The 144,179-nt window shown below is 38.2% G+C and overlaps 2 protein-coding genes across 2 annotated transcripts; one reads left to right on the top strand and one right to left on the bottom strand.

Moving 5' to 3' along the window:
* Positions 1 to 34,518: 34,518 nt before the first annotated feature.
* On the bottom strand, positions 34,519 to 63,964 carry KIF18A (kinesin family member 18A). Its single transcript, XM_050336730.1, is given in 19 exon segments — positions 34,519 to 34,584; positions 34,587 to 34,631; positions 34,634 to 34,716; positions 35,882 to 35,991; positions 38,737 to 38,841; positions 39,364 to 39,835; positions 48,790 to 49,028; positions 49,210 to 49,331; positions 49,761 to 49,925; positions 50,469 to 50,631; positions 53,962 to 54,071; positions 54,354 to 54,428; positions 55,321 to 55,494; positions 56,729 to 56,926; positions 59,799 to 59,909; positions 60,735 to 60,839; positions 61,633 to 61,790; positions 62,440 to 62,827; positions 63,880 to 63,964. Coding segments are annotated over 18 exon segments (2,829 nt in total). The 5' UTR covers positions 62,768 to 62,827; positions 63,880 to 63,964.
* Positions 63,965 to 64,538: 574 nt separating this feature from the next.
* On the top strand, positions 64,539 to 136,801 carry METTL15 (methyltransferase like 15). The gene is made up of 5 exons (XM_050335228.1): positions 64,539 to 65,611; positions 95,731 to 95,867; positions 127,021 to 127,212; positions 129,259 to 129,437; positions 136,245 to 136,801. The coding sequence occupies exons 1-5, from the start codon at positions 65,348 to 65,350 to the stop codon at positions 136,688 to 136,690; spliced, it is 1,218 nt and encodes a 405-aa protein (XP_050191185.1). The 5' UTR covers positions 64,539 to 65,347; the 3' UTR covers positions 136,691 to 136,801.
* Positions 136,802 to 144,179: the final 7,378 nt, after the last annotated feature.

Genomic DNA, 144,179 nt, shown 5'->3' with positions numbered 1-144,179 from the left:
TCCTGGCCACTGGCGTGGGAGTCTGCAGAGCAAGGCTCCATTTTTTGGACCCAAACGGGAAGCCGTGAAACCATTCGTCTAATAAAATAGTATTTTATTTACTATTATTTTTGTTTTTCAATAATACAAAAGGCATTCGGACACAAAAGGTCTGAGGCAGCACCTTCAAATTCCTTCTATTCACTGCAGAGGAGTTATTTTATATGGATGTACATCATCAATATTGTTAATTTGGGAATAAAATTACCTTCAGACTTCAGTAACAATGTTGATGCCTCCTTTTCTTTCTTGTAATCAGACAACTGAGTTCCAACAGCAGCAACATGTGCAACTAAATAAGATTATGTTTGTAATTTCTGGTGTTATTGATGAGTCTGAGTTCCCTTTAGTATGATACTTATAACTTTTATTCACATTATTTCATTACCTGTAATGGAGGATAAACAGAAACAGGTACAAATAGTGGATTTTTATTCTCCTTTAAAAAAATAAAAAAATAAAAAAAAATCAAGACTTTATCATGACAGTCATTTTACTCTAACATCATCTTTTGATGTGAGATCACTGTGCTGAACATTACGGAGAAGTGCCTTGTGAAGGAGCAATTACCCCGACTAAATGGATTTCCAAGCAGATTCAAAGGGAAAGATAACAACAAGCAGCGAAACGCACATTAGTGAAATAAAGCTAAATCAAATAAGGATTAGAAGATGCTGAATGATCCTCAAATAATGCAGTATTCTGACTGCTTAATTTAAAAATGGTCCTCGTGCTCAAGAGATAGCTCAGCCATGGGGTGCACAAGGTTGACTGTCCCTCTGTGCCCGGCTCCTCCAGCTGTGACTGCAACGTAAATAATCGGAGGAGAGGCCATCACAACAGCAAAAGGGTTTGAGTTATGCCCTGGGTGCCATCACCCTGAGGAAAAATCCGGAGGGAAATGGGGGCCCTTGTCTCACAGCAGCCTTTGGAGGGGTGTGGCTGGGCACGGACTGGCTTCATGCTGACTTGATGGCAAGCAAGGTCTGTGCTGGGATGTAAGGCCTACTGATTGTCATAAAATCATAGAATGGGTTGGGCTGGAAGGGACCTTAAACATCATCTCATTCCAACTCCCCCCTGCCATGGGCAGGGACACCTTCCACTAGACCAGGTTGCTCAGACACCATCCAAGCTGGCCTTGAACTCTTCCAGGGAAGAGGTACCCACAACCTATAGCAGTGTCTCACTATCCTCACAGTAAAGAATTTCTTCTTAATATCTAATCTAAGCCTACCCTCTGACATTCCCCCTTGTCCTACCACCACATGGCCTTGTAAACAGTTCCTCTCCAGGTTTTTTGTAGGTACTGAAAGATCACAGTAAGGTCATTCTGGAGCCTCCTCTTCTCCAGTTTGATGCTTAGGTTTTTCTCCTGATGAAATGAAATGCCCAACGTTATCAACTTTCATGTATTGCACAAGTTTCAAAGCCTTGAAATCCAATTGTGTGAATTGTATTCATCAGGCATTTGTAAAAATGTCATACAGCTGATGAAAGGGCTGCAAAGTTTCTTTTGGGTGATCTAGGACCACTGTTTTCAGTGCACAAGCCATTTCACTTCTTTCCCTAGAAATTTGTCTTTTTACTGATGGAGAAAACCTTACTTTTGACGGTTCCCCATTTTTTCAGTATACACATTGACAAAATATTAATTTATTTAAAGAGTTAAAGTGCTTGGTATATAATAGGAGTGTCTGAATCTGTTCTATGAATTTTCATCAGACTAGTCCAAGGTGCATAATCTGTTTGTATTGATCATAAATTCAGCATCAAATCCTCCTTCCTTGCATCATTTGAGAAGCCCCACTGTCCGAAATGAGACGAACTCGGCCTCTACACATACCTGCTTAGCTTGATGAGGGAATGATGCTTTTGCAGGCTAGTGCCCCAAATGTAGAGATGATAAAATATGGATATTAAAGCTCATTTAAGGAGTCCTGTGCATTCTTGCTTCCCTCATGCCCACCATTCCCCAAGACAGAAGGGGAGAGATGAAACCTCCATTTTAGCAACAAGGAGGGTTGGGTGGCTGGCCTGAGAAAGAATAGAACAGAATGTCTGAATAGAAACTGGGTCTAATAGCATATAGCACAGTAGCCCTTCAGAGAGCAGAAGTACAGTTTGGGATAACAGCCTGCTCTTACTGAGTTTTATTATTTTTTGATTCTGAGACTTTGGGTCAATCCAGCACATGAGGGGTTTAGTCATGTCAGCTCCGTGCCTGCGGCAGCTGAGAATCCCGAAACAAAAAGTCCAGGTGACAAGTAAGGAATTGGGAATTTAAACTCCAAGACCAAGTCATGACTGATACTCTAACTTCTCTGATCTTGTTTTGATTGTCTTGATCTCTGTTACAGCTACTGTAAGAGAGGAAGGTTGCTGGCTCCTCAGCCAACTCTGCCATGAGTTTTTTTTCTGGGGATTTTCTTGAAAGACTGCTGAATCGGTTCTATGCTGCAAGGAACTGGCAGACCACATAACACCTGTGTGACCTTATTCCAGGTTTACCAGAGAAGAGAATGTCAAGAGGCCCTGCCCAGCCACCAACCTCACTGCAAGTTTAAAACCCAATTTGTTATCAGAAGCGATGGGAATGAAAGTCGTGCTGTACCCTGAAGGAGAGGCAAAAAGTTCTCAAACCAAAGAAACCTAAGAGGTTTATGCAGCTGACTTAAAGCAGGGTCAGGCTTTTACACTTGCTGCTAAATTACACAAAACAGCTGTTCTGTAGTCATAATCAGGAAGCGTCAGGATGCGTTTATAAAATTAGACTTTGGAATACACTGCAAAACCTCAGAAGCGAACACTCAAAACACTAATTATTCAATCACTACGAAACTGTGTTCAGTTCCAAGAGAACATTTTGTTTGACATGCCAGCTCAAGGCTTCTGTGTACTTGGCTATGCCAATCTTTGCGAAATTACATACATTGGAGGCTTGAATAACATGCAACAGATTAGCTAGGAATTGGAAAGCATTGTTTGAAAATTAATTTCTGACTACAAAAGGCTGAGCTGCGTTGGCAGGCATCCTTGAGTTTGACAACTGATGCACAGAGGGCAGGAACAAAACACTTTTTTTTTTTTTTTTTTTTTTCCCTGGGGGAAATTCTCTAAGGGAAATTCTCCAAGAAAGTGTTACAAAAAGTACAATAGCGACAAAGCAGTAACTACATCTCGTTATCAGCGTGAAAGCCAGGAGAGAATTAATTAGAGCCTGTTCTCATTGTTGTCTGTGTCACAGCGCCTCATAGACTCCCTCATCAATCCACATCCACAGTGTGCATGGCACTGCACTGGCACAACACTGTGAATGGCTGTGGGAAGAAAGGAGGGACAGAGTTTGCTCAGGACCTCCTCAGCAGCGCTCAGCATCTTGCAAGATTGGCTCAAGTTATTTGCCTGAAGTATTATTATTTGCCTGAAGTGCCACACTTTAAAACACTGCGATGCTCTTTGCATATGTAAGCGCTAATTACCAGTGTTTGACTCTAAAATACTTTCATTTGTCTAACCAAAATCATTTTTGCATATCAGAACCACATTTCTGCAGCTGTCAGGGGTGCTAAAGGGAGTTTGGTGAGAGAGATAAAGGAAAGGACGATGGAGGAAAGGGAGGGATTTTTGCTTACTATTTTCCAGGATTATTACAAACTTCTTCCTCTGCAAACCTTATTCCCTCACTTAACCCTCCCGTGTTAACAGTCCAAGCCACCATTCTTCTGAGACAGGAAGATGACTTCTGTGACATATTTTAAGGGGCAGCTTTGAAACATACAGAACCCTTTCATGTCCCAGGTTCCATGGAAGACCACTGGTCTCCTGAAAGATACTTTCCTGCATTACTGATCTTCCCAGGTTTTAGTGGAATCACAGAATGAATATGAGTTTAAACTATATTTTAAATTTAGCAAACTGTTGAGTCTACAGAGGCAGTGTTCTAAATTTTTAGCTAATCAAAATCCAATCTCCTTACTTCCAGCTTTCCCAAATTAACACCTGTGCATAGCCTGACATCACTCCATTCAACTTCTTTAGTAAAGTATCACCCCCTAATCAAATGGCATTCACATGGAGTGCCACCTCATTCCACCACAGAATGTTTTCCACTATTAAGAATTCTAAACAGATTAATTCAATACACTGTTTCTAATAAACCATATGAAAAGGTTTCAATAAATCAAGGAGGAACCTCTTCTGAAGACCAGAGGATGAAAGAAATTAATCTTTTGACAATAATAATAAGGCATTTCTAGGTGTTTGCTACTTTGAAATATTTTGCATGTGCATATACATCAGAAGAATTGGTAATCTATGCTTTTCAATGAGTTTTGGTATCCAAGCCCTATGCCTAACCCACACACAAAAAGCAAGTTTAGTAACAAATAACAGGTGATAATTAAAATAAAAAAAATATAAAAGAAAAGTTATTGACTCGGGCACCTTAGTCCTATTGAACTTGCTAAACCCAAGGTGAAATTTCTCCAAAGTCTCATTTTTATCCTGCCAGTCCTTGCCCACTAAACTTTTGACTTTGTTATGGCCCAGTTCTACCTTTCCCCAAACCCTCTTCTTTCTCTCTGGAGCAGAGCAGCACCAGCTGAGGAAGAGGTAGGTGGGGCACCTGCCATCCTTTCCTACAAATCTTGACGCCCAGGGCAATCACACAAGGGCTGAACTCTGTGTGTCCTTCCTTTTCCCTAAGCTCAGGTTCTCAAGGACACCAAAACAGATCTGACGTGGGCATTTTTCATAATGCAAATCATCAGCCCCAGCATTTCTTTCTGAGTATGCAGTCCCTGCCATTCCTTTTGGAAGTGGTGACTAACAGGCAATAGCCATCAGCATGAATTAGCTTGATGTTAAAGCAGCTCTCAAGTGGGGCTCCAGGAGTGTTCATTACAGACACAGCAGTATTAAGACATCGAGGCAAGCCATTGTTTTAAAGCAATGTGACATCCTGTTCACTGTGCTTGTTACATCACCTCATGTTGCTTCAACACGTAACTCCAACAGAACCTTAGAAATAAAAGAAAAATAAAGGAGAAAAGTTGTTTCTAACACTAATTTCTCCGCTCTTCAAAACTGACTTTGGAGGTGTTTTTCACTTAATGAGATGTCGATTCACTGCATTAAGATGCTTATACAGTCAGACAGAAAACTGGGGACAAGATCCTTTTCTTTGCACAGACATCATTCCAGCATTTTGGATAGTAGGAATCACATCTCCAAAGTTCTCTGTATGTTCTCACATTACACTGTGGCACATTTTACCGTGACAGCGGGATGGGTTTTGTTGCCTTTCCAGGTGAAGTATCACTTGTTTTAAGTATTTCTAGAATCTGAACAGAACTTTTTCAGAGAAATTTACATTCACATGGCATATTGCAACCAAATAATAAGGTTTTATGCTACTACAGTATTTTGTATCGTATAATAAAGAGCCATATTGTCAAAAGCACAGCACCTACAGCTGAGGCTAAATTCTCAAAAGAGCTCAGTTGCCCCTTTGGGTGCACAGACAACTTTTTCTTTTTTTACATTCACTCCTTTTTTCAGGACAGGCTTTAAAATCCTGTTCATTGGGATATTGTGAAAAAGATGAAGTTGGGGCAACAGCAGAGTTGTGTTTAGCTAATTATTTATGAGTAGGAAATAATACACATGTTAAGACTGAAGTTGAAGGTGTGAAAACTGGGAAGGACATAAGATAGGACAGAATGAGTTAAGATATGAAAAGATCCCTTTTTTCCCCCTAGATAAAATGACATTTCAAAGTAAGTTATGTGTCTAAATGGCATAGTTTATTTCATATGAAGTGACCAAAAGGATCTAAGTGAGGGTAGTCATGAAAACTGCTCTGTAACTACCCTGAAAAGATACAGCCTATCTATTCACATTAAAGGACCAAAAACCTTTTGCATACCTGATAAATTAGCTTCATGGTTAAATGCTTTGAGGGGGTTCCTTTTTCCCCTTTATATTTTATATTACCATAAATTGCACTTCAGTGGATCTCTTTCAACTAATTTTGGTCTTGGAAAATGGCCATTTGAAATCAGAGGAGCTGGAAAGAGATTGGCATCCCTTCACAGGCAGGTCCAATCTCCTAGAAATACAAACATTTAGACTTCAGAATAAAATATGAAATGTCAATGTCTCCCATAGGATAAGATTCAAGGAACTTTTTAAGATAATTTAGAAACGTTTCAAATAGTTGTCTAAACTAAAATATTAGAGATGCACATTTGTTCAGTACACAAATAATTAGTATTAAAATTAATACTCTTTAAAATCATACTACTTGTAAGGGAATTAATAAACAGGATTACCTTAAAGTTTGTATAAATTTTTTAAACTTTTTTTTTTAACACAAATTCTAAGACATAATTATGAAAAATAACTATGGACTTTTTCCTAACAAAAAAAGGAAGCACTGTGAGTCACAAGATCTGGCTCCGGCCCCAGATACATCCTGTGATTAATTGCTCTGAATGCATTCTCTGCGTATCAAGGTTCTTTTCCTCTAAAAAGGGAATACTTACCTAGCTCTGAATAGTTCAGGTTTTGGACATCAGTTCAGATTCTTAGTGAGCAGTAGCTGAGGGAACACCTGTGCACGTTCCCTGAGCATTGTTTGCGATTCACGGTGATAAATCTAAATCAATGTATTTTTTAAATGGTGTGAAACGATTGCTGTTAAAATAGTTGTCTCATTCAGATTTACTCTTCAGGCACTTTAGTATACATTAGGAGAGAAAAAAACTTTCGGTTTCAGTGCTGGAACACCCAACACTGCCTGTCAGCTTTGTGGGAGCTGTGCATGCAGAGGACACTTTTCACACATTCATGTTGCAGCCATGGGATCAGCATCACGGGGCACAGAAACTTTTATAGCACCTTAAATGCTGTGGCATAAACCAATGACTTCTGAAATGGTGTATTTCTTCTTATGTCCAGTGCTGGCTGACTGGCAGTAAAGAATGTAACATCTGGTATTAGCTATTCTTTGAAGGCAAGATTCTTTTTGTGGGTGTTGAATTAAGTTTCAAGTGGGAATTAAAGGTTTTTGTAACTATGAGAGAGTTTGATTCAAAGTACAGGATGTGTATAAAGGTCATAAGAGAAAAACGAGGCAACTGTAGATTATATATTATTTATGGATATGGAGAGGAATAAATATTCATAATTCAAGGAAAACAGATAACATGGGGCTAAGTTATTGAGTGTTGTCTACTAAGAAAAAGAAAAAGTCCTTTTAAATGAAGAGAGATTATTCCTTCCCCTATGTGTAAAGACAGTTAGAAAAGTGTGATTTGTTTGACTGTGACTCATCCCTTCAACATTTGACGGATATGAATCAGATGACCTTCCCCTGGGAGCATATGCTGAAAACAAACTGAAGAAGTTTCTGATTGTTTGGAAGTCTTCAAAGATAGTTCTTGCAGTCAACAGGATCATCTTCATTTAGTGCTCATTTTTGTTGCTTTTTCCATTTCTTATCAGCCACAGTCAAGAAGTATTATTCCCTGATAATGACTTATTTCTCCAGCACAGAGTGAACAAGGTACTTAAACAGATAATGTACTGGACCAGAGGATGGGAAGCCATGGAAGGAGAAGGACTCCAGCTGAGTGTGTTGATGGTTGGCTTGACACTACTGTGCCAGAAGAGGAACATCTGGGGGCACCAGGTCTGTGTGGGAACACTTGAGCAAACCAATAAATCGTGCTGTGAAAAGGTCTGATCTTCAATTCATGGACAAGTCACTCACTGAGAAGTCTCCCTGAAAACCTATTTTAATTTTTATGAGATGTTTTCCATCCACCTAATGGACAATGACAAAGTTGATTTGTAACCACTCCAGTTGCTCTGAGGCATTTAACTGACCTTGGGAAGAGGTCAAAGAGTCAGAGCAAGGAAGCTGCCAGTAATGAAAAAAAAATATTCCTTTTATTCCCACAGTTGCTGTTTTGTCTTTTACACTTTCTGAAAGTCAGCCTACCCTGGTCAATAAATCTGATTACAAGTCAACCACAGAAAATTTGAGACTCAGCTTGGTATCTCCCACAGCTGTGAAGAATGCAGCTGTGGGCCTGAAGAAGTCCATGGGAAGAACAATTTACATGCTATAGGCCACTCACAAGCACTTCCACAGGGTTGCTCACAGCTGTGTGGCTCTGGACATACACCTTGCTCTGGAAGAACTCAATTCCAATTGTCCCATGAATTGCAAAAGGCTTTCCAGCTCCATCAGTGACATTTTATATCCTCTTGGTCATAGAAGGCAACGTGTTCTTCTGCCTTAGTTAACTTAAAAATGAAGATCTACAGAAACCGAAGCAGAGCCTGAATAGATTTCATGACCGTGAATGAATCCAAAGTGATGACATTTTTCTCAGAATGTTGGAGGGAAATTTGAAAACAGATAACCCTGGGCATCTGCACTTCCCATGGAGGTTTGCTCAGCCTCTGCTGGCTGGTGCAGATGCTGCACAATCGGATCTTGGCTGCAGCTTGGCAAAATTACAGGTGCCAAATAACAGTCTCTGTTGTCTGAGTGCCTGAAAGGAGAAATACAGTGCAGGCAGAAGAGTTAAGTTGTGTACAGGTGTAATAAGATGCAAAGAAGAGAGGACTATTTTGGCTGATTTCACAGGGAAAATACACGTGGCGGTGAGGCGTCCTGGACTGTATCCTCCCTCAGCTCTGGAGGACACAGAAACATCTCTCTCACTTGAGATATTTTAAACTGAATTGAGCAAAATACCAACAAAGATGCTCTGGGAAGTAGATTTCTTCTAGCAGGAAGATGTACAAATGTGAGAGTTATTCACCAAGACTGATGGGAAAAAGAGAGATGCGTAAGATGCAACAACGAAGGGTGAAGAGGCTGGTTAATGAATTATTCCAACCAAATTAACAGGGATTTTCCACAGCTTTTCAGAAATGAGAGAGCACATTATTAGTTATTCATCTTTGACAATTCATGCTAGTAGGAATCCCAGGGCATCACTTTGTTAGCCCTATCTCCCCTCCTTTCTGACAGATTACAGCAGTGCCTCAGCATGTTGCTGGAAGCTGATGAGGTCTCGCAGGAAGCCCAGAAACAGAGTACCATAAGAGATGGGGAAACACATCAATAATTTACAGCCAAAATAAGGTTGAAGAGACTTCTTAAATTAAGATTCAGGAAACTCAAAAGCAACAATTTGAAACATAAAGATAAAATATTAAATGACTGGTTTCCTTTGCCTTTCAGTTCCTTGTGTCCACTTTCTACATCGCCTTTTGCTCCCTCCCACTGTGTGGCTGAGCTCCAGAGCGAGACTAAAGCTTTTTATAACAACAAAACATCTTTTAGAAACCTCCTTAAGAGAAGCCTTGATTGTACAGATATCAGGGTCTTCCTTGTTAAAGAGAGAACGAATGTTTACACTGGAAGATTACATTTACATGAATGCAAAACTAACCCAAACATTAAACATTTTTCTGCAGATACAGTATTTGGTTAATGTAACTGCATCTTCCAATAACATCCTGCATCCTGCAGCTCTGCACAGATGACAGCTATGTGTTACATGAGGAAGAGCAACAGCATAATTAGGTTTCTGAACCTGACAAAACTATATAAGATATACTCAGCTTCTTCCATCTCTGTTTGTCCAATTGTTTGGGATGCACTAACACTTTCAGAAGAGAAGCCTCCCCTCCCTGACTGAGTATGGAATAATATCACTGGACATGAAACAATATCAAGAGCTCCTGTTACCCCATTTGCTCTGACAGAGACTTGCCAGAAAAAGGTTTGCCTAGAGGGATTGTTAAAAAAAGAAATCCAAGAGTATTGGATTTAGCATAAAACTGGCACACTGAAACATGTTACTACTAGGACACTAACCACCTAATCATGCAATAATCAGAAAGGAACTTTTAACCAGATGGGCCTTGAAGTGAGTGTTACTGCCATTAACATATTTTGAGACTATATACTACCAAACACCACATTTCTGGGTTTGATGTTGTCAAACTGCTGCCCAACCATAGTGTTTGTCAGTGTTTTGGCACAAAGGAAGGTGGAACTCTTCTGTACAGGGCCCAGGCAGGGGTTGATATAGAATGTGGTAGCTGTTAGTGCAACTAGCCCAGTCTCCTCATTTCATCAAGAGATTACTGCTCAGTGACACCCAGCACAAAGGGATAAAACAGATACCTACATCTGTGCTTACAGCTTTCTCTTACTGCCTACGTGCTCAAGAGAAAGCAGTGGTCTTTTGCAGCAACAGGCTCAAACTCTCTCACATGGTGAAGTGTAGATAAACCAGGAAAAAAAAAAGCTCCATGTTTGGTTATTTTACCCCTGCAATTCCTACTCACTTGCTCATCTAGACTTAGCCTGGTTCTTTCTTCTTGTAAACACCAAGTAAGACTGAAGCAAGCCCAGTGAGAAAGAGGAAAACTACATTGTTCCTATTCAGTCCTCTTGGAAAGTGAGAAAATTCCTCCACCCCTGCTACCACTTCTTTTGCTAACCAAGACAAGTGAAATGGTTTCTAAAGGCTCTTTCTCTAGGCAAAGGCTGGGTTTGCTGTAGAGTAGAAGGTTGTATTCAAAAAGCCCAGTTAAGGGAGTGCAACAAGAGCAATGCACCCAATTACTGACACTTTGGAGTGTCAGACATGCAATAGTGAAGTTGTTCTCCAATATAATTAAAAAGATATACCAATAGGCTGCAATTTCAGCCCATGTCATGACAGGTTAGGGAGCACACACTGAATCCAGAGTCAGATGGAGACATGGCATTGAAGATGAAAAAGGCACTGGCTTGAGATTATATGGAATTAGTTTAGAAGGAGGTTAGAGCAAGAAATGTGAAGTGAATACAAAGAATTAATGTTTGATAAAGTAAACCCATAACCTTTGAGGGCATAAAACAGTCACTAGCAGCTTCTAGAGGTCAGGAAGTTAGTTTGCACAACTCAAGCCATGTCCACACTGTCCAACAAAGGTGAACCCTTAACTGGAGTTAGTTAAATTGAGTAAATAACCTGGCAAAGACAAGGCAGTCTATAATTTCCCCATGAATCATCGAGCTCAAGTGAGGTTTCCTATGCTGTGAGCTTTTGACTCAACCTGGCAAATCACACAAAAATTACATCATGCTTCATTGTCAGGACATTGTCTACCTGAAATCAAAAATAATGGTGAAACGCTTGGCTAGAAAATACTGATATTGGTATGCTGAGCTGTGTAGAACTAAAAACTGGCATCACAACACCGTATATCAGCAAACAACAGGGCTATCTAAACAAACATGTACAATGAGAAACTATGCTAGTCCCAAGTATTCAGAAATCTCTAATCAGATAGCAAAAGAAATCACAGAAGTCACTTAAAAATTCAAGCGTTCTATCAAGGAATAAATGCCCGGTTCTAATTCACTTCTAATTTGCTGCACACTTAAGCAATATTTTTCAGCTTTTACTGAAAGCCCGAGTGCCAGAACTTCTAAAACAAATTATAAATGGCATCTTTATGAAGTTTCTTTATTTTGGCACCTCATTTGAAAGTTTAGGCATCAGTATTCCAAGTTTTGCCTTAAAACTGACCCTTGCCAAACCAGCTGGTGTATATTAACACTGTGGCATCATGCTTTTCCAGCCTGAGGCTAGAAAACAAAATAATCTCACTCAGAAATAAAAATAAAATAAAATAATAAAATAAATTAGAATAAAATAAAATAGAATAAAATGAAATAAAGGGTTAATTGTCCCCTCTCACAAGGGAAAGGAAGCCTCAGTGTAACTTCTGATGTCCAGTTTATGTCTTAATGTCTCTCATTTTGTTCTGTAGAAGAACCCTGAAATTGGAGCTTTATTCACACAGTCAGAACTTTTATCCAGACTGTTTCACTCACTCAAATATTGCAACATCCTACCCTGACAAATGCAGCCTTGCCTCACTGATCTCTACCCTGAATGATCCACCAAGACAATTTTTTTGAGCTGATTGCCCATGTTGCTTCACCCTTCACACTATTTAGCTCTGCTAAATACTCTTCTTATCTCCAACCAGTGTGTCAAACCTAAAGTTCTCCCTCTGACTGCTCTGTTTGCCTCTCTGTTTGCCTCTCAGCCTTTATTCACTGAAGAATTCCTTTTTCATGCTGCATATGAAACCAGAAGGTGGGCTGCCAGTGTGCCTAATTCCAGCCTGCTTTGCTGACCAGGACTGCCTCATATCTTGCTACATACACACACTCATAGAAATATTAAGGTTGGAAGAGCCTTCTAAGATCATCCTGTGCCACGCCATCTCGCCTTGCAAGCATTTTGGGGCAGGGTTTTTCTCTCTGTTGTACATGATACTGGTTTTGGGTCCTGCTCCATTGAAAAACTCCTGAGCACCACCATCGTAGAAAATATATATGTAATAACAATAAATTATTTAAGGGAGTCTACCCTTAAGTAACTGGAGACTTCCAGAGCACAAACTGCTGCAGTAATGTGATAATAGGTGATGCTCTGTCCTTCACTGGAGACCAGTGCAGAGTGTAGCTCCAATACCATGGAAGTTGTTTTAGTTTTGTGTTTTCTGTCTTCTGCCTGGAAATGCCCACCCATCCAGAGTGCAAGGCCAGGCAGAACGTGTTGGGTCTCCCTGGGAAAGGCATGAACCTGAACCTGAGCCAAACTCTGCACAGCTGTAGCTTCTGCTCAGCAAATACTAATTTTGCAAAATGCATAAATACAGTCCTTTAAAAATCATTATTGTGGCCACAAATCTGTAATGAGGTTTTGATGTTAAATTGCTATCCAGATGTATATTTGGGGCTTGAAATCTGTCTGCCACATCCGACACTTCTTCCCCAGAGGATTTTTCATAGGTATTATTAGGAAGAAATAAAAAGAGCAATAAAAAAATCTTTTTATATTGATAGAGAAACACATGTTTTTGTGACTAGACCAAAGTTAACAGGCACCAAAGTGTTGAATGTTTCAACTGCAGCAAAATCCTTTGGTCTTAAATTTACTTTTCTTTCTAGGGGATGAAAATAATCTTATATTGCTTTAACACCTTACTCTTTTTTGAGACTCTGATGCTTATAAAATGGACTCCACTAATTCATTTGGAAAAAAAAAAAAAAAAAGAAGAAGAAAAAAATAAACCACACACCACATAGCTACAAAAAGCAGAGGCTGAAGTTACAAAGTTCTTAAGACTGAGCACTCAATCTCATCTTTCTCTTCTTGTCTTACATTGAGGCTTCAAACATTCACCACGTTTCTGAGATTTCTGAACTTTGGGATTACAGTGTGAGTTAAGATCCTGCAGGGCCTAAGGCTGAAAAATCACTTCCCTTGGAAACACATTTACCTCAGACTGTCCTTTCTCCTCGGATGGAACTTCTTGCTGAGCTTCTTTCTTCAACCTTGCCAGACTGGAACTTCAGCAGTGCTGTGAGGATGATATTGAGATGATGCTTTACACTTAAATCTAGTTAGGGTAAATTAAGCTTGATAGGAGAGAGGTGTAGGATGCTGCCCCAAGTAATTTGCTCAAGGTACTGAGCAGATAAATGAAGCACCTGTTAAAACCAGGTGTGTACTAATCTTTGACTAGATGTGAGGAAACCATAGCCTTTGCTCGCTCCGTGGAGTGGAATCGTCACTGCACATACCCGTCTGCACTAAACCACTCCCTCCTCCCACTCCTCTCCCTGGGATCCAGTGACACGTGGGAATGGTGCAAGGCTGTGGCAGGGAAAGTTCAGACTTGACATTGGGAAGCATTTCTTTACCAAGAGGGTGGAAAAACGCTGGAATTGGCTTCCCAGAGAGGTGGGCGATGCCCCAGGCCTGGCAGAGTTCAAGAGGCATTTGGACGATGCCCTTCATAATGTGCTTTAACTTTTGGTCAGCCCTAAAGTGGTCAGGCAGTTGCACTAGATGAGCATTTTAGGTCTCTTCCAAATGAAATATTCTAATCTATCCTATCTAACTTATAAATCACAGAATAACAGACACATAGCAGTGCCTGTCTACAATTCCTGTGCCTACAACTGCCACTCACTGCAAAAGTTTCTTAAAATGAATACTCTACGTGAAACACAGCATGAAGTAATTTATCAGAAATGGAAACAAAGGCCAGCAATCATTTTGGCTCCTCACATTTTTTATTTACATTCCTCTCTTTCCCTATGAGCAGACGTAAGTGCACATGTGCAGATACTCAGCCCCTACATCTGCATGGAATTATGTTCCCACTCCCATCTACTCTACAGCATCACACCTCTAAATGGCAAGAGTAAGACATTTCAGTCAAATCCCATCCTTCATCTCCATTTCCAGAGGGGTTTTATTGGCACTGTTGAAGATATTTGACCACAACTCTTCCTCTTCTCCTTAGTCATATTCTCTTTCCTCACATTAGCCTCAGTTCCACTGACACAGAAACCTTTTCTTTCATGCACATAAGACTTGCAGAGAAACTATACTTCCCTAGAACAAGTGTCAGTGCAGTCATATCCCCCCTTTTCCCATTTGATGGGTGTAGGGATTTGCATGAGGATAAAATGCTTTACAAAGGAGTTACCCAGTACCACTGAGCACATGTCAGATCATCACCCAGGCCATTGAAATAGTCTGTTATGACACTTTTGCCAGCACAAACCAACTTTGAAACACATTTGTGTGTGCACAATTTGCCGTAGACCATCACCTAATGATTGAGCTGTACAAGGAACCTTTTGTCCTGTGCTGCTGCTTTCATGTTATATTACCTAACTTATTCAATTATTAGTTTACCAGATCAGGTTCCCCTCGCTTTCATTATTTACAAAGGTTCAATCTACAGGGGAAAAAAACCTGACATAAAATTTGAGGAATTCAAGGCCTGAGCCTGGAGGAGGGCAAAGCAGTACCTAATCTGAGGCTCATGGCATCTTGGCATCCCTTCACACTCATCCACAAAGCACTCTAAGAGACAGACAGAGAGATGCTGGCAGAAAATAGATATTTCATTGCATCCTTTGATGTTTGGTATTTAAGCAATCCATAGCAAATGACACAATGGCAGCAGGACTGCAAGCCCAGGACTTTTCTTGATAGCCCAGGGAAGGGCAACATATAGTGAGATTAATACAGTGGAATGCTGTCACAGTGTCAGTCCAGCAAGGATGGCAGCAGGTGCAGTGCAAACACACACCCCTGTGTGGCAGATTGATTGTCCTGGGATATGGGAAAAGAAAAAGATCATGGGAGCATTTGGAGCCCTCCCATCACTGCCACTGTATGGATAACCAGAGCCTCTTCCCAATAACGGGGATCTTGGCTCACTTTTCCCCACGCCGGGCAAGGGTGACATCCGAAAGCGGGTGAGCACAACCAAAGGTGCAGCTCTCACCCACTGCCAAGGTCAGCACAGCCCGAAAACACTCGTGTCCTGGTGACTCCAAGCTCTGATTGCAGACACATCTGAGCTCAGGAGTGGGAGGGGGAGGATTGGTGGGTGAGGAAGGGAATTTTCAGAGTGTGAGGCAGACGGACAGGTTATAGGTCACCTGAAAGTATTTCATGAGCTGAATGTCTTATGTAAACAAGAGCCTAATGCTGAGAAATATTTCTGCCTTCTGCTTTTGCTCTACTGTTACGGATCAGCCCTGGAAGCAAAATCCTTGCCATAAAATCAGGTAATATATCATCACCAAAACACGACAAACGTTTTTAAAGCACATCCTTGCACACAGTTACTCGGTGTCAGTGGCTGAAGTTCCCTGAGATTTCTCCCTAGTCTCTGTCTCGTGGGTCCTGTGCTTGCTGCCAAGATGCACAGAAGCTCCTGGCCCACACACACTGAAAATCAAGGCTATCCCAGAGCTGCTTTTCACTGTTTCCTTCAGGACAATGAGGATAACTTGGGCAGAAGCACTTGCACTTCATGAAGAATAGGAATAAAGATCTTCTCTCAGGCCAGCAGGAAGACAATTTTCCTGCTGCCAGCCAAGCATGCAGCAGGTACCCCCAGGCACTGCTCTGATACCAGCACAGAGCCCATCTGTTGGCACTGCAAAGGGAGTGGTGTCTGCACTGGGGGAGGGTAGTCACTCAGTGCTTATCTGAGAGATTCAGTGCACAAATCCTTTACATTAGCATTGTTTAAGTATTATTTTGCCCATCATCTTCTAAATATTCAACCCTGGCTCTAGTACCTTATTAAAGGTTGGTAGTTAGCATACAGTCGCTTTGTTTGCATGAAAATAGAAAGTAAATGTGCAGTTGAATACTAACCCTAAAAGAAATGAGATAGTGCCTCTTTAGCCACCTCACGAGTATCAGATGCTAAGCTGTTGTAACTAGCAACCAGCACCTGATATTTGATAAGAGTGAAACTAAATCCCCCAACCTAAATCTGATCAATTATTTTTGTCAATATGAATTAACGAAAAGCAAACTTTGAACAGCCTGAACATCAGCCAGACGTCAACAACTGCTCTTTGAATAATGGTTTTGGAAAATAGATACGTTTGCAAAGTAAGGCAAAAGCTGGGATGACTTCTGGGAGATATGAACTCCCATAGATAGATAGATAGATAGATACACACATGCATTCTTTGTTAGTTCTAGCAAGTGTGTTCAAACAGCCCACATCTTCCAGGAGGATGTTTTCATTATCCATGTCAGAGCACTGGAAAAGAGTGAGAAAAGGTGAGGTGGTATTAGAAACAATGTTTTGTGTTTTGAAGTATTTCCAGTTGTATTTTGGTTGTTGCCAGGTCTACTCTGAGACTGAGCAAGGCATCTGATGCATCAGCTTGTCACTGTGCATCAGTTTCCCCATCTTTTAAAAGTGAAGTAATACATCCCTAACTTATGCGGTATTTCTTGCTCATTCTCTGGGGGAAAAGCTTTGAGGAACAAAGCAGATGCAAACTGAAAGATGCAGAAGTATTTTAAGTGAATGCAAAAACCCCCTCAAAATCTACAGAGGTGTTACTTTTTAACCCTCGGGGAAAAAAAAAAAGCAACCAAAGTCAAAGGGGGGCTTTCTGTGCAGAAGAAAACCCACTAAATCTTACTTTGTCTTGAATATCATCAAGCTGTCCTCAGAAGTCTAGCCTACTGAGTCCTTGGTAGAAGTCTTTTGCCTCTCTCCCACCTCCACAGCTTTCTGAAAAGAACAGCCCTACAAGCCAGAGTTCCTGTTCACAGGTGAAGTGTTAGCAGATTCACTTGCAATCACCACGAAGCAGGTGGGGTTTGGTTCAGGTGTCAGTTCAGATCCATAGCCACGCAATTGTTTGCCAACTCAGCAATCACAAGCTTTTCCTTTGCTCTGTTCTTGTCTGGATAACAGCAGGATCAGTCAAATACCCTGGCAAGGGAGGAAGGGGCAAGTCTGGGGGCCACTGAGTCACTGGAGCGTGTCAGATAAAGACCAGAAAGTCTTTTCACATTTGCCATGTCACTGCCATCATTTAGTCACAAGGTTATGCCCTCCAGCAATACCAAGCTGTGACTTGGGGAAGGACATAACTGCACGAAAAGGTCACTGAAATGGTTAATGACTGCTTGAGTAACTGTGGCCACTGTAAATAGTGACCTGATCCACTCTTCCTGTAACATTAGAAATCTGAACTGGTGACTAAGTTTGAATCACAGAATGTGTTAGACGTCACCCAGAGAAGCACTGACCACCTACACTCCTCCTGGAGCAACAAGAAATGCCTGTCCTCAGGCCTTGGGAAAAGTAAGCCCTCCAAAATAAGTACCAGCCACTTCTGCAACAGCACTTGGCCGATCTGAGAACTACAACCTCAAAAAAACACCAACAGCAATAATAATAAATAATCCTTAGTTATGCCTATTTATTACAGTTGCTCTGTTTTACATCATCTTACACAGAGAAACCAATAAAATAAATGCCTCTACAGAAAAGATGTCACTTAAGGATAGAAATGTCAGCTGGGACAGTATGCAATGATTACATTTTAGTAGGAATGTATTCAGTAATTGAGAGTCACAAAGGATTTATTTTACTAATCATTATGTATTTGTTTTTCTTTGTTTCACAGACTCTGCTAATTACCTGTGCATTGTTTCAACTGGTACATGCCAGTTAGTATTTTCAATTTCTGTTGGTCATTCTGCTGGCAAGCAAAGATCTTCAAATGCTGCAACTGTTCCTCCTTTGGCCATTTAATGACAGCAGATAAAATGAATGCCCCAGCATTCCAATGTCCAAATGAGGGAGCTGAGAAATCTTCCTTCACTTGAAGAACCAGCCTTTATTTGCCTATTGAGTTGAAGTTAACAGTAAACTCGTAATATACTGGATAAGCACTTCAGCAAATTACTCAATTATTAATTAGGATACTGGAAATTAAGGTTCACCTGCATTATGCATTATTGAGACAAAGACTTGGGTTTTACACATCTCCAAGATGGCATGGTAAATTTGGGTGTAAGCAGGCCTGTCTTAGCTGTCCTTCACAGGTTAGAAAGACTGAATTTATATCTCAGTGGTCGAACCCAAAGCTGAGTATACCTTTCTCAGCATTAAAAAGGCATCCTAAGGAGAAAAGAGCAAGTTTTCCTCGGCTCAGATGTCTCTGCTTTTTGTCTCCCAATTTTCAGTTTAAAGATGCGCTAAGTTTTACTTTTATCTTGAAAAGAATTATGGGCAGTTAATAAGTATGTGTAATATTGGTGAAAATAAGATAAAAAAAGAAAGAAAAATAAGCTTAAAACAGCTAAGCAGATGTAAACTGAATTCTAATGAGCACTAAGTTGCAATGATGACCTGTACAGTTCTTTTAAAAAGTATTTCAGGAATCTGTCCATTAGAGTTGGCACTATTTACAGGTAAGAGATTGTTTAAAATCCAAATTTATACATTCGGTATTCTGGAACATATACTAAATTTGAGCACAAAATAAAGTTAATCCTGTGGTAAAAGGCACAATAAAAGCATTGTCTAGAAAGCCTTTTTCTCCTATCAGGATTCATTACAACTTTTGAAAAACAGGAATTCTTGATGCACATTTAACTTTCTGTCTATCGAGCATCTGTTTTCCCTTAACATATCCCATATAAAAGGTAATAGAAAGCCCTACATATATTTGGCCACTTGTAAATATCTCCTTCATATAGAGCTTTTCCTGCTGCTGGGAGACAGGGACCAGCACTCATAATAAATTAGGAAAATGCATTCTTTATACGTGAAAGGTCTGGTCTTCTGTGGACTTTTATTAGCTTAGCCAAGCCACGTTTCACCTCCAGAAATAACATACACATATATTATTTACTTACATTAAAAAGGTCTCCACGTGAGGAGGAGGGCAAAGAGTTGTTTTTGAAATTCATGGAACAGAATATACTTCAGGGCTCAGTTAGAACAGAACAGGCAGGCAGCGCTCTCCTCCTCTTCCTCCTAAAAGAAAAAGACCAACCCAAAAGCAGAGGGGCACTAGAGAGGGTACAGCAAAATGAAGTGAAGGGTCAAATCCTACATGTAACTGCATCAACTGCACATCCCCCAGCGTAAACAGCAGTTATTATAAATCCTTTTTTGTTCTTAAACTGGTTCTGGAATCCCACAGCCAAGACAAAAATAACTAGGGTTGACCTAATATGCTGTTACAAGTTAGAGTTTATCTATTAGAGTATTTATTAGAGTACAGATACAGGTAAGCATCACTTTTATTGACACATTATCAAGAATTTACTGATGATTATCGAATATTCTGATTAAAGTAGACAACAACAGCTATTAGACCACATGGAAACACCATAATTAAGCAGCATCAGATAATATGTAGGTAACAACATGCTGCAAGGTTCCCAGCCCAGAAATCAAGAAATTAGCCCCTTTTTTTAACTCTTCTAAGAGGAAACGAAAAAATCCACTATACTAAAATGTTAAAATTCATGATAAACTGAGTTTGTACATGGACTGAAGACTAGAAACCTGGAACATCCTCTGGAATACCTCCCATACCAAACAAGAAGAAAGGCAGAGGTTAAGCAGTTCTCACTTGAAAAAAATTTAACTTCATCAAAAGTTAATAACAATTTAACTGGTTTTTAAAGTATTTTTTCATCATGGTCAAATAAAGAGATTACAGTACTAATGAAAAATCAGATTTTGACATTTAAGAAGATTTTGAAAGAGATGATACCCGTTTTTGTTCTTGATTTATGATGGCTTTGCTTAATGACAATGAGAAATACTTTCATTAAAAGAAATCCATGGGGTGAACAAAACCAAAGGGGGGCCATCCACGTGTTGCACTTCTGAAAATTTGTCCATGTTTCCTTTAACTCCGCTCACTGCAGTTGTTCCACACAGCTAAAATAACTGCCCCAGCTGAGCCTGGATATTATTTCCTCAAGCTAAAATAATGAGGTAAATAAGGCCAGAGAAGTTTTCTCTGGAGCAGGATAAGCTATTGAGTCGTGAATTAATGCTATTGAATAGTTAATTTGCAAGGTGCATATAACACATGTAATTCAGTTCATTATACAAGCATGCTGTGACAATATATGTAAAATTTCAGAAAGAATCAGACCACGAAGGCCCATAAAAGTTATTCTATAAGCACACCAAAGAGCAGGACAATTCTCACTAAAGGATTAAACCACTGTTAATAGAAATATCTAAGTTTTACTGCAACATTTTTTCCTAAGGCTGAATGCACTTCATTCGTTCCTGCCTGTCCAAGATGAAATATTTTCTTGCCTCTAAAAAAACCATAACCCCCCCCCCTGCAAAACACAGATATTGTTTCATATGATTTTTTAGTGATATATCTTATCAGCAAATTCATGTCACTGGACACCCTATTAATGAGAAAGGAGTATTTCATCTAGTGTAAGCAGTTCTGTTGACTGAAACACTTGTAGTATAGGTGCAGATTTCAAAAAGGTACCTGTCTTACCATATGCTTATGGTAAATGCTATGGGCAACGCACAGTGCATGTTCTTTTGCACGTGTACATTAAGGGCTGACCAAAAAAACTCCAAAAAGTAATTTCTGGAAAATTATTTAAATACAGAACATCTGAAATTTTTGCATTCAACTCTATTGTGGCCTTAATTTTACATTCTTTTAAGTCTATACCTACGTTTGTGAATGTTATAAAATATTTTTATAAACTTTGACATACTGAAAATGTACTTTTTGGCAAATTAATTTTAAGACCTATTTTAATTTTTAAAAAGAATCTTAGAAATGAATATCAAAAATACTGACAAATTAGAATTTTACCTTCATAAAAAAGACAGAAAAGGAGGCTGCTAATCTGTACCCTCTCCTTTTGTTTGTACTTTTTTTTTTTCAGTAGGTCCATATATTATTTAATGAGTTTTGCAGAGATACATTTACATGAGTTCTGTATCACGTTACAGCTGATGAATGCCCACCCCACAGGTATGTTATGAAAGGTCACCAGTTCCAAGGGAAAATGCATAATGTATGCCTCGCTGAATACATCTGCAAGTATTCTACACTCACACCCTGTAGCTACTTGGGCAACACCAAGCAGGGAGAACTTGGAACACGAGTGACCCACAAACATTGTTTAACTTCACCCAGTCCTCTGGAGGGCTGTGGACTTGGAGGTCGCTCACAGCGCAAGGCAGGGTTTGATCCGGGCTTCTCTCCAGGAGACCCCACGAAAACAAACCCCAGCTATCCTGAGGCTGCACCTTAAAAAGGCCACTAAGGGAAATGCCCCAAGATTTCCGTGGTTATTTCAAAAAAATCTCCCTGCTCCTAAAGCTTTCAGGTTTTGTTAATATACAAAGAACCAAGGAGCCGTTTTGCACACAAGTGAGAATGAGGATGAAAGCCCGTGACTTCTGCTGTCTCACTGGAACTGTTTTGTAGTCTGAGAAGCTCCAAGACAGAGAACACCTTGTAGCTTGTTTCTGACATTAGGGATGTGCTCTCTTTAGCTGTCCAACTTTGTTAAGAACCGAAAACAACTGCCTCCACCCATACTCTCCCCTGGCTTCTTGCCAGTGCTAGCACTCACATGAACATCTTCCAGTCTGATCTATTGTTTCAAGGAGCTCTTGAAACACAAGAGAGTAGCCTTTGGGAGCTACAGTCACTCTTATTTTAGTTGGGAAGGATTTCCACATGCCAAGAAGCATAAAAGTATGCAAGTAAACACATGTTTCATCATTTATTAGAAGATCACGGCTGCTCACAATATTTAAAACCTGAAATTTGACTCTGAAAAGAACCCCGTATTCTAGAGAATTGTAGATGAGATTAAGCACTGTGTAAGCTTCTCTTGATTCTCTCAGTCAACGTGCTTGTGCATCCCTCCAGAGGTGAGCCCTGAGAGCCCAAATCAGGTCAAGAGGGGCTGAGTGAGTGGGGAGAAGGTGAGGTTAAAGGCAAAGCCAGCCTGGCTGCCCATGCTCATCTTACCTGTGAAACCCAGCAGCCCAGGAGGGTGCAATGCAAGTTGCTCTTTTTCCAGCCCCCTGTAGGCTTACAATCCCATTAGGACTGTGAGAGTCTACTTCATTATCCAGACATCTATTTCATTATGAATATCTGTCTAGACGCAGCAGAGATCGGAGTACAGCGGCGCTCATGGTCCAGCACACACCACAGCGGCCCCAAGCAAAGAGCTGCACGGTGGCCTGAACGAACCCCTGCCAGCTCCTGCCTGCAGGGAACACCAGGAGAGCAGCGGAGCAGCTGAGGACTCCTCGTTGCTTGCATGACCAAGCTTCCTCCCCAGGACCGAAATGAAGGCCTGACAGTGACGCCTTGGCACGCTCTGGCATTAAGCAGGAGCAGCAGTTCGAGATGTTTTCTCCCCGTGACAATCGATGTGTTTTCAAACAAGGAAAAAAATTCAAGCCTAACTAAGGAAGAAAGCAGATTCTGCTGCCGTAATATGTCGGTTTCCTATGGGTTCCTAGAGGATGGAAAGGAAGAAGCATGAGTTAATAGCTTAGCGTGTGCCTGAAAGCATTAGCACCTTCTCAGAGCAGTATTCTGTCAGCAGCAGTCACATTGTTAGTGGCAGCGCACACAGTGCGGCTGCAGGAACAGTCGTGCCGTTTATCACCTCCATTCTTCCCAGAAGCCCCATCCAACTGTTTGTGTTAGTTCTTTGTGTTACCACCCAGGCTTTTTAAAAATTACGTGTTGGGAAAAAAAAAATATATAAATCAAAAATCCCAGTGATAGTCTGGCAGCCTTTTTTTAATCTCTTGCTTCATTACCTTATGGATGTGATTGAATCAAGTGACGAGATATTTACTTTTTTCCCTTACAAATTTTAGAAGGAGATTGTCATTGTTCCAAGTCTACTCTTGAAGTTATACCTAAGCATTTCCAGAAGTACCTAGCTATGGATAGTCACTACTTCTCTGATTGTTAACTTTTACAAGAAATTTAATTAACTTTTTAAAACTAATTCATTGGGTGTTACATTTTGGTGCTTTTGGTTACTGAATGTGAGACTACATAATTCAAGTAAAGGCTATCTTAAAAATATTCTCTGGGTAAATGAGACTGTCTAGTGCAGAAAAACAAACACTGAAAAACTTTTAGAAATAACAGATGATGATGATGAGAGCAAAAAGACTAATTGTGCATGAATCTGCAGGAGCAGTGATCTCATTCTATTCCTAAAAACATCTAGAAAGCATGTTCCTTTTTCTGATCCAGGTTCCCCTCAGGAATTGAAAATCTGAGAGCTTTTTTTGGCCTAGGTTTTCTATAACATAATTTAGCAAAGCTTAAATAAAAATTTAAGCCCCCAGAGAGAACTTGGACTATCAATTTTACTCTTTCAGTCCTAGGCTCAGTTTGTCCTTTTTCTTCCCTTCATTTTTTAATTTTTGACAACTCTATCACTGAAAATTCCCAGGTGCAAATACTGCTCTTCACAATCCTTAGTGCCTGCCTTACAGGTGGAAAACCATTTGTGTTCTGCCACAACATAGCATTGTCCACCCAAAATCCTCTCTTCTTTGGCTGGCAGTGTTCACAAACACACAGCAGACCCTGAACCTCTCAGAATGAGCCTGGCAAATACCTATTTCCTAAATTCTCAAGTCAGTTTGGAGCATCTGGCTAGATTGCCTAAATGTAATAGTTGAGAAATTAACCCTAAATTCCTATTAGAATGACTTTTTTAATATCTTCATTTCATTGTCAAATGATTTGATGTTTTGAGGAGGTTTTTTTTTCTTGTTTGTTTAGTTTGTTTATTTGTTTGGTTTAGATTAAATATCAGTCCCTGAGTTGCCTTATTCTGTTTTTACATCTCTATCAATACAGTTGTTAACTGGACTTCCTACTTAAACATTTCCAGCTCTTACAGCTCTAAATACTTTGAACAATTCTGAATGGCTTTTTTTTTTTTTTTTAAGCCATGAAACAAAGAAGTTTGGTTTTGCCAAATCACTAAATGCCCGGATTAACTGATTTAATGGGATCCCCAGGTTCATGACAGCAATTATAACACATTTGCCATGTTGTTTCCAGGAATTTTTGTTCCCCACAATCGCTGTCCTCTGTGCAAAGCTCTGCCAGGTGCTTGAATTACAATGTGTTCGATTCCAAAAGCAAAGGGCTGCTGTTAAACCATAGCAAAAGGATTCTCTCAGAGGATCATTAAACAAATACGTTTCAATTACTTGAAAACACATATTAACAGCCCTGACTAAATTTTCTGCTAAGAGAACGTTTGACTGCCAGATCAGAATTCCATTTTTAAGGCTGCCTGCACAATATGAGTGTGTCTCCAAGTGTCCATTCCCACAGCGCAGATGCCTTTCCCCACAGCTTCAACACTGCTTTCCGTGCTGCTCCCAGCACACAGAATGCCTTGAGTGGACAGCACTCACAGAAGGGAAGACTGCTGAAAAGCTATTCTTTTGATACCCCTCTCATGCAGTGTATAATCTTATGTGTTATTGATTTACCATAACCCACAGCCTACAAAGAATACGGAATTATTCATTTCCATATGGGATTTTGTATGGTGATTTCACTACAGCATTCGAATTCTTTGAAAACATTAATGAACCGATCCTCCCAACAACCCTTTTGAAGTAAGAAGCTATTTTTATCACTATTTTACACAAGGGGAAAGGAATATTTAAGATAAAAGCCAAAATGTTCGGGGTGTCAGCTAATTTTGTTTGCCAATTTTGAAAAGTCTAGGGATCTGAGTTTTCCAAAAAGCTAAGGCTTTTTTAAAGCCTTTTTATATGTTCGGAGCAAAGAGCCTGATTGCACCAGTTGCTGCTGCAAATGCAAAATTTTGCACGTGTTCAACACTTTTCGATACGGAGCTCTAGTTGTCTCAAAAGAAGCACTCAAAACAGAGGGACTTGAAAAAGTTTGTTGTGAATGCTGAGTCCATTGCCTTATAGGAATCATCACTCTGGCCAAAACCCAAAAAAGTATTCTTTCTCTTCCTTTGTGACTTTTGTGAGGTTCCTTCCATCCTACACGAGAAATGAGATTTCGTGTAGAGCTCTTTTCTCTTCACTGAACGACTCCAGATCATAACTAAAGCAATTCTACCGAAAGGGCTGGGAAAAGAAATGATAGCTCTTATCTCTTTAAACTGAACAATAGGTAAGATGCACTGTATGCAAAGGCTTACAGTGACACAAATTATCATACGTGAGCATTCTGATCACCACTGAAAAGCCTTAGTCCAGGGACTGAGGAAAAGATACAAACAGGGCAGTGTCAGAGAGATGCTTTGGGGAGAAATAGATTGAATTGCAAACAACTGACTTAAAAAAATTTTTTTTTTTTAATAATAGATTACTGATATCCTCTTGCTCACATTCTTTCATCATAACCAAATTTGGAAAGTTATTCCACTGTAAAAGGCTTCCCTGATGTCTAAATTTCGGGCTTGGCTCTTCCATTCTCTGCTGGCACAGGAAATCTTGCAAGGGAACTATGGCCATTCAGTCATGCCAGTGATGTTACATACATGAGTGCACCTACATATGAGCATTAAAATTAACACCAACATTTCTGTGATTCTTCTTCTACGTAGAGTATGAGAACTATATGACAACATCTCATATAGCCTCAGATGCAGAGAGAAGGAATTAAGGGGAACCTCAGAAAGTCAGGCCACAGCTCCGGACAGTCTATTGCAATTAAATTGCCAAACAGCATGCATTTAAAAATATCTAAAGTGAAATTCATTTGTCTTTCTACAAGCTAACTTCTCAGATCTGCTCTCAGTGGTTTGTCACTAATGCCTTTAGAGACCTCACTGGAGAAAACCAGGCTACAATGTCAAGTGGGAAGAGAAAAGGATGTAAAGAAATGATGCCACACTCAAGAGGCTCATGCCACACGTATAAACAGCACACAGGGCAAAACACATCTGCCTGGTGCAAGTGAGAACACTTTTTGGCATAGCCCACTGTGTCTGATCATAGCAGTCAGCAGCAGGTAATAGACATTCATTAAGTCATGGAAATAATATGTTAAAGAAAAAAGGAGTCATCTAAAAGCAGGGGGTAAAAAACTTTAGCCCCTGAGAAACACACGGCAGTTTTGCTGTTGGCTTCAGTGAGATCTAAATTTCAACTTAAATCAGTACTGCATTTACAGTAACAATGTGAGAAAATACATTTTAAAAAAAAAAAAGCATATTTCTCCCCTTCTTTCTCTCCCACCCCCTGCCCCAAAGGTGAGCTGAACAATTTGCTCTCTCAGAGATCACACTCAGAGGGCCTCTCCCCAGTTCACCATCAAAAGCATTAATTTGTGTGTTTTGCTCAGATTTGCAATTGTTACTCTCTGCACTCCAGCTACAGCCATGACCATTAAATCCAAGCCCATGGTTAGTTGTCTCAAATAGTCTCAAAGTGTATTTTCCAATAAACTAAATAAAAAAAAATAAAATAAAAAAAAATTAGAGTTTTGCCTTCACCACAGTAACAAACCCTATCACCCAAAGGACTCCTACTGACAGCCATGCCCTCACCTGGAGCCTCTGGGAAAGGGAAGAGCTGAACTTTGTGAGGGAAGAAAAGCAGCACTGATGAGGCAGCACATCAAAGCAGGGCACTGATTTGCATTCTGCATCACGACTGAGCACGAGGGGTCCACGAGAACCCTATGGAAGCAAACACAGCGTGCATGCAGAGCACTGACAGAATAATGACAGAGGAACTGTACAGTGACAGCAATCACATCAGATCAGATCAGAGGCTTCATTTCACAGAATCTTCTGAGCTGGAGGGACCCCCAAGGGTCATCAAGTCCAGCTCTTAAGGGAATGGCCTCTACAGGGAGCAAAACCCACAGCCAGGGCATTTTTAGCACCAGACTCCAGCCAGCTGAGCTAATCTCAGGGTCTTGGATAGTTTCTACTTTTAGACAATTTTTTTACAAACAATTTCAAGAGGACATTAAACTAGCCCAGTTCCTACCACCAGAACAGAAGAGAGGAACTGGGGAATTGGTGATCCAGTGCCGTTCAACCAAAGATTTGGAGGGTAACCTTCACAATGACCGTTGCTTTGGTCCAACAGTTTATCTGGGCAGCAAAATTTATCCTCTGTTTGTAGAGAATCCTGTGATCACCGTACCCAGAGTGCAAAGTCACAATTCTGTTATGATGTTTTTAGAAAAGACAGATATGGCTTTTTTTAAAAAAAAAAAAAACCCAAAAAAAAACCCACAAAAAATTTCTCCCAAAATGACATTAATATGAAAAATCAGAAAACCCTTTTTTCCCCACTTCTGCAAAGTAAATGCATGGAGTCAGCGTGTGCCTTCTGGAAAGGGCTCACACTGCAAGACAGGTTAATGCCCAACAGGGAAGTCAAAATGAAGAAGAATAAAATGAGGTTACTCTGTATTTTAAGCAAAATGAATGTGCAGAATACAGTAAAGTAGGAGGCCATTGAAAAGCTTATAACAAGTCACAGTGCCATGATTCAGATTGTCAAACTTCTGTTAATTTTGAAGAAGCATTTTGCTCATTGTAATATTTAGTAGTGATACTGTACTGACTTGAAGTGATAAAATCTTGTGTCCTGCGCTGATTTCTCAAGCTTCTGCAATTTCTAAAAATGAACTGAGCATGCACAGTGGTGGGGGCTGTTATTAGGAGAAGAACGGAAGGGGGTCAAGATAAAAAAAAGTTAAGGAAAGAACTAGCAGAAAAAAAGAATAGCTAAATACTTAAATAAATACTTGAAACTTAAATAGAGCCAAGATGACAGAACTGCCTGTAAATGGATTTGAAGGAAAATGTAAGACATGGTAAAAATGACCCATTTTGAGAAGAGAGAAAAAGTATAAAGCATATGAAGTTGTGAGAGAGTATTCAGATAAATTCAGACTAATTTCAAACCCAAAACTTTCCCCACCCACAAGCCAGGTCACCTGCATGTGAAAATTGGTTTATTAGGAAAATACTTTATGGTTTCAATATATTTTATCATATTCAGCATATATTTCAGTGAATTTCCCTTAGCACCTTCAATTTCTGGATGTAAGAATTGTGTGAAGGCAATACAACTTTTAGAGCTTTCCAGTGGAATCTTCAGTGCTTAAAACTGTTTACTGCGTAATTCTTTCTTAATTTCTTAATCTTTAACTTTTCAGTGAGTCTCAAATGAAATATCCTAAAGCAATCACAGAATTAATCTCTCTGTATCTTTCAGAATGCCCAACATAACCATTTTCTTCTCACTTTCTCCAATATGTGAACAAGAGCAGGAGAGTGTCACAGAACGTTAGGAAGGCTGAGAAATGCACGATTTAAAAAGGTCAAAAGGAGGGAAGGTGAACTCTGTGAAGCAGGTGAGAAAGCAAAGCCAGATTATGCAGTAAGATTATGGTGCAAGATAAAAATCACTGTTTCTAATTTTAATAGCAATATTGGGTTATTTGTGGATTCCTTTTTTTTGTTTGTTTTGTTTGGGTTGTGGTTTTGTTTAAGTTTTTTTTTCTCATCTCTCTCCAAAATAGGAATTCCTAATTTTTATGAAGCCATTACAGTGCTGAGATCAGAGACAAGCTCACTTGGTGCCCATTATGGTTTCCAGACCTCTTCAGCTCGACTAGGGTAGACTCTCACCTAGTACTTCAAACCTCAGAGAGGTGCCAAAACTAGGCTAAAAGGTCAGAAACTTTGGTCTGTTCATTACTATGCATTATAAATTTACACAGAACATGGAGAGTAAATATAAAGTTGATTTGGGAGGAGATATCCAGGATGCCAAACTTGAAGGCCCTCTAGGAACAAGACTTACCTGCCAGGTGAGTGTTGCCAAAGGAATCCGAGCCAGCTTTCCATTCTGGACTGAAGGGGGTCTCTTCCACCCTCTCTCTTTTACTCTCTTGACCACACAGGGTGTCAGGAAGCATTAAGCACTGAAGATATTAAGGATATTAAGGAAAAACTCAGAATAGACACACTAGGGTTAAAAGCCCTGCAAGTATCAGGACCAAAGATGCCAACCACGCTGAATTTACCCTCCTGCCTTCCTGTTTGCTCACTGCTCTGAGCACCTGCAGAACCAGCCTCTCTGTATCCAGTAGCTCCCCACAACCACTTCTTCCACAGCGTTTGCCTAATCAGTTTTGAACCCAAAGCTTTTGGCATTCATCACATTTCAGATTGCAGAGCTCATTGTTGTAAAATATACTGTGCAGGGAAGAAGGTCCATGTGCTTTGAACCTGCCATTTAGCTCTTGTACAGAAAGAAACAGTGAACAATTGTTACCTAGTCCCTTTTTCCGTGACTCATTATTTCACAGGCCTTAATCATAACTACTCAATCACCTACTTTTCAGGCTGAAGTGTTCCAAAACTGCATTCCTTGTAGTCAGGCTGTTCAGTGCTTTAATTGGTGCTCTCAGCCTTCTTTATACACTTTGCAGTTCTACTCCATTTATCTGAAATGGGCAGGACAACACCAAGAAGCAGGCATGCCAAGGATTTACACAATGATTTGTTCCCTTTTCATTTTTGTGCTATTTTGACCACAGAGCTGATGTTTTCATGGCATTTTTACAATAACTCCAAGGTCTCTTTCCTGAGTAATAATATCTATTTGAGAGCCCATCGTCATGTATGTACATTTTGGGCTGTTTTCATTCTTGTGTATTATTTTGCATTCACTGACAGTCAGTTTCATTTTTTTTTTTTTTGCCCAGTCCCTCAGTAGCTGAGATGCTCCTCCAACTCTTCATAGCTAGGTCTTGTTTCAACTACCTGAATAATTCAATTTCAATATTTTTTCTCAGTTGACATTAGAACCCCTTTTTGAAATGATTTGTGAATGTATTAAACCCTGTGGATCTAGCACACTTACCTGGACACTGCACCAGGTAATCTGTCCTCTATTCTAAAATCTGAACATGTATTCCTACCCTTTGGTTTTGGTTTCTAAAGCATGCATTAACTCCTAAATGGATCCCCCCCTGCCCTTTCCCATTTCTAAAATTTCTTGTGTAGAAGCCCAGAGTTTCTTAAAAAAAAACCCAACCAACTTAGCAAAACAAAAGAGCAATATTCCTATTTATAAGTCATTGATACCAAGGGCAACTGAAGCAATCAGTAGGTTTCATGTCATGGTTGTTCAGCTGTTTTGACCTTTAGTGCTTTCAGCCAGTGAGAGACTTTTATTAGGATTCCTCACAAAAAAAATCAGCTATTAAATATCTTCTGTTTGGTCTTCAGTTTGAGACAATTCATTCCATTCTTTGAATCAGTGGATCATTCAAGTTGGAAGAAAGCTTGGAAGGTTCACCTGCCTCAGCCTCAAAGTTGTTGTTCAGCCCTCAAAGCAGTGTTGTTCAATCCTCAAAGCTGATTAAGTCACCCAGGGCTTTGTCCAGTACCTTACACAGGTGGAGAAGTACTTAATTGTTAACTTCCACTTCAGCAAATGATTCCAAAACTTTCATATATAAAATTATCTTTTGTTTTTCCTCACATAAACACAGTCTCTACGTTTTTATTTCCAGTATTCAAAGGTACAGATTTTGATTTCTAACCTCCTCAGTAAATGTACCAACAGCTTCAATGAAATGCAAGGTACAGTAGCTTTTAAGTGCATTTGCTAGCTAGCTGTGAAAGCAATGTTTTCATCATCTTTTACCCTAATATATTTGAAATGCAGCTACAAGTGTTCAGTTAAAAACACCAGCCATGAAGCAGGCTAACATTCAAACCACAAAATAAAAATTGTTTTAGCTAAACACTCTCAAAGCATGACTTATTCTACTGCAGCTTCTAATAAATCTTAGATTCAGTCACTCCCCTGTAGATCTTAGATGTACAATAGTCATGCTACATAAAACCTTAAGACCTAATGGGCATACCAAAATTAAACTTAAAACAACAGGGAAATCAGGAATAATTTTTCCAAGAGCACTACATAGTAGAAAAATGAAATGGGCCATGTAAATGTAAATTACATCTACTCTCTATTAAGGCAGCTCTTGCAATATCCTGCAGGGAACACTACATATTTTACAATTCTAGTGGATGAATTTTCTAAGAATGTTTACTTTCTCTAAAACTAATCTCCTCATGCCTGTTTACAGACTCACATTTTTAAAAAAAGCCAATCAAAGTTAAAGAAAACTACTGAGGAGTCCAAATGATTTTCGTGGTGCACCACTTTGCCAACATAAATCCATTTTTTCCATTCTGTTGTCAGGTTTCCAAACAGGACCCACTACCTTCTGCAGCCAAAGTACCAAAACTTGCAAGAGACTCAGCGGCCACAGTAGAGGATATCCCAAAACATTTGTTGCAGTGAGCAGATGCCTCATTACCTTCAGACTGCTATGGAAACTTCTCCCGCCACCATGAATGACTTTTCCTAACAATCCAGTCAAGTTCTTGTGCTTTGTCCGTTTGACAGGACAGCAGATACGACTTTCCTGTGGGATCTTAATCACAGAATGTTCTGAGTTGGAAGAGACACACGAGGATCGCCAGAATCCAACTCTTTGCCCTGCACAGGACAGCCTCAAAAATCCCACCATTCCATATAACCTCTAGAAATCTATAGGTGTCTCTGGATATGAGTTTGCACAAGTCTTTGTTTACTATCAGGGTGACATACCTTATTACAACTCTATTAAAAATCAATGGATGTGATTTTTCCAGCGGGTTGGCTTTCCCCACGCCTATACACGAAGCACCAACATGCTGAAGCACAGCTCTGCAGCCCTACATGCAGTTAAAGGCAGCCACTCCAAAGGAATAACCAAAATATTTGCTATTTGCGTGCTTAGTGATGAAAACCACGCCTTGCAAAATGTGCATGAAGATGCAGAGTCCATTATAAGTGGCACAGTCTCTACAGCCTCACTGACAACTGCATTGTTCTTTCTCCTGTATCCAGCTCCATCCCCAGTAAAAAAATATTCACAGTCTCTCAAGCCTGTGCTTCAGATAGCTCCTATAAATTCACTTTCCTGCAATGACAATAAGCAAGCAAATGAGTCATAGTACAAACTATACCCTACAGCCTTTGTCTGTTTTCCTAAGAATTTCCCAGTGGAACAAGACCTTAACGATCCTTTTCACACTTGCAACACCGACATGATTTAACCCTGCATGGTATAACAGGGTGAAATCCATGAAATGTACACTTCAGGTAAATATTATTGCTTAAATCAGTTTGTAAGGACAGGCCAACAGGTGACAGTCAAAGCAGATTGGCAAGAAGAATGAAATGAATTATATCACACCTCCACTGCTTCCCAAACAGTCTTTGCCTTCCTACCTAACTGGCAATCTGACAAAAAGTTATTAGGCACTGAAAAGTTATGAAAAGTTCTGTCAGCACTGTGTGTTGAATGTGCTTCTGCTTATGAAGTCTAGAGGTGCTCACAGTATGTAACAAAACAAATGTACAATAGGGCAGAATATCACTCAACAGCAATCTAAAATACAAAAACCCTGCTTCAATCTGCCGTCATCTCTGGAAACATTTAGTTTATCCTAGTTATAAAGGGTAAATACATACTTAGCTATCAAATGTATAATCAGCATCAGATGGAATCACTTCTCCTGTCAGTGTGGTAATTTCCTCAACATACTTTTTTTTTTAATATCCCTGGAAAAGTGTTGCAAGTCAGTTGAACCAATTCCACTCAAGGCTATGCAAAACACATGAAGAAAGGATGAGATCTCATCAGTTTTTATGTTTTGACTCTCAAAATGGTGCATGTACAAGCCTGTCTAAAAACCTTCCAAAACTGCTATGAACATTGATGTGTTAGTCTTACATACCACAAGAGCAATGAATGCCACAACTATATTTATAAGCAAAACCCAACATGCCTCTTGCAGATGTGAAGCAATACCAATAAAAGAAGCTCCCTGTGGACATTTTATATTAAACACTAAGAATTTGAAGGAAATTCCCATAAAGCAAAATTGGTCTCTACAGCTTTAGCTATATCAGGCACCAAAATCATAAAATTACTTCCAAAATCTTGTTGTTTTATTATGATAGAGAAACATTAAAATGACCCTCCCTCTTAATTCTATTGAGATTACATCACCTTGCTAAGTGGGCAAGTCCCAAATTCTAGTTTTTAGGTTTAGAACTATATTCATAGAAGCCTTTTCCAGAGCCAGCATTTTCTCAGTTCTCATTATGCTACCAGCATGATCCCATGCTCACCATATCACCTATATCCCTTTAAAATGCAACTAGGAGGATTCAATTCCTCTCATCTCGGTATTTTTAACTGGTAATGCCTATTTCTTAAGGAATTACTCCTTGCTCTTTGAACTTCCCCAAGGAAGACTTCTTATTCCTCTGGTTTGCCTTGGTTTGGGGAAATTCATATGCTTACCTTTGCACTGGAACGACACTGCTAAGGCCAAGAAGGCTGTCAAGGTTACCACACAACCAGATATAAATTACTCTGTTTCTGAGTATTAATAATTTACTAGAAGATACACATACATGTGGTTTATAATGTAAAAGTACTGGTCAAAGTTAGACATTTTTCATAAGAGGCAAAAATAAATACATTTCTGTGAGAAACACAATTCACGTTATACTGCTCTTAATAAATTTAAACATTTATTTGAAGTAATTAACAAACCTATTTACAGCTGAATTAAATTGAAAAAGCAGAACAGAAACATACACAACCAAGTAACAGACTAAAAACCAGAAAGACAAAAAAAATTAAAAACAATTTATGTAAATATTTTTCTGTCTCTTGGCACTACATATGTTATCCTCAATAGATGCTAAAATTCTAAGGATAAACTGGCATCTTAGTGCTGAGAAGGAATGTGTTCTAATATTAACATCTGTTATTTGCTTACAAATGAAGAAGAGTTTTAACACAAGGAAGCTCTAATGAAAATAATTTAGGGTGTCAAACCAATTTTTCTTATGAGTGCATCAAAAAAACCTCTCAAAATTATTTACAAGAGGAAAACGAAAGTCACCCTATTCTCACTTGCTATCCATCAGTCCTGCTTGAAATGTGAAAGAACTCAGAACTAAATCCTATTTTTTTACTTGGAAACATGAAGTAAAAGATTTTTTGATGTCCTTGATTTATGTCCTTTAATGTGACATTTCCTTGAGAAAAGCTTCTAACGAAGTTTCTTGGCATATCCTGTTCTTGCTTCCTGCTCTTCATTTTCATTACTAGTGGGAAAAAAAAAAAAAACTTATTAGAAACAGGGAGACACTCATTACTCAAACATAAGCAGAATTTGGCCTACCTGGACCTCCTTTTCAGAATAGGACTAAGAATTTTTACACGTATTTCTTGCCCTTATTGAAAGCCTAATTTTGATACACAAAAATATAATCACTCTCAGCTCAGTAATCCAGTGTGTTAATTGCTTAGAAAGTCCAGTGGTTAGACCCTCAACTGACATGCTGTTAAAAAGGAACAGTGGTCTATACAAAGATGCAGAAGTATGCAAAAATGTTATTAATCTTCATTATTATAGAATAGTATTGAAAAATGAACACACATTGAAAAATGAATTAGAGAAACTTTTGTCTCTTTGTCCTTTTTGAAGAGGAAAAGGAGTCAACTGGGTAGAGATGAATGGAAAATTGTAAGGACTTAGTGCATTAACATCTACTCCAGGTGCCAAGCAACTCAGTGCCATGCACTAGGAAAGGCAGAGGGGTTTATAGAATTGTGAACAAAAGACATTTGTGAACACTGTCTGAGAAAAAGTATTTGTAACTCATTTGGTTACAGTTCTCTCAGAGAGAAGCCCTGTAATTGTAGCAGACTTCCACAGAACACAACCTGCTAGTGTTATTATCAGCAATACATTAGAATCAAAATAATTCCTATAGATTGCTTTAAAATCATTTTTTTCCTCAGTTACTGTTTTTGCCCAAAACAGCCCCAAATTTTAAGCAATAAATCTCTGAAAAAACTCTGTATCTGTTAAAACAAATCAGTGTAGTGCCATAAAACAAAGCAAGCCATTAAAAACAGGTACGGAAATTATTGGAGGATTTTACTTCTTGATAAACCACACTTGTGCAAAGACAAAGCTGCTGATAAAGTTCACCAAACCCCTCAACAAGTACACAAACAATTTTAGGTGGAAGATAAATTGAAAAGCAGTAATACTGAATTTTGATTAGATATCAAGCAGATAACTGGGTTAGACATTCAGATGTCGGTTTTTAATGGATATGCTACTCAAATCAATGGCTTGGTGCACTAACACAGCAGCACACGCTACCAAATTAACAAAACCTCAAGCAGCCACCTTGGTTTTGCACCTCCTGCACAAACAGCTACCCAGTGCAGTGTCACACACAGGTTTTTGACACCTACCAGAGCCTTGGGGCACTCGCAGAGCTGTCTGGCCCAGCAAGACGTCCCGGTGGAGGCGTTTGGCGGACACCGGGTCCTGCAGCCCCCCCGGCACCATGTTCGACGTGGAGCTGCAAAAGGAGCCAGGAAAGAGTTTGCTCTCAGTACAGCCATCAAGCTGTATTCCAGTAGTTCAGGCCTTGCTATGTAGAAACACTTTCCCCTTTTTTTACTTTTTAAAAATTTTACAAGAACGTTTCAAGCCATGAAAACAAGAACTAACGTTGCCGCTTGTGTTATAATGAAGAACAATGTGCCACAGTTTTTTGGGAAACCACAGAAGCCAGTTTGGTGGTCATCACACAAATTATAGTAAGAAATAATCTTAAGGCATGTTACAAAATCCTTGAAATGACCAAGCTGTGTTTATGGAACAAATCACATTTTTTTATTGCTACAATTATTTTTCTACAGCCTCCAACACAGTTGGAGGGGGTGGCTTCATGGCAGACAATACTTTTTAGCTAAGCTGCAAGAAAGCTGTTAGAGCTTCAAATTCATGAAGACAAAACCTCTATATTTTAAAACCTTTTACGTGATGGACTTAAAGCCTACAGTGAAAATTATGAACCTATCTGATCTCACCCTTTTGCAATTGCCTCACTAACTTCCTCAGTTCCACTCTGCAAGACAGCCTCATAAACAAGTTAATGGTATTTATGTCCCAAGTTTCTACGCTTTTCCTATTCCCATAATAAATATTGTATTATTACCACTTTACAGTCCCCTAAGTTACACTAACTTTCTTAATAATAATTTTCTGCCTAAATGAAAATATACAGCAAGCAGCAAAGACTGAGGTTTGCCTTGTGCCAGTCCTACAACTCTATTCATGCTTGCTTCTTGGAAGAGCACTTATGCCAATAAGGATTTAATGTTATTTGGTAAACCAGTCTCTATTATGACTGACTTGTTTCTTATCCATGATCCTCAAAACACGACTGTTTGAAATGATATTTCTAAGGTAGACAATATGTCTGGAATTTCCATTTTTATTCTAATGTGAGTAGGAGTGAACCACTTCATGAACCACTCCAAACAGGGACAGCACTGGAGAGAAAAGGGGGAAAAAGTAAAGAAGGGAAAGGAATGGAGGCACTATCTGAAAAATAAGACCATATTCCTTCCCTTCTCCACAAATAAGTTTTCATTTCTTTGCTTCATCACCAACTGCTAGACAAAACCATAAACAATTCTGGTTTACACACAATTCCAGTCTGAGGCAGGAATAAAAAGTTGTGGGATTTTCCTGTAAGTGGTATTCTAACTTTGGGACTGGGAAATACATGCTTGAGACACAGAAGAAACAAGATGAGCAGAAAGAACTAGTCTTTTGGGAAGAAATAACCATCTGTATGTCTTGAAGTCATTACACAGTTATTACAAAAAGAGTCGTCCAAAAGTCTGTCTCGGAACTTCTACCTTAGGACTAGAGAAAGCAGGCTCCAAAAGTTCTAATATCTCTTCCTAAAAGAATCTAGAAAAAAACCTAGCTTGGTTTCAGAGACCATGTGGTTTATTTTGCTAAATTCATAATCAGCTATTTGGAAAACTGGAAGTATGAGCAGTGCCTCTTTACTCATTCTGGAGCAATACAGTTTATTTCTCATCCAAGCAAAACAGCTTAGAACAGTAACATGAAACTAGACCAGGTGGATTTGTGATCTTCTAGGAAGATTCTCTGTCTCAAAGATGATAATTTAAAAAAAGGTACTAAAGTTTCTTCCATATCCCTATGTGATCTACCTATCTATAGAACTTGTTCCTACAGTCCTGAAATATTCTTCAGAAGACCCATGTGGTGGTAGCTCCACTCACTGTCTAGCAACTCATAACATGATTTTCAAAAAAGGTTGTGTCAATTTTTGCTTTTGAAAATAGAAAATAATAAATAAAATGGCAAAAAACAAAAGGCTGTTTCATCAGTACTGACCTCATAGTTAATCAGGTTTTAAATAAATTAAAAAAACCACAAAACAACCAAACAAAAAACCCACAGAAAAGTACAATTCTACTTAGTGTCTATTCAGTTTCAGCTTTTCTGCTGTTCCTACTAACAAGCCTCTTTCAGGGTCATAAAACAGATGTGATGATATGAAAGTTTTTCCTAGAGCAGACCACAAGAATGAAGCCACAGTATCTGAGACTGAAAATTATTTATTAGGGGAAAAAAAAAAAGCTGACCAAAAAAGTATTGGCATATAGGTTTTTTTCTCTGCTTTCTCTTGCAGGTATCAATATTTCCTATATGGTAATAATTTTTTTCTTTAGACACATTGTTAAAGTACAGTAACAGTGCAAATTGATAGTAAGGTTCATTCTTTACACTTTTCAAGTGTTGCATATATATTATATATAGCAAAAAAGAAGGCTTATTTTGTTTTAATGTACAATGATGGTTGGATCCCATAAAGACCTTTTGGTAGTTTCTAATGTGTTCCAGTAAAGGCAGAACATTTTCAAACAAATCAGATGTTTAACTGATGATGGAATTTCTCTTTTCAGAATTATGTGTCATCTTTCTATTCTGAGTAGGCAGCAGGTACGCAAGATGTGGTAGTTTATCATTATTAAAACAGAAGTTCCTAAGTCAAGAGTAAATAAAAAAATAATAAAAGAAAATGTACTGAGCTTGCCAGGAAAAATAAAGAAAATTGAACTGAATTCAAACTTTTTTGAATCAAAACATGTCATATGCAGGTTCAGATGACTCGTAGAAGATGTTTTCAGATTTGAAATGTCATACTGAAACTGAAGCAAGAACACAAGAAATTAACACAAACTCATTTTGTATAGAAGAGTTAGTTTAATCTTACCTTAATACCTTCCTTTTTCTCTGAGCAGCAGAAGTCATTGCCATATATGAGGGCTTCTCAAATGCTGAAGCATTATTTTTGTTTTTTAAGGAAGAGAGACCAAGCCTGAAATAAAAGAATTATACTTTGGTAGAACACATTCTTAGTAAAAGTTAAATGAATTTGTTCTTAACTGTAAATACATGCTAAGTTGAAAACCCAAACTGGAAATTCATTTCACTGATATTGCTTGAGGCAGCTTTGCAGACTTCACACAAGCATGGTGCCTCTAAGCATGGCATCTCTCAGTGTGGAGAGGTTAAGCATCTGTTTTACAGACTGGAAACATCAGGTTGAGAGGCAGGAGCTTGCCTGGAGCATCACAATCAATTTCAAAAGCACTCTACTTCTTTTCAGTGCCTATCTTATAAAACAGGATAAGCTTCCCAACTTCATCTGTTGTCACTAACAAACCACTGTTTTCAAACAATGGCAGAACTGAATCTGACACTGATCAAAACTGAGGGTTGGATTTCCAAAATGCTGCATTTGACAAATAAAACGGCCAGAAATGGAAAAACCCCGCTGCCAAGATACACGGGGTGGAATTATTGGGTAACGTTTCTAGCCCGTACACCAGGAAAATACCTTTGCACAACGCTAGTGCTGCAGGGCTGGGACTCCTTCACGGATGAGCAGGTGGAGACTTCAGCGGTTTCATCTGCACCTTCGTAGAGGATGACGGTGGAGTTCACGATCCCTTCACGGCACTCGGGGATCACGTCGTGCGTGGTGTCCATGATGCCAGCCTTTTGGGCGGGCGTGTCCGTGCCCTGGGCACTGCCCTCCTCCAGGCCTGCCAGGTGCAGGGCCTTCTTCCCCACAGTCTCTGTGCAGCAGCTCTTTCGGCACGATTCCGGCGTGTACACGATAGGCTGGACTTCCTTGGCGAAGGAATCCTCCAGGTGCTGCAGGCTGGATTGCTTGGATGCAGCTGGACTTTGAGCTGCTACTGGAGAGTCCATTAGCTTCCTCCTCGTTCTTTTCTGGGGTGGCTCTGTATACTCTAATACTCGTGTGTTTTTAGTCATTTCTTGGGGTGGTGTACCAAAAGAGGAACCTGTGAAACATAAGTGGCAATGGTTACCACACAGACCTATATAACCTACTGCTCAGATTTTGCTTTTTCCCCTCCTCTTCCTTACTGCAACAGAAGTTATTAGAAAACTTTGATGAAATTATTACAAACACTATTTCATTTACGTATTAGTTTGATCATACAAATGAAATTATTTCTATTGCAGCACGGTCTAGATGGTGTTTGTTCTGTGACACTCAAAGTATTACGAATATGCATAGGTTGGTGTAGTTAATCCCAGAGACAACACAAATAGTGACAAGGAAGATATGACACATGACAAGAGAGAATAGAATAGTAAGAGTGTTGAAAATCACATTATCATGACAAAATTCATACTTTAAGATGGTACAGTCACAGTAATCTAAGCTGACTCCTGATCACAGCCATTTTTCCCCAGCAAGTACCATGCAGAATAATGACGAGGCTGTTGCAAAAGGAAGGACACAGAACCACTTAAGAGGGACGACATTCTTTGATATTGCAAATGAGAATGCAGGATTTTGGAAAAGGGAAAACAAAGAAGTTACCTGGATTCTGTCCTGATACATCAACTGTGTGGAGCAAAGCTCTTTGAACACCTTCCCCCTGCCCTCAAAAATAAAGCAAGCAATGTAGCAGTAACTGGCCATTCCCATTCATCCTGATTTAAACTGCTGAAATGTTATAGTATTTTTTCTTTTTCAAGCAGGTGGTAGTAAAGGCAATGTCCAAAGTAAGACAGAAACGACCTTTTTTAATTCAAGTTTTCAGCAAAGTTGAATCATTTTAAGACACAGTCCACTGTTCAAACAGTTAGGCGAGTGGTGACTTACATAGTTAACAACAAAAAATTAAGGAATTTTTTTAAAAACAAATCAAGAGCAGGAGAGGGTTGTCACAAACCCCAAGTGCTTCTATCTTTAACTTCCAGTGCAAATTTAAGAAATGAAGCCGAGTATCCTTAAAATGCCTATGGATTGGCTCCACTTCAGCTGGCAGCCACAGCTTCATACTTCTCCTTTCTGCATTGCCTACTCCATGCCTATGAGCAACTAAACTGCAGAAAGAACTCCTGCTTTTTAAAGTGCTGCAAGTTACTCAGGAATTAGCTATGGTATTCCTAGAACAGTGTCGATAAATATTTATTTCTTCTAAAATTTCATTTTATTTTTGCCTCGGAGTAAGAAAGTTATTTTGAGCTCCTCGGTCTGAATGCTTCTATGGTTCTCTCTCATGTGTTAGCACTTAGGGCACTTTAGCTGTTCCAGAAAAGTGCTTTGAAGAGAAGGAAGATTGATTAGAAACATGTATGTACTGCATTATTCTACCTCCACAAGTTTGATTTCTGTACAGAAAACAAGGCTTAAGTGACTGTAGTCTTTTCTCTGTTTACCACTTCTCAGCCCCCATTTAATTTTGACCTCATTGCTCAGTTGCAACCCAATTTGCCAAGCTGCTTTAAGAATGCCAATTCCCCAAGTACCCTCAGAAATCGGATGTCTTATGGAAAAGACCCAAATAAGATCCTCATTGAAGGAAAGCTGATGAAGGAGGATGATCCCAGCACCATTTTTATCTACACCTCTGGGTACCAGACATACCACAGGATGGATTCCTTGTGCCCAGCTATGAGATGATGCCCAATTAGAAGATACAAAATAGAGTTATAAGGAGAGAGCAAAGGATTTAAAGACTACAATGAGACCTAGACCTGTTGCAGGAGGAGGGAATAGCTACTATCAAAGTGTGTACAAGTAGCAAGCAAATTAGATGCTAATATATAGGCCACAAATCTATTCTGTGTTGCCAGAACTTAATTCAATAACAGAACCATTGAGGAAAAAAAAAAGGGAACATTTATTCATCACTCAAGGGCTCAGTTTCAGAATGAACAATGTTTAAACCATTACGGTTCAACAGATATGTAACACCTTATCCAACCACGCATAAGCAAGAAAGGCAGGTTAATTTAAGATAAACTGCTTAGAGAAAAGGCATCTGAACAATTACACAAACAATTACAATTCTATTATGTTGCTTTCACTTTGAAGAAACACACACATGGAAGACCCAGGCTCGAGAGGACGACCTGACATGAAGTAACTGAGTTGTGAATTGGTGTATGTGTGTGCCCATGAACAACTCACCTGATGTACATGCAGGATTTCCTTTTGTTAAAATGCAAAATGCATTATTTTCTAATACCTTGTCTAATCCACGGTCAGCATTTACCAGGGGAAATGCAGCAGGTTGTTGAGACACAGTAGTTTGATTGTAATCCAAACACCAAAGCTAATTCAGGATATTTTCCAGCAGTGCAATGGAAAGGGTAGTAAAACAGGGCCTGTGTGTTTCCCAGAAAATCTTTACCTGCCCCCAAAATAACATAAGCCCACTGTGATGAAGACACATTTCTCCAAGACTTGGTAGGACTTTGTTAGTAGCAAGCAAAAAACTTATTTATGAACAATTTAAAATATGTGCTCTCCGACACTATCAACAATCCTATGCTTCATTAATGTGCTTGCTCTTTAATTTTGTTTTAATGAGTACAATATATTCTTCAGTGTAAAAGACTAACAAATCTTTCAAAAAAAAATATTTCTAGTTATCACAACCAAAAAATTGAAGCCAAACCCTTTTTTTTATTAAAAGACTTTTGACAGCTTATATTCTTAAATACAAGACTAAGCTTCATCTAATCTAGTGTTCGAAATAACTATCCATTAAACGCCTCAGGACACATTTAAAATATTCATTTATTACGTTTTCCTCCTGCTTATATGCATCTGAATGTGTGTTTCAGGAAAAATAATGGTTAGAATTCTATTAGTCTGTTGTTACATTAGGACAGGGAGGTTTCAGTTTCAGAAAGTTTGCTTACTGTAAGGCACTGAGGTTTTGCTAATGTCCTAAAGTTACTAGAAGGAAGTCTGATGGAGAAACATTTTGGTGGGAGTGCCAAGTCTTAGAAGCTTCTGCAGACCTAAATATTGGAAGCGTTTTTAAATTAACTGTAAATGCCAGCATTTAAATCCTGAACTAAATACGTAAAGAACAGAAAAGTACTGCCAATATAAATAATTTGCTGAATTGCATCACAATGAACAGCATTTCATCCTGTAATACAAGTAAATTAATAACTAGTTACAGCAATTCTATATAGGATAAATATGAGCTGATACTAAAAACCGACACTCATTTTTAAAGCCATTTTATTTCTGGAATAAAACTCACTGTAAAACTAAGTTAAAAATACAACTAGCTTTTCTTGTCGTTAAAGTATTGGTGGGTATATAAAATATTTAAGAAGTGTCCCTTCCCATTGCTTTTCTGTGAAAATATTAGGTTGCTCCTAGCACAGCAAACAAGTAAACAAACATCACCAGAAACCTCATGTTTAAAACTTGGGTTCACTAAATAACATAAACCAAATGTGATGTGACAAAACCAACCCCAGAATTCCTATTCCTCTCTAACTTGTTACACAGTATACGGCTCCAAACAGTTATGATCTAAAAGGTAAACAAAAATACAGCAAGAAAAACATTTCTTTATTTTGAAAATAAAGGATTGCCAGTGTTTCTATTACTGGCTTATTAAGGAAGTAAGATCCCAAAGCTAGTTGCTGACTTTTTTGCAGGTTCTTTTAAAAAAGTTACCTCTGAGAAGCTTAAATAAAATGAGCTCAGACAACAAAATTTGCTACAGAAGCACTACTCCCATAAATTGCTAAATACATGGCACTGAAGATGATACAGTGGTGGACCAAGTAGGGCTATTTGTATTTCCTTAAAGAACAAATCTAAATAGTTCCTGAATGGATGTCTATTGGTAATCATTAAGTGCTGCCATTATTTTCCTACTGAAAGATAAACAACGTGCTCCAAAACTCTAAAGCAAATCTCCAAACCTGTTCCATAATATAAATAATTACACTTATGGTTTATAATTTGCTTCACAGTTTTACAGCCAGTTCAATCTTTTGCATCACAATGATCCTCATGATTCAGTAATATTATTTTTTATTTCCTACACAAAAATGAATCACTATATACTTTAAAGAATATCAGTAGTTAACCTGATGGAGTTGCTTAAAAGAAAAATTTAGAAGCTGCATTTCCTTAGCTAGTGTTTTCAGCTACAATTGTTCTCTTTAAAATTAAGCATTATGCCAAATATATTTTAGAGAATAGATTGCATTATTTGCTGATCTTTAATTTCAGGCTGATGTTAATATAAGATAATTGTCGGAATTCTTTAAGGTATTATTATTCTTCAGAGATTTGCTCAGAAATCAAAAGTAAAAGCCATCCCCCACTGACCAAACAACCCCCACCAAATGATACGAGGTGGTTTTGGCCCTTAGTTTGTCACATCATCTGTCCCAAAAGACTACTCAGAAGTACTGATTTATCAGACACAAAACACAGCAATATTAGATATTTACAGCCTCTGTGTGTTAGTACAAAAAGCAGAACGCACTATCTGTGAAATGTGAGTCACAGCAAAAGTGAGCAGAGCTCAGGACAAAACAACTCATGAATTGAGTTAGTTTTAATTGACATCAGGGACAAAATGATGGCCAAGACTTCTTTTCTTCTAGAACTCATGCTAATAACATGCATAAGGGGATTATGTCTGGAAACTGTGCTAAATTAAGTCTACCAGGTTGTTCTGCTAAAGTGAAATCAAATATTAATGTATTCATTTCAATAAACATTTCTGGGCTACCACTGATTGATCCAATTACAATCCTAATCATACATTTTCATTCTTTTAACAACTGACTCATGGAATTCCAAATCGCAAATGAGGTCTGGTCAATGCATTTCAATTATTTAATATTCATACTCAAAAGCATCACTTGTGCTGACCAATTTCACCACAGGTTCACAAACAACAGCTGGGAACTGGAAAAGGCTAAAATGCCAGGCTGCATTCTTGTGAATCCCAGTGATCAGGTGTACTATCTCACTCAACTCAAGTAAAAATATTTAGAAGTCATAAAAGACAATGTGAAAAGGCTGCTCTTTCCTGTGCACAAGACACACGCTTTCCCTACTTTTAATCAAGTATTTTACTATGTACAATTACACCCTGATTTTTCCTGCCATACCAAGTAGAAAATTGACTTTACTTTCGGATGTTTGTGACAAGAGGAGGCAATGGATGGATGCCCTGCCTTTTTTTTTTTTTTTCCTTCCCTCTAAATCAATTCCATTCTCTCAATGGTAATGTACAGTAAGGCTTCTGGAAATGGGATGCCTGAAACCATGCCAAGAACTTTCCCATTCACAGAAATACTTGTAAATACCAGTCAGAGCTCTCCACCCATCAAGTCCACACTCTGAATACTGTATGGCTGTCCATTAATAAACACTCAAGAATGGGCACCTGAATACATTCTTAAATGAACTTGTTTTCATAGCCTGTGCTTTCCTTGATACAAACAGTTAAACTGTTTGTGAGATTGCACATTTATGGTCACATGAAGCATACACAAGTTTAGAATTAAACTTTTGCCATATTTGTAAATAAAAAAAAAGATATTGGAAACCCAACATTTTCTCTAAAAAACCCCCAAACCTCTAATTTATAATTAAGGTCAGTACTTTACAGAAGGTGTTTTAAAGGTTAAAGGAGAAAAAAGAAAGGAGGTGGCCAACTCCTTTCATGTGCTTTAGCAAAACATATGAACTTTAACTTTCACTAGACATTAAGAGTTTTTAAGCACAAGGACTGACTATCTTGATATCTTGGCCATAGAAACAGATGTTCAATGATGGTCAGAGAGCACCTTGATCTTTTCCTCTCCCACTCTGACTTTACATTAAATTAATATATATGAGACCCTTTCAAATGAAGAAATCTTCATTACAAGCAAAGATTTAGGCATTGCTGCAGATCAGCTCAAATTCTTTGCTATTTTGAAACTCCTAATAGATAGAAGGATCTCAGTAATATCAAAACCACTTCATACAATAAAGTAAGAACATTTAGAATATATTTCAAGAACATATTTTTGTTGAAGATTTGTAACAAAACCTAGAATAAAAACCTTTTACCTTTGCTATCCCTTCTCTTGACTCTTTTTAGGATCTTTTCCCACATCAATTATGAGTTTAACTTCCTTCTTCAGAATCAGCTAGTGAAATGTTGTTAATTCCAAAGAAACATGTAAGAACTTAAGGCCCTGCTTTCACAGCTTTTCCTGCTCTGCAGAAATGATTTAGCAGTTTTGGCCTTTTGGAAGTGGTGCTTATAATCACAAAAGTTATTTATGTGACTTAAAGCATTTTAATTTTTATGTCAAACCACTCAATGACAATTCATTTGCATTTGAACATTGTCACAGTTCTCTCAGAGAGCTGCAGGCAATAGTTTAGTGTCATTAAAAATGTCCTGCAATGAGTACTGCCTCATGTTCTGCAACACAGAATTCAGCACTGGCTTTAAATACAGATGGTTTCCTGAATCACTGCCAATTCAAACACATAACAACTGAACAGGAACTTGTAGTTTGTGAGTGACTGAAACTTCCAATTATGGATAAGTCACATGTACTGCATATATCCCTAGATACTGCCAAGTTCAACAAAAGAGATGTAATTATTTGTTTCATCAGCTTACACTGAAGAGGAACAAATATTTTCCTCATAAAGCTCATTATTTTCTACATGAGTACCATTCTCATTTCTGCAGAGGGATTTTTACCTCAAAAAAAAAAAAAAAGTCTTTCAAATATGTTCAAAAGCAACACATCACATTTGTTACTGGTAGACACTCTCTTCCTCAATCTAAGATGCTCGACTCATGTTTCATATGAAACATTACATCGACACCAATTAACTTTTGTACCCTCTCCCCAAATCATTTGGAAAAGAAACTTCGAGACACTAACACCAGGCAAGCTATATTAAATGGGAGATTAAAAAGACAATTACTGCTCTCAACTTATACCATGAAAAATAAGAACCAAGTCACAGAAACTGAAGTGCATTGCTCTTTCCTGCCCACAGGATGAAGGTCCATGCAAATATGGTAAATTTTGAAATATGGACTTGTATACAAGGAATAATGACCACTGTGGTTTTTTGATTATGTTTTTGGATTTTTTTTTTTTTAACCATCTTGGAGCAAAACACTACTTCCTTCCCCATATCTTGAACAAATTATAAATAATAAAATATCAAAGCACCAAAGGTGCGAGGGGATATGTATAAATCTTCCTTTTTGTTTGTTCATTAAGTTCTTAGGTCAGCTCTTGCTAACATTTGCCAAGCATACTTCTGAAATGACTCTAGGAAACAGGAATTGGATTCTTGAATAATTTATTTCATCTTTAAAGGAAAAGAGAAATTACTACATCCTTCCTATTTCTGATCAGGATGCTGCCCCCGTAGTACTTCATATTTCCCCATGCTAATGTAATTTCTCTGATTTATGGGGTTTTTTTTAGAAATTAATTTCCGTGACAATATCATTTAATAGTTCAATGTATTTTAAATGTGAATTCAAACACACAGTTGAAAAGGAGCTATTTAATTACATTTGTCTTGTGCTGAACAGAAAAAAATTTAAAGCACTGATAAGTGGATTACTTTTTTCCAACCACAACTCCCAAGATGTATTGATACGATTGTGTCAACACCAGTAATATTTTAGGTAACCTTCCCTTAAAGGTTGCAGAATTTTAGGGGAGTTGTTTCTGCCATGTTTTATACTGCATCTAATTAGACAGGGAAAGGAGTGTAACTAACCTCTTCTATTTCCTTTTCCAAAGAACAAGACACAAACAAACAAAAAAAAATCACCAAAGTACCAAACAAAAATTTCCATGGACATCTTCAGGCAAATACACCATTTACAGCTGAAAAAAGTCCATCTGAACTGAAAACTCTGGTGTCCATTTACTTAGGGGAATATACAAGGGAACATACAGTTCACCAATAGTTAGAGAAAGAGAATAATGGGAAAACCTCCACATATGGTTTTCAAGACAACTCCTCAAATAATATCTAGTGATTTTAATGAATTGAAATGTTCAGGTCTTAACAGTTTGTGTGGAATTTAAATAATAGTCATTTTAGTGTTAATTTCAGTAAGAACAGATCAGGCCTCTCACAACACAGGACTTCAAGAAAGGTGGAAAAGAAGTAGATTAATCAAGAACTCTAACAAGGCTTACTAGCATCAGGAACTAAAATTCACAGCAATGATAACCCACATATGAACAAGATTAAATCAGTACAATCAATACTTAGTTACAAAGGGCATTACAGAGCTTCTGGATTACTCTTTGGGTACATCTCCCTACCTATTCTGAAAAAAAAAAAAAAAAAAGTAACAAAAGAAGTACCTTTAAAAGTAAAAAAAACCCAGTATCTAAAAATAACATGCCTATGATATAACATAAATAACAACTTTCAACCTTCCTGAATGAATCCCTGAGTAGCATGGGCAGAATAAGAAATGTAAGCATGCAAGTCTGCAAACTCTCTTTTCCTTCTTTCTGAAAACACAAAAATAAACACACACCAAAAAGAAAACCCAATCCAAACTAAAAATCAACCAAACGCCACTCACACACACAAAAACCCCCAAAATTGGCACTCTGATTCCTTTTCAATCAATGTAATCTGAAAGATTCAAGTGGAATTCTTAATGCACTCACAGCATCTACAAACACTGATATATGGGATACATTACAAGAAGAGGATGGAGTGATCTCTTGCAGTGTGACTGAAAAAGTTATTGGAAAAGTGAACTTCTTTCCTATATTCGATTAAGAACGGTGTATAATATATAGAAAGCGGGTCTGAGGCTCAGTTTTACATCTGGCTCCAATATCTGCAGAAGTGTGCATCCACTGTCTTTATGGATGACATCTGGCTTTGGCAGGACACATTTAGGAGTATTTCCAACAGAGAACAAATTAATGATATACTTACGGCACGGGGTGTTTGGTCTGCTCACGAGCTGTGGGAACGTGAAAATAGCTGACATGTCTACTTCATGGTTTTGATTCTGATCCTTTTCTTCAGTCTGGTCAGCCCAAGATACTGATTTTTGTCTCTGAATAAGCTGCTCAACCTCCCCAAACTCAGTCTCAGTCAAATCATTTGTCAGCCCAGCTTCTTTCAAAGTCAGGTATTGCTTGCGAAGAACTGGAAGCAAAGTATTTAGTACTCTGTAAAACAGCAAGAGGCAAGACAAGTTTGCTTAAGAAAACAGAGTTCTTACCCAGGAAAAAAAAAAAATAGATCTTGCTTCTGTTTCAATTTAAATTAAATTCTCTGAATAGGTCTTCTGAAGTTATAAAAGTGTCAGAACATAAAGTCTTATCACACCTGCCACGAAACCATACTTACTTTTCTGTTTGCTTGTAATACTGATCTTGAAGGGACACCAGAGCCAACATGTGCTTAATTTGGGCTTTCAGGTCCTGAACTTCTAGGTTTAAATGGCAATACTGTAGATCTTGACGAAGTTCCTTTGGGAAATTGGGGAAAAAAAACGCACAAAAGTCAAACAACTGCACATCAAACTGATAGGGAAACCCCCAAAATTTAAGCTAAAGGTAATATTAATTCAGTCAATATTGAAAAGTAAATGGGGAGTAGAGCTATGTTATTATATTGAAGTTTTATGGCAGAAAAAAGTATGAATTGTTTGATTTCTGATTATATGCATAAGTATTGCTTTGTAGATTGCTTTGACCAGTGGTGGGTGTGCTGCAATTGGCATTAAGAATCCAACAGGCACACGTGCATGCTTATTGATGCAAGCCCAAAGATACGTTTGCCTTTTTTTTCTGTGTACTCACACACTTTATTTCAATTATTAAACTGTTCTTAACTCGCAGGTTTTACCCTTTTTCCAGTTCTCCTCCCCATCCCCCACCCTGACAAAGTGAATTTACCTTTGGAATACACCCATCCCGACCCAGAAGACGCATCTCATTTTCAACACGGTGCAGCCACTTGGTATTTTCCTCAAAATGTTTGACCCCCTCTTCTTTTTTCTTCTGCATGTGCACAGAGTGGATATTAAGTATTGCAAGCCTTTGATCCCACTTGCAAGTGGCCTGGAAAAAAAAAAATTAAAAAAAAAAAAGAGAGAAATTAGCATTTAAGGGGAAAACCTTCAAATTATGTTCACCAAATCCTCTCTCTCTCTCTATGTAAAAATTTCCTTATTTTTAATGTTACATAAACAAATAATTCCTAGTTACTCAAGTATGAAAATGAAGAAGCAATTTTATCTGCTTTGTTTTCCTAAATGTGTTCTAGAAAAAGCCCGAAAAAGAATAAAATATTGGGCAAAAGGAAAATCCCTTATCTGCAAGGACCAAATTCTTGCTGAAATCTGGCAACCAAAAGGTTCAAAACCAGCAAGCTGGATATGAACAAGGTAGTTTTCTAAGTCCTAACAAGGCAAAGGGTACTCCCTCTCTTCTGAGGACAACTACACTCTGCTGTATACCTCAAAAATTAGGTCACTAACACATAATCAGTGTGTCCCATTTCAATTAAATATTTAAGCACTAACTCGTTGCATAATTACTTAAGCAAAATATACACATGAATATAGCAAGATGAAGAGATGCATTACATTACGGAAAACTCACCTTTTCTACTTTTTCTTCAGAGCACATCAGTCGAATTTGTTCATGACATTGATTATGGTGATATTTCTTCAGTATGTTTTCTTTCAGTTTCTTTTCCATGTTGAGGTATTCTTTTCTGATTTCCTCACGGTTTGCAAACACATTTTTAAGGGTTTCTTTGTATCTAGAACCAAAGGATAAGAATAAATAATGAATTACTTACTGAAGACTTTTTATGGCCATCTCACTTAGAAGGGGAAATTTCAATTCCAAGTTAATAAAATAAAGAACTTGAGAGGAAATAAGTAAAGCCTGTTATACATGAACACTAAATAAAGCGTCAATATACTGGAAAGGGTTTTTTGTATTTGAAATGAAAATGAGATGGAAAATTTTTAAGGTGTCACTAGAAATAAATCTTGTTGTATTTATGAAGATGACACCAGGATTTAAAAGAAAAGCATCTGAAACTTCTCACGTAAGTCTTATCTGTGCCTCCCAAAGATACTAAATAGCTGTGTTCTCTACTTATACCAATTTATTAAACAGATCAGACTACTGTTGCCATAGACACAAAAGGTCTTCAAAAAACCTGCCAGTTACCTCTTGAAAAAAGGAAAAGCCTGAAAGTCTTTAATTGCTCACTGAAGTAGCTGTATAATTTGTAGTTGTTCCCTGAAGTTGTTGTACAATTTTAATCACTAACGGACAACAAAAATCAGAACATGGATCACATTTTAACTCATACTAGGCTAATAGCAGGGAAAACCCAACCTAGTAGATGGTACTCAAGGAGTTATTGAGTAACCAGTTATCTGGTTATGCCTAGTCTGCAACACAAATCAGAATAATAAGGATAAGGAGTAAAACCTGGAATCATCACCACGTTGCAACACAACTTTCAGTGGTGGTTACCTGTTCACTCCTGAGTGCTGAAAATGCAACAGCACAGAACAGCCCAAAAGACACTGTAGTATATCTTAATAATAGCCAACCTTCTATATAAAGCATTTCGTAACATCCTATGTTGTTAGAACTTTACATAGAAAAAAGACACAATTACAAAGAACTTTACAAAGAAAAGAGACACAATTTAACATGCAAATGTTCTAAACACATGCAGCATCTGAGGTTGCTAAAGTGTTTAGGATTAAAAACAAAAAAAAGCATAAAATTAAATATTGTAAAAATGCTAAAAAATAAGGCAAGTTCAGCTCCAGAGCAAGTGGAAGAGACATTCTTGCCACGTAACTGACTTTCGCCAGTATTTCTAAAGTAGCAGTTCTTTTTCACAGTCTAAAGCTTGAATAACTGAGCACTTTATTTTAGTGTTTCATTACTCTCCTTTTAAAAACACATAGAATTAAGAATTCTTCGCCACAGTTTTAAAAAATAAAGCAGTTTTCCCTAAGTGTCCAGAGAACACTATCATATTTAGTTAAAAATGCATACTGAAACAAAGAAGTATTATTTCTTTAAGAAACCATTATAGGTTAATGGTTGGACTCTATGGTCTTCAAGGTCTTTTCTAAAAGATCCTGTGATAATGCAACAGTCAGTGTATCAGAGTTCTTACCCCACACTGTTACTATCTATACTACTATACTATCTACTGCACAACTGCTTGCAGGATTTTTGCCCTCCGTAGTATCCATAGAAACACAGTTCCTCCCAGCTGCCTGGGAAACACAGCAATAAGGAATCCAAGTGAATCCTCTCTCTGCTTCCCTCACAGGAAAAACCTGGGCATAATTTAGGAGAGGGTGCACATCCTGATTCTATGTACAGCCCTCATGAGGAACTATTACCAGTAAATGTGTGCTTATAATCACTGGTGCCCCTAACACAGCATCTAGTATAGAAACCTTTGCAAAGTTCCTGCCTTGAGCTGGATTCACTCATTAAGCACACTTCTATTCTTATGGAGTTAGCTTTACCCTCTCTTCTTCACTTGAAAAATCACAAAGTTATCCTGTAGGCACATGCAGGGTATGAACCCTCTACACTGCCTTGTCTCAAAGTGCCGTGGACCTGACGGTTGTAGTTCCAAAGCCAGTGTCCACTGTCTACCTCAACAGGCTCAAGACTTGAAGGGCTGGCAGACAACAAGCTTCAGACAGATGGAGAAGGAATGATTTGTGGGTTTGAAGAAGCAAGGGCAGTACTCAGTGAGTCTCTGTCAGATGACAGTGAAGCAAAAACCATGGGTAGTTGGACTGCAGTACAAGCTCGTGGATAAGACTCTCTTCCCTGTCCCAAACAAGAGAGAGAAGGCAGCACAGTACCTTCAAAACCTGTAAGCCAATGTGGGAGAAATCAACTCATCACCCACACCATCAGTAGGATGAACCTGACAGGATATTCATGAGGAAGAACAGAATGAGACATTCACTTTATTTCTGATATCTAGAGGGAATGGGATAGCTTACATGTGGCTCTATGGATATGCCATAACATTAAAATGCAAACATTCCCTGACCAACTAATCTTGGCATAGGATATGTCCAGCATTCTGAAAAGATATTTTAGAGACCTTGCCCTTGACTGACTCTTCCCACACACAAAGAATGAAATAAAGGGCAAATCACAGGAAATTAAATCAGTCTTAAAGACATACAGTGCAAAAATATGCAGGGAAACTGTCAGAACTATCAACATGACTTAGAAGCCCACACTTATTTCAAAAATTAAATTTAAATAACCTGAATGAGAAGGTTTATTGAAACGTCTGGAATGCCAGTAAAATGAAGCATGGTTAGAGAACATTTTGCTTTTGAATGGGTTTTTACTTCACCTCAGCAAGTTTCTCAGGTTAAAAACCAGCACATTCAAAGGGCCAATTAAAGAAAGGTAATTGAATCAACTTAGGTTAGTAATTCTCAGAAATATTCAATGAGATACGCAAGGACACATCCAGAAAGACTTCTGCACCAACATCTAACCTTCTCATGGAATAGAGTGACTTCTGCAACAAATTGATCTAAGTTTGTTACTTTTTGTAGGCTGCCATGAGACAGCCCCATGAGAGAATATCCACAGGAATAAGCAGAGGTCCAGAAATATAAAAGCAACAGAAAATGAAGAATCTATAAACACACGTTAGAACTCTTTGTGGAAAGAGACGCTTCAAGGTTTCTGTCTCTCAAACCTTGAAAGGAAGATACTACTTGAAGTAGTGTCTGCCAACAGTAGCAAGAGCTGCTGTCATTTATGCAAACTCAGTTCTGCCTACCCACAAACACAACCTGCTAGGCAGCTTTGCTGGAAGCCAGCATTCATATGCTCCTTCCTGTCACATCTCATTTCCTGCACACCCCACCCCCCTTTCATTTTAAATCCACCACCAAGTTGCTCTAAAAAGAAGCAGCACATTATGCAAAGCCATACCTAGTCTAAGTAAAGCCATGTTAAAATGAGGAAGCCAACACTGAAAAGAGTGAGTTTGTTTTACAAATGCTTTTACAAGTTACGCAAGCACCGTTTGGGAAGCGAGACTGAGCTGTGATTCATGTACCTTTCTATTTCCACTTCCTGGTTGTTTGAAAGTTCTGCAGCATTACGCTTTTCAGGAATGCTTACTTGCTTTTCTTCGTATTCTCTCAGTTTCTCCTTCAACATCAGGATCTAAACCAAAAGAGGCACCTTTTAGTTGGGATACAAGTTTTTTTTTAGCTTTTTTTTTTTTTCCCCAAACCTATCATTCTGTGCTGATATGTTGAACAGCTTTACAAATGGCAGTAGGTAACACTGCACTCAGAAGAAAAAATTTTCTTACTTTAAAATACTATATGGGAGAATTAGCACAATATTGCCTTTAAGGTTCAATCTTATCTACTTTTTTTTTTTGTAGTCAAAGTTAATCTTTCAAACTTTTAACAACAGATTTTTATTTTTTTTTTTACATACCTCTTTCTTCTGTTCATTGCAAATTTTAACATACTGGCTTATGTGACTGTCCAAACTAACAACATTGCTCTTCAACTGTAAAGAAACAAGTTAGAATTTAAGGTGGTTCTTCAAGGTTTTCATGCATAATAAATACACTGTGTATAATTACTACATAGTCAGATATACACTGTATTATGAGGAAAGGGATGAACACAATCCTGACTTGCACAACCAAAGTATGACTCTCAGCTTTTGCTGTCACCAGTTGTGCACCCATGGCCAGGTCATTTTGCTCAACAGAACAATAAAAAGTAATTACATTTACATGTGCAAGCACATTTTGCATTTATTCAGACTAGTTTGACCATTTAATGTGTATCTTGTAGATTTTACTGTAAAAACTATCTTTAGTTACGCAACAAATGGAAACTACAGTGAACCCCATATTACGTAAAGGCAATTAGGAACTGCAACAAAAGAAGTTATGATAAAAATCGAAACAATAGAGAGCAGAAGACAGAACATTCTGGTGGCTTTTCATTTATCAATATAATCTCATTGAACTTCTTGGTTTCAGTTGAATTCTACTTGTAACAAACCTGGACTGGCTCTTGTACAACACAGACACATCTCTAACATACTTTACAGTTCTTTAAGAAAGTAATAACAAGATACTGAAAACAAATGTGAATTCTACCAGTTGAGGTTTATTTCTAAATCTCATGCTCACTAAATCTATTTCAAACTGGCAACATCTTCTCATTAATGAAGTTATGCTGCTTTCAGGCCAAATCTGGCATCTACTCTGTATATACTACATCTATCACTCAGATAACGAAGAGGTGACTGTAAAAAAGAAGAGATAACTGCACAAAACTGAGGCAAAATAAAGGAAAATATAATATTCTGAAAGAAACAATTCTCCTTCTCTCAATGTTGCATTATTATACTTTGACAATAGATCAACAAATACAGATATACTCACGGAAGACTTGATGTCCTTGGCTCGGTTGGCATACCTAAGAGTGTTATAGGTATCATCATAGAACAGAGAAGATGGACTAACAGCAGCTATCATGATTGTCCGGCAGTTTCCTCCCAGAGAATCTTTCAGCAGGCGGGTGAGCTTGCTGTTCCGATAAGGAATGTGTTTCTTGTGCTGAAAAGAGTCGCACACGTTTTTATGGATTAGTCAACTGTACTTTAAATAAAAAGTCCACTTAGAATTTCAGCAATGCCACAAGACATGACAAACAGTCATGAAACTTTTCTCTGACCTGAGTAATTTTTTTTTTTTTAATTACATGCACATATCAAACAGTTTAAGTCTCTTAAGGCTGTTTAATAACTTTACAACGTGTGCATTAGCTAAGCTACTTTCTGATGTCTGGATACATAACTATTATTTTTGTCATGGGGCAACTAACAGGAAAGGCAAGATACATTAAACTACTTTCAGTTCACTTTGGGAAGGACTTGTAAGATCCCTCTAGTTCAATCCCTCTGCTCAAGCAGGGGCAGCTAGAGTAAGATGCCAAGGACTATGCCCAACTAGGTTTTCATTATCTCCAAGGATGGAGATTTCACAACCTTTCCAGGCAACTCAACTCTGCTGTGTGAAGCTTTTTTTCCAAGCACAAGCTTTTTGTCTCATTGTGCCAAGTTAGGTCATGAGGAACCCAATCCCTCACCAAATAAATCAATATGAAGAATTTTTCTTATGCCCATGGTCCAGATTTTAAACTCCTCCTTTCACTCCAACAAGATGGTGATGAGAATTTGCGGCACCAGGAAGGGAAATAAAAGCTTTGATCCTTTACTCCTGGCATATGTGAAGGGGGAATTTGCCAGTTGCCCAGAAAGACAAAAAGAGTGTCGTGGTAGACAATGGTCTTGACTTAGGCAAAAGTTCAGGTTTTGTCATTATCCCACACAATTGTACCCCCTCCTTCCCTTGAGCTGGTAAGCCAGATCAGGAGACTGCTTTGAGCAGGGGGGGTGTGTGCACATATCTAAGATCACAAAAGAACAACTTGGAATAGGTGCTGTTTTATCCTATAAAAGCTTCTTCCCCTGAGATTAAAGATTATTTGTAAGGTTATTAATTTACTCATACAAGCTTTTCTACATATGCTTGATTTTGAAAAAGGTGGGTAAGAAAAGCAAGTACACTCATCTTTGACACTACCCTTAGGTAGCTGCACACTATTTTTGAGAACTCCTTCTCATTGGGATTGTCTTTCAGCTATCAGAGATGGTGGAAACCTTTAAGACAATCTTAAAGAAGCAGCAGTAAAAATGTAATTCCCATTATTCAACCAGCTTAGCACTTTAAAAAAATATTTCACAACACTAGGAGGTGAAGCCTGCACGGGAAAGCAGCACACACAAACCTTTGGATCTGCCAGGGCATTAATGACGTTTCCAAGGGCAAGCAGGGAGCGGTTAATGTTTGTTCCTTCGACGAAACGAGCCCCCCTGGCATTCGTGGCACTGGCACGTTCGGATCCTGCCAGGTCAATGAGGGACATTTTGGCGATACGAACATTTTGATTAATGCTGGCAGTTTTATCTTGTTGCCGTAGGTAAATCTACGATTAAAAAAAAAAATAATTAAAAAGTAGCCACTTACCAGTCTAAGTAGTAAGTTACACAATAAAATTAACAACTGTTTTCAGAAATCCTTGTTGGAATCCTTCTCAAACTCCAAGATAAACCTTTTTGTAAACATCTAACACCTAGCAGGCAGCTTGGCCTAATGGAAAAGAGTGAACCCATTTCTGACACCTCTTAAACTCACTTGTGTCAGGTATCAGTAAGGGAAAAGAAGCAGAGAGTAGTTGCACGGAGTTTGACTGGGGTGGAGATAAATTTCTGCACAGAATTTGTGACCCAGTCAGTGCTGATAACACTGTGGTGATCAGCTGCTGCTCAACAGAGGCTGTACGGTTGTCAGGGCAGTCTTTGCAAGAGGTTGCAAGAAAACAGCTGACCCCAACTGATGGAAAGTTTCTCTGATGTAGCCCTTACTTGAGGGATGGCTGAGCATCAATCTGATGGTGGCAAGTGATTGTTCCCTCCCCTACTTCCCTTTAGTTAAGTGAACCACAAGGTTCACAACCCCCTCGGTTTTTGCACTTCTGATTCTCTCCCCCATCCTGCTGCAGAGGATTAAGCGACCAACTGGTTTACAACAGCAGCAAAGATCAGTGAGGGTTTTTTTTTTACTCTTTACAGGGCAAAATGAATTTCACAGCTAAAATAGCTCTTGATCCTTTATCACTTAACATGTATATCACACTACTGTACTTTAAACTGAAAGAGGTGTTCGTTTTTTAAAATGCATGTTTAGGAGTATGCAATAAAGAAATGTATACAGATAAACTAGGAAAAAGGCTGGGACCTTCAGGGACTTATATTTAATTGTATCTACTGTCAATAGGAAAAAATACTTATTTACTGCTGTGAAAACACACTCCAGATCTTTTGGAATGTGGTGCCCCCGAGACCACTTGTTCCCCCTCATCCCATTTTTCCTGAAATTTTCACGGTACAGGAGATGTACAAGGAACTAAACACTTTTGCTTCCTTCTGCTGGTGAAGGTATTCTTTCCTCAGGTTTATGAGAAAGTAGGCAGAGCGTGATTAAATTATATATATACATATATACAAATAAAGTTATCCTTAGATGGCTTTTACTTTTCCAAAATTCTCCATAAATTTTCCCTTTTTTTGTGCTGAGTGCCCTACCATTCGTTAATAAGGCTATTGGTTACCGACCCTTTCATGAACACACTTCTAGACAGTCAATTAGGAAAGAGCTGCCATGCATGAGGCAATAAAGACAATATCTTGCTAGTTCTGTAGCTTTAAGCTTTGTGCATGAGAAATGAAGTCTTCACAGCACTTTGTAACAGGGAAAAATTTGACAAATATTCTGAGCAAATCAAACACTTATGACTTGCCGTGAAATGTATCTATTCCAAATAGATGTATTTCTATATCAAACAATACAACTAAGTTCAGTTGTATTATTTCTAGTACAATAGACAAAAAAAAATCCAACCTTAGGCTGGGGACACTCAATCAGAACAACCCAGTAACTATCATTAGTGAAGTAGGGAAAGGTGGAGTGACAGCCAAGCTATGTTGTACGACTCAAGCTTTTGTAAAAATTCAAAAGATACAGGAAATGCCCCAAAGCAGAAACTTTTCTATTTCTTTGTCAGTCAGCAGAACACTTTCAATAGAACAGTGTGGCAATTTGGATTTTACTTTCAGAAGCAGTAATTGCCTGACCTAGATAGATATTTCAAACCTAAGACAGATGGTACGGGAAGGCAAAACTTGCATCTCTAAAATCAGCTCTGAATGTCCCGGGCCAAGACTTTTATCAGTTTCTGAGTCAGTTTCAGACAACATCCTGCTCCAATAAAGTTAACAAGAAAAGCCAAAGCCAGCATAAAAGATAAAACTATCTCCACAAACAAACAGCTCTTAAAAAAAAGTTCAATCAAGACAACACTGGGGATTTCTCAACACTTACATCTCTCTAACCAAAGACACAAATCTGTTATGCAGAACGTCACAGATGCGTGGAAATTACATGAGAAACTGAAGTGATTTATTTACTTGGTTGCCACTTTCAGAAATGTACTGAGAAGAATGCAAAGCCTGCCAGATAATACAACCCAGAGCTTTTTTCTTGAGTCAAGGTGAGGGAGATAAGACCCCCTCAGCCCAGCAAGTAAACAAACAGAAATCAGCAGTTCACCCTGGTCTCTCTGCAGCACTGTACCTTGTGCCTTTTTAAAGGCAGAACACATACACAACAAGGAACAACTTCAGAAGAAGTCTTGGTATGATCGTGTGCACCGTACAACCACGGGCAAGACCTCAGGGGAAATTAAAAACAGGCAGGGCAGTTTCAAACAGAAGTTTAAGGTATATAAGAAAACACAGAAGCTTCCTGAGCGGCAATGACTTCTGCTCTGTTACTTTTGGCTACTGTTTTTAAGCATTGCCAAAGTCTGCAGACAAAGTTAAGAACTACCCAACAGTTAAACGCTGTAATGCAAGGACCAGAATCAAATTTAATATTTTTCAACCCAGAGTGGCATCATATACAGTTAATAGGACTAGTTTTTAAATACTATTTCTTCTTAAATATCACAGGTTGTATTTAAGAGGAGCCACAGGGTAGCACACAGCAATAATCTTTGGAGAAGTCTTAAGTTCTAGTAGATTTATACAACTCATTCAAAAACTCATTTATGGAAACTAAGAATCATCAATTCATTTTCTAAAGCTTGGTACATACCAGAACATTAAGAAATCACTGTAGTGTAAAAATTAACATTAACCAAGATAAGTACAGTAAGAAAGTACTACTTGAGACTCTCAGTTTATAGTCAGACATGAAAACTGCATTCTGTAAATTATTTTTCCTACAGAAATGCTTACCTGAAAGACAGCATGGGACCGGGAAGAAGAGGCATTCACATCTGTGGGATGCTGAGTTCTATTTTTATTTCCATAATCCAACATCTGAAGGATTTCCTCCGCTGATTTAGGCTTTAATAACAAGACAGAACAAGATAAATACACTTGTTTTCCTTTTCTATCAACTATAGGAGATTCTACAATACATTAACATTCACCTTCACTTAAAAAAAAAAAAAAGGAACTTAATGTTTTATCTACCTAGAAATAAGAGAAAATTTCCTGTTTTGAAATTGAGGCACTTCAAACAAATATTCTCCACTAAAAAGCAGTAATGTATGAAAAGCAAGCACTTAACTGCAGAAATTTAGGTCAGAGAATATCTTTACTAAAGAATTTAAACAAATCTGAAAAGGTCCTCCATAGCTAGAAGAAGCTTCATTTAAGAGTGTCTGACTCAATTCTTCTTGTACTAATGCATTAAACAGTGATATACTAAATTTTTTTCCCCTCCCTCGCCAGACTCCAAGTTTTGGAAGCATGATGATCACAGAGCAAACCAAACTAAGAACGCTGTTTCCTGTCAATTCATTCCACAAACACAAAATCTGCGAGCTACATAGCACGTAACATACGCTAAAAGTCTACCAAAAAAAAATTAGGTCCACAAGAATTGACTCTCAGATTGCAAAACTGACTTTGCCTTCATTGCCATCTTGGAGTGTTCTACACCAACGTGAAGCCTCAGGGTTGCTTCTGTTTTCATAATAAGTCTGTTTGAGAAGTGCCATGTTAAACTGCTTTTCCAGGACAGTAAAGCAATAGTTAAGTTTGCAAGTTACTGGCCAGAAAAAAGCCCCCTAGGAAATTACCAAGTTCCATACAGCTCTCACAGAACTATGGGAACTTTCTCAAATTTCTGAAGCACGTTGTGAGTTTCTGTATGTGCTTCCATACCTGATGCAATGTCAGACCTTGAACTATCACCCCTTGCTGGGCATCTTCACGAACAGCCAGAGGTCCAGAGTTGACCAGCAGATCACGTATCTGTTCGTTGTAAATCTTTGAAAGAGAATTTAAAGTATTTTATTAACATCATCCTCCCGTACTTGACTGAATTAAACTTAAATAAACAGAAATCGTTAGTCTTTTTTAGTATTTCTTTAAGAGAAAGCAACAAATTCATGCTGTAGATTTTTTTCCAAACAGCTTTCTTATACTGAGCTTAAAATATTCAACGTGCATGATTTCTTTTAAGCCATTAAGATACATAATTTTTTTCTCATAAATAACTTTTATTCCTCATTAAAAAAAAAAAAAGGTTTTGCAACAAGCATGAGTCCAAAGCATTTATTTTCCTTTTTTCTCTTCTCCTTCTCCCCCTCCCAAAACATCAACTATTCTTCCATTAAGAATTTGAGGGAGCTAGAAAATAACAATTTTACTGCTACCACTCAAAAGCAGTGCCAAGACACTGACTTGTAAAAGCAGAACATCATTTTGTTGTACAGTTTCACAGCACTTATAGGATGTTACTGTGAAGTCCTGAGATACAACCCTGGTATTTTCCTGTACACAACAACAGATGTTCAGAGGGATGCAATTGATCAGCAAGACACAAATTATGAGAATGTTCAGTGAATATATTAGAAGTGATTGTTCTTGTTGGGCAGCCTTCTATAAAATAGTGACAGGTGCCTTTGAACAGCAAATTTGGCAGAGCACAGCTCAGCTCCACTCCTGTAAGGATGCGTTTTGTCAAGCCCCACAAAGGACCAGGGAAAGGAGAAACCAGCTTGTATTTATGTATTAAATATGAATTATAAAAAGCAGCATATCAAATGCAGGAACTCACCTCCAAATAAGAGACAGCAACGTCACATATTTTATCTTCTTTTATTTGATCCATGCGGTTATAGAGCGTCATCATGGTTAAGTACATCACTCCAGGATCTTCGGGGGAACCCAACATCGTGTGAGTCTTTCCAGCTCCCGTTGCACCATATGCAAGCACTGAATTGACACAAGAAAACCAAAGCAAGAATGTGCAGTTTATACCAGAAAGCTGATCAGAAATACGTAAGTCAAATGAACATTCACAGATCTGTCATTTCGAACAGCTGTTTCCATAAACTGATCAAGTTTCTTACTTAGACTTTACCTTTTACAGTTGTAATCAGAGAGCTATTTGAAAGTAACATTTTTGAATTTTCAGTTCAAAATTTACACGAAAATATTACATACTTCCTCTCATAACCCTACACCATCAACTTATTGCTAAAAGACATTTAATATCCTCATCACGTTCCATCTGCCAGTTAAAACAGCCCAAGTTCTTTAAGAGTTCATAAAGCCGGGTACCACACTTTCAGTGACACAACTGCTTCTGCTTGAATAACTGCAGAGGAGTTATTATGTCATTAGCACACGTATTTCAGATAAAATTCCGAAGTCTTATATAACCCTAACACAAAATTACTTTCAAAATAGTAGAGCTATCCTAACTTCCATATGCTGAAAAGCCAGCCTCTCATACATATTAATTAAAACACAATGCTTTCACTTCTATCTCAGGTTTTTTTTAATGCCCTTGCAGCAGCTGCACGCAACGGTAGAAACTTTTAAGTTTTTTTTAATGAAAGAAAATAAATAGCAAAGTTACCTGTGCAGTTATATCCGTTTAAAAAGCCCTCAATCAGAGTTTTGGTAGTATGCTCAAAAACTTCCAGCTGGGATGACATTTCATCAAAAATAGCGTCGAACATAAATTTAAGATCTTTCCTTTGCCTTTTGTTGATATCCCTGTGGGTCAGTCTCTTCCCGTTAAAGAAACTAACTTCTTCCTCCTTTGGGTCGAAGACCAACACATGCTGGTCAATAACGTGGACAACCCTGCTAAAGTTCTCCTGTTTTTCCTTTTGGGTCTCCGGGCGGACACGGACCACCACTTTCACGTGATTGCAAACATCTTCTTCCTTAGCGGGACTCATCCCTTCTGGCCCCCAGCTTCGCCTCCCCAGGCTCTTTCAGGCTGCACAGCTGAACCTCCTCTGCAATTGACAACATGGGGTGAAAAGGCATTACATTTCGGATAAAACCTTTCGGGTAGTTCACACATTTCATAAGGACTAACACTCGGCACCTCTGCTCGACCCACCCATCGTTTGCCAGTGAGCTACAATGGGCTGCTTACAATGGCAGCGCAACTCGGGGAGCGCTGGAACTGGCCTGAAAAGATGATTTAATCCAGCGCAGCTGCAAGAAACCCAGATAGCACTACCCCCGTAAATTCCTAAGTTCATTTCAACAATTTAAAACGTCCTTTATGTCAGAGCAAGCTTGCAGATGAACTTCCACGTTCCTGCAGACTAACGCGGGTGGTTTTCTTGCCCTTCAGCAGAAGGCAGAGCAGCCGCCTGCGCTGCTTTCGCCGGGTTATTGATTCACTCACGCTGCACGTGGGTTTTAAAGGGAGTTACAGCGGGATTTGCGTTAACGCCGCCTGCACGGGATACAGCGGCCGATAACAACCCGGAATTCCCTTTAAAATGGCCCATCCTCGCCGGCTCGTTCCCCTAAGAGCGGACACGCTGAAAGCTCTCGGGGACGGCTTTTGCCGCTCCAGGGCGAGCCCATAACCGAGACACGGCCGCGGAGCGAGGGAGCAGCCGGGGCGGGGGAGCTGGGGGGGCTCCCCTCGGCACCGCACACACCGCACACAGCGCTGCTCGGGCGGGGGGAGCTGGGGGGGCTCCCCTCGGCACCGCACACAGCGCACACAGCGCTGCTCGGGGCACGGCGGCGGGACCGGGACCGGCCCGCGGGGGGACAGCGCGCCGGGACTCGCCCGCGGACCGCGCCTGGCACCGGCACTCTCACCACCCGTGCTCGGCCCCGGCCCCGCTGCCTCGGCCCCAGCCTCGCTGCCCGTGCCCGGCACTCACCCCCGGCCCCGGTGCCCTCCTCCAGCCCGTGCCCGTGCCCAGCACTCTCCTCCAGCCCGTGCCCGTGCCCGGCACTCACCCCCGGTACCGCTGCCCTCCTCCAGCCCGTGCCCATGCCCAGCACTCTCCTCCAGCCCGTACCCATGCCCGGCACTCACCCCCGGTACCGCTGCCCTCCTCCAGCCCGTGCCCGTGCCCAGCACTCTCCTCCAGCCCGTGCCCGTGCCCGGCACTCACCGCCGGGGCCGCTCCAACCGCCGCGCCCGCCCGATTCAAACCCCGGCCGGCCGCCCTCCGCGCCTCCTCATTGGCCGCCCGCGCCCGTGACGTCAGCACGGCGACGGCGCTCGCGGTAAGTGCGTGCGCGCGGGCCCAGGGGAGGGTTGCGGGCCGGGCCGGGCGAGCGGGGAGAGCGCCGGGGCCACCGACAGGGCCAGCGACGGCGGGGCCGCTCACTCCGTGTGTTCCCCCTCGCTCCCTGTGTCCTCCCCGCTCCCCGTGTCCCCCGGCCCGGGCGGGGAGCGGGTTGCTGGCGCTTTCCGGCCGCCTCTGCCTTCACGCTCCTCGCTCGGTGCGAGCCCCGCTCCGCCTCCAGCTGCGCCGCTTCGGGCCGTAATAAAACTACGCTCTGTGCTCGCTTCTGAGAAACGGAGTCCTCTTGGTCTGGTTGATGGAACGGGGCTGCTTGCAGGCGGAGTGTGTCTCCTCCCCGGCGGGAGCAGGCTGGGCTCGCCGCCCGCGGGTCGGGAGGAGGAGGAGGAGGATGAGGAGGAGGATGGTGGTGGTGCGCACCCCGCGGGATCGGGGAGAGGGGGGAAGGGTGGAAACTGAGTAACTCGTGGGTCGGGATAAAGGCGGTTTGATAGGGAAAGGGAAGGCTGTGCGCATAAGCGAAGCAAAGCGAGGAATCCGTTCACCAAGGGCAGGCAGGTGCTCAGCCCTCTCCAGGAGAGCTGCGCCCCTTCTCGCACAGCAGAGGAGACAGAGCATCACTTCAAACCCATCTTCCTCCTCTCCCCCCCCCTTTATAAATTCAGCATGATGTCATATGGTCTGGAGTATCCCCTTGGCCAGTTTGGGTCGTCTGCACCAGCTGTGTCTCTTCCCTGCTGTGTTCAGCACAAATCCAAAGCACAGCCCCTGGGAAGAAAATTAACTCTGCCCCAGCCAAAACCAGCACAGCATCCCATGGTGATGTGTGTGTTTGCTGTAGGGGCATTGTTAAAGTGATATGCACTAACAAATTTAAGGTAGGTGGAAATACTGCCCAGCTGAGGCTTAATTTATTGAGAATAACTTTCCTGAGGTGATTACTCATCATGTTCTTATCTATGCAGGCAAAATATCTGAGGCCTCTGGCAAGGTAAATCCAGGCAAATGAAAATTTGATAGTGAAAATAATCTACTGGTTGCTTGAATATGACTGATTGGTAGATAACACTGAAAATTCTGAGAACATATTTTGCTGACATGACATACCTGTAAAACTGCCCATGTTGGAATGTGTATTTATTGCTTTACCTATAGTAGTTCCACTTTGTTTTTTCAAACAGGTGCACTGTTTCAAATATTTGTTTCAGAGTAATTCCCAGCATCTGCTGTTCTTCTAGGCTGATCAATTTCAAAATGTTGTCTCGGTACCTCTGCCAAGTTCACAAGTGTTTGTTTCTGCACGGCTTGAGACTGAATTCGGTAAGCCTGGCTGGTTTGGCCAGGAGGATCCACGCTACGCCAAAAAAGCTTTCTGACTGCGAGCTAAAGGAACAAACAGTCCAGAAATGCGAAACTGAAGAGTTGCCTCGAAGTACCGAAAACGATAACTTGGGAAGATTGCACGTGCCAGTGATGGTGGAGGAGGTTCTTAGTTGTTTATCCCCCCAGCCAGGTCAGGTGAGTTGAATTAACGCTTGTGACTCACCAACAGTCCAGCAGAAAAATTTGTGCACTGTGGGCATAACTTTTGTTCAGAGGGATAAAGGGGTGCTCTTTAAGGGTCAGTTGCATCTTTTAAAGGTTTGTTTTGCAATTCAAATTAAGACTCCGCGTTTCAAACTAATAGCATTCTAGTATTTGTATTCCCCATGAAGCAGCATTTGTTGTTCTAGTAGTATTTGTATTCTAGTATTTGTATTCCACATAAAGCAGTATTTGTTGAAAACTGTTGTGTTTGAATACGCTCTTGCTTTTGTGCTTCTCTTTCTGAATTGCAGTGGTGCATTCCTGGGGTTAATTACTCATAGTAGTGGGGAGCTCTCATGGGTGGTTATGTCGTGAGTTGGTGTAGAGCTCTCTTCCCCTTGTTCAAGAGGTAGGATGTAGGTTTTAAAAATCATCATCGTCGTCCCTTGTTCTGAGATAGCTATTTCCATGGTTGGAGGTGTTCCCTTAGGGAATGCTTATGCTGCACGAGGAGCACTGTAGAGGTGCTGTAGTTATAAAATGGCTCTGTGGTACCAGAAATGGTTTTGCCTCGTTGGTGTGGAGCTTTAACGAGCTGCCTTACTTGGGTATGGTACTGTGAGCAGTTTGCTTTTGGTTATCTGGGTTAGCTCAAGTCTCTACGCTGCTGTGTTGATGTATCTGCATTGTGTGCAGTCTAGGTATGTTGTTATGTGCTTCCATGAAAGAAATGATACAGTGACATGGTTTTGGTCAGAGTGACCTTAAATGCAGTGTTAAGTCGAAAGGATTTCTTGTACAATGTAAATGCTTAAATAAATTTCACCTTTCAGATGCTTTCATCTGTGATTTTAGTGCTTATGTTAGCTTCATAGAATCTTATAATATAGGCTTATCAGTGTGTAGTTTTGCTGTAAAGACTGAAACAATACAGGAGTAAGTAGAAAGTTTAAAGAGTTCTTGTTTTCATTTCAAAACAGCATTGTCGAACAGTGGTGAAATGATACAGCAGTTTTGAGATGGATTCAGTGATCAAAAATTTGCAGTCAAATCTTGTTGTGTTGCCTTGTATTTTAAGGCAATGTTTGAGGAAGAAGTGAGAATGCAAATAGTGCACATACACATTAGCATATAAATTGCTCTTGCATGTGTCCTACTGTTGAAGACACCTAAATCAGTCAAACACACAAGGACCTTCAAGTTCAGATTTCTATCTCAGAGCTATGGTGGAATTTTCACACATTAAATGAACATAGAAGTTGTGACACTGTAGGTAAAGTATTTTTTCCAGTTGTGTAAGCTTCTATTTGGATAAGAAGAGGTCTGATGAAGTGACTGTTCATTAAACTGTCTTTGATATATTAAAAAAACCAAACAAACAACTTTTGTGGCAACAAAACTTGCAGAAGAAACTATGGAGAGTAACTATTATTGCCCCTGAAGAGTTTTTGGTAACTCAAATATTTATGAATGTAAAATAGCTTATTATTGGTGTGGGCTTTTCTCAGGTCTGTGAATGCATGGTTTTGCAGATTTCCAAGCTAGTAGTGAACGACTGATGACTGCTCTAAGAGAGTCCAAGTGTGTTTACCTCAAGCAGAAGCATTTATGATACTGCTAACCTGTTCAGAATAACCGAAACTGGAAACTGTTCAGCACTCACACTTTTCTTTTTATATGTGTATTTTCAACACTTTCTGCAGAAGAATGCAATGTGTCAACTGAATTTTGCTGGAATAAGTGAAATTTTGAGCACAGATTGAGACAGTTTCTCACTGACGTGAGTAGTGGTAACCAGTTGGTATTAACATGGATCTCAACTGGGGCCGTCGTATAAATTTGCATTTTTAACGTTGTAGTCATGACAGGGAAGTCCATAAACACTTCATTGTGGGTGGGGAAGGAAATGCTCTGATCTTGGATTTAGTTTTTCTGCTTTCCTCTCTCCTACACACATAAAAATTTCCTTTACTCAGCTCTAACACAGTTATATTCTTTGTTATAAAACAGCTGATTTTTGCCTCTATTTCTTGTTGTGTCCTAATACAAGGAGTTGCCAATATAAAGAAAATCTAATTAGAAAGATGATGTTCTCCCTGTAGTTATGGTCAGTGAATGGGGTTTTCATTTTACTTATAGGGGTTCTTAAGAAAATAAATGTTACTTAAGAGTGAGTCACAGCTGAGATAAAGATGTTAGTACCCTCCTACTGAATATTCTTGTTGACTGGCTCCTTTGGGGAGTCTGTTTGTCAGGAGTTTTAGCAATAATATTTCCACTTATCTTTGAATCTTCTTTTATTGCCTCGTTTCACAAAGTCCCTGTAGTAGTCCTGTCTTCGAAGCAAAGGCTACAAATTAGTTTGTGCCGATCTACCTCACTTCTCAATGAAAAGTCTGTTGCAGTAAATCCACATGCAAGTAATTTCCTCTTTAAGTTTACTGTATTGATTAAACTACATTTTAATCTTTTCAGTCCACTGGTGTTCTTTGCAAACACCCAACCGGTGTTTTTACAGTTCTCTGGGCAGTTGAGTTTTTTTTCCTGTTCTCTTGAAGAACCAAGCATAGTTTCAGAATCAGTGTCTTTAGACATCCGGAAGCATGTTTTCCCAGTTTTCACCTGCTTCCCCCACCCCCTTTTTTTTTTTTCCTTTGCAAAGCTGTAGGAAACGACAGTGCTCCAGCACCAACAAACACTTGCATATAAAATCTCTTATCTACAACTAGAACAAAAGCAAATTGTGTCCTACTCAGATTATATGTAATCTGATGACATCTATGATTTTGCATTAAATACGATCTAGAATAGACTAGAATGGAGATACCATAAGCTCTACTAGTATTATTTGGTTTATGATAGTTCTGGAAGCTTTTTTTTTTCAGTATATGTAAATTATAGGTGTAAATCATAGGTATCTGTAATAATAGGTGATCAAACTTGAGGTGAGAAAGAATGAATGAGACCTTTCCCTTTTCTCCAGCATTTCAGTGATTAATCAGAAACAATTAGTATCAGGTGATTTTTTTCAAATCTCATTATGTTAATTTGTGTTAAAAAAAAAAAAGGCAGTTAATTTTCCCCAAAGACATCTTGTCTGACATCTTCTTGAGTTAGCTGAGACTTAATTGTGGAGATTTTGTTTTTGAGTCTCCATAAAATTATTTAGATTATTTTTGCTACCCAGCATTCATTGAAGGAAGTAATGAATAATAATGGAAGTAGTGAAAATAATGGAATAAATAATGGAAATAATGTGTGATATCTGGTTTCTAGAAAGAGGCAGGTATTTCTTGAAAACATCCAGCATTGCCAAGAGCTCTCCTTTCAGTCTTTCAGGTCCACGTTGCTTTGTTTTCAGGATAGTTGCTATTTTCAGGCACCCAGTGATTCTTTTTTTCAGCCAAGATTATAAACGTGGTCTTCTAAGATAACAACAGGAGGAGGTATAAGACATTGCTAACAGTCAGACATTGTTCTGTTGTGAGGGAAGTGATGCTTGAGCTCTGCAGTTAAGTCTGAAGACTGTGGCTTTTCACCTCCTGGAGGTTCTGTTGCCACAGGTGGATGTTGTTGGGCTGGAACATGATTATTTCCTTGCTTTTCTGCAGAGCTGGTTAGTCAATCACAGGTGACACGGGGAGGAAGCTGAGGTTGACTGCTGGTGTGCAAAAGTGGGGTCTGCTGCTCAGAACTTGCTGTCTCAGTTTCTTTATAATCCTGTCCATACGTCAGTGTTCTCTTTCTGCCTTACACCGAGTGTAAGCTCTTCAAGGCAAAAATAACCTCTCCCTGTGCAGCATCCTGCAGAGTGGACTTCTGTCTTGTGAGAAAGGTTTCCAATTATTTTGGTGTATAAATAGTTAGGGGTCTGTGCTGGTGACCAGTGTTCTTATCATAGTACCTCCAAAGCCATCTGCAAATAATTTATAACTGGAACGAGCCATTTACACTAGAGGCTCTCAAAATTGAAGTTTTTCTGCAGGGTATTCAAAATAAACAGGAATTGAAAAGGGATCTTGGAAAAATTAGTTCTGAGTTCTCAAGCTGTATGAGGTGTTTTTTTTTTGTAGGATGCAACCAAAATACCAAGTTTGGAATGGAATATTAATTACATCATGAGATAAAAGCTGAAATACTTGTTTTGGAAAAGCACAACACACACATGGACATAGTAAAAGTTTTTTATTGTTTTAGGTTATTTTCACTGGACTTGTAAAATTAATTAGGTGACTTAAAGCAAGTGATTTGTAAGTATTCTTTATCGTAGAAACAGCTGTGTTTTTTGTGGGAAGCATGCTGAAAATATCTTTCCATATGCAAATTTTATGGCTAATTTTTCTCTCTCAGGAGCACAGTGATTTATATGGTGATTGATAAAGATATACCATTGTTGTAAAACAGAAAGAAAGATATAGGAACTTGCAAGAGGCAATAAATTTATGCAGAGAAATTCTGAAAATATTCTGGGATTTACAGAACACACTTTTTTTCCCGTGATACTTGAGTGTTACTGGGGCATATTGAGAATTATTGCAGCTGATCATGTAGTTCCTGTGTATTCTTTCAGTCACTCTTATCTGGTTGCATGTATTATGAATTTATGGAAGAGGCTAATCAGGCTCCAGATCACAGCTGTGTATGGAAATGTGTAATAAAATGTGTGTGGAGTGCATATCTAAGCAAAGTATATTCATTTTTGGTGGTATGTAATAGGAAGCTAGTTAAATGGAATCTCATCAGATAATGCTGTTTAAAATATTTGGCTAAAATCGTATTTTAAGAGGGATTTTTTGGGGGGAAGTTAGCATTTGAAGTTAGTGCACAAAAAATGGAAAATATTTTCAAAATATTTTCCAAATGGTTTTGATTAAGATATGCAAAAGATAGTCCCCCAAATATTTGTTATTTTTTAAAATAGTAATATTGTCTTTTTTATGATGGTAGTGCCTACGTGTGGATTTGGAAAATCAGACCCCATTTGCTTAAGTTCCTTACATTATAACTGATTGCTCTCTGACGTGCAGTCTAAATAAAAAGTAACAAGGTAGAAGGAGTCTTATTTAACTGTGCAATGCCAACAAATGTCATACATCTTCTGGTCTACAGTATCTGCATCTGAGCAAGTTCCATCACGAGATGAGAGGGTAAAGGAGGGGACTGGGAATAAAACAAGACAGGAGTCTGTTCGTGAACAGCCAGTTGAGGAGGCGGAGAAAGTCAGTCACGCTTGTCAATTATCTTCTTGTTTCGCTGTCTCCTGTTTTGGGTCCTCCAAAAATACAGGGGATCTTAAATTCCTGAACGACAGAAGACTTAAAACACGTGTGATTTATTTGAGAGCACTGCATAATTGTGTTCTGTTTTGAAGCTGGTACTGCTGGGTGATTAGGCTGTGGTACCAGGAAATGAAAAATATCCGTGTATTGCATCTGAATGATGGCAGGTTATGCATGAGGCACGGTGAAGAAGTCCCTTCAGATTTTACTCTTTTGTCCTTCAAGATTTTGGCCTTTTGAGAGAAAATAACTAAAATACTTGGATTGGGGGGGGAGGAGTAAGTTGATGGCTACAGCTGCACAGGGAAGAATCTTCTGGTGGTAGTTCTTGGACATCGGCCTGACCTCCTCGTTTCCCACCTGCACCGTGGCTCTCTGCAGCTCTCACCAACTCTGATCTGCATCCTTCTCTATTGCAGTAGAGGAAGGGAAGCCCTGCAGCTGCTACATCCAAAGGGGACCAGCAAGGGAACAGGGTCTGCCTACCGAGAAGGGCTCTGCAGATGCACCAGATCTCGTTTTATGGTGGTGCTGGGTTCGCTCGCTGTTACCGCCGTGCCGCATAACAAATGGCAGAGCTTCAGGAGACTGTTTAAGATGCTGTGTTATAATAAAGCAAGATTCAGTGCTTTGGGGTGACTCAGCTTGTAATGACGCTGTATGTGCTCTCCTTTTCTGTTGTGACAGCATTAGTCTTTGCACCTCTTGGGGAAAACTAATAAAATTCACCAGAAAGTAATCTAAGCCCTTTAAATTTTAACTTGATTGAGCCTGTGATCTCAGAAAGGGTGATAATTAATATATGTAGCTACTCATTTCCTCCTCATCTAGTACTGTGTGTCTTTAGTCAGCCTTTTGGCTAAGCTTTCTTATTAAATATTTGAATTTGAGTTTGCAAACAGGAATACAGACTTTTTCTATCACAAAAAGTATTACTAGCAATTGAAGACCGCAGCTGGAGTATGGAAAATACCTGCAGGTTGGTTCTTTTTGTTTTCTTGTTTTGTGTTTAATCCTGTAGTGAGTAGTCTTGCACAGACTTCTTCTGAATAAAGAGTCAATTAAAAGGTTAAACTACCAAATTTGGTGTTTAAAGGGGTATCTGAAGTTATGCAAGTGTGTGGTCTGATTTTTTTCCCAATATTTTTTCTTTTTTCCAGATTTTCTGAGCATGTCATCTTCATTCCAGGGGTGTGTGTTGGTGCTCAGCAGCACCGGCTTGGGAAAATACTTTTCTAATAATTGTGTTTTAAGGACTGAAATAAATTAATATTGTTTCAGGCTCCCTCTTTCTCAAAAACTGTTTTATTCAGTGTCAAATTGCTGTAGGCACCTGGCAACCAAGGCTTATCAAAGACATATCCTTGGCTTTTTTTGGGTTGGCTAACCATAAATATTAAAAAATGGATTAGATTTTCAATTGAGCCTTTGTAAAATTTTCATTGCATCTAAAATATCCCAGTTATAATTGAAGGAAGAGGTTTCTTCTGAGGTAACTGAGGAAATAGTCTCTGTCTTGCAAGGTCTGGTGATTAGCTGAAGTCATTCAGACATTGAAATTTTAATTTCCTATGGAAATGTTAATAATGGTGTGCTTGAGTCATAATGTCATTAAATCTAATTCCGGACAACGTTACTCTTAGGAAAATGAGTAAAGTAAATAATGCATACTGAAGCAAGGCCTGCCAGAGCTGTCCAAAAGCAGGTGGTGGTGGGTTTTGTTTGCTTTTCTTACCGCTTGTCCAAGAGGGAAGGGGCTCATCCGTGTTCTCTTGCACTGAAAAAAAATTGCTCCCATTACTTTTTCTGGATGCTCCTCTCAGCTCCATGAGGTGCAGGTTGCACACGAGGCAGGGAATGACGCTTGGGATATGAGAGGGTCTGGGACAAGGCTGCCTTTGCTTCTGGATGTGTGAGGATTAGAGTGGTCTGCCAGCAAATGGACTCTTGCCAGGCTTCTGTGGAGGACCTGCAGTTGATAGATGAGAAAGATGCCGTGTGCTTTAAGAGGCACTGTAGATGTCCACAGGTGGAGTATTCCAGTATGTTCTGTGGAATGGAGATCACAAGTTAAAGGTACGAGGCTTTAGAAAATAAGTGAAGAAGGCAACAATAACAAGGAAGAGGAAAAAATGCCTTTTTTAATGTTTTTTAAAAAAAACCCCTGTTCATAAGTGTTGATATGCTCTTTCGTGCTTAGCTGCAATCAGAAGATTGAACCCTTGTGAAGGAAATATATTCGAAGTTATTTGGAGGCATTAAGTGATTGTGACTGATGGATTCTTCGAAATGTATTCATAGCAACCTTTTTTCTCCTCTGTGTGAAACAATGCAGAGAGGGTTGATAGAAAGTGCAAGTCAATTAAATTCTTGAATATGCAGACTTAGTGATTTTACAGATATTTCAGCTGTATACTAGTATACTTTAGTAGCATCCTGTTAGTGTACCAATGAGATGAATGTGAAAAATGGGTAATAATGGTTGAATTATGTTCAATATTGTTGAATAGACCGGTACTGGAAAATCATTTTATATTGTACTTAATGCATGATCTGAGAAGGTTGTTTTCCTACAAAATGCTAACTATTTATTTATATTTCTCTTTGTGATGTAGATTGTTAGACTTGGTGTGTAAACAACTTTTTTATCATTTCATATTCTGTCAAAAGTACTTTTGGAAAAAATTAGTCCAGTTAGGTTTTACCTCTTAGTCCTTATTTTTTTTTAAATTGCGTGCGACAGCTTTTTACGCAGATGGAATGTGAACTGGAGAGCTGTGAGTTTTGGCTTTCTTGGCCATCTTTATTTTCTGTCGTGTCATCAGGCATAATACCTTTTCATTCCTTTATGATATTTTCACTGACAAGTTCAGCTCGTGTATACCTGAGCAAGATTTGGGTGGGAATTGTGCCTCTGGTGGATCAGTAGCTGCTCGTAAATGTTTCACAGTGGTGCCATCAGCATCACCTTATTGCTGCTTGGGTCCAGAGATTTGTAAAGCTGGTTTACCTTGTGTACATTGCCAATGTTTTCAAGTTTACTGCAGGGAAACCTGGAGGGAACAGCTTTGCTCTCTGCTTGACCACTTCTTGCCACAGATGTTTTTATCTTCCAGAAGTTCCTTTTTGATTTCTTTTTCGTTGTTAATTTACGTTGCAGCGTGTTTGTTACTGATGGAAGTTGAGATGGCATTAGAACATTTAGTCGCATTTTGAGTCATCTTTCATTTTTTGGAGTTCCTTATAGGAGTAACAGAATGCAAATGAAAAGGCAACTTTTTCAGGATGGGAGGCAGGGATTCTAGAGTATCTAGTGTTGAGTGTGTGGTTCGCTGGATTTGTAATAATATTTTCTCTTCTGTGAGGCAATAATTTTGAAAAAATTATTAAAAATCAACATTCTCTAGTTTAAAAATGGGTATGTCTGATTTACCTTATAAAACTGAACATATTTGCAAAATATTTTGAATTCTCATAAGGGGGAGCAAAGGTTATTAGCATGCTAAAGACTAAATATTGCTTCTTAATAAATTACTATAGTATAAAAATGCAAGAATCTCTTGGTCTCTTTGAGTTCTTAATTTCTTAGTTCTGGGATAATTTTTCTTGCATGTGAACAGCAGCAAAGCGTAAATTTTAATAATGTTTTCAGCTTGACTTTGTGTATAATTTCTTAATTCATTTAGAGAATTATTAGAACCCTTCCAAGCATTTCTATAAAAGTAGATTTCTCTACTAATGAGTCTTTGTTGTGATCTCACAAGTAACTTACATAGCACGTCTCACTGTGCCAATGTTTTTTTAAAAACCTGGTTTATTTAAAATAATTTTAAAAGTCCCGCCTTTTGTCAGGCATATAAAACACATATGCTATTTTAATTGATGTATATTTAACAGGAATTGAGGACAAATTCTTATGCAGTTGTATAGAAATAGAATCCTTTCTCTGCGTTAGATAGGACATAGTGGTAGGTGCAATAAACAATTTTCAGATAAACAGGGAGGATGCAGGAGCCTTATAAGTCACATCTTGAGTCAACCAAAGCAGCAGTGCTTAGAATGGAGAAATATAAGGGAAAATTGTAAATACATGTTTTGGGCTTAATCAGGGATGGGTGGACAACACAGAACCGGGAGGAGCTGTTGAGCAGAAGAGACAACTTCCCTTCTCCAAGATTCTGGCCTTGGCAGCTTAAGCATCATAACCTGGGCATTCAGCAAGAACAACAGAGAGAGCAGCGTTACTTTTAGAACTAACAAGTTTTTGGAAGCCCATGAGAATACCAATAGAAAAGTCTTTCACTCAGGATTATCCTCCTCTTATCTTCATTTAGGAACTTGAAGATGCCATTACTGCTTGGTGCAGTGTGGAATTGTTATAATTTAAAAATCTAACCAAACATGTTTTTTTTCACAACAGAGGGAAGTGGCTGAAGACATTTTGTCATGCTTTCCCAGCTCCTTCCATCAGCTGAAGACCTTATTTCTAATACAGAAAAAACTTAAGCCTCCAATTGTTAAAATCAACCTGGACTCCTAAGTGTCAGAAAACAGGATTTTTCAATGAGAAATTGTAGATATTTTTAATAATAACAAATAATGCTGCTTGAGCAGCTTACAAAAAAAGGCAGATTTAAAAGCTACTGCTTCAATTTCAGACTGTACAAAACATTGCTTGCATTTTGATTTTTTGAGATGTTTATCTGAAATGGAGTTAAAACGGCGCTCCTGAAATTCTCTCCTTGAAAAAAAAAAAAAACCTATTTGAGCAGTTGTGTCAGTATATGCTTTTGGTCATCTAAATTTAAAACAAGACTTTTTGCAAAGAAGGTCAATGTAACTACTTTCCTTTTGATCTTGCATCCTTGTGGGTGCCTGGATAGTTCTTCTGTAAGAAAAGTTTTACTGGATGAGTCAGTGCACTGAGTCATAGGCAGCATGAAGCCTGTAGTGCTGTAGACTAACTAATTGGTAACAGTCTCAAATTTAATTAAAGCACAGTTGTCAGCTTTGTGTTACTGCTTGACATCCCACTGAAGTATTTTGTTTTTAGCAACTTAGATTAATTGTTCTTTGCTGTTAAAATTTGTGTGTGTTTTAAGATCCTGTTTCTGTTGAATAGACCTGCCATTGCTATTATCTTTTACTATCCTTTTTATGATTTTTATAGTACTCAGTTTGAATTTTTTCCCCATGTTAGGTCACATATTCAGTAATTATGCTTTTTACCATGCCTGTGCATTTACAAGTGTTTCAAGTCCCCTGAGGATTTTTTTTTAAAGTTTTCTTCATTAAGAAGTTCCTATTAGTACTGATGAATGTTTTTTCACTTTTCCTATACTTTTTAAAGCGTTATTCAGAACTTCTTAAAAATCAAACTTAAAACTAAATGTATTTTTTGGTGTTGACTTGCAGATTACCTTTTCAATTTTGCTAGTTTTCACTTCTCACGTTCAGCTTGCATTGTGCCCTGTTTTATAATACTAAATGGCTTTTTTTTTTTTAATCCCAGTGCCTGCCCATCATGTCCAGATGATGGCAGCGGTTTCCAGGATCATTGGAAACCTTTCTTTTCCTGTTTTTCAGTTACTTTGTGTATGTTTCTTTCCATGATGCAGCTTGAGGAGCCAAAGAGCTGTGTGGAGGACATGGGAGAACAGGACAAGTCTTGAAGCTGCCTCTAAGGAGAATAAAACAACCTTAGGGTATTGGGAGAAAAGCAGGGTTTCAGGGTTTTTTGTCATTTGCATTATTAAAAAACCACCCATTTCTGGCTTTGTGCAGGAGTCCTGCTTGCTCCCACTGAGAGCAGAGGAGTGAAAACATGAATGGATGGTTGCAACCGACTTCCTTATTTCTAAATCTTGTTTCTAAAAAAGTCTTTGAAACAGTATTTTTGAACTTGGAGAAAGGTCTGTGCTACTTCCTAATGTGATGAATACTGAAGCTGAGCAAATGCCTTTCTAGAGACTGGAGGAAGAAGAAGGTTTTTTGATTACGTATCGTTTTTCTCTTGGACAGTTTTCCTTCTGAAGGAAGGAAATCCTTCTTTAGAGATAAAGATACTGCAAAACCACAAGGCCATCAGTAATACAGCACTGGTTCACATCAGAAGTATATCTGACCAGGTGTCCCATCTCTGGCAGTGCCCAGCAGCAGGTGCTAATGGAAGCCTTGAAGAAGGGGAAGGGAGAGAATTATTATTTTCTGCCTTGTATTACCTTTACCTGACAACAGTAGTTTAAGGACATCCTTGCAGGGGGGAAGTTGAGGGTTCTATTCCTATAATGTCACTGGCATTCTGCTTTTTCAAGTGTTACCTCTCTAAAGATTGTGTTAAATATTAGAGCTCTCCCCACAACATGACAGCCAGAGTTTCAATATTTGCATGAAAGGCACTTTTTTATTTGTTCTAACTTGATGCTTGATAATATCATCAAGTTCCCTGAGCCCTTGTATTTTGAGATAAGTGAATCATACCATCTGCTACAGCTGTATAAAAGCAATGTTAATAGTCCTCCACAGAAAACTGCTGGAGCCTTTGGATGTTTTATTGGACCAGGGAGATGTGTCCCAAGGGACTCCTTTTTCCACATTTCCTATTTTCTTGTCCTCATCTAAGCCCAGTTTCATATAAAGCAGCAGTGTTGGAATGTGTTCTGTTCCCTCCTGAAGTGATCATTCAGTTAGCTCTGAAACTTGTTCTTTGAATGTGATTTTATTGTTTTTCTGGATTGTAGATTTCCCTCACACCAGCTTTCTCCTTGGAATGCAAGGCTTACTGATGCAGTGAATTTTCAGCCTCCTTCCTTTCTGAAGGATTTCCTCCTTCATGCGTATTTTCTTTGTTGTCTTTATCTTGGTTTTATCCAGCTCCTCTCCTTTTCTAAGAGTTCTTCCTTTATCCCCATTTGTAGTCTTATTCTCCATCAAAGTGTCTGTTAGTTTGGTTTTGCATTTTATTTTAGATTTAAAAACCTCTATTTTTATATAGGTTTATGGCTCTAACTTTTTCATGTAGGCATTTGTTCTATTTCATCAGTTTGTGGAGATGCTCAGATGTTTTAAATATGGTCAACAAAATAATGTTTATGCTAGGAACTAGCAATAAAATTAATTCTTGAAGAGTAAAATGTATCGTATTTCAAAGCATCTCTTTCAGTTTGAAAGAAACAGTTAAGATTTAAAGCAAAGCTTTCACCTGCCTTAAAGTCGCCAAGGAGAATAAACTTCTACTTGGAGGGATCCAGTTTCTAGATGAAATAAAATCAGATAAACATCTTCCATTTCATCTAAACTTTTCTTGTTCTATGCAGAAGATTTAAGAAAAGATTTCTATGGGAGGGACCTGTAATTTGGATCTTAAACTTAGTAATTTGGGAACTGTTGTATTCTGGTTTGTACAGTAACAGCACCAGTAGCTTTGGTGATAAAGTTGTGTGATCTGACTAGTTTGTAAAATATTAATCATATAATCTGGTTATAGAGTTGAAAGAGGTAATAGTTTCCTATTTATTCTCATGTCATTTCTCACACACCATTTCACATGTATTTTTTTGGTTTTTTTAGCACTTCAGAATTCTTTGGATTAGGTTATTGCTGGACAGAATCAGTCCATTCTAAGTTGGAGTTCTGAAGATGAAGAAGTGAGATTTCTCACCTGTCAATAGGATCTCAGTACAAAAGCCTGGAAAATCTCACCAGTAGCGGGATTTTCATTTGCTTGAGGTAGAGGAACTGCTCAGGAACGTTTACATACACTGATTAATAAATCATCCCTTTTGAATTGCGTGGGACAATGCTTTCTTCATAACACAAGCGAATAATGGTGATAATATACTTAGTAGAACACTTAAATGAAATATTTAGGGGTTGTGTTCTATTTCCATTGACATACTGCGTGTCACAGCCAGTGGTTTTGCCTTGCTGTCATCAATTGATTCTTTTACAAATGTTGCACAAAATTTCCACCAGATTAGTCCGTTCTGCTCAGGCAGGTAAGGAAAACAAGTTAAAATCATTAAATGGCATCAGAAACACCAGTCTTGGAAGTGCTGGTCTCTTATCTGCTGGGAGAGAGAATAATCAGAGGCTTAAGGCTTCATTTCAGCAAACATTACATAAAAATTCTGTCTTGTTGACCTGTCTCTGAAATAGTTTCAGAGGCTGTAATAGTTAAAATAACTTAACAAGCAGTCCAATAAGTACACTTGGAAGCATATTCTTAGTCCTGTGGTTTTTATGGTTCTGTATAGAATTTTCCTGTGCGGTTTAGGAATATCTTTTATTTTTTTCCTCAGCAAGTCAGGTTACTTACCCTAGGGTTTTCTATTGATTAGTATATTAACATATATAATACTAAGAGAAAAAGTGTGGAATATAAGGGTCAAGTTGTCAAAAACAACCAGACAATTATTTTTAAGCGAGTATTAAAAGTTGTGTAAAATGGGGATTCTTACCAAAAAAAGAGGTGTATACCCATACTTTTATTTTAGGAGAGAGAGCTCACAGTTACTCCTTACCGTATCAAACTAAGTTTAAAAGCATTGTCCTGGTTCCAGGCAGGACAGGATTCATTTTTGCAGTAGCTGGGAGCAAGTGTGGCCAGGACCCAGAGGTTTTTCCATCCCACCTGACTGGGGGAAGGGACTCTCTCTCTTTTTGTTTGTTTTTATATCTCATTGCTATTTCCAGTAAATTGTTCTTATCTCAACCTGTGATCTTTGCCTCGTACAGCTGATTTGGATATTTTTATTCAATGAACCTTTATTATAAAGTCTGAAGTTGCTTTTACACTTGTTCAACTGCACTTAAGTGATTTTTGTGATCTCCCTGCCTCTCCTCTCTGTTTTATCAGTAGTACTTGACTTTGACATTTTTTACATGAACTTCAGTACAATTTTTGAGATTTTGGTCGTTCCAGGTTGTGCTGTCGCCCTCCCCTGTATGTTGTCATTTTATAACTTACCACTGACTAACTCATACAGGGTGGTGAATGATTTATCATACAGTTTACATTAAGGCATTTAACTTTTCCATATAGTGATTTTTAGGACAATTACAGACCTATCATATTTAGACTAGAGATTGCTATTCTTGAATGATTCCACTCATTGGAAGAAAATGGGAGACAATTCAGGTTGGTCTGCAACACCTCTTATGTGCTCTCATTTGTATCTTGTTTGTATAGGCAGAATAACAGCCTGGATGAGGATGTTGTGTGCATAATGAGTATTCAAAAGAGATATAATAATAAGCTTAATAACATAAGGAATTATGTAAGAGTTCATTGGAAAAAATGTATTATACCATTAAGATAAACTTTTATTTTTAGTCCTCTATCCTGTTTGAACTATTGAGTGTCTAACATGTGTCAGACCACACTTGGTGTGTCAGATTCTGCCTGTGGAAGAGAGGATTCAAAATCATAATTGCTTTTTAATTTTTCTTTTCTTGTGCAAGAAGCTTTTGGATGGAAATGCAGGATAAAGCTAACAATTACAAACCTCACATCTAGTTGTGCATGTTGATTCCACGGTAGGTCTGAAGATAAACATGTGTTTAATTGCTTTGCTCTGAGGGAGATGACTGCTAATCTGTAATTACATGGAATTGTTACTGTTATCTGTATGGTCTTTCTTACTCTGTCACACTAATTTGTTTGATCTTGAGTTAGAGAACAAGTTTGTTTGAAAAGAGCTGTGTGTTGTGTGTCTCTACAGTTCATAAAGCGAGTTAGTTTTGCTAATGGTAATTCCTTTGGCCTCTAATGAGGGATCATGGCACCACTATACAAAACTAAAACAAATTGTTTTCAGGCAATGAATAAAGACAAATGGAAGCAAGAAAGTTTACTGTATTTATATTACTTTCTTATAATAAAAGCTGTCTTATTTTCCATGTATTTGTAGGGATTTTTTAAAAGCAGTTTTTTACACGGACAGTTGGATGTTGAGTATAGCGTTGGTCCTGTTTGTGGTGTTTTCAACTAATGCAGTGTTAGAGCTGGTTGATTAAACTACTTTGTATATCTAATCTGTGTAATTAAGTGAGATGTAGTCGCTCTGTGCTTCTTGTTTCAGCCAGTAAGATCTAACAGAGGTGAGCCAAACCAGCTCCTCCTTTTGTAACATGCTGCCACAGGCAGTGCTTAGTTGGTAAACAGAGAGCATTATCAGAAAGGGAAGTTTGGTATGTTGCCTCTTTCCAACTTTTGGCATGTGATAATATCTATGCTGTCATGTTGAAATGCAACCAATTAGTTTAACAACTCCTGTATAAAATGTAATTTATTATGTTCTTTATCTTCTTGTTTATTCTTTTTGTAATTAACAGAACATAGTATGTTTTAAAAAAATAAGACCTCCCCTCCAAAAATTGCTTAACTTAGTCATGCCATTGTATTCTGTGATTTCCACCATGGCATTCTGTATTAAAGTGCATTAGTGTTAGAACACTAAGAATGTTTTTGCCTTAAAAAGGAAGGGACAGTCGTTCAAACTACAGATTGTGCATACATGTTGTTTTTCAGTGACTTGTGTCAACACTGCAGACACCTTAAACATATTTTATTACTATACTATTACTATAATTACATGCTGCTGATTAAGACTTCTTATACTCCTGTTGAACCATCTGCAGATGTCGAGGTTGGGGATTCCTGGTGCTCAGCTTTATGCTCTGAAGGGCAGAGTAGGTGCCTTCTGTAATCAGTGGGTTATATGAAAACCTACAAGGTTTCTGTGCTCATTATTTTTGTCAGTGGTGAATGACAGTATTTTTCTCGGGGTCTGTATTATGCTTTGGTTTCTGTATTAATGTAATAAAGAGTAGAGGAGTAAAGTGTAAGTCGTGCTGTTCTCACTAGGAGTTTGAACTCATAGTTGTGGTAGGAAATCAATCTGGTTTTAATTGCCTGTGAGTCTGAAGTATGTTCTTTTTTGTAAAGCTGATCTCACATAAATATAAATCAGTAACTGTCTGTTCTTTAATTATGTATTAGTGTATTGTATCTGCATACTAGATGAGAAAATGAGCATCTCCAGTTACGGTGTATTGGAGGTCATTAAATCTTCTCTGCTCGGTGAAGTTTAGTGGGATTGCATTTCTAAATAGTGAAAAAAGTACTATATGTTTGCTGTTTGTTTTAGAGTGACTGTTTATAGCTACAGTTAGTCAGTCACTTGCTTTACAAGTAAAACCATAGGGATTTTTGACAGTATGGAAAATAGTTGCTGTAAAACATACCATAGAATTATAACAGTGCTTTTTTTAAGTCATTGTAGGTAATGTTGAGGTATTTTAATGTAAAATAAAAAAAAATCAATTATTTGAAAGTATGTTTTAGTATTTCCTAAATACATGGCTGAATTCTACCATGGTCCAAAAATACCGTATTAATTTTATGAAAAGAGGACGAATGTAACCTGCATTCTTGGTAGCAGTGTCTCTTCTTCCCTTGCCATTTTACACTTCACCTTATCCCTATTCAGGCAGAGATAATTTCCGCTAAATGTAATGTAAAATTTCTAGAAAGGATGCAGAAATACGTTGGGATCAAATATTTTTATTTGCTTTAAGCTGTCAGTCATAAGACTTCAGTGTGCATAAGCTTACCACTGTTTAGCAGTAACTGAATTCGTGAATTGCAAGAATAAACTTTACTAATACTATTGTTTCCATACTGCAAGTATTGCTCTGATGTAAGTTTGAGCCAGCACAGTTGCCTTCTTTTCTAAAAAGCTCTGTAAACAGGGCTGGAGGTCAAATCCTGAAACGTGATTTCTGCTGATATTTTAACTTGGTTCTCTGTTCATATATCCACTGATGCGATTTTTTTTGGATACTTGTAAATCTTCAAACGACTGGAACAAGGTCTGCTTGATTAACACAATATAAAAACATGACATATGCAAAAACAGTAGAATCGGAATCGTTTAGGTTGGAAAAGACCTTTGAGGTCATCGAGTCCAGCGTGGCATGCCAACTCTTTTTATAATTCACAATATTAGCAGACATAATTAGCATCCAGTGCAAGATATGGGGCATCATACCAGAATTCCCTGGGCCTTTTGGGGTATGCTGGTCTGCAGCACAGTGTTGTTTTGCTGGAGACAGTCCCTCAGTGGTCTGTGCTTTCTGAGTAGAACCTCCTTTTTTATAACATTCTTTCGGTATCTAGGGGAGGCATTGCCGGTTTGACATGTCTGTGTTGGGGAAGGAAAGTGAAAAGTGTCTGAATTACAGGCTCCCTTTGGCAACCCCGTGCACCACGTCCCGTTCCAGCGTTGTACCGAGCCGTTCACGTCCTGAGCAGGAAGCAGAGAGTTGGCAGGTGTGACCTTTTCAAAGAAATACTGATCCCAGAGCTGAAGTACAGCAGCCTGAGCTCGCTGATATCCAGAGGAAAGCTGGTGGATGTGCTGTGTGTTACTGAGGGTGCCCCAAACCCACTGTTGTAAAGCACTGCAATGCTTGAGACAAAAGGCAGAGCAGACCTGGAGTACAGTGTTGTGCATTCAGCCTCTTGAGTAAGAAATACACACACTCTGATTTTACTTTATAAGCATTTTTATTTTTTAAAAGGTGAAGTAGCATAGAATATATAATATGCTTCGGTATCCTAAAGAATAGAATTAATTCTGTTAATCACATGGATTTTCTTCAGCCCAGCTCCATGGAGAGTGAGTGTGAGTGCGTGTGTGTTTAAAAAATAAAGACACCCTAAAGCACTTAAATTTTGCACAGCTGGAATAATTAGAGGTGGAAAATGAAAGGACCAAGGTGGTAGGACAAACTTTGCAGTCTTTTCTGAATTCCTACTATGACAAGGACTCCAATTACGTGCTGACTTTCTTATGAAATGGAGCCACTTTTTCATATTTCAAAGAAAACATAGTGCTTCATGATATTTGGGGGCTAACCTTTCCAAAAAGATCACAAATGCCGTGTTACCTTGGGTTTCCACATGTATAATTAAAACTTTCACCTTTGGATGGTGAGACTCAGAAGACTGTTTTTAATATGCTCACATATGAGTTACAAAGAATGAAATTAAGGAGTAAAGAGAGAAGGAGAGAAGAGAAGAGAATTTGCTGAGTTGGTTACTGGGAAAAAAGTTAATAAGCTTATTGCATGAATAATGTTAAAACTAAATGGGAGATTATTCTCAGATGACTGCCTTTTGACTTCCTCTGACAGAAGAATAATATATTTGAAATTTATTTGAAAATGTTTTGTGTGGTTTTCTCTTTTTTTTAAATAACGATTACTTAATCAATAGGCATTGTTTTTTGAAATAATACTACCAAGAGGAAACCATTTCAAGTGTTTGGATGAGTAGATTTTTTTTATGTTGAGGGTAAGTTACTCTTAACAACAGCTTTCATTCATAATGTAGTTGAGTTGGTAACTTTGTACAACTTATTATCTTGGATTTACACTTCAGCCAAAGATGAACAATAAAAATACATAATTTTTCAAAGAGACTTTATTCTTCTGGAGAGTGCCATTGGTTTAGTTTTTTTGTTTTGTTTTTTGTTTGTTTGTTTTGGGTTTTTGTTTGTTTTTTTAATTGGTAGGTTGGTGGTTTTTTTTTAATTACTCTGGTATGCTCAAAAAAATTGTGCATATATTTGCATTGTTATTTTCCTATAATGGTATAATTTGCAGAAGGACTCTTAACAATAAGTATTTAGAAGGTATTTATATATATAAATTTATATATTATATATATTTTATATATATTTTGTATATATTTATATATATTTATATATAAAATATATATATTTATATTTATATATTATTTATAAGGTAACAAAGATAATTTTTAGCTAATGACAGGACAACATTTGTGAGATTTCTACACGCTGTAGGGTTTTAAGCATGTTAGTCTGATCGGAGTTGTAAATTGAGTCCAGCCATGAACTTCAGTTGACAGGAAAAAGACTCCATATGTCTTTCAGACGAAAAGTGATCCTACTTCCATTAGTCTCTTTTAAATAGATTGTTTGTTTCCATAATAAGATGTTCCAAAGTCAACACCGACCTTTTGGATTGTTCTGTGTAACTGAGCTGGTGTGACTTTACCTGTGTGTGACTTTGCACTGGCACTGCAATTAATAGGTTTGGGAGGGTTTTTTTTGGTTGTAAACACTAATTTACATAAGTTTTTTTTAAGAAGTGCTTTTCATTTTTATTGTTACAGAAATATGTTCACAGTGACCTAAGGGGAATGGTTCCAAGTTCCCTGTGTACTATAGGCTCTTATTTGCTGCACACCATGACCATCATAGTTTGTTCAGAAATAATTCTGAGTAACTTAACATGCAAAATGATACCTGAAATAAACTCTGTGTAAAGAGATTTGGAATTACTTCCTTTTTGCCTCTAGCAATGTTGTACCTTTGAAATTATCACACAGTAAAGTTTATCTTCCTGTTGGCTATTACAATTTTTTTACCTCTGTGTTGTTCAGAATACGTGTTAAGAAAAGACAGCCCTAAACTTAATTTTTCTTTTCTGTTATATTTGGTCATAGAGATGATCTGTAAAAAACTACTCCAACAGATGCTGACGGGTGATGAGCTTCAGAACAAAGATTTTCTGCATGTATCTCACATGCTCTGCAAAAACTGGTCCTAAAATTTCTTTGAAAAAGGTCACAGTCCATCTAGGGAAGGTGAATTGATGATTGTCTGCTGTAGTGTGAAAAGTAGTTGTGTAGTGTATTAAAGACAAGTGCTGTAAGAAATGCAAATGTTGAATACATGATAAGTGTTTAGGAGAAACGTAGGGTTTTTTTTTCAGTAGTGTAAAAAAAAATTACAAAAGAATAGAAAATATGGTTAACTTACCTTTTCAATTACTCTTTTCAGCATATTTAAACAAGACTTTTAACGTGCTTGTCTTGTGAGAGCTCCAGGGGGTAATCTGTACTGACCTAAATTGATTCAAAATCAACAGTTTGTGGAAATCTTGGTCCTGGGCTTGAGTTGTGCATGCCTAGGAGGTGAGGATCAGAGAAATGGAGTTTATGTCCTTCTTTTGGTGAATAACTTCAGCAGAAAATGAGGTTTAGATCAGATATTGGTGTGAAAAAAACACAAACCTGACACTTCTGCTTTCTTTTAAAACACTTTGCTACAGAACAGTGTTTTTTTTTCCTTCCATTCAGTTTCTTATGAAAACGTCTGCATTAGAGCGCGACGTCATCTCAGAATAATGATATTTTCTGTAAATTAAAAGGCGTTTTCTGTAACAGTTACGTTCTTTTGGTAATGTGAGCATGCTTTAAGTTATGCTTGTCTCAGAAATAGCTTAAATGGCTTATACAGAATTAACACCTTGCCATGTTAAGGCACTGGGGCAGAATAAACTTTTAGAGCTTCGTGGTACATGGTTGCTCAGCTTCTGTTTTCACTGTTCAGCATGTGATGCATATATGTACAGTTTCATGTTCATGGAACAACACAAGTGGTAACTTCAGGTTTTGGAGACTGGAAATGAATTTGGACAGAATGGTTTAGTCTACTTTTTTCTTTGTTGGCACAGAAAGCTAGGTTTATCATTACATAGTATATAAAGTTACTGAACGGCATTTTTTTTAGTGTTTGTTGGTAGGCATATACCAATGTGAAAGGTCATCTGTAAAGGCCCTCTGAATTTTATCTATATCTATATATCCTGTACATTAAAAATAGTATTAAAAGAACAAATAACATTTTTCCGTTCCTAAAATAATCGTGTAGAATATTGCTGCATGTTGCAACATGGGAAGTTTATTTCAGTTAGCATAGATTTTTTTTTCTTTTATTCCTGAAGATATTTTTGTTTCTCTCTCTAGTTGGGCAATTATATTAAAATTAAGGCAGTTGGATACTTTCATAGATTCCTGGTTTTCTAAGGTGCATCGTGGTCAACTCATACCTAAAGCATTTTGATGAAGTAATAAAGAAGTGGAATTGAAGAAAAACCTCAACAGTATACAAGTCCTGGTCCTTTTTTCTTTTTTTCACTGTATCCCCAAGAATGTCACAATAGCTGTTAGAAAGGCCTGAATGAAATGTTAGTAACTTAAACTGGGTAAGTATTATGGATTTCAAAGCAAACCTTTTTTTCCTGTCTTCTGCCATATTGACCAGATGCATTTTAGGTTGAAAAATCTTTGCTCTTGCACTGAAGTTGTAATTGGTCTTTTATTGAAATAGCTGGAGTAGCATGAGACATATTATTTATTCTCATTAATTACTACTATTAGCTGAGGAGAAGGAGGCTGCAAATCAGGAGAGTTCTAGGTTGGTTTGTTTCACTGAACACAAATTCTTTCACATGGTGGTTGTTCCTCTATTAGGATTTTATCTGTCCATGTGTATTTATGCATTCACTGGCTGAGTCTGGGGGGCTCAGAACTGGTGTATTTGCACCCAGAGCTTCCCCTTCATTCTCCTTCCAATCGTGTCTTAACATCTGTAATTCTGTGTGGGGACTGGATGTGGAGTGAGCTGTGGTTTTGGGAGGGTGACCTTAAAGCAACCTCCTGCCAGAAGCCTATTTAGGATCTTGTGTGTTCCAATCCTACTCCCAACGGGCTGGACTCACAAGTCTCTTTGGTGGTTCCCTGTAGTATAAGTTCTGTTTCATGTTGGGGTTTAACAGAATCTCTCTATTTAGAAGACTGGAAGAAAATAAGTTGAGGCTTTGGGTGTATTTTTCCTTCCTCTTAGAAGGAAAAGATTCTAGATTTGATTCATAGATAGATTTGACTGGTTTCGGTTTGTCCATCTGATTAATTTTCTGTGTTTATTGAAAATATAAGTCCAGTGAGGTTGGTATAAACAAAGGCCAGCACTGAACATTAATTTTCAATTCTGAGCTTTGCAGAAGGAAAGTCAAATACTAAGGAACTGAGACTGCTTTTTCTCACTGTTGACTTTAAAATGTGTGCCCAAACAATAGTGTATGTGCTTTGTTCAAGAAGCATTTACTCCAGTAACTATTTTTAAAATGTCTGTATTCATACCTTTGTAATGATTAGTTGTGAAAGATGTGGTAATAAAAGCGTGCAGCAGATCAGCTATTCCTTGGGGGGAAAAAAAAATCACTGCTACAAAAGATTCCTGTAGCATTCCTTGTCACTGCTCCTCAATTCAGTTTGTTTTTCTACTTAGCGTATATTAAATAGTCGAGTGTATTAAAATGATAAGCTGTGGCAAATTCAGGAGGTTTGATGTGTTTATGATATATGTTTGATAGTTTGAACAAGAGGTTAGATATGTTTATGCTTTAATGCACTTAGGGCTGGTATTTGAAAAATAAAGCAGAGTGGAAAACAAGTTGTGTTGACAACGAACAATTTCTGTTGTGAATAACAAGGAAGTGCAGACAACAAGTTTAGAGAACATGACTCATCATAGAAACACCAGGAGAATGAGGTAGCGAAAAGCATCTTGCAATGTGTTGATTATTTTTTTTTTTTATGATATTACTTTTCTGTTCCAGGGATTTTTTTCTTCCCACAAAGAGATGGAATAGATACAAATAAAATAAGAGTAAGTACTTTGATACCTACCAGCAGTGCCTGGCAATGCAGTAATAAATATTTATTGTTAGCCTTAACAAACATCCTTAGTAGTTTGACCTTCTTTGCATTTACAAGCAACCACTAGCACTCATTTCAAGTATGAAAACTCTGTTATTATGAAAAATGTTAGCTTGTCAGACCACTGAGAAAGATCAGTAAAAGCAGAGAGAAGCACTCTGACCTAGCTTTGATTGGCTTGGAATACACTAGTGGATGGTGGGTTTAATACTGTAGAAATATGTCATTGCTCTCATCACGTCACCACTCATTTTTGTGAAGTTATTTTTGTTAGGCTATTCAAGAAAAAGTATTGTTACTTTGACATTTGATGTCTCAATTGCGTGGAAGGGTCTTTCTCCATTTTATTTTTCTTTCTTCAGGCAGCAGTTTCCAGACATAGCCTTTTCTTCTAATGGGCTAAAAAGTGACGCTGTAGAGCTGTTCTTCACCTTTTCTTTGTAGGACGTTTTAAATAAATCAGTCTTCTGGTATTTTTTGTGTTTCAAGCCTGTAAAAAGTGGAAAGAGTGCAACTTTCAAAACAAATATGTTATACAAGCACTGAAAAGATACTAATGTCATAATTGTCATTCTTTCTAAATCCTCATTTTCCTTCTGGAAGATGGAATGTGGAAGGTGAGGAACTGTTTGGACTGGGGCTGTGTTCTCGGCTGTGGCAGCAGGGTTTGTGGATGTATTTCCTTTTTCTCCCACTGGAAAGTTCTGTGATTCTAGTTTGTCATTTGTGAAGTCTGGTTTTGGGTGGAAAGCAATGTATGACTGTTAAAATATTATATTCATGTATAATATTGATACAGTACTGGCTAAGGGCATAGCTTTTACAAGTTATTTTTTCTTCTGCTTGTATTTTAGACTTTGCATTCATGTTGTTTTCTGTTCTAAAAACAACATTGCTTGTTTTGTTCTGCACCTCAGGAAGTATGTCTTTCCCATTAGGTAAAAGAGGTGCCTGATTAGGTAGGATTCTTTTTCCTTTTTTGGACTTACTAGTGAGCAACATTTTTACTCCAACAAATGTACACCCAAGGGTGCTGCAGAACATTCTCACTCACTCTATGTGAATGGCTGCCACTCAGGGAAACGTTTCTTTGGACAAGAAAGGGACAAATGCCCAGAGCAGGGTACAAGAGCATAAGAGGGGAATAATTGGATGGCTGTCTCTTCTGAGTGAGTGTTAAGTCGTTAGAGGGAGTGCAAAACAGGGCTGGAGGAAGGAACTGTGTTTTCCCAGGAAGGTTGATTTTTATTTATTTTATTTTAATCAGGGAACTTGGGGTTAAGATGGTTCAGGTGATTATGCTTGCTGAAGGCAGGCAGGATTGCCATTGTCAATATAGGTTTTTTAATAGAAGAAAGTGGGTAAACAGGGCTGGGGATTGAATAAATAATTATGCAATGCAAGGTCACTTTTTGGGGAATAACAGGCTCTCTATTTTTAGAAGAAATTGGTGTTATCTGTTGGAAAGAGCCATGCTAAATGCCTTGTGTGTGCTAGTTAATCATAGCAGATTAGTGACCTTGTGGTATTGTGTAAGTGTGAACGAGGTGAGATGCAGTTTGCCCACACCAAAAGGTAACAGCAGAAGTCTGTCCCACGGTCAGTGATGGAAAAGAGAGAACCTTGCTCATGAAGGACTCATACCTGGGGTACAAGACTGCTTGGCACAGGCCGTCAGGTCCTTTATGTTCTATATTCCAACTCAATGTATTCTCTTGGATATATTTTGTACAATTTGTCAAAGTCTTTTCGAGCTGTTGTGCAGTTTGTGGAGTCCTCTTTGAAGCTGTGCCAGGGTTGCGAGAGGAAGAAAAAGCGTTTTGTGAAAGATCGTCTGATGGGGTGCTTGAAATAATTAAGGTTAGTAGGGGAAAATAAAGTTGTGTATCTAAAGGATCAAATTACTTTAAAAAGAGGTAAAGGTTCTTGCCTCTAAAATCAAGAAAGAAGAGACTGGAAAATACTGTAACTAGTGAGGTTTTTTTTTTTAAGTAAGTATTACGTAGTTTCAGTTTAAGGTCATGTTTGGGTTTCAGTTTTGTGTAAGTTCTGCAATCTGATTTTGTTACACAGCAAAGGAAAATAATCACAAAGGCTATGTGGAACGTAAGTGGAATTACAGATGACTTAACTCATAGTAAAATGCAAGTGCTTAAAAGGTATTTGTTGTGAGAGCTTTTCAGTGAAAAGGTCTTGCATGCAAAAATGGCGAGGATAAACTCTTTGTGTCTCTGTACTAGAGCTCCTCGTACAGTGAAAGCTACGAAGTTTTTGTTTGTTGCTGTCTGTATGTCATGAAAGAGCCAAGTGGTTTCTAAAACATATAGTCACAAACTGATTATAAGATTCCTGAGGGGGCTCTGATGGGACTATCATAACTTAACAATGGAACGGTGAGTCACTGCAGTAGCAATTCATGTAATAATCTTTTCCAGTATTTATAGGACCAGGAGGATAAAATGTCATTTAATTTTATTTGATTAAAAACTACCAGGCAAGCGAGAAAGGGGAAGGAAAAAAATGAAGCGCCTTTTTATTTCAGGCATGAAAGATGAATGGAATATATAAGAAGCATATTATGAAGCAGTATATTACAGTGATTAATTTGAAATCTGATCAATGCTCCAAAATGGTTGTGTTAATAACAGAATTATTTTATTTGATAACTTGAGGTGATATTTAAATTTTTTTTAGGTTCTAAATGCAAAATATGGCTTTTGAGTGGAACATCTGGAGTATGAGGCATCTGTGGGAGTTCTTGCTTGCAGCTTTGGGTATATGTATCAATGCAGTTCAGAGATTACCCATGGAAGGCCTTTACCTGGAAAAGTTATGACAGAATGTACTTAATGTAGCTTTAATTGGGTTTTCTAGGATGCTGATTCCATTAGTTCTGGTGAGGCAGTATTTGATGTGGACTGAATCAGAACTGTATCCTCTTGTGTTCGGTGCTCCCAGGTTGAAGATCACGTTAGAGTTGTCTGCTGTTCCTTAAAGGTTCAGCTGCCTTGTGGTGGTTCTTTCAGGAAGGGCAGTGGAATTCAGGAGCATGTGTTCATTCACAGTAAATGCTTGCATGGATTCTTAACTAAAGCTTGTCAGTGCTCTCACAGTACTGAGAGCTTGTCACTGTGTCATGGTACAATGAGCCCTGTCCTTTCTGTTCTCTCCTTTGTGTTGCTGGTATTAATCTTTGGTTTATTTACAAGATGATCTGTATGGTTCACTAACATTCAGCATGTGTAAGGGGTTTATCAGTCTTAAAGTTTATCACATTTAAAATGAATGAAAGCAGAAGCAGATGTCCGGGAGGAGAGGTGTTCTTGAACGAGCTAGAAGATCTTCAAAAGCTCATCTGAAAAAAACCCAAACAAACAATAATAAATATTGCCTAAATGAGCAAAATTGTCTGGAGATTTGGCCAAAAAGGTTTTCTCATATCATGCTATTCAAACCTGAGGAAACATTTGGAAGTGTTGGTGGGAGAGGGGTACAATACTTTGTAGACGTGACCAAAAAGGAGTTAGATGTTTAGAAAACATAGAGACATGCAAGAAATAGGCAAATTGCTAAACTTATTAGTGGGGAAAGACTATTTTCTGGAAATTCATGTTACTAGTGAGTTTAAGTGGAATAAAATTATTATTCCAAACTTTTTTTTTTTTAAATAAAATATAGTTAATTATAGGGCATTTCCTATACCATCCTTGACTCTTCCTGCCAACACTGTAGGTCTGTTTCGGGAAAGGTAATGTTGAGGTTTTTGAAAATTTTATTGCTAAGTTTCTAGCTATGATATTAAATAAGAGCATTTATTTGGTTTTTTTAGAACAAAACAACCAAACCCAATCATGAAGACGTGACTCATGCTGATTAAACTTTTTTTTCTTCCAAGAGGAATTATGATGTAATTTAGATGGGTTTTGATTGTTATGTGTTACTGCAGAATAAGTGCAATCCTAAATGACACTTGGGACTGTTGTGACTAAGTTTTTTGAGTGCTTTTCTGAGTGGGTTAATCCTATGCAAGAAATAAAAAGGTGGTTTTAATTTTCTGTTGTTCCTTCACATTTTTCTAAAGGGATTTTTCTAAATGGGTTTCTCTACAGAACTAGAAGATAAAAGTAGAAAGGTCTGTTTATTGCTTAAGTACATTACTTCTGGTAAGGATTAAATGGAAATAATTTGAGTGGAAATCAAAAATATCAGGTACATCTTGGAAATTTTAAAAGCAACTTAAGAGGATTTATATATTTTCTAGACTTCATGTTCGTTTTTGCAATTTTCTAAGCTAAATGAAGAGTTAACATTTTTATATTAGTAATTTTCATTAAAGAGAAATAAAAAAAACAGTGACGTGTGAGAACGTACAGAGAAAATGCTTGGAATTTTTAACATGTTGCAAGTATTTTCAAAATGTAGCTAAATTCTTATGGGTAGTTGTGCTAAAGAAACAACCACACTTTTCTGACTGTTTCAGTTCTGTGCTTATAAATTAGTTTCAGTGAGTACACTTTTGTTTTTGTTATGGCAGAAGATAAATCAGAATGCTTAAATAGATCAGGGGGAGCATTTATGCAGTATGGATGTTCTGTCCTCTGTTTTATACATACTGCTTAAAAAAAAAAAAATCTGTGTCAGTGCTTTATTTTTTCATACAAATGATGCCATTTAATATTGGGTGATCACCCAATTAAATTTTGTTTCCTCCATGAACTTTGTAAAATATTATAGGAGAGTTTTTTGCTTCTAGAGCATAAGCTTAGGAAACGTGATGGCAGAACACAAAGAAATTAAATAATGGAGCTTTATCTTAAAAGATCATAAATTGCACTTAATTTTAGCAACGGTAGAGTTATATTATTAGACTCTTAAGTATTCAGCTTTATTATTGTGGAATTGCCATAAATAAGCCTTTATTTATGTTTTCTAGAAAGTGTTTCTGAAAAAGTATTTGTGTCTTTCTTCATTGCCTTTGAGTTTCTGTTCTGTTCCAAGGGGATTTTGTGGTTGAATCTTAATTCTTTCAAGAGATAAGTTAGAGAATTTCCCTTAAAAGGTGCTTACCCTTGTGGTGTGTAATTTTTGTAAAGAAGTTTAGTTCGCATCAATTTCTGTTTAATATGATTGTGGCTGGTAAGTGATCTTCAAAACTATTTCATGTTAAAAAAAAACTTGAGAAGTGGGAAGAAAGCCCTGCAGGTACTAATATTGAAATATATGGAGAATTTGTTGTTCTAGTTTAAGCTGTGTGTAGTCTGAGTTTCCCCCCCCAGTGAACTGAGTTCAGTCAACTGAGAGAAAAGACTTACGGGGATTCCAAGGTGCAGAAACCAAAGTCACATTTCTGCTTTGGTTTAGATGCATTGCCATAAATACAATAGCCTCAAAAAACACCTCCAAAGAGCAGGGGAGCAGGCAGTTCCCAAGTATTGGAACTCAAGCAGACGAGGCAGAAGGCCAGCTTGGCTGAACAGGAATCTTCTCTTGGAGATAAGGCAAAAAAGGAAGGTGTATGCCCAGCAGAAGCAAGACCAAGTGACATGAAAAGAATACAGAGTTGCTGCTTGCTACTGTGGGGACAATAAAAAGAGTTTCTTCAAATATATCAATGGCAATAGGCAGTATAGAAACATCATCATCCTGTCGAGGATGAGGGTGGTTATCTCAAAATCATGGACAGAAATCAGAGGTGTTTAAGCCTTTCTTTGCCTCTGTCTTCAACGTGGAGGACGGACCCAGGGGTCCTCAGCTGGAGGACCATGACTGCAAGAATGATCAGCTCCCAATTGAGACTGAAATTGTGCAGGGTCTGCTGCTCCACCTGGATCCCTGCAAATCAATGGGACCTGATGGGATTCATCCAAGAATCCTCAAAAACTGGCTGATGTCATTGCAAAACCTCTCCTGATGATTTTTGAGTGGTCTTGGGAAATCCGAAGGGGGCTCCCAGCTGACTGGAAACTGGTGAACACTGTCCCAGTTTTCAAGAGGGGCAGGAAGGAGGACCCCACAAACTACAGACTCATTTCAGGGCCTGGTAAAATTATGGAGAAGATTATTCTGGGAAGTATTGAAAAACACTTGACAACACAGTCGCTGGTCACAGCCAGCACGGCTTCCCGAGAGGAAAGTCCTGCTTATCAAACCTGATCAAGGGAAACCAGTTCATGGAATCTTTTTGGGTTTCAGTAAAGCTTTCAATATTTCTCTCATAGGATCCTTTTGGACAAAATGTCCAGCACACAGCAATGTCCAGTGTTACTCAGTTGGTGCTGAATTTGTACCTACATGTGTTTTAGAGCACATTCCAAGTTCCTTGAATGTGTTGTCAGTTTTAGTTCAGAAGACCGGAGAGAGTGGCTGTGTTTGCCTGGTATTACTAAAAATCCTCCAGTCTTAGTTTCTGTAAAATAAAAAACAGGCCTGGTATCTATTCTAAGGTAGTCAGTATTCCTCAGAAGCAAGGAAATATTTATGGCTTATCAAAAGGTATAACTCCAGCCCACAGACTATGTCACATCAGCAATTGAAATGGGATTGCTGTTAAGGTGGGTTTTCCTGTGCTATTCTGCATCTAATTAACATGAACATGTTATGATGGTAGAGAAGATATATTAGGACTAAACATCAGTGTAGCTTAATAACCTAAATACATAGCTAAATACCAAGCACAGTGAACCCAAAATCTATGGGTTACTGTCTTGAAAACTTCCATTTTCTAGGCTAGTTAGATTAGTCCCGGTCAGGACAATTCACACTTTGATCTCTGGTATAAAACTTATATGATAGTGTCATTTTTTTTTTTAATTATTGCACAGTACATCAGCTGTCCTTTTAGACATGTTTTTACAAAACCAGTAGTGCCAATTGCTGCCTGTAATCCCATATCCTACACATCTTTGTAACCATCAAACTGAGCAAGGCCAAATAAAGCACTCCAATAAGTGGCTTTCCTCTGAACACACAGTGTAAAGAAATGGGAACAGTAGGAAGCTGCAGTTGGCTGTACCAAATGATTGACCTTTTGTTCTGGGAGGATTTCGGGGAGGGAGGTCACAACCCCTCAGCAGGTTACTCTGCCACGGTTGCAACTGTGCACAAAATACAAAAGTATTTCCAGAAAGGTGTTGGTATGTTTTCCTCCAGTACATGAGGGAGATTTAGAGATTAAATCAACCCTCAGTTTATCACTGCTCTGAGGTAAAAGTGGTGCCCTTTTCACTCCACAGCGTTTCCTCGACATGACGTTTGGAGCCGGGGGTCACACGAGAGCTCTTCTGGAGGAGGCCGACGACATCACCGTGTATGCCCTGGACAGGGATCCCACGGCTTACAAAATAGCTCAGCAGCTTTCAGAATCCCACCCGTGAGTTGTCTTCTCCTCTCTTAAATATGGTTGAGATCCTTTGGTATTTTATACAGAATTTAATGTATTTTTATGGTTTTTAATGGCTTATCATAGAGTAGCATTATATGCTGCGTGTAGCCTGTTAAGCAGGAGATATTTGCATGCAACTTCTTCTGAGATTTTTGGAGTTAAATGCATATTCAGTACTCTTAATTTTGCCCATGCATCAAGTAGCCAATTTTACATTTAAAAATGGATTTAAAAAAAAAAAGATTCATGTGTTCCGTTTACCTTGAGATGGTTCTGATGGCAGTGGTACAAAAACATGTCTTTGTGGTAAATATTTCACAGAAAACAATGGAATAATAGAATTTAAATAATGAGGTCATTTAAATATGGGTTATGAATATTTTAATTAACCCCCCCCCCAAAATAATAGTAATTCAGTGTTAGGTTTGTTAAGTATTTTGCCACTGGCTTCAGAAACTACTGAACAATTTAATAAGCTACTATTTCTGTGTATAGCTTATGCTTCAATTTTCTTTTTAAATAGAGTGCTGAATTTACTAAAGGAACAATTGCTAAATGCAATTTTTTAGTTATGCGAAGTTTTTATTCCTTTCTTTTTTTTTTTTGTTCAAATAAGAGCCCAGTCAGAGCATCAGTGCATTCATGCAAAAGTGTGCAACATAGAGTTGAATATGAGCTTTTCAGAAAGTGATATTTTCAAATTTGACCAAGAAGTAAAAATGTGTAGATACGAAACTAAATAATACGAAATTATTAAGACTTAAGAAATTTAGGTCAAATAGCAAGGAGAGGATACTCACTGTTTGGTTGAAAACATTAGAGTATTTATTTAAAAATGGCTTTTTCACGAGGAAAACCAAATATTTCCAAGAAGAAGAAAACTCGAAGAGGTGGCTGAAGAAACACTTGGTTGTTCAGTGAAGTTTTGCCACATAAAAAGGAGTTCTAAGTCAGCAGTAATATTTAAGCAATGCAGAAGGTATTCCTCATATTTTTTAAGATTAAAGGCTAAACTGTGCATTCCTCTCTTCAAGTGTCTTTGACAGAGGTCCAGTGGGAGAAATGCAAGCATGTGACAAGACAGCATAGCCCAGTTTCTGGTCATCCTACTCTGTAAAACCACTTCAATATATTTCTCTTAGTTCTCAGTTCTTTGTGGATTGAAGTGACATGCAGTATAAACTTACAAATTTGTGGAATTCCTCTCAACTGTTATTTCTCCAGAGAATACTCTTTTTGAAGGAATACTGTGGACAATATTGTCAAGGGAAGTTTTCTTTCAATTTAAGCCAAATGTCACGGGAGTTGTAAAGTCTTCTGTTCTTTGTGTCATAGAAAAAAGCCAGTCTTTTAGAAACATTCACACAACATAAGACAACAGTGTGCAGTCTCTGACTCAATATGTGTTTATCTGTAAAGTACTTATGAAAACCTGGATGTGAAAAAAGTTTATTTTTTCAGATGGATTTTACAGGTGTTGGATGCTGTTCTGCCAATGATTGACATTGTTAGTTTTCTGCTTGCCTAAAGTTGTGAAAGGATGAGCTTTAATTAATATAGCATTACAATTGATGTAACTCACTGGGGTTTATTAAACAAAGGAGGTCTCCTAGTTCTCGTTTTTGTTTGTAAAACTCTATAAACTTTGTTCTTGGACTCCAGACATGGTGTTGTCCACCTTTACAGCTGCAAGTTATCCTTAGAATGAAGTGGATTCTTAAACAGCATAGTGTTGTTGATGAAAAGTCTTGATCAGTGAAAGATGGTTGGATGCCACCTGAATATGTATTGTAGGATACAGAGCAGTGCTCTTATTTGTTCTGGTGTTTTCCCTCCTTTTCTGTCTTTCTTATTAGAAAGAACAGGTGGATCATTTTTCAGAAGGTAAATACATCTTTTTTCATTACAGTTTGTGTTGATAATTAAGGTAAAAGAATGTTCATGTATGGTATATGTGCTAATTATTAATCTGCTATCCCTGGGAGGTCAGTTGCAAGAGGAAAGGAGGAGCTGTAAGTATATAATTTATAAATAACAGGTAAAGTTAGTGTCTGATTACAAATCAGTGGAGTATAAGGGATTTACCTATGAGATTCGCAGCTTTTATAAATGGATTTTTTTTTTCAATATTCATTGAAAGATGGTTGATCTAATATTATAGGATTTTATTGCCTGTTTTCTTCACTGTGTTAGAAATAAACCTCGTGTCAGTTCAATTCAAGCCTGTGTGGGCATCAAAAGCTCAGGGAGTTCATCCAGTTGACATCTGTGTCTGGTCAGGTCCATTCTCAGTTCCTTGGTTCACCAGGGAGCCACAGAAATAGTTGTGCTCGCTTAAAAATGGCAATGGTAGCACGCAGAAGCAACCTAAGGGAGGTGTAGGGCTGTCCCTTCTGTGAGAAGCACAGCTGTAGATGTACCTGACTGAATAACTGCAGCACAGAGGTATAAACCTCCTCTTCTGTTTTAGTTGATTCTGAGGTTCTGTAATGTTGGCTAGGCGGATTTAACACCCATAACCTGACAGGATACACCCACCAGTGCTGAGGGAGCTGGCAGATGTTCTTGCTGTGCCACTCTCCATCATCTTTGAAAGATCATAGAGAACAGCAGAGGTGCCCCATGACTGGAGGAAGGCTGATGTTACTCCCATCTTCAAAAAGGACAGGAAGGAGCACCTGGGAAACTGCCAACCAGTCAGCCTCACCTCCAGCCTGGGAAAGGTGATGGAACATATCATTCTAGAGGTCACCACAAAGCACGTAGAAGAAAAGAAGGTCATCAGGAGCAGTCAGCATGGGTTCACCAAGGGGAAATATTGCCTGACCAAACTGATAGCCTTTTATGATGGCATGTTAGGAGCAGTGGCCATAAACTAAACCACAGAAAGTTCCACCTCAACATGAGGAAGAACTTCTTTCCATTGAGGGTGGCAGAGCACTGGAAGAGGCTGCCCAGGGAGGTCGTGGAGTCTCCCTCTCTGGAGACTTTCAAACCCCACCTGGGCACATTCTTGTGTAACCTGCTCTAGGTGACCCTGCCTTGGCAGGGGGGCTGGACTAAATGATCTCCAGAGGTCCCTTCCAACCCTATCTATTCTATGATTCTGTGAAATATACCCAAAGACATTGCTACAAGAGGAGATAGGAATGGTTAAATAAGGGGATTTTTCTATATTCAGAATTTATAAATGAAGTTCTCCTTGTACTTAGCTGAAAGATGGGTGGAGTAATAAGTCACAGAATGAAAACACTGAGGAAAAATACTTTTGATGTTTGTATTTTAAGTGTGTCTCTTTGCTTTTCGACAACAATTTTGCCAGAACTAAAATCTGAAGAGGGTAGAGTTCCCACTGCAATTCTTGCATTCATTTAGGATCTCTGTTTATTATTTTTATTCTTTAAAATATGTAGTGCTGCTTTAATAAGGAGAAAATGGGTCAGGGTCTGTTAGATATTCAGTGTGTGGGTGGGAATCCTTTGACGTACTTTCTGGGGAAGCCTCTAACTTGGGAATTGCTGATGAGAATCCAGGAGAACAAGATAAAATTCAGTCAGGGGCAATATATATTACAAGTAAACCCTTTCACGCCCACTGAAAGGGAGAGGTTAGAGAGGTGGCTGAAATCTGGCAATTAACCAATATCACTGAAAGCTTCCAAGTGTGAGGAACTCATGCAAAGCCTACGCAGAGGAGAAAATATGTGCTTTGGAATTCTCTGAGCAGAATAAGAAATTGTGCCCCAAAAAGGATGGAGAAATGATACAAAATTCCTCATACAATTTGACTATCTACCATTTTATTGTAGTTCTAAAGTGATTTTGAGGTGTGAGGTTACTTATGGGTTTTGCTTTCGGGGTTACACCAAGTTTGCAGGAAAGGTGGGACAGAACCATCAGCTGTGCATTGGGGAATACCACTGCTAAACCATGATGCAATATCAAAACTGTTCCCACTGGAGGGGATCTTAGGATGTCATCTAGCCCAGCCTCATCCTTCAGGCAGTCAGTATGGTCATCTACACATGTGTCTGAATCATCTTAGGCATCTTTAGGCAAGGGAAGTATAGGCCAAGCAGATTAATTCCTTTCTAGCCTGAGAAGCTACAGCTTTCAGATCACAGACATTGATCAAGAAACATTCAGTGGAATGTTTGTTTTCTTCCATCACGGTTTTTCATCACTGTTTCTAGGAATACTGTAAAATGCTAGTAGTTCTTACAGAATGAGAGGACTTAAGTTGATGGAGAGGGATAAGAAACTTTTGAGATAATTTAAAACAAACAAAACCCCTCTAGGTATTGGTTAAGGTCAAATGTGGCTGATTTGAGTTCCTTTTCAGTACAAATGTCCGGATCCTTAATTTATTTTTAGGGATGTTATATATACCTGTTAGCTCAACTTCATGGAATGCAATGCCAAGTGTTACTTTAATCAGCAGTATTTTCAGACATGTTTATTACATTCTTCTTACTCTTTTCTAATTCATCTCTGTGGTATGTGTGGTATAGAAGTGCTCAGAATATCCTTAAAGTTCAATATTATAGCTCTTAAATGCTGAGTTTTTCTGAGTTTTTCTTCATTTTTCTGTGAAGCTTAATTTGGGTTGTAGGGGGTTTTTTTCCTAAAAGGAAAAAATTTCTTAACCCCCTCCAAAGTAAATAATTATGAAGCTGAAATATTCTTTGAACTTCTATGATCCATAAAGGAGACATTGACTTTTTCTTTCAGTCAGTTTTCTATCTTCTTGCTTTTGATGAAAAAGTTTCTTATGGGTGTTTAGATGACTTGGGGACTTTTATATTACTTTTATAACCACTTCATTACTAAAATACATGTAAAAGATTGTTCGTTGAACTTAAATTCTAATTAAGGACGTTTTAAAATGTATGCTTCAAAAATACTTAGAAATATCTTTTATAAACTTTTAAAGTAATTTTTTTTTGTAGCTGAACAGTTGAGTTCTGGGCATATTTTCATACAGCAACAAGCCAGTTGTATATTTTCATACAGCAACAAGCTGTATATTTAGCTTGTATATTTGTTCACATTTACAGTAGGAGGTGTTGAGGCACTCTGTGCAAATCAAGAGGACATCAACTGTATTGAAATACCCCTTGGTATCAAAGAGTACAGGCAAAAGTTTATTTCATCAGTAGGTAGATTATAATTTTTGAGAGCAGAAGATACCAGCATTTCCCTGTGAAGATGGAACTGTGTTGATAAAAAGGTACTTGTCACTTACTAAGAGAAGGTCAAGACTGTTGGTATTTAGGCTAAACATATAATTTACTAAGTAGCTAAATCAAACAAAAAAAAAAAGCTGATAGCCTCTGATTCATGATTTTATTTTTCCTACTTTGATAAAAAGGAAAACAGGTAACTAAATGAAAAATATTTGTAAACACATTTTTGTGTCAGTTCTGAACTTCAGACTTAACTATGAAATACACAAATGTATAGAGAAGTTCAGATTAGATTGAGTCATTATACTTCAAATACTATTATTCTTAGATGCATTAGGATTGTGCATATAAGTGACATAGATCATAAAAATGAATTACTTTGAGTTTGACTACATAATTCTATTTTTTTTCCTGTCATAATAATAAACATCATTAGCATTTTAATTTGATTTTGGTCTTTGTGACTCAGCTGTGCCAAGTGTTGTACAGAATACTGAAAGAACTGAAAGTAAAATCAGGCAGTTAATTGCTGGCTTTGTGTTTGCATGCCTGAAAAATACATCAAGCAGCAAAGATTTGTATAGAGGGATTTTCAGAATTTCTATGTAAAACATCAGTGGAGAAAAACATGTAAGTTGGAATGGAAGTTCCCTGTGGCCTTGTTGCTGCTGAATGATGCAAGTGTTTGAGACCAATATTGACTAATAAGTGGTCCTGAGACACACAGATTTCTAAGAAATAGTACAGGAGTCGTGTCTCCATACAGAAACAATCTGTAATATTGATATTGTTTATACTGTCAGTCTTCCTCTGCTCGTGAGAAGTTAGGGGCTGCTGGAACTTAAATTTTTAAATACAAGTCAGAAGAACAACCAAATTCTTCCTGATAATGATATCCAGAGTGACCACTCATCTTCAGGATGATCTGTGCCACCTGACTGGCTGGGAGAGGAGGGTAAGGAGCACTCCCTTCCTCCAAGCCTTCTCTGGGAAAGCACCTTTTGTGTTTAAAAAAAAAAAACAAACAACCTGCACCTTTGCCCCTCAAAACCCCTTTGGGAATTATTTCATGCAAAACTTGGAGAAGAGCTGCTAAACCCCATGACTTTTCTGTGACCAGGAAAGGTTTAATCCACTGCTGCACTATCTGTGCCTGCCCTTTCTGAAGACATGTGCTGCATATTACCAGTTTCAGGTATTAGTTCATCCACCATCTCCTTCATGGCTACCTGCTGCTCCCAATGAACAGAGTGATTTGCAGCAAAAAACAAGGCAAAAAAAATCTCATCTCTGTATTAGAATGAGGTTTGATTCCTTGCAATACAGCCCAGACTAAGGTGGAGTGACACCCAACACTTAACTGGATTCAACCCATCCCACAGTCTGCCTTTGTCAAAAGAAGTGGCTGTCAGCACCTGGTGAGTACAGTGAGGATACTTGGTGAGTATTCTCTTGTAATAGAGAATTTCACAGGTTGGAAGGGACCACAGTGGGTCATCTGGTCCAACCTCCCTGCTCAAGCAGGGTCATCCCAGAGCACATGGCACAGGATTGCAATTTTGCCTAAAGACTTAGGTGCAGAGTGGCACTGTCTGGCTTAGATCTAGGATGTCAGTGTTAGGAAATATTTTTAGACCATTCTATTCCTTCCATGAGGAAGAATCTGTTGGTGTACCCTTCACTGTCGTTCCTCCAAAATCTGTTTGAGGCTGTCCCTGGAGCTGACACACCTGAATTCAAATATTTACGGACTGCTTGCTTCTTATACCGGAAGGTTTTTACCAATTCCTTATTTTTGTTGCTATGGGTGTTGCATAGTTTACTACACATATTCACTCTGCTGCTATCTTGAGCTGGCCCAGAACTTTCTTACTGCATAAACATCCAGCCTTAGTCCAGTTTTCACGTGCTTCTATATTTGTTTCCTCTCTGGAAAGAGAGGAAATGTAAGAATGTGAGAACATTTCTGATTAATTTCACGAAGTGTTCAATCCCATTTTTCAGTTAAAAAATGAATGTAATTTCTGATAGTCTTAGTACTGATATGTTTCGGTTGCATTTGAGAAATATGTTATAATTGATTTTTCTATCTTTGAAGGCTATTGCAGAGGAGAAACATTGTAACCTGCATAACACATCAGTTACTGAAATGATCTCTTAAGATTAATTTAGGTCAGTTGTGTCATTGATAACTTTGCTTGAACTCAGCAGAGAGCGTTATACTTGTTAGAGATGGAGCTGGACTCAGCTGAATTCTTCTATTTCTTTTAAAAATGTTGGCTGTGCTGTGAACTTAAATGCTAGCAAGTCCCCAAATAATTATGACTGACTTGAAGCTGTTTTGTGTATGTCCTTTAAAAAAAAACAACAAACAAACCAAACCAATGAAAACTGAAGTCTGTGCTGTAAATATCAAGCAACTTTATGATAAGCTGAAAATTATTTTTTTCAAACAGCAAATGGTTTTTTTTTTTTTTTTTGGCTTGGAAGGTTTGGGGGGGATTTTTGGAAGGTCCCTGTGTAACAGTAAAGCAGCAAGTGAATGGCATTTTAGAACTTTGTTTTTTACTACCCGTGATAAGATTTGGAAAAGAAGAATTGTGATTCAAGGTTCAAGGGAAGCAAAGCCCCTCCCTAAAGTAGCATATGGCTTTGGCATGTGCTCTTACCTTGGAGCTCTACTTGCATTTGACTTTTTTCTACACTTACATGATTTAAAGAAAATAAGAAAGTATAATTTGTTGGTTTAGATCATACCCTGAGTCAGCAAGGTTCACCTGCAGTGCTCAATCCGGTCACCACCTGTTACAGGTTTAACACATCTCTGAAGCATTTTAGTCAAACTCTTTGGGTATTTTAAGCTTGAATGACAATTTCAATAGAACTTTATATGAAAAAAAATGTGCACCCTTTAACTAGAACCAGAATGTTCTCAATGTTTTGGCTTTCTGACGTCTTTCTGTCCCATAATCAACTTTAAGAGGTACTGCAGGTGGCTTGGAGGTAGAGTGAGTTAATAATTAATAAGGATTTACGTGGCTTTTTGCGTCACTTTTTATTTCCGAATCATTTGCTAACAAGTCACCTAAGGGCTTAAAATCGACCAGGACAATAAGCAGCAGGAGCCTGTGGTGCAGTTGATGCTGAAGAACAAAGAAAATAAATTATAGAAGTCAAAGTAAGTATTATTGGTCGCACCTGATACTATAAAATTTTGGTTTATTGTAAGGAATACAAAGAACCAATTGAAATAATGATTTTTCAGTTGTAATTTTATGTAGAACCTAAACTTTCCTCTTTATATTTAATGCAGTGATTATTCAGTTAATCAAATGTTGCTGCACAGCTTTTTCTCAAGAACATTCACTCAAATAGTATTATATAATTTAAGTTTTTTTTTTTTCCTCTTATTCCTAAGTCACTTTGAAGGTTGCCATTAGATCAGGAAGGCACTGTGTCTTCAGATATTGCAGGACTAGAAGAGCTCAGCCATCTCTATGACCATATTGAAGGTTTCTTTCTAAAGGATATAGTTTCCTCTGATGCTCTTATATTTTTTTTTCAACCTCAGGATCCTTTCAAATAAAGTTAAATCTTTATTAAAATTTAAGTAATGATACTCAGTGCCTTCCAAAGAGGCAAAACTTCTTTGAATGTGAGACAATGGGATATTTTTTTTTTAATTTTTTGTAGACCACACTTCTCTACTTCTCTCCAGGTTACTTGACTGCATCCACTTACACATAGGCAATTCTTGTTTTTCTGAACAAAACTTTGGCAGACTTTCCTTTCTCACTCCAAAATTTTCATCACAGATTTTGTATAGTGGTACTTACCTAATTAGTACCTACATAATTTGATTACAGATATAGATAATTGCCACTGGTGGCACACTTTGCTCCCCTGCTTCTGCAGGCTCCTGTAATTCTTAACTCTGGTCAAAGCTCAGACTTAATGTAGGTAACTTTTAAGCCCATCACCAGCTTTTTACAAGGGTGGGATTTCATGTATGTGAGCTTTGATCCACAGGGCTGGAAGCCCCTTGAGTTTCCTTTGCTTTGGGAGCTGCATGCAGTGCTATGAATGTTTAAATATTCTTGAACTAAACAGTGGAGAGCCTGCAGGTCAAAATGACCGCTGTCACTGTTCCTAAACTGGACTGAAGTTGGTGTGATTTCTTCACAGATCTTTCTGCAAACACATATTCTAGCTTGAATGTTTTTGAAGGGCTTTGAATGTGATGCAGTTTTTGCAAGACTATATGATTTAAATGCTAAACATTTAACATTTAAATGCTAAAATTTGGGTTTATATTTTAGCAAAGAGAAGGAAAGAAGCTGAAACCATAACAGTTAAGTGTCCTCTGGTTGCAATCATTCTTTGTCTAAAATTGCCCTTGTGGCTCAAACAGAAGGTACATAAATTGTTGATGTGATGCATGTTGTGCAGTATAGTAAATAAATTGAAAATGTCTATTAAAGTTTGCATGCTACAATTAGTACTCTAAAGAGTTTGGATATGCAGTTAATACGATCGTGCCACACCGTCTTCTGAAGACATCATGATGATACATGATGTGATTTTCTTTTAAAAATACATTTCAAATAGCGTATTTTCAATATGTTCAGTAGTTTGTATTATTGCATTGTAGCAAAGTAAATGTGTAGCCAAGTAAAGTTACATTCTTTCAGTCTTACACAAAAATGCTGAATATAGTTAGAAGTAAAAGGGGATTCTCTTAGCTAGATTGGCTCATCCTGTTTCTGTTTGAGAGAAGTTAACAGGAACTTTCATCAGAAGTTTTGTTCTTTTCTTGGCTTATGCTGTGGCTCATAATTATAAAAGTGAATGCTCTGCAGCAGTTCGCTCTAGGAGCTTTCATTCTTGTGTTGTCTTTATCCCTCAGATAAACTTGTATAGTACTGTTAAACTTTGCATTTATTGAAAGTTGGGACCTCTGGAGATCATTCATACCACTGAAAAGAATCTGGAGCCATCCTCTTGACACCTGCCTTTGGGATATTTGTACGTGCTGATGAGATCCCCTCAGGCCCAGGTCTCGCAGTCTCTCCCTCATAAGAGAGATGCTCCAGACTCTTCCTCATCTTTGTTGCCTCTCCAGTAGCTCCTTGTCTTTCCCCTCCCTCAGCCTGCTGGCCACACTCTTCCCAATGCACCCTGGACACCATCGGCCCTCCTGGCCACCAGGGCACACTGCCAGCTCACAGCCAGCTTGTCACCCACAAAATCCCAGGGCCTTCTCAGCAGAGCTACTCTCAGCTGGCTCAGCCCCCAGCCTGTACCTCTGAGCTCCACCATTCAGCCAGTTCTTGGTCCGCCAGTCCTTGTGGTAGAAGGCTAAGCGTGGAATTGCATGGTGAAGGCTGCAAGTTGTAGGCAGAATTCTGTAACCTCATGCAGATGCTGCTGGGAGGGTTTGTTTATTTAATAACTACAAAGTAAACCTGCCTTGTTTTGAAGAAGTTGGTGTACTGACCATAAACTGGATTAGTTGCATAAGATCTTTGCTTGAACTTGGACTGAAGTGGAGCAGCTCGGAGAAGGAATATCTCTTAGCTTGGTTGTTGTTCTGTGTTGATGTTCTCTCAACTTTCGTACTTCTTGTTTTGGTTTGTAGTCTGGTTTATGGAGTCTCCTGGAGATTTAAGATAGATTTCTTGGGTGATGAGTGTTTGCCCTGCACTAATGAATCAAAGATGGTTCCAGGTTACACATTGCTTTGGCTTTTGTTGGAAAGGACTCGAGGATAGTTGGAAAAATTTATTGAAATTGCCGAACTCTGACTCTTGAGTCAAGTGGAGTTTGCAAGAAGTGAAAGCACAGCTTCCTTTGTGGGCTGTGCCAGGTGATGGCAGCGTGAGAGATGCAGGTAATTGGGCAGCGAAAGGATGAGCACTGTGAGGAGCTGTGCAAGGAGGGGAACCATCAGTGCCTCTCTGCCCATGTACTGCTCCAGGGCTCCTTCCTCTGCGTCCTCTAAGTGGTAATTGTTTAATGGCTTTTAAACAAATGAAGAGTTTGGGATATTATTCATAGCGATGGGATATTTTGCTGCTTCTGTCATATAAGAAAGTCCCCAGTGGGAAGACAAAAGGTAGAGATTTCAGTGCAACACAAGACTAGAGTTACTGATTAAAAATGGGGATGTAGCCAAGGCAGCAAATGTGTGTTGCTTCACCGTTGCCCCTGGCAAGCTCAGACTTAGGTATTCCTGTCACCACTCTGGCTGTTTGTTCTTCATAAAAACCTGTGGCTGAAACACTTGTTCCCTCTTGAGGTGAATTCTCTTTTTTCCAGCCTAGACAAGTGCACCAGCTGATGTTAGGGGAGAAAACAAATAGCCAAAGCAAACCAAGCAAAACTGGGCCAGTGTTTTCGAACAATTATGTGTTTAAAATGTGATGGTTATTCTGCAGTGTCAGAAATAATTAGGAAATTATGTGCACTGCAATTTAACTAAATACATCAAGTGAAATAGTTACCTTTGTTGAAGGGATTAAAAGCTGCCCTGTCTTTATGAAGGGAATCTACTGTTTGTAGTAGATTGCATTTTGAAACTGCAGTTGTTTCATGTTGCTATTTGTTATTGGGTTTTTTAAAATAATTTTCTGGTACTCACTGGAGGGAAAAACCTACTGGAAGAAAAAGGCTGTTCTGCAACTGAAAAAAAATAATCTTGCAATATATATAGGTACAATAGGGTATAATTTACTATTTTGAAAAGGTACTTGCAGACAGTTTTTACTTTCAGTATATTTTTTTCTACTTAGGATCAAGTACTGAAAATACAGTAGGCAACTCAGCACTGAAGATGTTGAAGTCTGTGTAGTAAGCTGTTTTTTGCCACACCTGAGGTACTCATGATAACGAGTATGTAAGAATTTGTTTTGTCAGGTTTTTTTCCCCATTACTTTTTTTTTTTTTTTTACTTCAGATTTGTGCTAACTGTCCTAATGCATTTTGTTCTTGAAGGGAGCAGGTGTTAAATACTAACGTTGTTATGATTTTTCATCCCTATTTAGTGTCATCTGAATCAGTGTTTAAATGATAACACATGCTGAGCCTAAAACTCAGTGTCTTGAACTTTAAACAATAGATTGGTAAACTCTGCAGGTCCTATGGACAAACTGGATTTATTTTGGCTGCATGTTTTCCAGGAGCAACATGAGTGGTTTTTTTTAATTGGGAACAAAAGTTTTAATGGATATTTGCAGACGTGCAGAGCATGGTACAAATATTTAAATTACTTAGGTCACATTTGGATTGCCGAAATGTAAATAATGCCTTGTTCTCCCAGGAATACTTAAAAAGGTGCTCAAGACAGAAATGATTTGAGATTAATAAGACTTGCTCATCAAGAGATTTATTAGGACTGCATGAACAGCTGACAGGCTCTGTCCAAACTGCCTGCTGAAGGCAAGAGGGGGGAGCACCATCTCGGGGGAATTTCTTCTCAGGAGGACCAGCCTCCTTGCTCCATTGGGGTGGCACCACAGACCCCCAACCTCTGAGGGAAAATCCTTTTCAATTCTAGTTCAGAATTTGCTTGGGGAACTTAATTCTCTCGCCCCTTCCCCCAGCTGAAGCCCTTTTTAAGCCATAACTGAACTGTCTCCACAAATAGGAGATGGACTGTGAGCTGCTGGATGTGCTCAATTAAATGATCATAACATTTTGACAACACAGCATATTTCTTCTAACTTTTTTTGTGGAAGTCCCTCAGTATTTCAGCTTTCCCGAGGTGGAAAATACTGTTGCTTTTGGTTATATTTTGGCAAGATTATATGATCACACTTAGGTTTAGAAATGGAAAATGTTAGTAATGCTTAATGCTAATGTTTGACCAGGATGGTGTAGTCTTTACCTATGTGGGACACCAGATAAGAGTTTGAGGAGCCTGTTCTTAGGTCAGTCTTTCTATCTCTAGCCTTCTGTATTACCTTAAGAGTATTGGATGCAACCACAACTGTGGATGCAACCACAGTTTGCACATCTAAACCTCTATTTGTGTGTAGGCATAGCTGGAAAGATTATGGGATTATTTAGGCTGGAAAAGACCTCTAAGATCAAGTCCAGCTGTTAATCCAGCACTGCCAAGTCCATCATGTCCCTAAATTCAAGTGGTAAGTATTAAGTATTCAAGGAAGATCCTGGATTCAAGTATTGAGCTCCATACATGCACCATAGCTTTGCCCATCATCTGTTTGGCTGAATCACTGAGCCATTGAACTTTTGGCTGTACAAGCATGGCCCACGGTTTGCATCTTTTACAAAATGTTTGGTGGTTGCTCTACAGAAGGAATTCAAAGACCAGGGAAAGCTTCTTCTTGCTGCTAAATGTGTTGATTTGAGTGGGACTCAGAGATCCATTGCAATGCAGTTTTTTTTACAACTTGAATTTGACTGTCCTGTCTTTTGGGTAAAGGTACTATAAATGTTTAAGAAATGTCACTTCCACTCAAAATTGCTTACTCTGGTTTTGGCCATATGCTTTGAAAAACGAAAGAGAAATAATATCTGCCTTGTTTTGCCCTCTGAAATCTAAGTAAGAGGATATTATGAGGCAGAAAGTACTATTTTTATACTCTCTATCACCTTTGTTAACATTTTATTAGACATAAATCATGTAGTTTCGGGCTGCACGGTGACAATATGGTTCACCGTGTGTTCTATTTTTATAACTTTATTTAAAACTGACATGTAACTTGCTGTACCTGAAACCCCAAGTGAGCCAGTTATTGGAGTGTAACAAAGTTTTGACGTCAGAACTGCTATTTATTCCACTGGCAGCCATTAGCGATGCATTACCCTTTGGCACTCGTGTTTTCAGAAACATGGTTAAATTTTTATGACTGGTTCTGGCCAATTAGGATCCTTTCTCAAGACAGGAATAAGGGAAGGGATCTTTTTTATAACTCGCTAAATGTAGCTTTCCAGAAACAACAGAATAAAAATATAAATGATTGCCCTCAGAGTTCCCAAAACGTACTACCGAGCCACAACACTGCAGCTCGCCTGCTTGCTGTACACGTGGCTTTGAGAGGCAGGGGTTAAGCTGGGCTGCCTTGACAAATGCGTGAGCCTTTATTAGAATTTAATGTAATTACAGCTGAGTCATCCTTGCAGGTCATTCTGGAGCTTCAGGAGGATATATGAAAGGGGCCAAAGACTTAAGGTAGAGAGAACTGTGGAGGAAAATCAGGTGGAAGGGGTAGGCTTGTAGGAAACAAGTGCAGAGAAGTACAACAGAGGTGTCTGTTGCAGGCATTTCCCTCCAAAAGCTAAACTTAGAGCAGCACCAGACTCCAGAGTGTGTGTTTGTAGGCACTGTGTACGGAGTGGGGATGGAGCAGCTGCCTGAGGGGGTGCTGTAGGATCTGATTTCTGGCTGTTGGTCCACTCTCCGTGTTCTGGCAGCAAGAAGTGCCAGCGTGTGCGGACGGAACCCACGACAGATGTGTTTTCCCTCCCTGTCATTTTGGGTGATCTTCTCCAGAGGGCTCGGTGATGTGCACTGTGTGCATCCAGGCGTGAAGCTGGAGTTGCCTGTCAACAAAAGTTACAAAACGCTTGTTTGTACACGTTGCTCTACTACTGTGCTGTAGAGTTCTTTTTGAAAGGAATGCTCTTTTATATAAGGTTATTTTTCCATTCCTGCACTTTATTTTGTGTTCTTTGAGACCAGTAGTGAAAACTTCCTGCAAAAAATGCTTTTCTCGAAGTCTCTGATCTTTATTGTAATAGGGCAACTTTCATATGTTGCATAAATGGTCACGGCTGCGATTTAAATTTGGCAGCTACACCCTAATTTTCCACGTAAGTAGAAGCTGCTTGATTGTAAAGCATCAGGTATCTGCATTTATGTGTAATATAGTTATAATGTGATTTCCAGGTGAACAATCATTTTTTGAGCAGCCACGAGAGGGAAACTTTTTGGATATTCTGTTTCCAGTTCTTGTTTTTCGCACGTGTGGAAGCTTCAGCACCCCTCGCTTCTATCTGCTGTAATTTGGATGTTTGTTCTGGATCTGACAGCAAACACAGCACATCAGAGGCTCTGCTGCCTTTTGCCAACCTCTGTTTTAGTGACCTTACTGAATTAATGGACATAAACATTTTTATCTTGCATGGCAGCGACTTAAAAAAGTGTTGAAACATAAGGGGTAGGAAAAATAATTAGTTTTGAGGCCTGACAAAGAAGGGGGTTGTTTGCCCAAGGGACTGAACAGAAAGACTGCCTAGGAAATGACAGAATTCGGAGACCATTAAAACAAAAAGCAGAAAAGCTACACCTGATTCTGAAAGAGAAGGGAAAACTGCATTGAATGTTTCCAGTTTCCTTGGGAAAGGCAAGAAGGCAATTAGGGAGGGAGAAAGGATTTTAATAGCTAAGTAACTGTGTGAAGGAGACATGAAGTCTTCCAGAAAGTGAGTGGCCTTGTTGGTTACTCCTGTGTTGGTTACTCCTGTTCACTCTGAACTGTGGCGTTGCTGCCATGGCATGAGAAAGCAAAGTCCGAAACATCAAAAAATGCAGTTGCCTTCCTGTATGATCCTTTCAATGTTCTCCTAAAGAAATTTTATGGTGGAGAGACCACTTGTTTATGCTTTTGAGCTTCAGGAGGGAGATCATTAACAGTCTTCTCTTCTTGGAATATACATCTTTTGGAGCTATCTGTTAGTGAGTTCCTTCTGTACAGATGCCTAAAAGGGAGTGTGAATACAAGGCTGACTACTTCTGAGAGGTGAAAAACTACGTTAAATCTCAAATTTAAGAATTACACTTTAATGTTGAAATTAAACATTATCCATCTTTAAAATTACAGTTAAATATTTTACCTGCCTTTTTAGAGTGCTGGTAATTTACAGATATTTATGCAATACTCGAAACAAGCATTTTTGGGTATCTGAATAGTGATTGTAGACTTGCTACTGCACATGCAAGAATCAGGGAAAAGATCTGTTGGGAAATGTCCTGTAAAAAATTAATGTTTTGTAAAGTTCTGAAGTACTTGTTTGGGCTCTATATAGCTACAATGCAGATACCCCTGATATGCGGGGTTTTTCTAATCAGGAGCTAAACTTCTTGAACGAAGAAATTTTCACTGCAGGCCCGTATGGATTTGGGAAAGACCTAAACCAAGAATTTCCTTGCTCGTATGTTGTTACAATACAGGCAATAGTTGCACAGTTTCACTCTAGTTTTAATTACTTTTTTTTTTTTCCTCAGCATTCCATTGTCCCCCAAAATCAGGTACCTTTATCAGAAATGCTACTTTTTTAGATTAATCTTCTTGAGAATATTAATCTCCTTCATTATACTGCATTAACCTTTATAACTGAATATCTGTAATTCAGGCACAGTATATTCTCATTGTCACAGGAATGAACAAAGGCTGTAACAGAAGGACAGTATATGAGAGTGATGATCCACAAATTAATTTCAGATGGATTGTGTTTTCTTAACATTTACCGTTTCATCAGAAACTAAATTAAACCAGACATGCAAGATCCACAGGTGATTATTTAAAGTCCGGTTGGTGAGGTACTGGAAATGGCAATGGAAAGCTTTTTGGGAAGAACTGGATCGTGCATAAAAGTCAGTGTTTCATCCCTCTAATTTCAATTGCTGGTTGGTAAAACTGTGGTTTAAGTGTAATGAGCTGAAGAGAGGTTGATGTTCATTTGTGCAGAATTGTAAAATTTCAGCCATTTCATGTCACTTAGGTGGGATTTGTTTGTAGTGAATGGATCTATTCAATTTAATCTCTGTCAGTACAGTGGAGAAGAAGCCTGGCTCACAACGATTTGGGTTGTACGTTGATAAATGAGAACTTCTTTCCCTCGGAAATAGGAAAAGCTTTTAAAGTGGTATTTTCTGAGCTAAACACCTATTCATTGTTCAGAGGCCATGCAAATTATTATGTCTCAAGAATACCTGTAGGATTGCATTGATACTTTGTAGAGAAGCAGTGAGGAAGAATATGGAAGAGAGGAGGGAATTAATGAGCATGTGGACAATTGAAAAATATAGCAATCAAAGGGTAAAAGGCAAATCTACAAGAGAAGAGCTATATGCAAGTTATACCGAGAAAAATGGAGCATCAGAAAAATGCCAAAAGGGCAAGTGATTTGAATAATTCATGACTGAACGGAATAGGACATTTTCAAGAGGAATGATATGAGTCAGAGGTGAAATGAATGGAAGAGATGCAAATGTGGAATGTGCCAGGCAAAATGGCAAAGAACAGAAATTAAATATCGGTTGACCATTCCACAGCAGCGTTAAAATTTGTGGGAAAATCAGGGATAGCCTAGAAAGAGCTTTGGATGAGTCTTCAGGGTACGTCATCAGGATATGTAGTTCAAGGTGAATGTATTGAGTGAAAGGCAGGTTTTGGTTCTTTGTATAGAGGGGGAAAATACCAAACCTGTGCATGGTTGTGAGTTTCAGTCTTGCTTCATCTTTTGCTCTACAGCTCTACAGTGTATATGGCATCTCTTGCAGTTGCCATGGAAAGCACCATGGCTTTGCACCTCTCTGTCCACTTCAGCACGAAATCAATCAGTGAAAATGCTTTTAAGTGTGTGCTGGTCCCTTCAGACGTGACAGTTCTGTGCTGTCCAGAGCCTCCTGGAAATTACCTGTTTGGGTCTTTTTTTCTTTGTATTGTCTATGTTCATGTGTTCAACTTCGAGCTAAAATTGTCATTTTCAGAAGGAAGTGTGGGTTCTGTATGTTATACCTTTTCTAAAAAAGAAAACAAATAACTCATAGAAGGGTTTGAGCTGGGAGGGACCCTTACAGATTGTCTAGTTCCAACCCCTCCCCATGGGCAAGGATTCCAGCTATCTACATCTTTATTGTAATGTTTCTGAGGAGGTTATATATATATATATTTATATTTATATATATTTATATGTTTTATATAAACTTCAGTTTATTAGAGAGATACTTTGGCATTCATGATACTGAAGGATGAAAAGGCAAAGATGACTTTTGCAGACTCAAGCAGAAGGGTTTCTGTCTATCCAAAACCTGCTTAGTCAATGCAGAATACCACCTTACAACAGCCAGAAAAGAGCAGGCATTATGATCTCTACCTCTCAGGAGCCATACTTGGGAAACTGTTGACTGCATGGTAAAGGGCATGATACAGCCCTTCTGCCTGTATTTCTAGTACAAAGAAATAAATCTGCAGTGAAAGAAAGAACCCCCCTGCTGCAGTCTTGGAAATATCAGGAGATAAGACAGAAGAAAGAATGGAATGATATAGGAAAAAAATTTGATCACTCACTTTTCCTAAGACATGAAATCAGATGTTAGCAACTTTAAATTTAACTGCAGGATTCCTGCTCAAACTTAGGAAGCAAACAACTTCAACCCTGAATGATTTTCAAAAGAGAATTCAAATAAAATAAATCATATACGTTAGAAACGTGGGGTTTAAACAATGTCAATAAAGCGTAAAACTAAACCGAAATCTAGTATACTTCTGGAATTCCAAAACAGTGTTTTCCTTTCCTCTTCTTAGTGATGTTCTTAAGTAACAGGAATTGCATAAATAATATGTCTTGGTGATTTCTTGTGGTTTTGTACATAAAGAATTTTTCCTACTGTCGAGCTCAGAGCTGCTTTGCTGCCACTTCAGTCAAGTATTCCTTGACTTGCACTGGCTTGGCATGGAGAATGTCTGAAGACTGACATCTTATTAACTTCTTATAGAGATAACCATCAGATCCCCTCCAGCCTCCTTATCCAGAAAGAAAAACAAAACAAAGCACAACTTTCAGTGTTTCCATATGAGTCATGTTTTCTGAACACTTTTTTGTTGGTCTCTAGATCTCCTTCAGCTTGTTGACTCCTTGTTTTAAAGCACTTGCTGTAAAATTTGGCCCAGTACTTCAGGTGATACCTGATTAGTTCTGTGACTCATGGAACACTTGACTCTTAGTTTTGTTTATCAGACTTTTGCTAACTCTACTGTGAAAATATTTGCCTTTTTTTTCCTAGTGGGTACATCTATGAAGATGCCATGCCAGGCCCTTATTGTGCACAATGTGGTTCTACTCTTTTCTTCACTTCAGACAGACCTCTGTGTTTGTCAGAGTGATCCACGAAGAGGTGGTGTCAGGTAAACAAGCAGTACAGATAAATGATGAGGAACATAATTTGAAAAGACCCCCAACATGTTTTTGACATGATTTAAGCCTTTGCCTGCGTTGTTTTGCTCAGCATCTTCTCTGTGAGAAGCATGATGCAAACCAGCTGTAATGAAGCGAACGTGTCTTTTATCCCCACATCTGAAAACCAGAACTCTCTGATAGAATCTTTCCAGCAGGCAGTGCTGTCCACAAGGTGTTAATCTGTATATCAGATAACTCACTCATTTTAAGGACAACAGGGCTATGACATCAGAACAGCTTTACATGGGGAAGTCAGCCCAAATGTGTGTGAATGCTGAGCAGTTGCACATTGGAAATGTGGTGTCTTTTAAGTTGCTTTTATAGGAGTTTTCCAAATGGAGTTAATGTTACGGTATGCCACCTTGGGGAAGAGTGTGCTCTAGGTAAGACATTATACTACTGGAATGAAAAAGTGAGGGGTTTCTTTAGTAACTCCTGTGGGAGATTTGAAATGTTACCAGAGCACGTTGGAGGAACACCAGTGGAGCCATCTAGTGTATTTTGAAGAATTTAATGGATTCCCTACGTTTTTGCCACGGCAAAGAGACATTTATTCAAAATAGAAGATTAATTTTTTTCACTTGAAGTGCTGGTATTCATGTCTATAGTGATTTAAGGAGTTCAGCTCGTGAATGGGAACACAAATATATTTGTATAGTAACAAAAATTAGACTTTCTTCCAGTGAGGATTATTCTACCCAATAATGAATTTTTCTACTAACAAAGTACTGTAGGAAATGGAGAGGAATGAAATTCCATTTCCTGACACTTCCAAAGGGAAGCCATATTATAACTGAAAAATCAGCTATTTTGAGAATGTGCAAAAATACTGAGCTGCAAACCAGCCTGTGTTTACAGCTTGATGCTTAAATTTTTCATGTCATCAGGTAACAATGAGCAATTATTTTATATCCTGCCAAGAATCCAGCATCAAAAACTCTAAGTCATGCATTAGTAGCCTGATCTGGAAAATCAGCCTGCTTGTAGTAAATATGTTAATAACTCAGGAGTAACTGTTTGGTGTTCTGTGTGACAAAACACAACTAAGAATGAATCTTCCAGAGGTGTATCAAACTACACTTGTTTTATAATGGGATTTTATACACAGTTGCTATGTCTTAATTTTGTCCTAATAATTCTGGGGGGGAAAAAATATGAAAAACTGGATCAGTGATCTATAGTATTCCTGAAGACTTAAATAATTTAAAACTCTTTACCAACTTTACGAACAATTTGCACTAAAGCTTTTCACCTGCCTGAAGGGCTGCCAAAGATCTGGAGTCTTTTGGACTTTCTGAGACACAAGTTAAAAGGCAGGAAATTCCAATTAGATGTTGTAGGGGGAAAAAATTGCCATAAGGGTGGCAGTACTGGAACAGGTTACCTGGAGAGCTTGTGGAACATCTTTGGAGGTGTTCAAGGCTCAACTGGACCTGGCCCTGAGCAACCCATCTAATTAGACCTGCACTGAGCAGGGGGCAGGACTAGAAGAACTCTGGAAGTCTCTTTTGCAAATTATTATCTAGTCCTGTGATTCCCAAATAAGAACGTGGCACTTCAAAAAAAAAAAAAAACAAACATTCTCCATTACAGTCTGAAGATTTGTGGATGAAATGGACTCTTGCCTAATTCCAGTTCTGGAAACCTTCAGTTTAAATAAATGCCTAAGTAGACTGTACTTGTCTTCTGAAGGCTTTCAAGATCAAGTTGTGTATTTTCTAGCCTCTCAAAGGGTTCATCTTGATGTGGAAAGTACCTGTAATTATTTTACTTATAAGATCTTAGCCTTTAACAAGCCTGGTAACACAAAAGAAAGTACTTGCCTGACTGAGGAATCAGCTGCTGTGCAAAACAGATGGAAAACTGCTCATAAACATAGAGAAGTACAATCTACAAAGTTCCAAGCTATGGAGCAGAAGGTTAAAATGTTCTTTTTAGGTACACCCATTCTCCTTTTTTCTAGATGGAGAGAAATATACTTAAAGTACCATTGGAGTAAGTTGGATTTGTTCAGGGGTTTCTTTTTAGAGTACTGAAAAACTCTCCTGTTATTTCACATTAATTTAATGCCTTTAGACTATTTTATTGCTCTCTGTGGAAACACAGACACTGAACTTTTCCTTCAGTAAAAAAGTTGTTGACCTCGGGATCATAATCATCTTTTTGTGGTAGCAAAAGTTTTGGGAGTTGCTTTCTCAGCTTCTGAATTAAAAAAAAACCAAAACAAAACCCTAAAAACAATTTTATCTGAGAGCAGTGTCTTTTTTGAGTTTGCTATCAGAAAAATGGAAGTTTCTAGTCAATACCAGTTATACTTGGTTAAAAAATGCCCAGCAATTACTTGGGGAAAAATTAAGAGAAAGAAGCCATTTCAGTGCCAGTGTTGTATTTATGCATTCAGTTTAGGGTTTTCTAAAAATAAAATGAATCGTTTATACCTAAGGGGTAAGTTATTCTTAGGTTGGAGTATGTTTATACACATGTAAAATGTGTAATGTGTATATGTCTTGATAAGTTTATGTAAACATTTTCAGGGTGAGCTTTTCAATGGAGAGTTACAATCACTGTTCAAATATAAACACGCTGTGAGAGACTTCTATATCACTGAATCCAATTGCATGGTATTACAAGCCACTGCATAATTTAATCTCCTTCACTGTGCTCTATCTTAAAAGTAATTAGGAGTTCTATATGCAGTACTCAAGCTATTCCAGAGTCTAATTTTTCATTGTATGAAACTTTTTTTAAATTTCCAGTTAAAGCAGTTACCTAATTTAATTTTAGTTGACTAAAATTAACTAATAGTTTATTAATATCTATTGGCTCTTTCCTCTCCTTAGCATTTAAAATACTTGCTGTAGAATATTAACATCTATTCTTGGCCTTTTTTGTATGCAAAACAAGTCTGGGGTTTTTTTTTTAATGCTCTCATCTCATAATAATAGCTCTCGCTTCTACTCATCTTATTTGAGCTTCTCTGGGCCAGCTCCCCTTTTTGAGCTGTCCTCTTTTAGACAAGGCTCCCATAATGGCACAGCCAGCTCTGGATGATGTTTTGCCATTAATACTTTCCTGTTCCAGTTCAGATTTCTGACCTGTGCATTGTAGGGTCTTGTTTCCCAGTAGAGAGAACCAGAGCAGTAATTTAAAATTAAGTGTATACTTTCAGGGCCAAACATTACTCAATTAAATGTTCTCTTACTTCTCCAAATACTTAATAACTTCAGACTTTGTGTTGTCATCTGCAGTGGCAAGTAATTAGACTGTGCATGTAGTCTCTGTACTTCAAAAAATACATTGTTGAAACTAGGGTATTTCACTAAAACCATTAATTATTATTTCTTATACTTAAAAATAATTTGCACAATTTCTGGATGTTCATTATACCAGGGGGAAGTCCATTTGAATGTAGCATCTCGTGACTTTTATGAAGTAAAAATGTCAATACAGAAAACACTGATTGTCAGGAAAGAACATCAGTGGTGAAATTCATTTAAATTTCTCAAATTTTATTACAAGGTGAGATAACAGAATTAGAATTTAGTATCGAATTGTCCTTATGATTCTACATGAATGCTAATGAGGTGGTGTCTACAGAGCAGCAAGATGTTAATGGTTCCTAAACAAACTACTCTTATTTTTACGGTTGCTTTCTGAAATTGAAATTTTTTAAAGTAGAAAAAAGGTCAGGGTCGCTGGAAAAGTGAATTGCTGCTGAAATGTGTTTTAAGAGACAGTGTTTTAAATCAGCAGCATTCTTATAGTTGTTAAAATTCTATTATTTTGTGTAACTTTAGTAGTTTTTTGGAGTTTAGTGCTTACCAGTATAACTAAGGTCTGTTATCTTAAGGGATGTGCCTATCTTTTCATATGCAGTATTTGAAAATCATGCCTTCCTTGAGGTTTTGATTTGATGAACTGGTAAAATTCTCCCATGTAAATATGTGCATAAATGTTACAATCTTTAATAGGATTAAGCACATTACTTTCTTTCCAGGAATGGATTGCCATGTCATGAGAAACAAATATAGATTTAATTTCGATTATAGGTGGTTTTTTAACGTGAAACAAATTTTCACAGTTTGTAAATACAGAAGTGACAAGTAGGATTTAACAAGGTAAAGTTGTGTAAAGAAGGGGTAGTAGAAGCAAAACATTCACCTGGTGTAGGTTTTTCTGCCTGGTGATTGAGGCCACTGATCTCATTTCAAATCAATGAGCTCACTGGTGAAGTACCACAAGGGTGTGTGGGTAGGGCATGCAACTTATTTATTCAGAAATGATCTAAATAAGACAGTAAATTGCTGGCATAATTGCTGCTGATTGCTGATTAGGCTGTGTTACCTAATACAGCCAAAATGAAGACTCATTCTGAAGAACTGCAGAACCTTACAAAAGCAGCAGGTGAAAAGTCCTATAGTTAAGTATAAAGTGAAATGGCAAAAACCATGTGAAGTTTACTTATGTAGGCTGTGAGCTGACCAGTGAGTAATGAAATACTGGGCTGATTTTGGAAACTTAATGTTTGGTGTTCACTGGTGGTTAGAAGAGCATGCTAAAACCTACCAGGAAAGAAACAGAGAACAAGACAGTGAATGTTAACCTGTCATTTAAAACCATGATGTGATCGTGTTTTTAATTTTATGCACAGTTCCCATTCCCTTCTCTCACAAAGAGTTAAGACCTGGTACAAGCAAAGATACGGAAGAGCGAAATTTTGTGGCTCTTGTAATTTTTAGCTGAGTGATGCCCCTACTTAATTTCTGCCCTTATTTGCATTCCTCTTGTGTTCTGCTTCTCATATTTCTCCTTGCCACAATTAGGAGCACATAGCTGGGAGAGGTGATGCTGTGCCAATGACGGGCAGGCAGTTTAATGCTTAGGGTGGGAGTCAATTAAGAACATAGAGGAACGTGAAGACATGTTTTTCAGTGACAAAGCTTAGATAAGAATGACAGGAAGGAAGAAAAAGATATTTGCTTAATTTGTAATAAATTCTTGATGCTAGCTGTTTTCACCCTCAGCGTTCTAAGATTTAACTACTGTTTCAAACAAGGAAATAGTTTGTCAAAGGAAGAATAATTAATTACTGATTTAGGTAAGGTAGAAATATATTCAGACAGCAGAAACCAAACTGTTGCAGGGAGGGAAAGCAGTTATTAGAGAAAGCATGCTTTTCTATTCGTTGAACATACAGGAGAGACAAGTTCTTGTTTTTTTAAGTTGTAATATTTCATATATGGTATTTTGGTCTGACATACATAATTGATCACAGCTAATCAGTAATTGATCAGTAAACTGATTGCATGATAAATCTGTTTGTGTCAATATAATTTCAGATTCCTCTGAGACAGGGCGCTAATACTGGGAAAAATTGTTGTGATCTGCTTCTTCCCTGCATGTTGAAAAAAAAAATATTTCTACAGTGATTGTTGCTACAGATTTTAGTATTCTTGTATTCATGGGCTAAATGTGTTTATACACAGCTGTTGTGTTCCTGATATCAATTTGTAGTTTTTGACTTGCTGGTGTACATCTAGAATTTCTCTCTGAATTCTCCTGTTTTTTTTGGCAACTGCTTTAAACAGAACTTTTCTTCCTTCTAAGGCCAGAGTTCAGTGAAGTGAAGTACCATTGTGTCTTTAGTGAAAGTGTGAATTTTTATGTGGGTTGTTGGGGAATGGAGGGGAAATTTTGATAAAGACATCTGTTAAGATGTTAGCAGAGGAAGAACAAGGATATGATTGTGAAGATTTATGAACTCTAAGAAAACTTGCTTTGCTATCTTTTCTTACAGTGAAAAATAATGGTAAAATCTCCAGATGGGGCAAGGTAAAGCCAGAGACATCTTTATGACTCTTCTGAGGGTGGTGTCTTACCCTCTGAACTGTTATGCCTTATGAACAACAAGCAAATCATTCTGATCACTTGGGTTTTTTTGCACATGTGAATGATGACAGCATGTAACGTATTCTATGTATATTATGTCATAAACGTGGCATGCCTAACAATATTACGTATTTTATAACAAAGATTTTAGCTCTGCCTGGTTGCAACTGCGTAAAATAATATCAGCAAAGCTTTGTGTTGCTTAGGAAACTTCAAAAGACATTTTCTCACGTTTTGGTGGGGCGTGTAATTTTGAAATTTGCCTCAGTGATTGCTAGTCTTATTCTGCTAGTCTTCTGTTTTCCCAGAAAAGGGAAAAGAATTGCCTTCTCAGCCTGTAATTTAGTGGAAAAATAGTTCATTAGGAACCTAAATTTTTGTGTTTGTTTTTGGTGGGATTGAACATACCTGCTGTGGAAGATGTCTAATAGGGTAAGGTTTTGGATGTATTCAGTGGAAGTCGCCTTTGATACTTGTGCTTTTGGTTAAAAAATTGTATTTTTTCCTTTAGCTGAGACGGTGTTTGTAGTTCCTCCAGCAGTTTTTGCTGAAATTGTGTCAGCTGACGGAATAGTGGAGTGCATATCTCGTACAGAAGTAACAATGAACATTAAAAGAGTGAGCAGCCTGTTTTGAGCCATCCTGACATATCTTGCAGGTGTGTTAGAAACAGTTTGGAGTCCGTGACAAATGAGCAGTAAAGGACTGCATCATTTTTATAGGGTAAGGAGGAGAGGAAGTTCTCCTGGAAGCTGGAGAAGAACAACTGAAGCAGGAATTAACCAACTTCACAAGGGTTTGTGTGAGAGAGATAGGCAGTTGACAGGAGGAGGAGGCAGAGAAAGGCAAGCATTTTCACTTTTGGGATAGCAGTTCTGACAGTGCAAGATGTTCAGTGTTCTACAGGTCAATACAAAAAGGATCTGTGTGTTTTGGGTTTTTTTGTTTGTTTGTTTTGTGGTTTTTTTTTTTTGTTGTTGTGATGTCTTCAAGTTATATGCAGAGAAGTATTTGTGCTTTAGAATGTATGCATACCTTTAAATGTGTTCCCCACTCTTAAGTGGGAATACATGGTAAGTAAATGTTTACCAATTTAAAAATACCTATGATGGCATTTCTGTGATCCTAACACACAGAGTAAAATTATTATTATAGCCCTCAAATTTGAAAATGATAACTTGGTTCTATGGAAATTGCTTTTTACATGTTCTTCTTCCTTTTTTTCAGGTCTTTGCTAATCAGTGGCCGAGATTCGAGTTCATAGTTCTGTAGCACAAAACCCAGCCTGGACTGAATCGGGCTTTTTTTAGATCTCTAATTAATTTTTTTATAAATCTAGGAATGTAATAACAGGGTTCATTTATAAGTTGATAGGTGTTACAGTTTTTGGTTCTGCTTCTTCCCATTGCAAGCACGAAACCCACGACAGTTTTCCATTTGACAGAGGGTAATTTAGAATTTCTTACAGAATACCCAGGTACATTTTTTGAGACGGGTGTTACACTGAGGCGGAATAACACTCACAACAGTTTCCAGGTAGGATGCTGAAAGTTCCAGGGATTTACAACCAGAGTACTGGGTATTTTGCTGCTGGGTGTGCCTGAAGCAGTGCAGCTGTGAGTGAATGTCGCAGCTCTCTGACAGCTGAGGTGAGTCAGTGACACCAAACCGGGGCTGCACCAATATCCCTGCTACAGCTGCTGCTACTTGGCACCCCTGATGGAGTCTCAGCAGAGAATCAAAGCACCAGGTCGCTCTCCTTGTTTGATGTGCACTGGCAAAAGTTAGCGGAAAAACTTTTTCTTTTTTTTTTTTTTTTTTTTTTCAGTTCTCTCAAAAGAAACCATTAATTCTGGTTGAGCAGAAGGTGGTAGTTTTCACGTTGGCACGTCGTCATCGTGACTTTCTGTGTATTCATACATAGAATTTGCAAGTGGAGCAAGAGTGAAAGATCAAGAGCAAGTATTATTGTATGTACATAAAAAAAGGCTGAAGCACCATCAAAGCATAATCATACATTTCTGTGAAATTACTTGAATGATTGATGTCACACCAGTGTCTGTGACAATGGAGAAAAAGTAGATGAGATAAAAGATTCTGTTTATTTTGTGGAAGCTATGTTCATGCTTTAATTTTTTCCTGTGTTTATCCCTCTCAACTCAGTAAAATAAAAATTAAATATTTTTATAAAGGACTGTAAAAACCAGAGATTAACTGGAATCTGTAGAGCCTGAAATACTTTGGGAGACTTTGAACTCTTTCTCATTCTGCTCTTTCATATAGTTGAGAAGTGTGGATGGAGTGCTGTCTAGAAGAATTACTATGCTGTGTGTCATAGTATAATATAATAAAATACTGTGTGTTATGACCTGAACAAAGGGCCCTGAACCCAACATTCTGTTTGTTTTCCAACTGTGTTATTTTCCAAGAATTCTGCAAGCTTTTGAAGTTGCTGTGCAAGAAATTCTATTAAGGCCCCAATAACACATGTAGCAGCTGAAATAACTTTCTATTCTTCATAAAATGGGCTGTATTGTCCATGTTCCCAGTCTACTTTTGAAACCTTGGATAATGTTTTCTTGTAGAATGTCAGGATTAATAAAGAGGGAGTGAGCATGTTGAATATTTTGAGAAGTTAGAGAATGCTTGTCGGTAGCAGTTGCGAATTTATCAAACAATTACCATGCTATTACCCCCATAGGGACACACCCCAAATGAGAGCTAACATGACAGGTATTTTCTGCTTTTTTACATCCTCAGACTGTAATCTCTGAAGTTGCCTTGTATTTCTGCATAGGTATCTTCAAGTCATTAAATGTTAAACCCTGCAAATTTTGTTTCTCCGTTTATAAGAGTTGTTTCTAAAATATTCTGAATATGTAAAGTGCTGTTCGAGTACCAAGTTTAAATATTTTCTCTTAAGCAAGACAACTGGATTTGGCTTGATTGTAACCTTCAAAGATTGCCTAAAATGATTACTGTGCCCTCTGGGTGGCTCATTGTCGAAAGTCCCCATTCAGTCCTGGTCTGGAATGTTTTGATATGGTCTCCCTCCTCGGGCCTTTCTGAACTATATAAGCTTGGCTGTTTTATTTGGTGCTTAGGGATGTTCCTGCTTTTTCCACTAAGCACTGCTTTTGCAATATATTAAGACAGAGAGGATAATAGATTTTTTTCACCCTGGGTAAGTATGGTCATGGAACATAAATCTTCTATTGCCCAAAGAAAACACTGGAAAAGCAAAGTGGAAGGAATTCTTCATACCTGGGTTGAACAGAAGATGTGTGGCTCTAGGAAATAAACATTTTTTTTTTTTCAACATAGTTTATTATTTAACAGTTTATCATTTATTATTTATTTGAGGTTATTCTGGAAAGTGAATTTACAGATGATGTAAATAAAAACCTGAAGGCAAAAGGAAGTTGAGGCTAAATTAAGAATTGTTAGAGAAAAATCATGTGTTTAAGAGGCAGTTTTTGTTTGAACATAGGCATAAAGAGTGGTAGGCTAGGGAAGACTTTTATTATGTTCCAATAAGTATTCTGAATGCTTGGTGGAATATTTTACTTTAAATAAATGTGTCGTGCTTATAATCTAATAGACTAGTCCTTTTCATGATTATCATTGTTGTTACTATCCTATCAAAGAAAGAGTTGATATTTGTACTTCCTTTCATAAGGCAATGAATCTTTCCTAGCTGTGTACTTGGCTTGATTAATTGGGATAGCCAAGATGCTTAAAATTGTGTCTTCTGTTCCACAGAGAAACAGGAATTCAGAGAACTGACCTGAACGTTGCGATACAGTCATTATAAACTCATGAAAAGCATCCGGTTTTAGTAAGGACTTACATTCACCAAGATGCCCATATCCACTATTGGTGAACACAGTGCAGTGTACAACAAAACACCTTATATACAGAAGCTGTAATTTCACACAGCTGACATCAAAATGTCAGCCTTAATTATTTTTCAGTCTCCAAAACATTTGCAAACTCCAAAGCATTTTCCAGCTGAAGCATCTCTCTCCACCAAAGAGGAAATTTCAACTTGCTTCAAATATTCTTCTTTTTTAATTAAGTTTTTCTAATCACAAAGGCCACAGATCAAAAGCTTTCCCAAACATCTTAGTTAATCCACATACTTGTGACTATTTTAAAGAGATGTAATAAAATGTCTAGCAATAAATAAATATTGTTCAGAATAATTTTTCAGTTGTGTTGGTAACACAGTAGAGCACTAGTTCAGAGCTGCTGACATGGATTACTGTCTGCTGGGGAACCAGACAATGGCAATTTACCTTTTTTCCTAGGTCTCGTTTATTTTCATGTCCCACAGATGGAATTTTAAAGCTCATTCATTTGCATGAGCCATAAAGTTAGAAACGCTGCCCAGTTGGAAAAAGTGCTGCAGATTTTCAGGAAAATTCCTCTCATTATATCGAGGGGAAATACAATCTCAAAACTATGACTATACAGCTTAAATTGGTTTAAATATGTTAAGTGGATCATTGTGCTTTTCAGGAACTGTCAGTTCTTACTAAGATGAGGAGTTGTATTCAGTTACGTGCTGGAGAGTAATCAATTCAAAATTATGTGTGTGATCATGATATCCCTCATGGAATTTGTTCATTCACACTGTTTCCTGGGTTTTGTGCTACGTTCAATAAGTGGATTGTTCTGCTCTAACGAGGAGAAAGTTGTGAGGCTGAGTGTTCTTCCATATGGTTGGACTTACAATGTCTTCCTTTTAAAGGAGCTGTTTCTCTCCACTGGAAGCAGTGTCTTCTTGGTAGAGACAAAAATATGTTGTATTTTGTAGGTACTGCTTAAAAATGCAGCAACATGTTGGCTAATCTTTTCAAATCTAATTCATTGAGATTTTGAGAGACAGGTAAAATAAATTACGTAATTTTAAGTCGCCTTATATGCAAGCAAAAATCAAAAGTCCAGGTTTAGACATTGAAGAAATCATTGGACACCTCAGAGATGATGGAACCACAGAATATCCTGAGTTGGAAGGTACCCACAAGGATCATCAAAGTCCAGGTCCTGGCCCTGCACAGGACCAGCCCCAGGAGTCACACCGTGTGCCTGAGGGCAGGGTCCAAATGCTTGTTGAACTCTGTCAGGCTTGGTGTGCTCTGTGACTGCTTCCCTGGGAAGGCTGTTCCAGTGCCCAGCCACCCTCAGTGCAGTTGGACACTGGAACACGTGGGGAAGAAGATTTGTCATCTTCTCCCTTGCCATCCCCAGTGATTAGGTGCCCTAATCCAAACTACACTGAAGCGTTTTTACCTGCTTGTGATCCAGTGCACCTCATTTGCCCATCTGTTTTTAAAATGGTAAATACCACTAAGAAGGTGTTTGTGGCAGGACAGGAACTTGGGGTGTTTTTTTTCCTGGTAGGTACGTATTAACCACAAGGTTGTGCAGTTTTGCTCCATCCTATCTGCTTCTCTAGGTCCAGGATCTATTCCTTCCCTTTTTGCACTTCGTCCTCACTTGACTGAGGGCCTTGCTTAGCGGGGAAGGTGCCTTGGTGGTCAGGGCGTTGCTGCTGAAAGGTGTCCTTTGAGTTCCTGCATACTGAAAAAAATTAAATCTTAGTCAGGTTTCCATTTTTTTGAGATCAAGCAGGAAGGGAGTAAAGAATTAAATAAACTGTAAGTAGTCACTGAGGGGTGGTTTGGAGCAGTTTTCAATGTTGACATATGAAAAGTACATGAACTATTACTTTGAGAATAGCCCTATTGCTTCTGAGGCAAGTTGAGTGCTATCATCTAATTCCTGCTATTTAAGGGGGAGAGACTGTGTTGTTATAATTAAAATTAAGGCTATTTATTTGTTACTTTCTTACAGAAAACAGATCCAACCTCTTCTAGGACGGTTCAGCGAGGCAGAGGCTTTGTTAATCTCATCTGGGGTTGAGCCAGGGACTCTGGATGGAGTTCTGCTGGATGCTGGCTGTTCTTCCATGCAATTTGATACACCTGAAAGAGGCTTTTCCCTGCAGAAGGATGGACCTTTGGACATGAGGATGGATAGTGACAGGTACCTGAGAATACAATATTTCTTCCTGGAACTCAAAAACTGTCTGCTCAGAAACCCCTGTGAGTTTCATTTCCCCTTAAACTGAAGAATTCTCATCATCAAACCACATCTAATTTTGCACAAGTATACTTTCTTTCTGTTGCCAAAAAGCTTTTTTCCATCTCAGTGCTCAGCCCTGGTTATCATCTTTGCCTGCTTTGAAATAAGAGGAAGGTTCCCATGATGAGTAATTAATGAGTAACGTTTTTGTTAACTGTACCATTGAATTTTAACGTTTTTGGAGTGTGTGGTATACAGTCACAGGGACATCTCCCTTGCAGAGGCCTGTTATTTCCACCATTTCTCAGCCTGTACTTGATCTGCAGGCTCACAACTTCTTACTGGAGTCCCTTTCCTTTTTTTGCCACAGTTTGTGGAAACTTCACTTGAGCAGTTTCAGTTGCTTCCTCAGGAAAGAGGCAGCGTCCTTCTTTTGTGCAGTGACCACCTGACCCAGTCGCTTCTCTCTAAAAGGAATGTAATATAAAATAAATAAATAAAATCCTATCTGTTATATCTGCCGTTTTAAATCAGATTGCTACATTGCTTTTAACACACTACTATAATGTTGTCTTCCATGCCCACAGATTTGTTGTAAGCTTCCCTTAGCAAAATCATGAGCTTCCTTTCACCTCGTGTAGGAGGCACATCAGGTTTTCTTAATTGCCAAATTAACGATTACCTAATTCTTTAATTTACTTATTACTTGTAATAAGTAAATAATTACTTGTGTTTAAATTATTTGGATTGGTGTTTAGTACTTTCAGGAGCATGAAAATCAGTGATGGTGATGGAATGATAATTCCTACTTATGCAGTGGTTGTCGTCTTCAAGCAACCTGATGTATTTCTGAAGCATTTTGCTTTTTTACATGAGCAACCAAACGTCTCCCTTGTATAGATGATGGCTGTTATGGCGTGATGCAATACTGGGAGAATGATAGGGTTTTTTTCTTGGTGTTTTGATGGACCTGGAGTCTTAAAAAATGCCATTTGCTTTTTCATTGCTCACAGAGAGCCAATGGGAAGCCTCAGTTTCTAAGGAATCAGCTTACCACATCAATGCTACGACTCAACACAGCAAATTTCACGATACTTGCTTTTTCTGGTTTTGTGCGAAATGCTCCCGTGATCCTCCTGGGCTTCAGTCCTCAGATTTCAAGAGTCTGAACTCCAGGCTTAAATATAAACCTGATGCATCATGAGAAAACATACACTGAACAAGAGCATGAGAAAAAAGGATACCTGAGACATAACAAAAGCCTTGCACTATGGTTGTTGCTATGATACTACTCGCCTCTAAGTTTTGTTATCTTTTGTAAGATGCTGCAGGGGAGTAAAATATGCCAGAAAAATTGTCTACTAATTAATGCCTTTTTAGAAGAGAATTTATTAAGTAGTTTGTATGTTTTCTCTGATCAGTAAACCCATAGATAATGTTCATAAAATACCTACTTCAATAGCAAAGTTAAAGAGATTTCAATGTATAGATGTGAGGATTATACTGTTTAAATTGCAGTAATTCCTGTCATTTGTATTAGGTAATTTCTATTACAACAGTATGTGGATATAAATTCTTATGCCTTTTAGTGAAAAGTAAGATCTAATTATTTTCATTAGCAGTTGTTTTCATGGCAGGAGATGTGAAAGAAAAGATTCCAGTTCTGACTGGAAAACAGCATAGGATGCAAGGTGACTAAAATGGACCCAGAAGGGGCAAGTTTAAATTCTAAAGCTGGCTGAAGAAAAAGGTCACAAAGCATAGTTTATGATAATACTTAGAAGTTAAAGCTATTCTAATTGAAGTTAAGGGACAAACTCCACGTAGAGCGGCAAGGAAAAGGATTTAAAAGGTGCAAGCTGTTTTCACAGGTTTGCCATTTGAAAAAAACCTCAAAAGGCGCTTGTACGCGGCGCGTGTTTGACTTGATGTCTCAGTGCTGTGAGGCTTCACCCCTTGTCAATGAGAGCTGACGTCAGCGCACTAATTGGCTGCCCCCGTGCGTAGGTGCCCTGCCGTGCCCACCGCCGCCGACGTGGTGAACGCTCTGGATCAACAGGCGCTCGCGTCCATCCTCAGGGCCTACGGGGAGGAGAGGCACGCCAAGAAAATCGCCTCGGCCATCGTCCAGGCGCGCAGCGTGTACCCCATCACCAGGACTCAGCAGCTTGCGGGCATCGTGGCAGGTACCCCCTCGTTAATTAAAAAAAAAAAAAAAAGAAATAATAATCCCCCAGGTCCCAGAGGGATCTATTTGTACTTGAAATCATGCAGGATCTAATCCTGCCTGTTCTGCTCTGATGTCAGCTCCCTTCTTCTTTTTTTTTTTTGTATTGTAGTTTGACAATTAGTTTAATAATAGATTTTACATGAAGCGATTTATCATTTTGCCAACGAAGTTGAACCGCAGAATGACAGCAGCCTAGGGTATTCTCGATCCTGGCTGTTGATAAACCCTCAAATATCAGATGTGTCATACCAGTTTCAGCTATAAATTTCTGCATTGTAATATTTCGAGGGGAGGTACCAAGGCAGTTTCCAATGATGAGTGAAATCAAGTGATTTCTGTCTATTTAAGGGATCAGAATGCACAAAGCAAAGCAATACATGGCTTGCTTCACCTTGTGCATGCCAACTAGATCAGCCTGAAGCGACTATTGAAACACTCCATCTTACTTGCTCCTCACTGTAAACAATTTGAACAAAATGCAGTTAGGCAGGAACAGTACTTACATCAAGAACCCTCACGTTTGTGTTCTCAAGTGAAAATTTTCAAGGAAGAATATAAGGCACAAATCCTGTTCATTAACACTCCAGTGAGTAATGTCAGGATGCTTTTATTTTTTTAACCAACTAATGAGAATTACTGGATCTCATCACAAACAAGTCTTAACTGCTGACTTTGAATGGAGGCCTTCACAATGATAATCCAAATTTAACATTTGCTAAAGAACAGTGTAAAATATGAGTATCCTCAAGAGTCCTAAAAAATTTACTGTATTCTTAAAAATTAGTATTACTTAAACTGGAAGTTAAAGGCACTTACTTTCAATGACCAACAAATTAAAATGTTTGGATTTGTAGAAGTCAGGATAATTAAAAAAAATGTCCAGTCAACTGAGTCCCAAAGTTTAGCTGATGTGATAAAAGAACCCAAAGACACCGCTTGCTGTCGTAAGCCCCTGCTGTAAATACAGTAAATATGAGGAGCAAGCAATTTTAAAAAAAATCAAAGAGATAAAACACTGTGAGTCTTTTATAAAACTTACATTTTTAATATCATCATTATCAACATCATAAAACAGTAATTTCAGGCTCTATCATATGTACCTCAAGCTTTTTGAGAAGCTCTTGATTAAGACAGCGTGCCACTATTGAGGCTGAAGCAACCACATCGCTGTGTTATAGATGTTGTAAACAAGCAACTCAGTAACTTCTGAAACTAGTGTATATAAAAGACAGTGATTGAAGATCCCTTCATGTTTAATGTGCTGCATGTGAGTCATCACTTAATGGTCACTTTCTGTGACAATGAGAAGGATTTTTTTGTCCTCATTTGAAATTCTCTGCTATATTTGAAGAGCTTCCTGATCCATTAGTCACATATGCATCAGGGAGTGTACATGCCAGAAACAATGAATCCAGCACACATCTGCCAAGACAATAAATATGTATGTTTTGTCTGCCTTTTTTTGGAGTATGCAAGTCGTTATAGTAATTTTAGGGCTGTTACACTGATCCCTGTTGGCACAGAACTTCTTCCAGTTTTAGTTTGGTTCATCCAGAGAAGGAGAACCATGGTGGTTGTATCTGGTTTTGAACTGATTATACCTTAACAAAATTTTTGGTAACTGTAATGTATTTTGATTCATTTCTTCTATCATCCATATATATTCTTATGTGAAATAATAACAGTTAAGTTATTGACATAAACAAGAGCTAAAGTGCCAGAGACCAAGCTACAAGAACCTCTTCATGGCAAAGCCCAAAAAAAATCCTGACTAATTCAGGCCTTTACCAGAATAAAATCTATGACCTATTAGTTAAATGTCATGTCCTTTAAAAAATAAAATATTAATTAGAATAATAAAATCTTGCATTTTAGATTTTGCAGATTCTATACAAGCCTGATTGTCTTCCAGAACAGGGTCATTATTTTTGTCTATATAGGAACCAGAAAACAAGCAAAAAAATCTATCCAGTGAAGCTGGCCATTTATGTCTTTTTCTCTGCTGGTGTCAGAATCTGAGATTTATGTATTGTCCATAGTTCTTTCACATGTTATTGATTGCTGTGGCTTCAGATTTTCTAGAGCTCTCCAGTTTTTTCTTGAGGTCCAGCTAATAACCAGAATCACAGTGAATCTAGATTTGGACTAATCTGAAATTGCAAAATTTAATTTTTTTTCATAGAATTCTAGACTTTTGTGGTCTTTCCTTCCAGCCCCCAGAAGGTTAGAACATGTATTGCTGTTGCTAATTGATTGGGAGATAAAAGTGAAGGATGCAATTAAAAAAAAAACCAAAACAAAACACAAACACAAAACAGCCATGCAAAACAGTTGCACAGCATTCACAGAGCAGTCAGATCCTTCTAAAGTTTGCATTAGCAAGAGTTCTGCTTGTAAGGTATAGCTGTGAAAAATATATAAATAGATTTGTGTGTCAAGATTGACCACAACAATTTGGGGCTAAAATGCAGGTATCCAAGTGATTTCTCGCTCTCCTTTTTTTCAGTTCAAGAAAGTAATTCTTCCTATATCTTGGCATAGCACCTGAAAATTCTCTCTCTATCCACATCCTATGCCAATGCATAAGGACCTGAAACAATTAATTAAAAATTTGGCTTTTTTTTTTTTTTTATTAATTTTTCTAAATGTTCTCCAAAAGGCTGCTGATCCATTTAAATAAGATCTCTGCGAGCTGTGGAGTCTGCAGTTCACACGTGAGAAAGGAGGAGTTTCCTGTTCAGCCATGTGAGCAGCATCTCTCCTGCAGCACAGTGGAGCTCCGCTGGCCGTTTGTAATTTCCACAAAGCCATCTGCAGTGCTGAACGCTCTGTAAATACTAAAGATCAGGAGTTCTCCCCTGAAGGGCAGCGAATCCATGTGTGGAAGTTGATTATGAAGGGCTTGCTGAGGTCTTCTGTTGCACCTCACTGAGTTATTTGAAAACAATAGGTTTAACTCCATCTGCAGAAAAACTTTAAAAATAGGAACATTTTTAGAATGTAGTTTTGATGTGCTTTTCCCGTACAGCTGATGATCTGTTTTGATTTCTTTTCAGTGGGCAGTATACCTTGTTATCTATTAATTTTTGTCCAAAATTTAATTTTTCTGAGCATTATTTAGGTGCATAATCTGTCAACAGATCACTTTGAGATCATGCCATCGTTCGGCCTTAGCTTGAAAGGAATTCACGATGAGATAGTAAACAAATTTGAAAAGTTTAAAAAGAACTTTAAAGTCAGTCTTATTCAGACTGGTTCACATTTTTAGACTTTAATTAATCAGTTTGGAATGTGTAATACTGCCTGAATTTCAGATGGGTGAGAATTAACACCGTACTGAGGGAGCCCAGACAAAAGGACATTGGTTGCGTCACAGAAACTTATTAAATGCAATGCTAATTCAACAGACGAATTCCTGCAAACAGGTGCACGATCTGAATTAATTTTTAAACTCTCCCACTCTCACACACTCTGGGGACTTTAATAGTTCATATTGACAGGCCCAGCACGTTGCTAATTTCATTCACAAGCTTTTAAAATTTCAGTGCATTTCAACTTGTGAATCTATTAGATTTTTAAAAAGTGGAAGTATCATCAGGGCATCCTAAAACTAAAAATGATAATTTCTCTCACTGGGATTTCAAGCCAGTCATCTAGCCAGAAGCGTGGTGTTTTTATGAATGAAGTTCATTTTACAAGCTTCCCATACAGATTTTTTTTTGTGTGTGTTTTTGTACATTGTACAGCCAGTTACCAGGAGGGATTTTCTTTTAGTGTCTCGGTGATTGGAGGGGTCTGGGTGACAGATATTATGCCTTAGCAGAAAGCACAAATAGGGGGTTTTTTGACTATACCAGAGGAGTAAAAGTGAGAGGGAAATTTTTCACCCATGGAACATAGGTCAAAATCTACTACCTTTACTCAAAAGATGAAGGCCAGAGTGACAGGAACAACTACCACAGATTACATTTATTAGTTAATCCCAGTCTCTGACGACAGACCAGTAAGTCTTTGAACTTGTAAATAGTTTGATTTTGTTTTTAGTTGGAAGGATTTTTTTGCACAAAGCTGCAAAGTGACTGCATTTCTTTACCAACTTCCTGAATATGACCTGCAGTCACAAATATGACCTGCAGTGCTCTTTGTGCATGTTCAGCTGAGGCATGTAAGGTTGTGTGATACTTACTGAATATATCTGGGGTTTAATTTATTTTTTTTTTCAGTGTGTGATAAGTTAACTCACAGTAATAAATTAATGTTGCAGTTAATTGTGGTAGAAGTTTATTACAGGAATACAGTGCACTCAACAGCCACGGCAGGATAAGTGGAGAAGAACCTTCCAAAGACCTGTTAGTGTCCTAGTTGTGCTGGTAACCTCAGTATTGTTGTTCTTTTGTTAATCTATTCAACGTTTCAATTGCAAAATAGTGATGTTTATGATCAGACTGATGGATGTTTTCCAGATGAGTAAAAGATGCTTTGCTGACATAGGAGGTAAAACTCTCAGTGTTTTACTAAAATTCCTGAGAGATTGACTGTGGAGATATTAAACAGAGGATCTCATTCTAGGTTTCCGTTTTTATGGTTAGGTCCCAGTCAAGAAGCACTGGTCAGTTTTGTACCTAAATTACATGCTGTTCTCTTGTGGGTCAGCTCCATTTTTATCTGTGATACTTCTGGAAGCTAAAATACTCTTAGAATATCAGAAATGGATCATCCCCAGAAAACCAGCAGTATTTTTAGAAAATACTTGCTGCTAAAATATGGTGGTTAAAAATTCTGGATCTTCTTTGAGAGATGAACACCAGCTCTGGGTGGTATCAGTCTGAAACCGAATGTATAAAACTGATGCTCTTCAAATCACAGCTGTAAATTCTTCACTTTCTGTGATTTTGGGTTCTCTTTTGAGTTTAGCTCTCTTGTCGAAATGGGCTTTGTGACTCCTACAAGGAGAGTATATATTCATTTTGTGATTTGTAGTAAATATAGAAGGTTATGTTCTCAAAGATAGAAATTGTATTAACTAGCTAGTGCAACTTTTCCAGCGTTTGTAAATGATGGAGAAGCCTATCTCCCACAGGTGACATCTGTTTTGTGAAACAGTTTAAAGTCACAAATTCCCATGCAGTAGTTTGTTGGGAGAAGTTGAGCCTGTTGCCACTTTCTCTCTCAAAGGATTCAGACTATAAGAGTAGGAAGCAGCCACAGCTACATTTCAGTGAATTTAGGAGCTGTTAGTATTGAAGTCAGAGGGGGCTGGGAATGTAGTTTGGAAAATCAAGTATGCAGAAACATATCTTAAATCCATTGCCTGCATGATAACAACTTTGTTAATGATTGAACTTTTAAATCCCATTATTATCCTGTCCCTTTGCTGAGCACTAAGATCACTTGTGTGTTTGTGATACCAAACACTTGTGCCTTCTGACATCAGTAAAACCTTACCTTTAAAACCAAATAAATTAAACTAAAACTAATAAATTACTTTGTGCCAACATATTGGATTAGGATATCTCTATTCATTTTTTTCAATCACCTGTGTAAATGTGAATTTAGACAACTAGTTGCAGAGGTGCAGTGTTCCCTTCTTTTACTCCACCATGTAGAATATCAATTACTTGATTTTGAACTGCATTTACTTGCTTCACTATGTTGTAGCTTGGCACTGACATGAAATTTAATACATATATATATACCAGCTGCATTGCCTTGTCTTTAATGGGCCCTTTTGTTTGGAAAAATAATTCTTTCAGTTATGTACTAGCGTTGTTCATTCAGTTTATCTTTATCAGACTCCTGTGCTCACTTACATAATAGATTACAAATTTACTCAGCTTTCGCAGGTCTTGTAAGATTCTTGCACTTTAATGCCTCTGATCTATCAAATCAGGTTTCTCAGGTTTTGCTCTGCATTCCTGTAATGAAAGCTCAAGCCTAAAATATATTGAATATTGGTATATTAAAGTTTCTAATAAAATTTCAGTCTCTACAGAGACTTGTTTAACTCATAAGAGTTTTGGGGAAAGGAAGACAGAGTTTTGTGCATCTGATAAAAAATATTTAATCTGGTGATTTTTCATCTGGCAAATCCATACCTTGACATATTCTGCTCAATAGGCATGTGAAAATGCAACAGGATCAGCTGCATTTGCTAAAGTTCTCAAGGTATTTTTGTGAACATTTGAACAAACACAGGAGTAGTAGTCAACAATTATTATTCCCAAGCAAGGATACTTCTTTTAGCTTAAAGTAATTCATTATCACCAGGTAGACATTGTCTTCACTTATCTCTGCCTTTGGAGAAATGCATGATTATCTAGAAGGCAACAGTTAAAATTGAGTCCATCATGTATTAATTTTTTTTTCCTTAAAAGCGTGACATAACCACAAATGCTGAACTGACATTGATTGCACTGAGCTGCAAGGTGAGACTTACCTAACCCATCTTGTTTTTTCCTTATCTTAGTTTCAGCCAAGTTGTGACTGCATTTGGAGAAGCAACTTGTATGAAAGATTCTAGGGAAAAAAACCAACACTTAACCATAAGCCAGCATATTTTAATGGGGTTTGCATTCAGAGATGTGAGTTCTAAGTAGAAAACAAATGCATATCACAAAGAAGGGAGCTCACCGCTCAGAGTTCTGTTTAAAGTGTGCTTTTCTTTCGAGTCATCGTGCATGAGTGGATTAATGTGTCAAGTGCGTTAATGTCAAGATGTAGAAATACTAAGATACTGACATCTACCTTTTAAAATTTATGGCAGGTGCTTTTCCTCCATCAGCCCTGTATGCACGGAAGGATTTGCTTCAGAGACCTGCCCATGTTGCTACCAAAACTTTCCAAGGCCTGCGAATATTTGTCAATGATGAGCTCCATGAGCTCTTCATAGGACTGAAGACAGCTGAGAAGTTTCTAAAACCCGGAGGTCGCCTTGTAGCCCTCTCCTTTCATTCACTAGAAGATCGTATTGTCAAACGTTTTCTTCACGGGATAGACATGGCAGAAAAGTACAATCTCAGCTCAAGGCAGAAGATAAGACAGGCTCTGAAAAACTCCTCCAAAAAAGAAGATGCACAAGAATCTCCCCATGGAAAATCCAGCTCCAGGTGGATTTTTATACAGAAAAAAGTTCTCACACCCCAGTCCAAGGATATTGAAACAAACCCAAGAGGAAGGTCGGCCAAGCTAAGAGCTGCTATTAAAATCTAAAACAAAATATATGATTAGATAATTGTATAATTTCCTTTAATTTTGTTTTCCAGAAGGCTACCTGGACAGGTAGTATCAAACTGAAAAAATAAAATGAAGGCTGTTAGAAAACATTTCTTTCATACCTTTGTGTTCTTTTTCATTAGGATGTAGTATAGAGCATCAAAACACAAAATAAATGAATATAAGTGGGTGTCACTAATTATAAAAAAAATAAACATGTTTTTTCAAAAGAGCATCAAACATAAAGTTTGTAAAAATTTTAGGTTTGATGTATTTGTAATATTTCCTTTAGGTTACATTCAAACCCCCAACATTAACTGTCTAAATTCAGTAGCTGATTGAGACGGACACATTTTTGTGGGGGTGGGTTTCACACACCTAATTCAGATGTCTGGTTCAGTCTAGAGTAAGTTTAAAGTAAGCTAAGAATTCATGATAAATGTGTCTCTGTATCCTAACTGACTTGTTGCATGAATGCCTATGGGACAAGAGCTAGTTCCGAAATAAGGTGACATCAGGATGTCATTTTCTATCCAGGAATTTGTAAATGGGCTTTTCTGAGTTTAATGATTAAGAATTATCTTGGGGGGAAAAAAAAAAGATACTTAGAAGACCACTGTTGGACACTACAATCAAGCAGTCAAATTTGATCATCTGAATTTCTTCCTGTAACCATTACTTCTGTGCATAGATCCAGTACAACTTTTAGGTGCTGATAGAATTATAACTAACTTATCAAAAAAAGGGGGTTATTGTGGGTCTTATGAAGTATTCTTCTTTGCTGTTGATCATTTATTAAGAGGTTCTATTTAGGTAAGTATCGAATTATTTTTGCAAAGGTTCACTCTAACACCAAGCTTTCAACTTGAGTGCTATACCAGGCAGTAGAACATGTAACATAATTTCTTTTTTAGTGAGTTAATATAAATTAAATTTAGCTTTGGGTTTATATTTTCTTATAAGACCATTGGTTTGCTAGTTTTATATGCTAAAAAATAAATGGAAAACAGTATACGTTTCAAATTCTTTGACCTCTGACTCCTTCAGGAAAACATCTTAATTTGAATAATCAAATTGGTACCAGGATTTCATTTGTGGTGAGTCTGAAACTTGGTTGGTAGAACAAAAAAGTGCAATTTCTGACTCAGCTAAATGACTACTACACCAGCTTCTGAAAGATAACTGACTGGATCATTTTGGGCTTGATTTTCATCAAGCATCCTCTTTATGTCGGTGTAAATTGTTACTTCATGGGAGTTTTTTGGGTCAGATTGACACAAACAAGTTGAAATTTAGGTTCACTGTCTGTGATAGGCAATATATTGAAATAGGTGAGTATTGTTTAATTCCTTGGTAAAGCTAAGTCATGTAATGTATTCTCAGGTATAGCTGATAACATAATCTGAAATAGAAGTCAAATGATGATGGGCATTTCATACCCTCCTGAAATTTCAATATTTTCCCACTAGCTTCATTATACATGCTATTAAATATTAAATAAAACATTCCACTTCAAATAATATTACTTACTGTTGTCATCTTTGAGACAACAGCCTGTACCCTAAATAGACATTTTTTTCATCCAAACATTAAATGTAAATAGCTAACGCTATTTTTAGCTAGGATTTCATACTGAGGTGTATTTCAATTGTAGATTTGAAAAATTGTGCCTCCAGCAGAGGCTAAGAAGAGTTGTAGTGCCGTGCTGTGCATTGTTCAGGAACACACTTTGGGAAAAGACCATCCAGTTGTAGCAGAAGTTCAGTATTGGTATCTCAGACATTATATGAAAGTATTTAAACTCCTTATGCTTGAAACAATGTTTAAAACCCACGCTTCTCGCATCTAAACTCAAAAGCACGCTTTCTTATGATAACTGAACCACTGTATTGCCAGGCTGTGTAAATACACTCCCTGAGTTAGGGAAAAGTAAGAGGCTTTGCTTTGCCTTTAGGTTGGAGTTGCACAGCCATGGCAGTGTATCCTTTGTTGAGCTTTTCTCTTTAGAGGGTCTCTTTCTCTCCTCTCAGCTTCTCCTCACCTTCAGCTTTAAACCTGAGGGATGGAGAGTCCTGGAATTTTAACCTCTCCTTGCCTGAGAAAAAAACCAAACATATGGTTTCCCAGAGAAACCTCTGGTTGTGCTTGGTCAAAGTATTCTTTTATCTTTAAACATTTCATTTCATTTCATTAAAAAAGAGGGACATTTTACACAGGCATGCAGTGATAGGACAAGGGGGATGTTAGGAATTCTTTACTCAGAGGCTCTGGAACAGGTTGCCCAGAGAGTTGTGGATGCCCCACCCCTGGAAGTGTTCAAGACCAGTTTGGGTGGTGCTTGGAGCAGCCTGGTCTAGTGGAAGGTGTCCCTGCCCATGGCATGGTGTTTGAGAATAATTCCAACCCCAATCCTTCTGTGATTCTGTGATTTAGTGATCACATTGTGTTATGTGAAGGGTGTTAGGTCTTTATCTTCTTACCTGGACACGTGTCTGCATAGTAGGCATCTTAAATTTTCCTAATGTGATACATGTGAAAGGTTACTAAAACTAAACATTTTTTTTCCATGATAAAAAACTATATTTATGAAAGAAGTAGTGGAAAAAAAAAAAACTGGTGGAAAATTACTCGTTGGAAACCAAATTGTGCTGTCAAGGCACAGGTTGCATATAATTCCTGAAAACTTCCATTCGACCTGAGCAATGTACATTTTAATCCAGCCAAATGCAAGATTATCTGTAAAGAAAAGGGGAAAAAAAAAGATTTTAGACCATGTTTGCAGGGAATTTGGCAATAATATGGTTCTGTACACAATGGGATGAATAGAAATATCCAATATGTGGAATAATTGTAGAGAATCAAGAGGTAATAATGGCGAGGCAGTGGTGTTGCCAAACAATATGTGCATGAGGGCGTGTTGCTAAAGAGGGTATCTCTTCATGTTACTAGCTTAGAAGGGTGTGGGAAAATTTTAAGAAGGATAAGAACCCCAGCTATAAGACTATTTGTATGCATTGTAAACATACTTTCTATTGAAATTACTAGGATTTAATTAGTTAATCCAAGTGAAGTAAAAAGCTGATATACTGTCAGAAGTAACCGCCTGGTAAAAAGATTTGCATAGAATAATTATTTGAAAATTACACACACTTATCCTGTGAGTAAAGTATTTATAGTAAAAATAAAGTACTTTTTTAGAACATAATTTTACAGTTTAGGCACAATTATCTGCATTTATAGCCCACGAGGACCTAGAGACAATTATTACTTCCCTATTGCTTCCTGAAGAAAAAGAATGTTTCATTGTTTCAGAGTGCAAGTAATATAAGGAATTAATATCTCTTTCAGTTTTGGTTTGCTGTTGTGGGGTTTTTTTTAAGACTTTTACAGTTAAGTATTTTATTAGTAGTCTTTTATAGCCACAGATGCTGAGATTGGCACTTGACTTGGAAAAAAAAAAAAAATCCCAGTCTGAAACATCAGTCTTTGTAAAGATGTGTGGAGGTATTTATTTGATGATGGAAGCTGGAAGGAGGGGATTCCTAACAGGGAAAATGCTGACTTCAGGGAACAGCAGGAGCAAGTGGCTCTTCTAGCAGCAAGTGTTGTGTCAGATGTTTTGCATTCTGCTTTCTAGAGCAGCATTTCTATGATTATAAATGATTCATATAATTGCTCTAATGTTATTTTTTTTTGTGCTGGAGAAGACACGGTTTTAATTGGGGAGTTTATGCTCCTAAACAGTGTGAACAGCACAGTGAGAGGAGCTCTGCCCTCAGGAAAGGTGATGTGCAGGGGTGGGATGATTTCAATAAGCAGTCTCAGACGCAGATTGTTGATGATTTGATTAAATTTTAAAATAACTTGGTTGTTTTAAATAATAATCGGCCGTGACTCACTGTTTTGAGTATCACTGCACAAAAGCACTGGTGAAAAATGAGACAAATGTGAATAAACAAAGAAGTAATGAACTCGTAAGTTAATTTATTGCTGCCCATCTTACTTAACATCTTTACCTCTAGCAAGAGTAGGCAAGGGGTTCAGACCTGATTTTTTTATACCTCAAAATTTCTCCAGAAAAAGCCCTTCAGTGTGTTTAGGACCATTTATGCCAGGATTACAAACAGCGTTCAGCGGAGAATGGGAGTCAGTCTTTATATCCATGCATTTATTTTTTCATAAAGCACTTGCTTAAAACTAATCTGGAAGTTAGAAAAATATGAGGTTATATTTATAAGTCTCTCAGAAATATAATCAAATGGGGAGGCCTTTTTACACTGGAGTTATACTGGAATTAAAGCAGGCTTTTGTGGATTAATTAAGAGTGCAGTGCTACAGTGAATCTTTCAAATAATTTAAATTAATGTAGAGCAACTTCTTAGCCTCTTACCTTCCTCAGCCTCTGTAGAAGATAGAAGAGAAAAATATGTTTAATTAAAGGGTAAGAAATAAGCAGTAAAGTTGAGCAGTTAGGAAAGAAATGTAATTTACAGGCAAATATTTGTTCATGGGAAATCAAAGCTAAAAAACAGAGCAAGTGGTCAGCTGCCTGAATCTCTCGCTGCGCCAACGTAGCTGTATTTATAAAAACTAAAACTTTTTCATTGTACCTTTACCTTTAGGCAAATCATATTCTCCCTGTTGCTTTTACAAGCCTAATTTGATTGATTGCAGTGGCGAAAAGCAGGCTGGAGGGTTTTTTAAATTTATTTGTATGATTGCAAATTTAAAACCTGACAGCTTGTTTATAGGTGTCTCCTTTAAAGAGGAAAACTGGAGATACAGCTCCCTCTGTCTGTCCTGGGAGTGCCTCTGCTCTGGTCTCTGGAGTGCACCTGCAAACGATCATAGGAACGAAGACACAAGGTAAAAACATGTGATTAATTTGTTTTACAGGTCAGTAGTTGTTTTAAATTAGGCTAACTGGGATTTTAAAAGAACCAAGGAGAAATCATGTTCTCGTCTGAAAATCCTTCAGTGAAGATACCTAATTCAAAAGGCAGAGAAACAAACTTGCTCGGTAGGTTTCTCAAACATAGAATTATTATTACAATAAAATAGAGATGTATAAAAATTCTAGCTATTCTTTAGTGCACATGCAGTTTAACAGACACAACGGTGGCAAATGCATTTCGTGTTTCTGACCTCCATTTAAACAAAAAAAAAACCCCTCTGTGCTGGTGGAAAAGTCTGCATAAACATTAGGGAATATGACAGAAACTGGAATGAAAATAAATGACGATATATAAATCACGTCTGAAAGCTCACACATGCTGCAATACCTGAGTAAAAACTTGGGTTTTAATGTACTCCACTGTCTCTTAGTGTTCCACATCACTTTGAGCCTGTGGATGTGATTCTGCTAAAGAAAATTTAGGCTGTCTGTGGTTTATATTTGCACTGAACGCTTACTAAAGCTCAGAATAAGTTTCTACTAGATTTATGATGTCATTAGAATTTCATATTAGCTGTAATTATACTAACAACATTAACATAGCAACATAGCATTAACAAGGTTATATCCCAAGTTAGTAACTATAAGAAAAATGTTGAAGCATCGTGATATAAGTTGTACACTACAATGTGTGGAAGCTTAGTAATCACTTAGTCATCAACAATTCAGGCTGGAAAAGCTGCTTTTTTAATTTGAACTCTATTTTAAGATCATTTCTCCACATCTTTCCCGTAAATTGTGTATATATATATTTATTTATTTTTTAATCAGAAGTAGTTTCACATGTAAGAACATCTCTTGTAGACTCTGCAAAGAACTGAAATAAGAAGTATTGACAGTCCTGGCTGATAAGTATCTGAAAATGAAGATATCATAAAAACTGTTTTGTAACATAGTGCAAAACTTATATTCTCAAGAGTAATGACACATGCATGCCTGTTAATACATGCACAATCTGAGAGCCTGATCTTGCAGCCTTTACTTATGGATCCAGCTTTGTTATGGAATCACAGAATCATTGAGGTTGGAAAAGACCTCTCGGGTCGTTGAGTCCAACCATTAACCCAGCACTGCCAAGGCCACCCCTGACCCATGTCCCAAAGTGCCACATCTACACATCTTTAAGTACCTCCGAGGATGGTGTTTCGACCACTTGGCTGACAGAAAAATATCTGAGAGGGAAGTGTGTTTAGTCTCTAGTGTTGCTGCCCCTATTAAAGGTAATAAAAAGTTTCCACTGTTTTAAAAAATGTGGGCTCAAGGTCTAAACAGCACACATGCTACAGTTATCACCGTTAATTAGGCTATTAAAAACCAGCAGGTGAAGTGGAATTATTAAATAGTATAATAGATTAATTAAATAAGCTCGGCAAATGCCCTGCCGTGTAGTTGTACTGCACTTTAATAGTATTCCAAAACTGAGGCAAGGAAGGCATGATTAGGGATTTGTCACACGACCCTTCACACCAGGACCCTGCCAGTTTTTCATGTGTACCTCCTCAGCAAATTTTTCCTCCAGGCAAGGTGGGTATTATTCTTTTAAAATTTAGTGAAACTTTCCTGGAATCAGCAGCAGTCAACATTTGTCTCTGAGACAAAAAATAATGAATGAATTTAATTACAGTCACCATTAGATCTAATTTTATCCCAGTGGGAGCACAGCCATTTCCCAATAGTTCAGTAATTCAGAAGCATATTTAAAATACTCTTTCACAGTTTAGCCACTCCCATAGTTAAAGTTGGCAAATATTTTACTTGACCTGTTCAAGTCACAGCTTAGTTTTCAGGATTTTGCTTCATTTGAGCACTCTCTGTATATAAAAAAAGAAAGCTACAAAGTACTTAGTTTTCCTGACCTAAGAAAACATGGCACTTTTTGCCTTTTGTTTTGTTTTGGTTTGGTTTGGGTTTTTTGTTTGTTTTGTTTTGTTGTTGGTTTTGTGGTTTTTTTGTTGTTGTTGTTTTTAGTTTTCTTCTATGATGAGGAAATAAAGATCTAATCACTTCTACCATAATTTCTCCTTTGTAATAATTAATTATTTGTATTAGGGATACAGAGTTAATATTGGCTACTGAATAGAGCTACTGATTATCACAGGGTGTCACCTGAACTGGCCTTACTCCCAGTCACTTCCTATAGCCTGCAGAATAACAGGCATTCCTCAGCATGCAGTCACAGTTTATTCCTCTTAATTTAATAGTGAGGCTGTATAATAACTGTGCTTAACTTGGGTTTTCTCTTCTCTAAGCAAAATCCACACTTTTAATTTTCCTTATTTTTGCATCTAAAAATTATGAAATATTTCCACGTTCAAGTCACAGCATCAGATTCAGTGCTGACAACGCTCATTGCTTTTGTGACTAATGATGCTCCAGGTTTTCCCATGGGCATGAGAATATCAGCTTTCCTGAAACATTAAAGTTGAATTCCAACCTTCATGGCTGCCTGTGTCCTGCGCAGATTACAGCCTCTGGTCCATCTGAGATCCTCTTCTTTCTTCATCTATTTGCATAATTATCTTTTGTTGAGTG

This window comes from Myiozetetes cayanensis, unplaced genomic scaffold (genome assembly GCF_022539395.1).
Source record: "Myiozetetes cayanensis isolate MyiCay16 unplaced genomic scaffold, myiCay2020 scf6-25, whole genome shotgun sequence".
NCBI classification, from domain to species: domain Eukaryota; kingdom Metazoa; phylum Chordata; class Aves; order Passeriformes; family Tyrannidae; genus Myiozetetes; species Myiozetetes cayanensis.
Note: the sequence above shows the minus strand (reverse complement) of the source record. Positions and strands in the feature narration are given on the sequence as shown.

Coding starts and splice junctions, on each gene's coding strand:
- METTL15 (XM_050335228.1), top strand. CDS start 65,348: ATGTTGTCTCGGTACCTCTGCCAAGTTCACAAGTGTTTGTTTCTGCAC. Junction 95,868..127,020: donor CAGCTTTCAGAATCCCACCC/GTGAGTTGTCTT, acceptor ACTTTCTTACAG/AAAACAGATCCAACCTCTTC. Junction 129,438..136,244: donor GCTTGCGGGCATCGTGGCAG/GTACCCCCTCGT, acceptor AATTTATGGCAG/GTGCTTTTCCTCCATCAGCC.